Below are 144,179 nucleotides of genomic sequence, written 5' to 3'. Positions count from 1 at the left end.
TAATAATGCATTTGTTGATCAGGGTATTCATGAAACTTGTTCAACTTTTAAAAAGATGATGATGATGATGATGATTATTATTATTATTATTATTATTAATAAAAATATCACATGAAACAAATACAAGGAAACACACTCATATATATATATATATATATATAGAGAGAGAGAGAGAGCTAGTAAGTAAGGAGGGGTAATGGACATGATCTTTCCAGATATTTGATTTGAATTGTAGGTTCATGCTTTTAAAGATAGACTTTATAGTACCATTTTCCAACATCCTGTAAAGGATAGGAGGTTCTACAGTGTGAATATCTCTTTGAATACCATAAATAAAATGAATTGTATCTGCATTTTAAATTTTATAATAACATTTATTCTAGCTTTTTTTAAGTTACCTCTAACGTATTTTATTGAAATTAAAAAAAATTTTAAACTTGTTAATTCTTTTTAAATATTTAATAAATTTTTAACTTTACTCCTATTAAATAATATATATTTTAATAATATATTTTCTCTCATAAATATTTATTGAAGATAAAAGAGGACACTTGTGATAAAAATATAATTACATGACTTACAAATAGAAACAAAAATCATTTGTTCTTGGCCTTAAAAATAATACTAGGAGGAATAATCGCTTAAAACAATAAAAAGAAAGTTGGCTCATAAAAATAATTCTTTTTGTATAGAAAAGTTTAGGAAAGTTGGGTTTTAGAAATTAACTAAGGTCAAGATATGCTTCTAAACAATGAAATTTGAACTCATGATTTCATAAGTTATGGGTCAAATTCTTACTAATTGAGTTATTTTTTTTTTTTTTTTTTCATAAAAATAGTCTTGATTTGATGTTTTTAGATAAATATAAGAAGTAGATTTTGTTGATATCAAAAAATATTTTCCCTTAGATAAAGATATTTGATGTTGTTTGGACACTATTAGTATTGGGCCTGGCACAATACCACAAAAATAATTGTTCTAAAGAGAAAATGCAACATTTCATACAAAAGAGATAAGTAGTACTTACCATCGCATTTTGGCTTATGTGACAAGAGGTGTATGAGTTCTCTTAACCATCAGGTTTTAAGTTTGATCTCTAGGGCAATGAAAATGAAGAAGAAAATATGCTTGAAAAAGACACCCTCCTTTAAGGCCTCATAGCACTTGAATTTGGATTAGTTAGAGCTGTCAACTTCAAATACCATTTGGTTATAAAAAGAAGAAGAAAGAAGTAGTATTTCAACTCAAAAATCTTGAAATGTGTTGACCAAATCAAGCATACGGTCATTTTCAATTGTCATCATTGTTATGATTTGATATCAATATACATGATAGAATGCCATCAAGTGCAATCTGAAAAGATTTATCTAGCATATGAAATTCTTGTTACTCTCATGTCCATGTTATATGCATTAAACTAACATAGGGCAATATTAAATTTTTGATAATATATATTATTCTATATAGTTATAGTTAGGATGGTTATAACTATTTTATTTTTTGTTGTTATTTTATTCTTTAATAGATCTTTATTTTATTATTTGATATATCTTTTTTCTTTGTGTAAATATATCTTATATTAGAATTAATAAGATAAGTGACTATTTTCACAAATTGTATAGTTCTAGTGAAATTATTTTTCACTATTTTCCCTTTAATTTGGTGCTTTTAGAACCTTATGACACCCTAAATCCATCGTTCTGCCTTTCACTATTATGACTACTCTGGATGTTTCTATACTTGCTAATGGAACTGCTTAGTCTTCATCTTCTTTTGCCTCTCTATCGTTTACTCGGGATCAATACAATAGGTTTCTTGCCCTTATGTAAACCCCTGTACCTGGTACTTCATCAATTCCTTTGACATAAGTTAATTTTGTGACTGCCTCTCCTTCCACTCCTTCTCTTAATGCGTCTTTAACACTAGGTATATCTCACTTACTTTCCTCTAAACTTCTTTCATCTTCTTGGATCATTGATAGTGGCATGACTGATCATATACATTCTTCTATTGATCATTTCTCCAAGTTAGTTCCTATTTCTATTTAGTTACCTGATGATTTTGTTGTTTAAGCTCATCATTAGAGAATCATTTATCTTTCCTCTTATTTTTATCTTACTAATGTTTTATTTATTCCTTAGATTAACTATCATTTGATTTCTATTTCTAAACTTTATTTTCACCTTCACTGTTTCTTTATCCTTCTCATTATTTCATTTAAGCCCTGGACTCTTAGAAAATGATTGGTATAGCCGAGGCTCATAATGTTCTTTATGTTCTTGAAGATCATGCAAGTAGGTTCTCACCTTCTTCAGTTTCTCCTGTTACTTTACATTATAAATTTGTACCTTCTTTTGATTTGTGGCATCTTAGGTTAAGACATGCCTTCTCCGCTGTGACTAGTATTCTAGGTTAGAAATAATCTTCAATCACTTGTAAACCTACCTTAAATAAAAATTACGATGTTTGTCATTTGTCCAAACAAAGAAAATTACCATTGCTTGTTAGTGTTTCCCATACTACTTGTCCTCTTGAACTTTTACATGTTGATATCTGGGATCCATTTAATATTGCTTCTGCTCATGGCCATTATTATTTTTTGACTGTTGTTGATGATTACTCTTGCTTTACTTGGGTCATTTTGATGAAAGTAAAATCTAAAACTAGAACTCATTTGGAGTGCATCATTCTATTTTTCACTCAGACAATGGTCTTGAATTCTTCATGCATTCTTTCTTTGATTCAAAAGGAATTTTTCATCAAACAACTTGTGTTGAAACTCCTAAACAAAATAATGTTATGGAACGTAAACACCAGCATATTCTTAATGTTGCTCGAGCTTTATTGTTTCAAAGTCATTTACCTTTAGCTTATTGGTCTTATGCTATTTTACATGATGTTCACATCATTAATTGTCTTCCCACCCCTGTTTTACAACAGTAAACACCTTATGAACTTTATAACGCGTTCTCTAATTTTTTTAATTTTTGTGTCTTTAGTTCTCTTTATTTTGCTTCCACTTCTGTTCTCATCACATTAAATGTGATAATCAAACTAGGAATTGTGTTTTTTTGGTTTTCACCTCGGCACCAATGGTTTTATATGTCTTGATTTGCATTCTTGCAATATTATCATTAGTCGGCATGTCATTTTCTATAAAGCTGAATTTCTTTTTTCTCCATCATCCATTACTTCTGTTGTTTCTGTTACTCTAAATTCTTTAGCTCCAGTTTCTCCTACCTTTTTATATCATTCCTTTTTTATGTCCTTTCTTTATTGCCTTTGCGTTGCTCTTCTCAATCCCACAACCCTCTTTCCTACTTAGATGATTATTATTGTTCACTCCTTGCCTCAACACCGTCTTCTTCCTTTAGTCCAAGTGTCCATTATCCTTTATCTTCTATCCTTTCTTATAATCGTCTTTCTCCTTCCTACAAACACTTTATTCTCTCTATTTTTACTTTCTTTGAGCTTAAGATATATAATTAGGTAGTAAAATATCCTGAATGGAGGAATGCTATGTAGGTTGAAATTTCTGCTCTTGAGCAAAATAATACATGGATCCTAATTGAACTCACTACAAGCAAACATCCCGTTGGTTGTGAATGGGTATTTAAAAAGAAGTTTAAGGCTGATGGTTTTCTTGATAGGTATAAAGCTTATTTAATTACTAAAGGTTATACACAAATTGAAGGGATTGATTATGTAACATCTTAAAAATTATCCCCTTAATTAATTAAGCTAATGAAGTGTAAATTTATAAATTTAAATATAAATGAATTTAAGAATAGTTAGAGATGGTTATTGGGTTTAGTTTCAGCTTTTGGATTGGATTTGAAAGTGAATTAGGTCACCCGAGCTCAAATTGAAGAGAAAAGAAATCAAATTTAGTACAGTGCATTATGCTACAACATAAAAATTTATGTTGCAGCATAAATTATAGAATTAGTTTTTTTTAAAACGTAAAAAAGGGGTTCGAAATAGGGAGAAAAGGCCAGAAACAGAGGAAGGGCGATTAAAGAGAGTTGTTCCTCTGGTAGGGCATCAACTTTTAGGCATTTTAGAGGTGATTGGAGCTTGATTTCAATTAAGTATGCCTTCCTTATCTCTTCTTCTTCTCTCTACACATTTTGAAAGTGAGGTTTGAGGTTGGGAGATGATGATGTTCAGATCTAGAGCTATAGATCTGAATCCATTAATCTAAATGAGATTAATGAGAGTTATTTGAGTTATCTAAGTCTAGATATAGTGGTTTTATAAATCCATGAGAGTGGGCTCTCAATTATGGATGAAATTATGCCCTAAAGTGCCATAAATGGTGGTGCTTAAGGTAGATGGCTTCCATTGATGTTGATTAAGGATTGTGTTAGTGTTTGGAACTAATGAGAGCTAACAAACCTAATGTGGTGATTAAACTCAATAGTTGAGAGCTTTGGGTTATTAAAGTGTTGAAATTTTAGAGTTAGAAGTTAGTAATTTGTGACATTGATGCTAATTTTGAGTTGTTGGATTATATATTAGTGATTATTTAAGTTATTGAAAGCTAAATGAAATTAATGGGAGTTCAGGAACTCATTGGATGTGAGGTTGATTTTGTAGTTGAAAAATTTGATTGTTAAAGTATAAACTTAGATGTTGGAAGTGGTAATTTTAATGATTATTAGTGATGGGTGTTAATATAATTATAGGCTAACCTCACGAAGCACTGGTAAGCTTGAATTTAGCTCGAAAAGCAAGTTATGATTGAGGGATAACCTTTAACCTTTCAAAGGTTTGAGATAACCGAGGGAAACCTTATTTATATAGTTGTATGTTAATTAAGTAGTTGTTGAAATTTATGATTTGAAACTTGTTTGATGTGTGAAAAGTTATTGATACAATTTTGGCAAATATGTGGTATTATATATGAAATGGCTTTTGAAAAATGAAGAGTTGTGTGCATGATGCATATATGTGAGGTAATGATGCCATGTGACTTTGACATTGCGAAAATATAATATATGTGATATATATATATATATATATATATTAGTTATAGAGTTTACTGGGAGTGAGAAATTGATATGGATATGACATGAGATCATGATTTTAGTCACATTTACATAATATGTGTAACTGGTGCATAGTATGATTATTGGTGAGAGTTCGCCTAAGGAGAGGAGTAGATTGATAAAGTTATGTGGTATTGGCAACAACCGTTGGAATCAAGAGCTTGCCTTGGCACCAATCATTGGAATCAGGAGGTAGCCCTTATCCTATAGTTGATTTGAGATTATCCCACTTATTTTATGAGAGACTTAAACCTAACTAGTTTCCACCAGCTCATGAGGAGGCTAGATTAGGGGTATGACACCCCATGGTTGTTAGTATTAGGGAAACTGAATTACACACATGAGTAAGTTGACCTTGGCTCGATAGCTCATCACAAGTGAAAGGATGGGTTAGCCCGTGAAGGGTATAGCCACCAGTTTCATTTCAGAGGTAATCAGGAGGGTATAAGGTTGGCATATGATCATGCATTTAGTCCCGACGACATGTTGTTAGTATTGTAGGCTAGTATAGTTAGGGTACGTGGTTAGTATTATTGTGACCCCAGGTTGTGTATTATTGATATATATATATATATATGATTATGTATTTAAAGCCCAGTCACATGGTTTTTATTGTTGTGGCTGAGGCTATACATTGTTATACATACTTTATATGTGTGTTTATTGCTAATTGCATCTATTTTCAATTGATATACAATTGTATAGATTAGGTGAAACTTGGTTACTAAGTGGTTGTTCTCACCTCTCTATTTAACATTTTACAGGTACTAGTTTCGAGCAGGACAAAGGGAAAGCACTAGAGGCTTAGGAACTCAATTTTCTACTATAGGCCTCTTGTAATTTTAGTTGCATATGTGTAATTAATTGATATTGCCAACTAGGATGATCATATTTTGTTATTACTTATACTATTGAATATTGAGTATTGAAAGGTGTATTTTGGGCCTAGTATGTGTGGTATCTTTTTAGTTGAGATATATAAGCAAGGTTAAAATACTAGTGCAAGTATAAATTTGACTATATGCATGGTTGTATTGGATTGTATTTAGTTTTAAAGTCAAAATGCCTCCCACTATTATTTCTTAAATCAAGGGGTTAAGGGTTGAAATTGTGAAATATGTTATCTCTTGTTGTTGTGCTATGTTACATAAGTTATCTTAAGTCTATTGAGTATGGTCTAAGGGTTGGTGTGAGCTTTTGGCAATTGAATTGAGTTTTAGACACCTAAGTTATGTTTTGAAAGCATAAAAGTGTGAGTTTTCCTTTTGGTGTCCAACTTTTGATTGATAAATGATTTAAATGTGAAACTAGTGCCATTAGTTAGAGTTCGGAGAAAGTTTTATGTAGACACCTAAATCACCTCAATCAAATGTCGGATGGAGATTTGGTACATGTCAGAAATTTGATCAAAAAATCTACCATGACAGCTTGTTGCTGTCATTGATTCTGCTATTTATGTCGTAACATAAAATTTTATGCTATAGCGTAATTGTGCTAGAATTAGTTTTTTTTTTTCTATTTTGACCCTAGTTTGATTTTATCTTATCTTTTATGATGTTCATACTTCCGTATGCATGTTTTGCTCTGATTTTATTTTTTAAAATGATTTTATAGCATTTTAAGTTTTGAAAACTTGGGATCTTATTAATAAAAATTTTACAAACTTGCTAATTCATTTAGGTTATTCCTTTAATTATTTTAATTTTGTGGAGTTAATTGTGGATAAGTAAGGGTGACTTTACAAACTATTTTGATACTTTTTCACCTATAGCTAAAGTAACTATAGTTCATTTAGTTTTGGCATTGACAGCTACTAATTTTTAGCTCTTGAAGCAGTTAGATGTTAATAACACCTTTTTTCATGGTGATATGGATGAGGAGGTTTATATGGCTTTTAATTTCCTCCTAGTTTTGTTTCTCTATCACCTGATATTGTTTGCAAACTTTAAAAGTCTTTTTATGGTTTGTAGCAAGCTAGCCGCCAATGCTTTACTAAGCTTACAATTGCTCTTACTTCATTTGATTATCTCTAGTCTAAAGCTAATTATTCTTTATTTGTCAAGAAGACTAATTCTTTATTTATAGTGTTATTGATTTATGTTGATCACATTATCTTAGTTGGTAATGATTCTGTTAAAATTGCCAATATTAAAAGTCTTCTTGATTAGTCTTTTAGAATCAAACATTTAGGTCAGCTCCACTATTTTCTTGGTTTGGAAATAGCCCAAACATCATCTGGTATATTTATTTGCCAATGAAAATTTGCTTGGACATTCTTTTTTATTATGGTTTTCTTGCTTGTAGACCAACTTCTACCCTTATAGACAGGTCTTCCAAGCTTTCTAAAGATGATGGTACTTCTATTGCTGATCCATTTGCTTATCAACGTCTCATTGGTCGTCTCTTCTATTTGACAACAACTCACCCCAACATTACTTTTGCTGTTTAACAGTTATCTTAGTTTATATCTGACCCACATAGTACTCATCTACAAGCTACTCATCGCATTCTTCATTATCTTAAGTCATTTCCAAGAAAGGGCTTATTTTTCCCTGTTGACTCTTATCTATCTAATTAGGCCAATTGTGTTGATTCTCATTGATCCATTACTGGCTTTTGTGTTTTTCTTAACAAAGCTTTGGTTTCCTAGTGCTCGAAGAAACAATCCACTATTTCTCATTCCTCTTCGAAGGCTGAATATCGAGCTTTTGGCTCTATGACTTGTGAGTTACAATGGTTGTTATTTTTGTTATAAGACATTCATATCTCTTATCTTTCTCCTGCACTGGTCTTTTGTGATAATCAAGCTACTCTTTATATTACCTCTAATCCTACTTTTCATGAGTGCACTAAGCATATCGAGCTGAATTGTCATCTTGTTCATGATAAGCTTCAAGTTGGCTGACACTACTGTCGAATAGTATCAAAATTAATAAAAACTAGATTTTACAGTAAAGCGCAACCTAGGTCGTCTCCCTAAGAGTCAATAGAGCAACTATTTAAATTATGGTTATGAAAAGGTAAATGATGGGGTTTTTATAATGAAATTAAAAATAAATTAGAATTAAATAAATAAAAGAAATTCAACTAAGAAAATAACCAAGAACAAGCAGCACAATCAACCACAACACAATCACCTAAATTTAATCTTTCTCGTCCACTAAATAAATTAATTTTATTCAACTTTATTATTCTAATTTTATTATATATTTCTCAAATTATCATTCAAGAATTAAACAAAAAGTTAAGTTATAGATTAATTGAGATCTCCTTTAACCCACAACCTAACAACTGTTCTATGTTAGCCACACTAGAAACAAAGCATGGATAATTACCCACGCTGGGCCAAATTACTCTTATGTTACTATATCAATCGATTATAGCAAGCAAAATCTCAGATAAAATTTATAACCCAAAAATTATGCAATAAAGCTACTCTAATCAACAATAACAGTTAAAACATAAAATTCAGAGGTAACGAGAAGAAGAGAAAATTGAAATAAAGTTAAAATAAAATCTTCTTTAAATATCAAAGACTTTAATTAAAATTTAAGATTATAGTTTGTGATTGATCACACTAAAAAAATTAACTTTTTATAAAATTAAAAATCAAGTAATATGAGATGAGAAATTGACAAGTCATTGTTAGAAAAAAAAAAAAAAGAAAAAGAGAACCGCGGTCGCTGCGCTGTTTTTTCCTTCTCCTCGTGATGCCTCCGTCCTAATATATATACATATATGGTGATGCGTGCCTCTACCGTTCCTTTATATAAAGAGTGGATGCACTTGCGTATGGTCAAAGAAAAGTTAATAATAAAATGATAAAACTACTTTAAGTAACCCTAATTAAAAATTATACTAAATAACTCAAAATAAATTTAAATAAAATTTTAAAGATTTAATTCTTGATTTGATCTCCAAGTATACCCATATTTTTCTTATCCAATATATTCTCTATCAATATCTTCTAAATTGAATTTAGAAAATCTCCATAAATAAAATAAAATTAAATAGCACCTGTGCAAAAATATTAAAGATATTATTTATATTTTAAAATCAAAGATTTAGTTAGTTAAAATTTCAAAATTGAATATTGGCTAATAAAATTAAATAATATCTAATTAAACTCAATTAACTTCAAATAAATATTTAAAGGTCTAAATTAAAAAGATAAAAATATATAAAATTATCATTTATCACTGGCATCATCACAAAACACGAAGCTATCATGATTAAAGGAGGAATCTAATGACCTTGCAAAATTAATAATAGAAAACTGTTGAATCAAAAAATGAAGGCTAAAGTATATTTTTGTATCTTCTAACTTTATATAAAATTTTAATTTAGTCTCTTAATTTTATAAAGTATTTTTTTAGTCATTGGATCTTAACACCGTTAGTCTTGAAGGATTTTTTTTTTTTGCGCCAATCATTGTTATTTAAGAGAAAAACTTAATATGTTAATATTTGAGGATATTTTGTCAATATTTAAAAATTTAATGAGAAAATATTTTTTAATAAAATTAATAGTGTTAGAGTTAAAGAATTGAAAAGATACTTGAAAAAATTAAAAAACTAAAATGAAACCTTATACAAAGTTAAAACACCAAATAAATACTTTAGCCAAAAAGAAAGAAAAACAAAAGCAAACATTGAATATCAAGGAAAGTGAAACAAGCAATTAAACACTTCCACATCACCACTCACTAAAGCAGAAAATAAGCAGGTTTGATCAAACTCATTATCTTTCTCCTTTAATTGCCAATGTGAAGTTTTTCCGATCCTCTTCAATTTCAATCTCACTTGTCAAATACCGTCCAAGAATTCCAAAACATATATATAATCAAAACACAAGTTATGTTCTAACATAACGAGTGTATTTTTTATGTTCAAAATTACCAAAAACTATATATGTTCAGGACTAATTACTTCCACCACTAAAATGATCAGTTTTCATGGTTTTCAACGTGAGATTAATTAAACATGTATGAACGGACTAGGATTCAATATTTTTCCTTAAATCTACATATGCATATGGTGATTTACTATCTTAAATATCATTTAATTACAATGATCCTGACATGATCGTGAAATGACTTTTTAACATGTATATGTATTGATCCAAGGATGATCTGGATGACTAGTGCATGTGTACAGGACGAAGAAAGCTAGTAAGAAAGAAAATAGGAAGAATTACATCCATGTCCTTATAGCATTGCAAAATCTTGTAACTATTTCGTTGTCATTCTGATATGTTCTGATAGCAATGGATCTAAATAATAGTTAATTGCATTCTCGAGACAATTAGAAAAGACTAGACTGGAAATGTGGAATCCACGTTTAGAAAAAGAAGTGATGATGATTCCAAAATAATTGGCCAAGACTGAGATTACGTAGGGATTCAAACATGAAGACGGTGCTTTCCACTACATAAAGCACTTGACAGTTTTTTTAAAGCATGATTTGCCAATTCCTTCTCCATTATTGTTATATGTCTTTTCTGGTGATAAAGAAAGTCATGCACTATGTTTTAATGTCCGCTCTGTCAAAGTCTTATCAAATGTCTTCTATTATTTTTAGACACAGAAAAAGATAACCTCAATTTATCTGTTGATTTATGCTCCAATATGTTCGTGAATGTACAGATTACTTGGAAATTAGAATATTATTTTATTTTAAGAATTGGACAAGATGATTGGATCGGTTGAATTGTTGATCATTGTTGTTAAGGACTCGACCTGAAACAAATTTTTTTTTTTTTATAATTGAGTTAAGTTGGACTGAAATTGAGTTGACATTGAGCTGGTTTGTTTAAATCAAACTTGAGCTGTACAGATCTAAACCTAACATAAAAAAAAGCTAATTTTTTAAAAAAGAACCCAGAAAACTCAAAAATTTGACTGTGCCAAAATCCAACTTTATTTTTGAACTCTTCATGTATATACCAGAATGCTAATAACCCGGATCATCCAGATTTTAATTTAAAGTTTTTATTGTATTTTTAATAAAATAAAAATTATAAAAATTTTAATAAATCTAGATAATTTGAATTTAATTTAAATGATTCAATTTAATATTAAAATTTTTTAAGATTTTTATAATTAGTTATCCTGATGTATTTTGGACTATCTAAATTTAAAATTTTTAACTCACAACTATTTTCTAAAAAATATTTTTTAGAAAGTTTCAATTAGGAGATTATCTTTATTTTTAATATTATATTTACCAAAATAAAAATTTATGAAATTTCTAAAAAATTTATAGGAATTTGAATTATCTATAGTACATATGGATAGTCTATTTATAAAAATTTTAAAAACTTTTAATATTTAATTGGACTGTTTAAATTAAGTTTATATTGTACAAATTGGTGATGAAATAAATTTAATAAAATTTTTATAATTTTATAATAATAAATATAAAATAAGAATAAAAAATAAAACCTTTTAAAAAAGACTTTTCAAATTAAAATCGAGATAGTCTAAATCTTACCACCCTGGTGAGCATCATGATGAATATTGAAATTGACTTCCAATATTTGCAAATAGCTCACCGACAAAGTCTTCGCACCAGTAGCATAATTTAATTTAATAATTTTATAGGTTATAAAAATTTTATTAAAAAATATATTATTTTATGTTTGGCTACAATGAGAAAAATAATTATTATTTAGTTGTTTTTAGATTTTATAATATTTTTGTGAATCTATTTTTTTAAAAAAATTTATTGTTTAATTAATTTAAAATTTTATAATATCTTCATACATCTCATCATTTTATAGCATTCTCTCTCATCTGTAGAGTGAGATTATTTTTAGAAGCTACTGTAACTCTTTAAAATAATTAGAAATCTCTTTTTTTACATTTTTATTATTTTTAAAAGTTTAAACTTTAAAAAAAATAAAATTTCACAAAATTTTCAAAAAATAAATGACTTTGTCAAGAAAAAAAAAAGCTTAAATAAACATGTCCTAAATCCTTGTTAACTAATTATAGCTTCAAACACAAATTCTTTCATCCGGCAATGGAATAAAATTATTATGGGAAAAAATTATTTTTATTGAATTATAAATGATGATAATAAATCAGAGAAATACTTAGATAGACTAGATGCATCATGTCATTTATAGTTTGTTTAAAAAAATATGACCCTTAAATAACATTAAATATAAATTGATTATAATATTAAAGGTAATTGCGAGAGAAAAAGTAAGAAATCAAATGTGTATTATGTTATAAAAATAAAATTAATTTAAAAAATATCACATAAGATTTTATTTAGATTACTTGAACCATTTTAATTGAATAAACCACAAATAATGTGATATACTTGATCTACTTAAGTATTTCTCAAAATAATATATAAAATTTTCCTTATTGAAATTTTAAACCAAAAGAGTTCACAGTACAAATAAAAATTACGTCTAAACTATATTGCCAGACTAAATAAGGTAGCTCAACAACCTCAAACTCTATATAGTATACAAGTTCTTATGGCTGGTTATGTAACAAGCCTGGGTTCCAAAAAATTAGTAGTTATATTATATTGGATTGGATTGGCGGATCCTGTTATGGTTTAATTAAAAAGAACATAAAAATAAAAATATGAGAGAGAGAGAGAGAGAGTTCCCCAATCTTTGTTTGGCTACATCACCCTAAATTATAAAACATTTCAAGATAAATTATGCATATAAATAAAATTCATTAAACATATATAACAATTTTATTTTCTCTAGACAAAAATATAAACGCTAAAAAATATTCTTAATTTAATACTCTATAAAAAAATTAAAAAGAGAGTATAATGTTTATGGACTAATAAAATTTTGTTTTTATTAAAATGTTTTATGATTTAGTACGGAAAGAATATTTCATCATACATATTACATTCCCACTCATGCATGCTATGATCTTGCCGTTGATTATTTCAGGCTTAACCATGCACAATCCAACTGGATTATATACAAAGAATAATTGGGACATTCAGCTGAAACAGACAAGGTGCAATCATCTTCACCAATACACATGATAGCCCCATAAACACAGCAATTAATGGAAAAAGAACCTCCTCTTCAGAATCAAAACTATACCCCCAAGAAAATCATCCTCTGCAACAAAGTTCTCATGTTGGAGGAAGAAAAAACCAAGAACTCTACAGTTTTCTAAAGGAACATGTCTAATATAGTTGAATAATTTATCATAGTCACGCATTGAATAGAGTTGGGCAAGGCCAGACGACACTGGGAGGGCGAAATGTGGAAGTTTCTAAGCTGAACATAGAAGCACGGCCTCTATAACTGAAGTAGACACAATTCTCTTCACATCCATGACAGTCTTGAGCTGAAAGAGAGATATTACAGTCTATGCTCAAAACAAACGCACGCTCATCCAAGCTTTCCACATCTAACCATCTCCCCCACTCCTCATCAAGCTTATACACTTTCAGTCCCTTATACACTTTCCACATCTAATTCTCTTCTTGTTGCTGGGATCACCTTCAACGTTCATATCAACAACATAGAGACTCCCACATGATTCTACCAAATGATTCTTCTTCCCCAAACCACGCAACGGAGGAGAAAACTGAACCACGTTCAGGGAAGAACAGTCAATCCAGTATATGATTCCCCATCTGTCCACAACATAGAGCTGATCCTTATGAACAATTATGTCATCGTAATAGAAGTTCTTATAATCCACAAGGGTCCATTCATCATCACCAAGTTTCGAAAACCCTAGTTCTCCATCGCTACTTACGGTGAAGAACCTGCAATTCTCTACCTGGGTCCAAGCAAAATTGGGGAACGCCACCACTTTCCCACGGATCTCACGATGAGCAAGAGGAAACCTCAAACCAGAGCCAATTAATGACATAGAATATGCTTTTACCAGTTCGACGAATCGAAAGTTCAGCAGATTCAGCACCTTAGGGACAGGGTCAGTAGGGTACCCCGAAAAGAAGTGCGAGAGTCTACTGTACGCGAAAGGGTCCAAGAGACAGAGACGGCCGTAGTCGGATTCTTCAACCTTGATCAACCAGGCTTTGGGTGAGGAAGAAGAAGAAGTTGAAAGAGTTTCGGAGAGATCGGAAAGTTCGATGCGATAGATTGTGGTGGGGATGAGTAGGCGCTGGCCAGAAGAGGTGGCGATTATCGGAGTGAAGCTAGAAGGAACTGTACGAGAGGGAAGAACAGAGGAACGACGCCATAAGCTGCAGGTGGATCGAAATCGGAGAAGTTCGATGTTGCTCTTGAAGCATTTGCCGATCATCGACCATAGTTCGTTGGGAAGATCAGACCAATTCACAACACTCCGATATCGATCATCCATTTGGTGAATTGGATTCTTGATCTGATTATTTGATTGGGCAATACATAGAATTTACATATGTAGTGCCCCATCTTATACAAAGCTTTTTTAAAAAATATTTTTCTTTTCATACGTCCCTGAAAAAAGAGAGAAAAAATGCAACTTTTATCCCTATGCATCTATACCTTCAGCGTGATGTGGTATTTTTTTTTCTATATTTTTTATTTTATTATTTCAAGTCTCTTAAATTTTATATGCATGCAATGTTAATCCTTAAAAATTTAAGAATGACAAGTTTACAACCAAATTAATTAGTCCCCATGAAGAAAATAGTAGCCATTTTGCTCATATACGAAAGGACTAGGATTCAATATATTTCCTTAAATCTAGATATGTATGCGGTGATTTATTATTTTAAATATCATTTTATTACAATGATCTTGACATGACCATGAAATGACTTTTTCACATGTATATATATAGATGCAAGGATGATCTGGACGACTAGCATATATGTACAGGACGAAAGCTGGTAAGAAAGAAAATTGGAAGAATTACACCCAAGTCCTTACAATTAAATGTTATGTTCAGGATCTTCTGCCACGATTAGCATTCTCGATACAATTAGAAAAGACTAGACTGGAAATGTGGAATCCACGTTTAGAAAAAGAAGAGATGATGATCCCAAATAATTGGCTAAGTTTGGTGGCTTGCACGATAACAACAAGACTGAGACTACGTGGGGATTCAAACATGAAGAACGTGCTTTCCACTAAATAAAGCACTTGAGAGTTTTTTTGAAGCATGCTTTGCCAATTCCTTCTCCATTATTATTATATGTCTTTTCCGGTAATAAAGTAAGTCTTATCAAGGATATGTCTTTTATTATTGTTAGGCACCAACAAAAAAAAAAAAAAAGATAAGCTCAATTTATCTGTTTATTTGTGCTCCAATATGTTAGTGAATGAACAGATTTATATAGTTGTTAAGAGCTCAATTTGGACCAATTTTTTTTTTTTTAATGATTGAGTTAGGTTGGATTGAAGTTGAGTTGCCACTAAGCTGGAAATCAAATTTTAGTTGGATGGATTTAACCTAATATAAAAAAGGTTAATTTAAAAAAAAAAAAGAAAACTCAAAAGTTTGACTCTACCAAAGTCTAACTTTATTTCTCATTTTTCACATATATATAATATGATTTGGCAATAATTTTCTAAAAAATGTTGACAATTATAAGTTAATGCATATACTTTTTTTTTAATACAAGAAGATGGACAAAGCTGTGAGAGGATTACAAAAATCAAGTCAAATCAGAGTCCAGTAGGGACCTGCAAATTATAGGTGGTTCATTATAAATAATGAGATCATAATTTTCATGAGAGGTTTCACATGCGAGCAGACTAGCGCATTTGTTTACTTCTCTAAAGTCATGGTTAAAAGTGACTGACCAATCTTTCATAACAAGTTCTTTAATTTTCTTGATGTTTGATGTTAAAGGATGACTATCAAAGAAGTTGTGCTGGATAAGTGAAAGGGCTTCCATAGAATTAGTGTGTAAATTGATCTTAGTAAGTTAATATTTGTTTGCTAATCCAATAGAAGTAAAAAATTTGAGATGGCATTTTGATGAGAAGATATCTAATGAAAAGCTTCAACACCCCACTGATTCTCCCCAATGGAAGATGATAGATCACATATTTCATGAATTTAGTAGTGATCTAAGAAACATTCTGCTTGGACTCTGTGCAGATGGAATCAATCCATATGGCAATCTTAGCAACACACATAGTGCATGGCCTATTTTGTTGGTTATTTATAACTTACCTCCTTGGTTGTGTATGAAGCATAAGCACATAATATTGTCTTTGATCATTTTAGGACCAATACAGCCAAGAAACAATATTAATATCTACTTGGCACCTTTGATCGAAGACTTAAAAATGTTGTGAGAGGAAGGTGTAGATATATTTGATGCTTATAAGCAAGAGTGCTTCAATTTATGCACCATAATTTTCACTACAATAAATAATTTTCCTGCATATGAAAACTAGTCAAGATATAGTATTAAAGAGCATAATGTATGTCCTATATGTGAAGAAGGTATATACTTCCAACAACTTAAGTATGGAAGAAAAATAATCTACCTTGGTCATCGAAGATTTCTTGATTCGTATCATCCTTATTATAGATTAAAGAAAGCTTTTAATGGCTCACAGGAGTATGAAATGGCTTTAAATGCCTTAATTAGAGAGCAAGTTTATCAACATGTCGAAAGAATTAATGTCATCTTAGGTAAGAATAAAAAAAATGCAAGTGAAAAGAATTTGTGAAAAAAGAAATTTATTTTTTTTTATTTTTCATATTGGCAAAGTCTAGATGTAAGACATAATCTTGATGTGATGTATATGGGGAAAAATGTGTGTGATAGCCTTGTTAGTATGCTTATGGACATAAATGATAAGACTAAGGATTGAATAAATGCCAGACTAAATTTAGCTAAAATGAAAATAAGAAAATGCTTACATGCATAACTAGAAGAGGGAAAGAGAGCTGATTTGCCACCAATGGCACACATATTATACAAAGATGAGAAAAGAAGTTTATGTGGATGTTTGCATGGTATTAAGGTGCCACAAGGTATTATTCTAATGTTAGAAGACTTATCTTAATGAATGATTTGAAGTTAACAAGCTTGAAGTTAACAAGTTTATGTAGATGTTTGCATGGTATTAAGGTGCCACAAGGTATTATTCTAATGTTAAAAGACTTATCTTAATGAATGATTTGAAGTTAACAAGCTTGAAGTCTCATGATTGTTATGTATTGATGCAACAACTTTTACGAGTGGCTATTCGGGACATTATGAAAGATGATGTGAGACGTACTATAACTAAATTGTGTATTTTCTTTAATGCTATTTGTAGCAAAATCATTGACATTGACAAGTTGGATTGATTGGAAAATGAGGGTTACACTATTTTGTGCCAATTAGAAAAGCACTTTGCTCCAGTATTTTTTGACATCATAGTGCATTTAATTGTTCATTTAGTTAGGGAATTAAGGCTTTACAATCCTATTTATCCAAGGTGGATGTACCCATTTGAGTGATATATGAAAATTTTGAAAGGGTATTCCAAGAACCTATACCGGCCTAAAGCATTAATTGTTGAATGATATGTGGCTAAAGAGGCTATTGAATTTTGTTTAATATATTTGAAAAGGTTGAAGGTTGTGGGAGTCCTTTAAACTTGACATAAGGCGACAAGATTTATTGATAAAGGAACACGAGGGGTGAAAGTGAAACGTATGTCTCATGAAGAAGTATAACAAGCAACATTTTTTAATAACATGAAAGAAGTCTAACCTTATTTAGATGCCCATAAAAAGTTTTTTAAAGATAAGTACCTAAGAAAAAATGAGATGCAGCTAGCTAATGAGCACAACAAGACCTTTAGAAGGTGGTTAAAGGAAAAGGTTATGAATGAGACTAATGTGTTTGATACAATAACATGGTTAGCTGAGAGACCTTGTTTTAAGGTTATATGTCGGGGCAGATATGATATAAATAGATATTCTTTCTACACAAAAGCCTAAGATAATAAAAGTACTATGCAAAATAGTGGGATAATGATAAAAGCAGAAATGATGCATTTTTCTAGTTTAAAAAGATAATAACCCACTGTTGGCTTCCAAGATTATTATGGAGTGGTTGAAGAGATATGGAAAGTAAATTACACCAAATTCAAAGTACCTATTTTCAAATGTAAGTGGGTTCACTTTAATGCCATTGAAATAGATGAGGACTTTGGATTTATTTCAAATGATTTCAATAGGGTTGGTTCTAAAGATGAGCCCTTCATTTTAGCAAGTCAAGTGAAATAAATATTTTATGTCACTGATCTAGCAAATAAACAGTGCTCCATTATACTACAAGGTAAAAGATAGATTATTGATGACTTGATGTAGAGGATGATAACTCAAGTTTTAACCTTGATGAAACCCCACCTTTTACTACAATTTCACCTAGGTAAATTGAAGTAGATTTGATCGATGAGGAATATGTAGTAAAAGATGATCATTATGAAGGAATTTGGGAAAATAAATAAAATATGACCTCAATTAATAAAACAATTTTTTTGTTTTCTTTTAATAGTTCATTTGTTAATTTTTAACTCAAATGCAAATTACTTACCTATATCATTTTGTTTTCTTAACAAGAACATGGAAGGTTCTAATGGACATGTCTAATGTGTCTAAAAAGATAAGGGGTAGAGGTAGCATAAAGTTGAAAAAGATGGCTTTACATCAAGGTACTATAGAAAGGATACATTTGAAGTTTGATGGTGATAGAAGATTACTTGGTCCAGAAGGTGATAATTTATAAGTTACATAGGCCATATGACCTGATCTAGAGTTGGCATCTTGTACCTTAAATGGAAGGAAGTACCACAAGCCACGAAGGACATGATTTGGGATGATATTTTGGTATACAAAGTTTTGTATTTTATCTTCTTTTTTAGTTATATTAGATGTTATTAAATTACTTTACAAATATTATGCCTTGTAGCTCACTTATAATATCTCTCCTACCCTTGAGATAAAGAAACATTGGCTTCAGCAATTACGTGATCGATGGAAAGATTTCAAGTCAACATTTAGCAGGGAAAACATTCAAGGAGAAAAGAAGAATGAGGATCCATATTTGGAATATAATTTTATTGATTAAGACACGTAGAAATAGTTTGTGAGGTCCCGAGAAGATCTTGAATTTTAGGTAAATTTTAAGAGAATCAATCACTAAGTTAATTTAGTTTTATTAAATCTATATCTGACTTACTTTGTACAGATTGAATCATAGAAATTAAGTGCACTAAATCAAGAGAGCTAGCCAAAAATAAATATTAGCATTACTTGTCTCAAGGCAATATAGGAAGCTGGATAAGAAGCTTATAGAAGCTGGTTTAAAGGAATTGGAGGAAGCTGCAAAATAAAACTCTAGTTTTGTTGTTCATCCCCCAGCTCAACCAACTCGTCAAAGAAAATGGAAGGAGGCGAGGATTAAAAAAGGCCAATATATCACTCCAAATGTAGTTGAAGTTGCTATAAGGATTGTAAGTAATTTTACTAAGTAAATTGAATTGAATTTTAGATTATGTGCTTTTTGAGATAAATTAATTATAAGATTCACTTGAGTAACAAGTGTCCCAAGGTTCATTTCAATTTATTGGGAGAATGGATATTTTGGCAACTATAATTGGAGAACTAGGATAATCTAGTCATGTAAGAGGGGTAAGAAAAGGAGTTGGTCTTAAGCAATACTTTAGACCTACACCATGAAGCTTGTCAAGAGTTGTGTCTAGAGATAAGTTTGATGAGCTTTTGGCAAAGGTTAGGGAGGAAGTTAATCAAAAGTATGAGTAGGATTAAGTGTCATTCCATGAGCAGCTTCTTGAAGGTTTAGATCTATGGTCTCGAACATGGGAAATATGTAAGGGATTGGGTAGCAAGGACCTCAAGTTTTCAAGTATCTTTATTTTAGTTAAACATTTAGTTTTCTCTATTTTTTGCTTTAGCGTGTTTAATTTTTTTCACTTATTTTTTTAGACTTTCCCTATACTCCAAAATACAAAAGATAGCCATAATCCACTAGACATGGTAGCAGATACCTCTAGTCCCTCAATAGATGATGAAACTCCTTATTTTTTTTATTTGGATAAGCCTATAAATCAAGTTATTCTACTACTCGAGTACATACTTAGGGAAACAATTCATCATATGGAGATTCTGGATGACCAAGTCAAGGTGACAGTTGAGGTTGTTCTTGAGCCACATGTCATAGTGCCATTCCCCACAATGAGATTGTAAAATTAAGTCAAGCACTAGGTCATTTCATTTTATGGTTTAAAAGACTTGTTGATATGGACATGACAATTTTGATGATTAAAAAAACAACTCATTATTCTTTAATTTTTTATTTTAATTAACTTAGATAACTTGTATTCATTTGATGTGTCATTAGGATCCTGAGGATGCTGAAGACTACCCTTATTTGCCACAATTATATGAATTTTTCAAGGCAATTATAAAGCCAATTGACTTGATGATGCCTAAAAGAATTGTGGGTGTACATAAGTCATATCCCTTTATACTCGATAAGAAAGACATTCTAGAATTTTTATTGATGAGGGAATTGGACATATCTTGAGCTATGCTATCAATCTTGTAAATTTATTATTTATATTTTATCTCATGTTCATTCATTTTAATTTATATGAATTAATTTTTATCTCGTTCTACTAATAGGTTTCTCAAGAATCTTTGCACTGGACGTAAAGAAGATCAATTTGGATTTTATGCCCAGCTTTTGTGACATCAGCTCACAACGATATCTATGATAGGACAAGATATGTGAGCAGCACTATTTTAAAAAGAAAATTACCATGTTATCTAGCCCCAGTACTTAAAGGGCAAGTTATTTATATTTATGTATTTACATTCAGTTTGGTAATATTTTTATATTCTCATATACTAATAATAATTTTTATATGTTGTAGTTACCATCGATCCCCTTGTGTTGTCTACCCATATTTGCATGAGATTTATTAGTTTTGTTCTATGAGCAGGTAACCGACTGCTGAAACTAAAGATATATTTAACACGTAAGGTAAGATTATTTTTATAAACATTAATTTTTTTCGGATATTTAGATTGTCTTATTAACTTGTTTTTAATAATATCTTTTTTTATAGATCGTTAAAAATATATCAAATAATAAGGGAACAATGCCACCCGCCAAAAAATCAAACAAAAAGAAATGGCTCAACGACTTGGATATTTTCAAATTGCCATCGAAAGATAGGAAGTACAAAGTATAAATATTATATTATCCATTATATGTGTGAGATTATCCAATCTAGTACGAATGAAAATTCAAATTTGATAAGTAGTTATTTAATGTCAATAATATATTAGTTTTGCGGGCTTTAGAATTTGGCAAGTCTAACTAAAATCTTACGCAAATTTGCAGCTTTGACAATAAATATCCCTACACCAGAGAAGAGATAAATGACATTTGAAATATCTTGACAGGTCAAATTCTTCAAGAGCCATTTATTTAAATATTTCAAGATTTTATAGTTTGTTCATTAATGTTAGGATTTTAGCTGGACATATGGTTTGTTAGATGGATATGAACTCTACTTAATGCATTGTGATAGATTGTTGGACTTTTTGGTTGTAAATAACTAACACTTGAATATGTGATAATGGTCTTGGTATTAAATTGGTGTGCTTGTGCTATTGCTATTGTTTATTGGACATTATGGCTGTGTCTATATTGTTGGGCTATTGTTGTTTTGATGGCAGGTTCAATCTAGTTATGAAAAAAAAATGCATAATGCATATTAAAATATAAATATATATATATATATATATATACACATATACAACGTCACTTTTACACTACAAAGTGACTTGGTTTCTAAGAAACCAAGACACTTCTCAAGAAAAAAGTGACATGGTTTTTTGATATTCTATGTCACTTTTAAACTACAAAGTGACTTGATTTCTGTAGCAACCAAGTCACTTTTTATGATAAAAGTGATGTGGTTTCCTAATAAATCATATCTTTTTTTTTAGAAAGTAACATTGTTAATTTTTTTCACATCACTAAAAAATATGGTGTGGATAAAATAACTTTTTAAGTCACTCAAATCTATATTTCCTCTGATAGGTACCCTATCTTGTGATAATATCTTGTGATGATGTTCATAATTATACGAGCATTCTAAAAATTAATCAAGACACATAAATAAATTTGTGAAATATCTTGAGCGGGGTCCGTTAAACATTAGATATTTTTATCTCAAAGTTTCTTCTGTAAATAAATAAGCAAGCAAGCAAGTAATTTCAATGTCACTATTCTCAACTAAATTTTAGTGAATTTTGTTTGAATTTTAAGCTGATTTACTTTTATAAATTTTAAAGGATATCAATCTTGTGGTTGAACCAATTATCCGAATTCTTAAAAGTGTGCATAGTAATGTAGAAATTTAATTCTTCAATAGAAGCCAAATTCTCTAGATTCTTCAAATCGGGAAATTCAGAATATCATTATGAAAAGAATTTGGCGAGGAAAATAGATCATATTGGATTATTGGCTTAGGTTTGTCAGCACGAATACACCATTACACTTAAGTAACACATGACAATTTTTGTTTTACAAATCATCTAGTGTGTGAACACCGTATTTTATCCGGATATTTTTTTAAATTTAATAATAAATAATCAAAAAAATATAAAAATGCAAAAATAAAATTTAATCCTTTTTAGGATTATATTTTCAAAAACACAAATTTGATAGGGCTTAATTTTATTTTAGATAATCTTTTTTGGTTAGGATTTTATTTCTTTTAGTTCATTAAAATAATCAAAAAAATATAAAAATATAAAAAATGAAATTTAATCCTTTTTTAGGATTATATTTTCAAAAAAAATCTAAAAAAATTAACAAAAAAATATAACCTTGCTTAAAATCTCTTCAAAATTATCCTAACCATTCAAGATATTAGGAACTAATTTTGAGAGTCAACTTCTTTTGAATTTCTTCCTTTAAATTTTGTTATCTTTCAAAAAAATATGTTTGCTTAATCTAAAATCAATTTTTCTTTTTTAAGTCCCTTAACCTAATTTTTGAATTTAATAAACATAAAAAAAAGAGTTATTAAAAATTAAAATACGGTGGGTCCTTCATGCACACGTCACAGAGTGGATAAAAAATGCAAGGCTGGACAAAACATGGACTAATACTGCACACGAGAGAAACAAGAAATCTGCAGAAGCACACACACGCAAGACAGTAAGGAGAAGACGCATGCACGTTGCAGAAAAGCAAAGGAAGCAAAGCAGAAATGCATGCAAGTAGCAGAAGAAAAGAAAGGAAATAGAGCCAGAGATGCATGAGTAAAAGAGAGAGCAGAGAGCAGACGCAAGCATAGCAAATGCAGAACAAAAAGAAATAGAGCTAGACGTACACGAAGACAACAGACAGAACAGCAAAGAAAGTAGACGAAACAGCAGAGAAAAAGTGAGAAAACATAGCAGAAAGGCGACACGCTTGAAGAGCTATACGCAAGCTCTGAAAAAAAAACCTTTTCTGATTTAAAAAGAAAACTAAGAGCACAGAAACAGAAGAGGGAGAAAGCACGAGAAAACAGAGCATAAAAGACGAAGAGAGAGCAGTGACCGAACGGAGGAAATGGGAGAAGCTTGAACAGAGAAAGAGAAGAAAAAACTGGAGAATACAGAGAAGAAACACTGGAGACGAGGAACAGTCCGAGAGCAGACAGAAAAATGAGAAAAAAAAGAGCATGGAGAGAAGGAGAAACAGGACCGTTTCAGCGTGAGAGAAGAGGAAGGAGACTGAAAAAAAGAGAGCTAGAGACGTACACATGAGATGACAGTAGAAAAGGAGAGAGGAGAAAAAATGAAGGAAAAACAGAGCATGGGAGGCGAGAATGAATGAGAATGAGGCGGAGGCAGAAACTAACGAGAAAATGCCAGCGAAGAAGAAGTAGAACAAAGAAAATGCAGAAAACCAGACAAAGGACCGAAACTGGAGGAGGAAGAGAGTACGAGGCACAGAAGGAAAACTGAAAAAAATAGAGCATAAAAGAGACCGAGGAAGAGAAGAGAGGTACTGAGAAAGAGAGCCAAAAACGAGATCGAGAGAAAGAAGAGACTGAGATCAGAGGGAGAGAACTTTGAAAGAGTCTTCTGGCGGACACAAGAGCTGTTAGGTGATGGGTCCATGAGGAAAAGACGAGGGAAAATAATTTCAGATTGACTGGGAGATGTAGAAGGGAAGAGACCGAGAGAATGGGAAAGAGATCGAGGGGGGCTGGATAATCCGAAGAGATTTAGGAGAGCTTAGAGAGAGAGATTGTGAAACATTTTTGGGATAGAACATGAGAGAACCGGAGAGGGCATCAAAGAATTTTGTGAAACTATTTCCCTGGGTCTGCCTCTCCTCTTCCTGATAAGCACCTGGTAACGTGTTTTCTATCTTTTATGATTCTAGAATTATCCTGTTTTATTTTATGCCTTGTCAAGCTACGTGGGTTATGATTAATGTTCACAAATTGCAAAATGGAAACATTAAAGTGACTAGTTGCCTTATGTGTGATCCACCTTGCTTCCCTTTAAGTTTATGTGATTGTTGTTTTAAAGTAAGAATGTTGCTGCTTCATTTATTTATTTTTCTTCCTTTTGAATATCTTTGAAACATTAAGCCAAATATCTAAGATTATGTGGCCAAAATAAAAAAAAAAAGAGCCTGTGAAAATATTGATAATTTGTGAGGTTGATTGGGGTTTAGAGCCATATCTGTCATGGTTATGATCTTACTAAAAATTTATGCCAAATCTAATTTTTTTTAGAATATATCCTCAAGTCGAAAGAATAACAAATTATCAAATTAATTTATTCTTTCCATTGCCTTTATTGCATAAATTGTTTAGCCAACTATTGCAAATACAAATATTTTGGTTATCTATTTGTCGTGTGAGATTTTAAGAATCTCCGTAGGCATTAGAATGATTTTATACCGTGTAAATCAATAAGATTTCGTAGGCATGGGGATCAATCTTATAATAAATATTTAAGTCTCATGTGAGATTTTAAGAATCTTCATAGAGACTTAAATTAATCACATTATCGTGTGGGATAATATATCCCCTTAGATATCGTGATTCTCAATTTGTATATATTACATAAACAAATTTTTGTAAATAAAATAATAAATTTTTTTATGATTTTAATTAATTAAATTAATAAATTTGAATTATAATCACATTTTCTAATTAGATCTTTTGGTCATGTGAGGTTTTTGAAACTCTGTAGACCTTTAAGATAATTGTACTACCATGTAAGTCAATAAGACTTCGCAGGTATAACGATTAAGATTTCTATGATAAAAAATATATGTGTTATATAACTACACATTAAAATATATTCAAAGTGAATATTATTTAATCATTTTATCATGTGAGACTTTTAATCTCTACAGATATTTAGGATAATCTCGTATCGTGCAAATCAATGAGGTTTCACAAATATGAGAGTAAAACTTATATGCTAATATGGGTTCTAAAGGCCCACCATTAAATTAACTCTCCTTTTATAATTCAAATTAATAATTTATTTAAGTCTCATGTGATGTTTCAAGAATCTCCGTAGAGACTTGAATTAATCACCTCATCGTGGGGATAATAAGTCCCTGCAGATGTAGTGATTATCAATTTCTATAATAAATAAATAATTTTTATAAATAATCATATAATACACAATTTAGAAAAATTAATTAATCAAATTGATGTATTTAAATTGTAACCATATTTACCGAAAATATCTTTTAATCATGTGAGATTTTTGAATCTCTGTGGGCTTCTAAGATCATCGTATTATCGTATGAGTCAATAAGACTCTGCAGATATAACTATTAAGTTTTTAAAATATATATATACATATATATTATATAATTAATTAAATTAATTAATTAAATTTAATTCTTTTATCGTGTGAGATTTTGAAATCTCCGCAGATATTAGGGATAATCATATTATCGTACAAGCTAATAAGGCTTTACAGGTATGATAATTAAAGTTTCTTTGAAACATGTATATACACAATTAAAATATATTTTTAACACTTAAAATATACATAAGAATATAAATAAATAAATTAAATTGCTAAATTCTTTTATCGTGTGAGATTTCTGAATCTCCGCAAATATTTAGAATAATTGCATTACCGTATGAATCAATAAGGTTTTGCAGGTACTGCAATTAAATTCCCAATGAAAAAATATAAAAAAATAATTTTAAACCATTTTCTTTTCTTTAACTGAAAATTCAAAAATTGAGAAAATAATTAAAATTAAATTACTTTTTGCAATTTAAAATACACATATCAAAATTTCAGAAATTGTTTTGTTTGCAAAATGGTGAATTATTTCTAATTAATTTCTCTTCGAAAAAATATTTTCACTAACAATTTTCAAGCCCGAACTACGTGGACTTTGATCCCCATCACAGGGTACGTAGGCCTCAGAGTCAGATTCTGAGTCAAGTCTGTCTTCCCTCGTAAATAAATAAATATTTCTCATCATTTTTATCAAACACATGAATATAAAAGGGATAATTAAAATAATTATAAAACCATATTAATAGAGCACAGCAAACTTCAAGTAACCATTCTCACGAACGGGTGTTGTGGGGTGCCTAATACCTTCCCCACACTTAACCGACTCCCGAACCTATTCTCTGATTTCGTAGATCACCCTTATCCTCCTTTTAATCGGTTTCCTGAGATTTACCTCAAAATCTTGGTGGCGACTCCTCATTCGATCCGGTTCCCGTCGCGAAGGCCGGGACCTCCGCTCGTGCGCCGTCCACGTCGCATTTTTTCGGGTGCGACATAGTGTATATCCAGAAGCATAAGGATTCAATCTACATGATTATCACTGTAATAAAATCTAAACAGTTTAAATTTAATTGGGACGTTCCAAATTTAAATATTTAAATAAATTTCTTTTTTATTTTAATTTTTGTCCTCTAATCATTTTTTATCATTCAAAGGCATCCTCTTATTAGAAATTATCTTATCTAAGATATAGTTGGATACTAAATGAAACAACTAATCTTATCCAAGATATAGTTGGATACTAAATGAAACAACTATTCCAACGAGAATTCAAATCTTTAGTCATCATATTATATAAGAGTAACTTATTTTTGGCCTAACTCTATTAGTTTTTGTCTTCTTCCCACGCACATTTTAAAGTATAGTTTCTCTAGTGTTTAATATATGATAAAGCTGTTTGGAGTATACAAGGAATAGATTGAAAAAGAATATCAGGGCCTGTTTTGCTTATGTTCTTATTTTTTGTTTTTACAACTGTTTTATAATACATTTTTTAACATTATTTTTAAAACAACATAAAATGAAAATTCATTCGATTATGTCAATTAAAAAATAATTTTAGAATTTAAAAATGGATTGATAATTATGGTTATATGTAGTTAATGGTGGTGATTAATAATAGAAATTGATTAAGGTAACTATATTTGTTAATAATTAAATTTAGTGTATTTTAAAAACAAGAAAATTAAAATGAAAAACAACTTAAAGTTATTTCTAGTTTTTTGTTTTTAAAAATAAAAAATGAAAATAGTTTTTGAAAACAACTAAATAAAAACACTTATCCAAACAATTTTTTAAATTTTCAATTTTTAAAAAAAAAAAATATTTTTAAAAAGTAAAAGACAAACAAGCCCTTGCTTTATCTTATATTGATGATTAACAAAACTTTTCAAAACTTACCTTGTCAAAGGCATGAACGATTACGCGCAGAATTGCTCGCAAAAGTGACGTATCATCATTCTACTAATCACTTTCAACATTGAAAGCACTTTAGGGTTCTATTGGAGAATCTAAATTTATTAATATAAAATATGTTTAAGATTACGCAAATAGAGCATTCAGTCCTTAAAATAAAATAAATTGACCCGTATACATAAATGCACATACAAAGGCCAACAGATTGATACCAAAATCTCCATTAATAAATTATAGAGACATACTTTTATCAAATTATTGGGTCCTTATCTATATATGGCTTCCTTTTTATTACGCAATTAGACAAACCTTGATTTGTATATATTCATTTCTAAAATATACTCTTCATTGCTCCTTCCACCCGTAAGCCATAAGCTAGTCCACATTCATGCTCCCCTTTTTATCTCCATAGTAATTTTTTTAATAAAAAAGTTTAAGTAAATTGAGTTTCAAAAGTTTACTCAAATTTAGTTGAGGGTTGAGGGCTCACTAAAATTAAGATTAACCCTTGACTCTTAAAAAAAGAAGAAGAAGAAAATACTTACAAGTTATTTAGCCATAGAATTTTCATACATTAAAATATTCGAATCTATTTTATAAAAAAAAACTTAATCAACTTCGCTTAAGAAATTGTAGTTATATTCTTAAAATTGTTAAAAAAATATAAATTTTTAATTTTGTCATTCTTTGTTAATAGAAATTCAAATCATAATAAATAAATAAATAAGAGACAAAATTGAAAAAATTACTCTAACTACATCTTATATTGATGACAAAAAAAATTTCTAAAAATTTTGTTTTATATTAAGGACATATGAAAGTATACTTTTAGAGATATTTTCATACAAACATTTTTTTTGGCATTTTTCTAAGTCATTGTTCCCTGTGATCCAAAATATAAGCAGCTTTTAACAATAATTATAACAAAAACAACAAAAGGCCTTATCCCTCTAGATAGGATTGGCTACATGGATTATATGATGTCATTATGCTATATCATTTATTAAATTTTTAAGAATATTGTTAATTAAAAGGTTTCATTCAACAACCTTCAAAGGTGTTCTCTTCGATCTTCCTTTACCTCTCTTGACAGGGTTCAAAATTATTTATTTCACTCTCCTCACAAGTACCTCCCGTGGTCTTCTTTGTACATGTTCGAACCACGTCAAATAATTTTCTACCATTTTTCTTTCAATAGGTGCCACGCCCACTTTCTTCTGTATTCACTCATTTTGAATTTTGTCTTTATGTGTATATCCACACATCCATCTCAACATTCTCATCTCTGCTACTCCAACTTTATGCTCTTACTGTCCCGTCAAAGCCCAGCATTCACTACCATATAAAATTATTAATTTTATAGTAGTTCGATAAAACTTTCCTTTAAGTTTATCAGGAACTTTATGATCGCAAATAACTACTTTAGTCTTTCTCCAATCAAACCACCCTGCTTGTATCCTATGTGTAGTATCTTCATCAATTTTTGTATTTTATTGAATAATTGCTCCCAAATATCTGAATTTTTCACTTGAGGTATAGTCTGATCACTTAATTTTACTTCCAAGTTACTACTCACTGACCTCTTATTAAAATTACAATATAAATATTCTATTTTACTCCTATTCAGGCGAAAACCTTTTGACTCCACTGTCTTCCTCCATAACTCAAGTTTAAAATTTATCTCTTCTCTTGTCTCTGCAATAAGAACTATATCATCCGCAAAAAGCATGCATTTAGGAATTTCCTCTTGAATATGGTCAGTCAAAACATTTAACACTAGATTAAATAAATAAGGACTCAAAAATGATCCTTAATGTAATCCAATCTTTATAGAAAAATTTTTTATTTCACCACCAACTGTTCTTATATTAGTTGTTGCCCTCTCATACATGTCTTGTATAGCTTGAATATAGGTAACCCGGATACCCTTCTTTTCCAGTGGCTTCCAAAGTATTTATCTCAGTATATGATCATGAGCTTTTTTTCAAATCAATGAAAACCATATGTAAATCTTTAGTTTTATATCAATACTTTTTTATTAATCTCCTTAATAGATAAATCGCTTTTATAGTCGCTCTCCCTAACATGAAGCCAAACAGATTCTTCGAAGTACCAGTTTCCAATCTCAACCTATGCTCAATCATTCTTTCCCATAATTTCATAGTATGACTCATAAGTTTAATCGCTATATAGTTAGTATAATTTTTAATATTTCCTTTATTTTTATAAATAGGAACTAAGGTGCTTCTCCTCCAACCGTCTAGCATTCTTTTAGATTATAAGATCTCATTAAATAACTTAATTAACCACCACACTCCTTCTTCACCCAAACATTTTCACATTTCAATAGGTATACAATCAGGTCCATTGGCTCTACCATTTGTTATTTTTTTAAGAACTTCTCTTACTTCCCAAGCTCGTATTATTCGATAAAATGACAAATTTTGCTCTCTTTTAGAAGTTACTAAATCTTTCAAGTTAATTGAGGAACCCCCATCATCATTGAAAATCTTAAAAAAGTATGTTTCTCATCTGTCTTTAATATCATTATCTATGATTAAAACATTTTTCTCTTCATCCTTTATATATCTTACTTGTTTCAAATCTCTTGATTTTCTTTCTTACTCTTAGCAATCTTATAAATTTTTCATTATCCATCCTTTATCTCAAAACTATTATAAAACTCTTCAAATGCTTTAGAACGGATTTCACTCACGACCCTCTTAGTTTTCCATTTAGCCATACGATATCTTTCTTAATTTTCATCATTATTGTACAAATGGATGACTTTAAACACTCTTTCTTATACTTGATTTTTTTCATGTATGCTATCATTCCACCACCAAGCTTTTCACTATAATCACATGCCAGTAAAATCCTTATTTCCATGAAAATATATATTGGTTTCTCTTTTTATCCTTAGTTCCAATTTATGATGAGTGAGAAAAAGATCATAAATTCACAAAAATAATAATCTAGGTTAATAAATACAATAAGCAAAATGAGAATTTTTTCTTACTAATACTAAATTGGTTATATTTTGTATCAATATTAGTTGGTAAAAAATGCTTATACTCCCTCTAGACCATGATATAAATATCTTGTAGAGACCTTGTTTAGTCCAAAACATAGGATATTGGATAACTTTTGTAATTGTTCTTCCAACTATACCCTACATCATTTATTTTTTTTTTTAAATGATACATTAAAATTTTAATTATTATTATCAAAACACTTCTATAGGGAATTTAATAAGAGTAAAATTGAAAAGATTTTTTTAAAAAAAGAAACTACCAATTCAACCAACAATTTATAAGAACTGTAAAATAATAATTAATGCTCTTTATTTTGATCCACGGGAAGTATTTTGGATTGGATGGAGTATATTTTAAACCCTTTTCCTCTTCTTTTTTATTATAGGAATTCGATATTACCTACCAATTCAAGTCAAGTAGGGTGAGCCAATTAGAAGGAAACTAGTGGCTCTTTAACTATGCCTTCCCTTTAATTGCGCAATCAGACAAACCTTTATTTTGGTATATTTAATTTTAAAGATACTCTTCAATGCTATTTTCTTTCACCCATAAGCCATAAACTAGTCCACATTCATGCTACTCTTTTTCTTTTCCCCACAACAAAGTTTAATTATGCTGATTGTTAAGGATTCGCTAAGGTTAATATTAACTTTTGGCTTTTACAAGTTGTAACGATGCTTACAAATTACTTTCAGAAAAAAATTGTATACATTAAAATACATGAACCTATATTTTTAGGGGTGTTTTTTTACTAACACATTTGGCGGTGTTTTCTTTTTCTTTTTCCTTTTTATTTTCACAAATTATTTGGAATTAAATATTGTCTACCAATTCAAATTTAAGACAGATGGCCCAATGGGTGGAAACTCATATTATAATTCTTTTTTAGGGAAAACATCAATGAAAAACCTCTGAAATGCTTTAATATCTCACAAAAACTTTTAACAAGTAAACATTATTAATTAACAAGTGATGTTCAAATTTTAATGAGTATTCAATTTATCCAAATCTTTGTAAGACATTAAATTATTGCAGCCTCTCATTAATATTCTCCCTTCTTTTTATTCATAAGGTTGATTTTTAAGATTTTATTCAAAAAACATTTGAAGTCTTTTACTACTCATTCTAACTGTTCTCAAATTCTGTTTTTCCAAACCCATCGAAAAACAAAAATCATAGAATTTTAGAGGAACTCATCGAGTTGAAAGTATGAAACTAACTAGGGTCGTTTACTGTTGGCCCAATCAAAACTACCGGTCGTTTGAATGGAAATTGAACGCCCAGGCCAAGCTTTCTCCCATTTTCGTAGTAAAGGGAGTCAATCAGGGGTATTTTCATAATTCCACGCCTTTAAAACCCACGCGGATTGCGAGTCATTTTGCCATTCAGCCATTACACACAATCTCTCTAATCTGTATGCGCGCGGCCGAACAAAGTACGGAAAAGCTCTCTCCTCCTTCTCTCTTCCTCTGCTTTCTCTTTCTTAGGTGTTAGTGAGAGAAACTCTACTTCAAATCAGAGAGAGAAGAAAGTGACCTCACAAAGCTTTTCAGTGAAGAGGAGAGACTAATGGACGGGAAAAGGTATGCAGTGTTGCTGTGCACAGAGGATTCCGAGTACGTGATGAAGATGTACGGAGGGTATTTCCGGGTTTTCATCAGAATGCTGGCGGAGGAAGGCGAGACCTGGGACGTCTACAAGGTGGCATCCGGCGACTTCCCCGAGGAAGACGGCGATCTCGACCTATACGATGGATTCGTCATCACCGGCAGCTGCAATGACGCTCACGGAAATGACGCCTGGATCGAGCGCCTCATCACTCTGATTCAGAAAATCGATTCCATGAAGAAGAAAATCCTCGGCATTTGCTTCGGTCACCAGGTAACTAATTCATTCATCTTTCGTCGGAGATATCAGTTCCGTTTCCGTGATTCGATTCTGTTGGATATCCACGAACGATTTTCGAAATCGACACAGAAAGTCTATCTTCTTTCCCTACTTTTTTTTTCGTCTTTTATAAAAAAAAAATGAAAAATATGTTCATATAGCACGAGTGTATGACAAAGTAAAAAGAGATTTAAAAATGCAAATAAAAAGTAATATCTTCCTTCGTTACTTTAGGAGGCATTTAGATTTACAGATTCTAATAAATTAACTGAATATTGGGAAAAATGTAGAATGTGTATCAGTAACTCTTACCAATTTACAATGCTTTTGAAACTAGATTTGGGTTTCCATTTGGACTTTAACAAAATATGTTCGTATCATACGATATAGAAGACATTTCAGAAAAGTTAAAAAAAAAAAAACAGAGTATATAGCTTCCTTCTTTTCTTGAGGACGCGCTTCGATTTGGAGATTCTTAATTAATAAATTAGTTGAATATAATTAGTTTATTATTAATGGATTTGGAGATTCTTAATTAATAAATTAGTTGAATATAATTAGTTTAAATTAGTTGATTCGGAGATTCTTCAGTTGTCTATTTAATTATCTATTTATTTTTTTAACGTTATGTTTATTATCATCTCTTGAAAACTTAAAATACAAGATTATTTTGGTAGATTGTTATTTAATTATTAAATGAATAATATATTTAATTTAATGTCACAACTAACAATCTCACGCATTCAAATTAAATGAGTAATTATTTGGCCAAAAAAAAACTAAATGAATAATTAAATAAAAAAATGAGATTGGATATTTAAAAAAAATTAAGAAGACATTGAGAGTGTCTGAAGATGGTCCAAATTCGTTTTTATGGAATTTTAAAACCTATTTAGATGCTCATCTGTCTTTATATATAAAATATTTTTAATTAAATCTTGCATATCAATAAAAGTTTATTATTTAATTAAACTTACATAAAACCACAATGATTTTCTAATTTTACCTCTAATAATATCATAATTAATATTATGATAGTGATAGAAAAAATATATATTTAATGATCTATTTTATTTTTTAATATAAGAGTAAAATTATCTAATCATTCAAAAAAATTATTGTCTTCTCTTATATTTAAGAATAAAATAAGTTTTTAAAAAATAGTTTATATATAAGAATGGAGGAAGTAACTCTTAAAAGTATATTTAAAGGACATTTAAAATATATTTTTGTTAAATTTAATAAATAGTTAAATCCTCAAATTAAACTGAAAACCAACCACAGAATTAATTGATTTAGTCCAGTCTAGTGCAATAATCCCGTTTTGTTCCATTGTCCAGCATCGTATCTGCTGGGTGGCTCATAAGCTAGAACATTCGCCTCCTCTCCTCTAAGCCACATGTGTGCTACTGTTTCTATTATCAAATATCATGGATATTTGTACGGACGAAAGTGGGACCTACCACTGTAAATTTGACCTGGTGGTGGAACCTTAGTCAGAAGAAGATATGGCACTTTTTAGATAATAGAATCAGGATTCAGCATCCCAGGACGGCAGGACGTACTAAAAGGCATGATGATATGTTTCATTATACTTCCCCCGCCCCCCAGGAAAGAAAAAAAAAAAAAATCGTGATCTGGTTCTCAAAGAAACACTATTGTTTTCTCAGGCTGTGGATGATGATGATAATCTTTATTAGCAGCCTTTGGTAATGAGATTCTCGAGTGTGTGGTTGGGACCACGTACAATTTTTAAGAGATGTTTACGTCCGTCCAACGAGGCTTGTCGTTCCCATAATATAATAAGTACCCCTTCGATTTGGCTCTTGACCCTATCAGATAAATGTTGGTGGGTTGGTGTGACATGCATTAATTGAACCATTTTGGCAGCAAAATATCGGAGATGAAATGAGATCCACTTCATCACGTGTCGGTTTTTGGTCAATTCCAAAACACCACCGTCCATATCTACTACTACTGCTATTTCTTTGGAAAATGATGACGTGGATGATGATTCTTTCTCTGTCTCCTCTCTCTCTATATTTCCCTTTTCAAAGTTAATTATCACAATATTAAAAACCAAGTTAATCCCAGCGACTTGACTGTTTACATAAAATGTATTATTTGTGATTGGTATAATTTTAATTTTGATCTTTGACTCATCTTAAATAGTTGAATAATCGTCTAGATTTTGATATATGTAATCATTAATTTGGATTGGTGTGCTTGTGATTAGATACTATGTCGTGCATTGGGAGGAAAGGTTAGCCGATCTCCCACTGGTTGGGATATCGGTGTGAGAAGCATAACCTTATCATCATCATCACCATTGTCTCCGACATCTCTCATGCTGCCATCAAAGCTCTCTATAATCCAATGCCATCGAGATGAGGTCTCAACCTTTTCTTTTAACAAAAGTTATACTCTGAATATATATCATTATGTTTCCATTATTAGGATTGACTGGTTATGTGTGCGCGCACGTGCGCGCATTGATTGGGTGAGGAAGTTAATGAATTTGTGGATATGAAAGTAGGTGAGAGAACTTCCGGCGAAGGCAGAGATTATTGCATGGTCGGAGAAGACAGGGATTGAGATGTTTAGGTTCGGTGATCACATAATGGGGATCCAAGGCCACCCTGAGTACACCATTGACATCCTTTTGCACCTCATCGACCGTCTTGTTCAACGTGACCTCATCTTGGTATTTCATTCTTAACACCCACAATTTATAGTTCACAGTTCAGCTCGTCCAAATCAACACATATTTTAATAATGTTAAGTCCATGTTAGAAAAATAAACTCTGTCTGAACTTGCTCATTTTTCAAACCAAGAGATTAAAGTTGCAGATTTATCAAATAGATGGGACGGGGAATAACGAAGATAAATTATAGGAACTAAAACAAAGCATGCATGATTTATTAAATGTTCTTCTTGGTCTTTTTCTACAGTTCTTTATAACGTGAAAGATTATTTATGTTTGACTCTTCTCACTGGCATCTTCATCACCTATTTATACATATCCAAACCACTTTAAATAATTCTTTTTACTATTTCTTCCTCCATAGATGTGACACTATCCAACATTTTCTTTGATGACATGGCGTAATTATATATCTTGTTAAACTTGATAGCATATGAAACTTGTTGTCTGGAAATATATATTAATGGATGAACGTTTGGAATGGCAGGAGGCTTATGGTGTGGAAGCTAGGGCTAAAGCGGTGTTGCGAGAGCCAGATAGAGAGGTTTGGAAGAAACTGTGTGTCAGCTTCCTCAAAAGTCGCCCATGATCATGAGAGAGAGAGAGAGAGAGAGAGATTATAGTTTTGGTTGGCACCAGAAGGTTATAAATTATGAAATAACTCCTCTTATAATGAAATTATTATCGCCTAATTTAAATATATGAATGCAAAATGTAAACATGCGAGTGTTATATAATCGGATTTCTCCCTCCCTCCCCTCTTCTTTAAAATTATCCTTTAAAGACCTTGGAGTGATTTTCCCATTTATATTTCACATGCAATATCCTTTATTCTTCGGGGAAATCAGATATATTTTTAAAAAAAAATCAGAAATCATATTAGGTGGCCTTAAAAATTATAATTAATTTTTAGAAAAATATTATGAATTTCTAGAAAGTGACTGATTAATTTTTAAAAAATTAGCGTTAAACATGAACTGATAAAATTTAACAATTTAATAGTACTCATGTTAAAATTTCATAGGAATTCTTAAACATGATTACAATTTAAAAATCCTTTCATGTTTGGATTCTTTGATGCAATTTTTAAAAATATTTCCCTATTATCCTTTCAAATGTGGGATACATGCATATATATATATATATATATACACACACAGTCACAGGGAACTCGTCATAAATATCACATCTGCTAACATATATAATGAACATTTGCTGCAAATCTACAAATTGATTAATTGAATGCCGAAACTTTTAGGTTGAGAACATATGGGCCACACACACCCATTTGTCCATTTCTCTACTAATAATTGAAGCCTCAATAATAATGCATTTGTTGATCAGGTATTCGTGAAACTTGTTCAACTTTTAAAAAGATTATTATTATGAAAAATATCACACACAACAAATACAAGAACACACGCATAACTGTGTATATATTTATGTGTGTGTATATATATAGAGAGAGAGAGAGAGCTAGTCAGTAGGGAGGGGAAAAACTTGAAGGATTATGGAATAACAATATACCATAAATAAAAATGAATTATATCTGCATTTTGAATTTTATAATAACATTTCTTCTTTCTATTTCTAAGTCATTTCTAACATATTTTATTAAAATTAAATAAAACTTTAAAACTAATTAATACAAAGGGGTTGAAGCTCGGGCAATCAAATTTTGTACCTTTTGAAAAAAAATAATTAACACAAAGGGACATTTAAATCATTTGCTTAAATTATTTAATGAATAAAATATTAACTTTAATCTTTCAAATACATTTGGTCTGTAGGACCATTTTGATTTCAATTAGGTCTTTTTTACCAATTTTTCCTAAAAAAAATGTTGGCTCATAAAAATAATTCTTTTCGTATAGAAAAATTTATGTGAATTAGATTTTAAAATTAACTAACGTCAGGATATGTTTTAAACAATGGACTTTAAACTTATGACTTCTTAAGTTATGGGTCAAATCCTTATCAATTAAGTTAATTTTTTTTTGCTTTTCATAAAAATAGTCTTGATTTGATGTTTTCTGGATAAATATAAGAAGTATATTCCATTGATAGTAGAAAATATTTCCCCTCAAATAAAGATTTCTTTAGAAAATGATGACATGGATGATTCTCTCTCTCTCTCTCTCTCTCTATATATATATATATAGATTCCTCTTTTCAAAGTTAATTACCACAGTATTGAAAACCAAATTAATCCCAATGACTTGACTGTTTACATAAAATGTAGTGTTTATGATTAGTATGATTACAATTTTGACCTTTGACTCATCTTGAATAGTTGAATAATCAGTCCAATTTTTGGTATAGGTTAATTATTAATTTGGGTTAGTGTGCTTGTGATTAGATACTATGCCGTGCATTTGGAGGGAAGGTTAGCCGATCTCCCACTAGTTGGGACATCAGTGTGAGAAGCATAATCTTAACATCATCATCACCATTGTCTCCAACATCTTTCATGCTGCCATCAAAGCTTTCTATAATCCAATGCCATCAAGATGAAGTCTCAACCTTTTCTTTCAACAAAAGTTATACGCCGAATATATATCATCGTGTTTCCATTATTAGGGTTGACTGGTTATATATAAGTATATGTTGATTGGGTGAGGAAATTAATGAATTTGTGGATATAAAAGTAGGTGAGAGAACTTCCGACGAAGTCAGAGATTATTGCATGGTCGAGAGAAGATAGGGATTGAGATGTTTAGGTTCAGTGATCACATAATGGGGATCTAAGGCCACCCTGAGTACACCATGGACATCCTTTTGCACCTCATCAACCATCTTGTTCAACGTGACCTCATCTTGGTAAGTTCAGCTCATCCAAATCAACACATATTTTAATAATGTTAAGTCCATCTTAGTAAAATAAACTCTGTTTGAGGTAGCTCATTGTCCTTATGAGTATTTTTCAAACTAAAATATTAACATTGCAGATAGATCAAATAGATGGGATAGGGAATAATAAAGATAAATTATAGGAATTAAAAACAAAGCATGATTTATTAAATGTTTTTCTCGGTCTCCCTTACATTTCTTTATAATCATTTATGTTTGGCAAAATACCTAGGTAGACCAACTGTTCTCCCAAGCACCTCCATCCACCTATATATACATATCCAAACCACCACCTAACATTTTCTTTGATGACATAGTGTAATTATATATCTTGATAAACTTGATCTCATGTGAAACTTGTTGTCTGGGAATATATATTAATGAATGAATATTTGGAATGACAGAAGGCTTATGGTGTCGAAGGTAGGGCTAAGGTGGTGTTGCGAGAGCCAGATAGAGAAGCTTGGAAGAAACTCTGTACCAGCTTCCTCAAAAGTCGTTCATGATCATTCAAGAAAGAGAGGGAGGGTTGGGACCAGAATGTTATAAACTATGAAGTAACTCCTCTTATAATGAAATTATTATCGCCTAATCTAAATATATGAATGCAAAATATAAATATGTAAGTGTAATATAATTGCATTTCTCTCTCCCTCCGTTTTTTAAAATTATGACTAATGACCTTGGACTGATTTTCCCATTGATCTTTCATATACAATATCTTTTTATTATCCTTCGGGAAAATCGGCTGTAATTTTTTAAAAAAATTTAAAAAAATCATATTAGAAATTATAATTAATTTTTAGAAAAATATTATCAATTTCTAGAAATTTATTGATTAATTTTTAAAAAATTAGCGTTAAACATGAACTAACAAAATTTAACAATTTAATAGTACTCATTTTAAAATTTCATAGGAGTTCTTAAACATGATTAAAATTTAAAAATCCTTTCATGTTTGGATTCTTTGATGCAATTTTTTAAAATATTTATCTATTATGCTTTCAAATATGGGATGCTTGCATATACACACGCTCACAGGGAACCAGTCACAAATATCACATCCACTAATATAATGAATATTTGATACAAATCTTCGGATTGATTAATTGAATGCCCAAACTTTTGGGTGGAAGATACGTGGGCCCCACGCACCCATTTGTCCATTTCTCTACTAATAATTAAAGCTTCAATAAAAATGCATTTATTGATCATGGTATTCGTGAAATTTATTCAACTTTTAAATAGATTATTATTATTATTAAAAATATCACATGTAACAACTACAAGAACGCGCGCGCGCACATATAGAGAGAGAACTAGTAAGTAAGGAAGGGAAAAACTTGAAGGATTATGGAATAACAATATACCAAAAAAAAAAAGAATTATACCTGATTTTTTTTTTTTTGCTATTTCTAAGTCATTTCTAGCATATTTTATTAAAATTAAAAAAAATTAAAATTTATTAGCTCTATATAAAAATTAAATAAGTTTTTAAATTTACTCTAATTAAATAATATATATATTTTAATAATATATTTTCTCTTACAAATATTTATTGGAGATAAAAGAAGACACTTGTGATAAAATATAATTACATGACTTACAAATAGAATAAAAAAAATCATTTGCTGTCTCCCTTATAAAAAAGATTAGGGGGAATAATCACTTAAAACAATAAAAAGACAGTTGGCTCATAAAAGAATTCTTTTTGTATAAAAAAGTTTAGGTGAGTTGGATTTTAAAAATTAAATAAAGTTTAAATTTAAGTTATATATCAAATTCTTATCAATTGATTTTAATTCTTTTGTTTTTCATAAAAATAGTCTAAATTTGATTTTTTTTTTGGGTAAATATAAGAAGTAAACTTCATTGGTAGCAAAAAATGTTTCCCCTTATAAAGAGATTTGATGTTGTTTGACACAATTAGAATTGGGCCTGGCCTAATACCACAAAGATAATTGTTCTAAAGTGAAAACACAATATTTTGCTCAGAAGAAAGAAATATTATTTATTAATGCATGTTGGCTCGCATGATAAGAGGTCAAAGTTTTCTTAACCAACAACCTTTGGGTTTGATCCTTGGTGTAATAAAAATGAAGGAAATATGGTTGAAAGAGCCAACCCCTTTGAAACACCATAGAGCTTGAATTTGAATTAGTCAAGATTGTTGACTTTAAACACCGAATGGTTACATTAAAAAAAAAAATGAAAGTAGTATTTTAACTTATGAATCTCGAAATGTGTTGACCAAATCAAGCGTACTCTCATTCTCAATTGTAATTGTTGGGATTTGATATCAAAATACATGATAGAATGTCTTCGGGTACAAATATGAAAAGATTTATCTAGCATATGAAATTCTCATTACTCATATATACCCATGTTATGTGCAAAAAGCTATTAAAACTAGTTGATATATTAGCAACCAAATAACATATATGATTCAATTGAGCACACATTGAAATTTGATATAATCAATGAACTTTTCCTATTATCCTGTGTATGTCTGCAGAACATCATCAAACATGAAATAGTAAACTTCTTATCCACTTCTAACATATTTATTTGAGTAAACAGGATTTAAAAATTACATTGGTACAATTTGCAACTAGAAATTGTTTTGGCGTCTAATGGTAATTAATTAGAATTTTTTTAGAACATGTATGCCATTCCTACTACCAAGGGCATTCCTGTCTTTTTCTACATTTTAAGCATTATATTCATAATTCGAATTATTGAAGTGTTGCTCCAAAAGAGGACGAGTCAGCTTATCACGGACGAGTCATTATATTTCGACTTTTTCTGGGAAATAAAAATATCACAAACTAAGAAAGATATTATCTGACTCAACTACCTTTAAAAGGCATTGATTAGTAAAAGAGATAGACTGTTTAAGAATGAGATTTCGAGTTTCAATCTGTATAAATGTAGAAAATGCTTTTAGAAAAGTTACTCTAAATTGAGTTTGACAATACTAAAATTTAAGGAGGAATCTAATGACCTAGCAAAATTAATATTAGAAAACTATTGAATCAAAAAAAAAAAAGCAAACAACACTAAATAATAAAAAAAAAGTTGAAACAAGTAAGAAATTAATCAAGCATTTCCAAATCACCACGCATTAAGACAGAAAATAAAGCAGGTTTGACCAAACACATTATCTTTCTCCTTTAATTGTCAATGTCAAGTCTTTCCCCTTCAATTTCAACCTAACTTGTCGTATATCATCCAAGAATTCCAAAACATATATATAATGAAAATACAAGTTTTGTTCTGACATAACAAGTGTATGTTGTTTCATGCTGAAATAATGACCAAAAACTATATATATTCTCGACTAATTGCTTCCAGCACTAAAACGATCGGTTTCGATGGTTTTCAACGTGAGACTAATTAAACATACATGAAAGGACTAGGATTCAATATTTTTCCTCAAATCTAAATATGCATGTGGTGATTTACTATCTTAAATATCATTTAATTACAATGATCTTGACATGATCATGAAATGACTTTTTAACATGTATATATATTGATCCAAGGATGATCTGGACGACTAGTATATATATACAGGACGAAGAAAGCTAGTGAGAAAGAAAATTGGAAGAATTACATCCAAGTCCTTACAATTAAATATACCACAAGTCTGTATATTAATGGATCTTATGTTCTGATGTGTTATGATAGCAGTGGATCTTATGCTATTTAATAGCATTCTCGATGCAATTAGAAAAGACTAGACTGGAAATGTGGAATCCACGTTTAGAAAAAGAAGAGATGATGCTTCCAAATAATTGAATAATAAGTTTGGTGGCATGCACAATGGGAACAAGACTGAGATTACGTAGGGATTCAAACATGAAGAAGGTGCTTTCCACTATATAAAGCACTTGGATGATTATTACTATATATCTTTTCCAGTAATAAAGAAAGTCTTATCAAGGATGTCTTTTATTATTGTCAGACACCCAAAAAAAAAAAAAGATAAGCTCAATTTATCTGTTTATTTGTGCTCCAATATGTCATGCATAGATTTTTGGAAATTATAATATTATTTTAAGAACTGGACAAGATGATTAGATCACTTGAATCGTTAAACATAATTGTTAAGGGCTCAATCTGGACCAAAAAATTTATTATGATTAAGTTCAATGGTGATCATTTTTTATCTCTTAAAAGTCAATATCCGATAATACAAGATATTGAGCATCTTGTAAATATGTTCTCAAGTTATTAGTTTTTCAAGTGTGGCCCTGTTCAATTAAGCCACCTTTTAGTTTCTTTGATTTTTTTTTTTTTTGCATGACTATCACTTCTTGACTTTCTTTTCATTTTTCTGTTATTAATATATTTGATTTTTTGACAAAAAAAAACACTTGTCTAATTAGACTGCATTAAATTAAATATAATCTTAGTTTGTTTAAATTAGTCAAATAAATTGACATAAGTTAAAAAATTCCTGTCAGTTACATTATTTTCTTCTACTTTAGAACATTTATTTCTTTTTTATTTTAATTTTTGTCCTCTTATCATTTTTTATTATGCAAAGCGATACTCTTATTAGAAATTATATATCTTATTCAAAGCATGGTTAATATTAAGCGTGACACCCATTCTAATGAGAATGCAAATTTTTATTCATCATGTTATGTGAGATTAACTCATTTCTGCCCTAACTCTATTGGTTTTTGTCTTCATCCCATGCACATGCTAAGGTATAGTTTCTCTGGTCTTTAATATACGATAAACTTAACTAACTTTGTATTTATTAAAAATTGATAGTTAAATATGAAACTTTTTAAATTTGCCATTCTTTTCAATTAAACCTATAATAAATTATTATTTAGAAATTCAAACGGTAATAAATATATAAGGAATAAAATTGAAAAAGAATATTAATCACTCTAACTTTATCTTATATCAATGATAAACAAAAGTTTTCAAAATTTACCTTGTCAAAGGCATGAACGATTACACGGAGATTTGTTCACAAAGATGATGGATTATCTTTCTACTAATCACTTTCAACTTTGAAGGCTCTTTAGGGTTCTATTGGAGAATCTACATTTATTAATATAAAATATGTCTAAGATTATGCAAATAGAGCATTCAATCCTTAAAATAAATTAAATTGACCCGCTTGCGTATATGCATATACAAATGCCAACAGGTTGATACCAAAATCTCCATTAATAAATTATAATGACATACTTTTCTACAATTTGGGTCCTTATCCATATATGTCTTCCCTTTTATTACACAATTAGACAAGCCTTGATTTGTATATATTCATTTTTAAACATACTCTTCATTGCTACTCTCACCCATAAGCCATAATCTAGTCCACATTCATGCAATAGTAATTTTTTTTAATGAAAAAGTAACCACTATTGATTACATGTAAATCAACATAGGAAAAAATTTACAAACATGCCTAAGGAATAATTTACATATAATCTTTAATGGTTTACATATAAATCAAACATATAGAAAGCATGCCCCTATGAGTGGCCCAAAATTACATGAAACAGCCATGGTTTACATGTAAATCTACAGGTGAAGAAACTTGTGAGTATGATTGAGGAATAATTTATATCTAATCTCTAGCGAATTACATGTAGATCAATCACACAGAGAGCATGCCCTTGTTAATGCCACAGAATTATATGAAAATGATTGCAGATTACATGCAATTCTCATTACTATAACACAAGCTAAAAACCTTGCACCTTAAGCCAAAATACATGCACCCTAAGCTAGAAGCCTTGCACCCAAGCCGTAACCATTACATTTCAAGCCAAACTCCTTGCACCTAAACCAAACTTCTTGCACCAAGCCATATTCTTTGCACCCTACGTCATAACCCTTGTACATCAAGTCATAACCCTTGTACCTTAAATCATAACCCTTGCACCCAAGCTAATAGCATTGCACCCAAGCCAAAACCCTTACACCCAAACCAGAAGCCTTGCACCCAAGCCATAACCCTTGTATCTTAAACTAAAAGCCTTACATTCTAACCATTTCCCTTACACCTTAAGGCAAAAACTTTGCACCCAAGCCATACCCCTTACACTTTAAATTAGAAGCCTTGCACCTAAGCCAAAATCCTTGCACCTTAAGTTAAAATCCTTGCACTCTCTAGTAGTTGAGTTGACATGTAATCAAGTGGTGTTGGTTTTTTTTAGTGAAACTTTCCGGCGACATTTTCTAACAACCCTTGACCTGCTGGTTGAAGCTTCGTCAAATGCATTATCACCTATCAAAGGAGGGGTTGGAGCCCTGGTGACTAGATCTTGTACCTTTTAAAAAAAATTAATTAATACAAAGGGGCATTTTAGTCATTTGATTCAATTAGTTAATGAATAAAATATTAGCTTGGTCCTTCAAGTGCATTTGGTCCATAGAACCCATTTTACTTTCAACAAGGTCTTTTTCACCAATTTTTCCTAAAAATAAAGTTGGCTCACTAAAATAATTCTTTTTGTATAGAAAAGTTTAGGTGAGTTGGATTTTGAAAATTAACTAAGATTAGGATATGCTTCTAAACAACGGACTTTGAATTTATGACTTCATGAGTTATAAGTCAAATCCTTACCAATTAAGTTAATTTTTTTTGTTTTTCATAAAAATAGTCTTGGTTTGATTTTTTTATATAAATATAAGTATACCCTATTGATAGTGGAAAATATTTCCCCTCAAATAAAGATATTTGATATTGTTTGGACACAATTAGAATTGGACTGGGCCCAATACCACAATGATAATTGTTCTGACTTGAAAACGCAACATTTCGTTTAAAAGAAAGTAGTAGTATTTACCAATGCAAGTTGGCTCATATGATAAGTGCTCTGAGTTTTCTTAACCATCAGTTCTTGAGTTTGATCTCTAGGGTAATGAGAGTGAAAAAAATATGTTTGGAAAAGCCATCCTCTTTTGAAATCCCACAGGCCACAGTAATCAAATTTAAATTAATTAGAGCTGTTAGCTTCAGATGTTGAACGGTTATAAAAAGAAAAAAGAAAAAGAAAGAAAGAAGTAATATTTCAACTTGTCAATTTGGAAATGTGTGGACCAAGTCAAGCGTGCTGTCGTCTTCAATTGCCATCATTGTTATGATTTGATGTCAATATACATTATAGAATGTCTGAAAGATTTATCTAGCATATGAAATTCTTGTTACTCTTATATCCATGTTATATGCATTAAAGTACTAAAACTAGTTCATATACTAGCAACCAAATAACATATTCAATTGAGCACACATTGAAATTTGATATAATTAATCAACTTTTCCTATAATCCTGTGTATTATATAGAACATCATCAACATGGAATATTAAACTTCTTATCCACTTCTAACAAATTTATTTGAGTAAACACGGTACCGGTACACTTTGCAACTAGAAAATTGTTTTGGCGTCTAATTGTAAATTAATTGGAATTTTTTTAGAACATATATGCCATTCCTACTTCCAAGGGCATTCCTATCTTTTTACTTTTTAGGCATTATATTCATAATAATTAATGTACCAGACCAATTTTACAATAAAATTTTATTTAATTTTCATTACAAGTTAAACATAATCTTGGACTCAATCTCGTCCATCAAGACCAACGCCATTAAAGAATCTGTGTCACGTCTTTGAATTATTGAAGTTCTGTTCCAATAGAGCACGAGTCAGCCCATCACAAGCAAGTCATTACATTTCAACTTTTTCTGAAAAATAAAAACATCACAAACTAATAAAAATATTATCTGACTCAACTGCCTTTAAAAGGCATTCCTTTTAAGCGAAAGAGATAGACTATTTACACGAGATCCCGAGTTTCAATCCGTATAAATGCAGAAAATGCTTTTAGAAAAGTTGCTCTAAATTAGGTTTGATAATAATAGGGGAAATTACAACTAGATCTAAACATAAAAAATTAATTATTATAAGGTTCATTAATAAACTAAATTGTATTGACAACTGACTGTATTGTTAATGTAGTTTAGTTCAACTGTCAGTGAATCTTGTAATAATTAATTTATTATGTGGGACTTTAATGTAATTCTCTCTTAATATAATATTTAAATTTAACACAGTCAAATAGCCATATCAAAAAAAAAAACACAAGTGCTAGATCAGAACAAGAAGCTATATATCATGAGTGAAGGACGAATCTCATGACCTTGCAAAATTAATATTAGAAAACTGTTGAACATAAAAACAAAAGCAAACAACACTGAATAATTGAAGGAAAGTGAAACAAGTAAGCAATTAATCACTCATTTCCAGATCACCACGCATTAAAACAGAAAATAAAGCAGGTTTGATCAAACACATTATCTTTCTCCTTTAATTGCCAATATCAAGTTTTTCCGATCCCCTTCAATATTTCAATATCACTTGTCATCATATAACCATCGAAGAATTCCAAAACATATATAAATCAAAATACAAGTTATGTTCTGACATAACAAGTGTATTTTGTTTCCTGTTGAAATAATTACCAAAAACGATATATGTTCTGTACTAATTGCTTCCACCACTAAAATGATCAGTTTTGATGGTTTTCAACGTGAGACTAATTAAACATATATGAAAGGACTAGGATTCAATATTTTTCCTTAAATCTACATATGCATATGGTGATTTACTATCTTAAATATCATTTAATTACAATGATCTTGACATGATCATGAAATGACTTTTTAACATGTATATATATTGGTCCAATGATGATCTGGACGACTAGTATATATGTACAGGACGAAGAAAGCTAGTAAGAAAGAAAATTGGAAGAATTACATCCAAGTCCTTACAGCATTGCAAAATCATGTAACTATTTGGTTGTCATTTTGATATGTTCTGATAGCAATGGATCTTAGTAATATTTAATTGCATTATCGAGAGAATTAGAAAAGACTAGACTGGAAATGTGGAATCCACGTTTAGAAAAAGAAGTAATGATGATTCCAAATAATTGGCTAAGACTGAGATTACGTAGGGATTCAAACATGAAGAAGGTGCTTTCCACTAAATAAAGCACTTGATAGTTTTTTTGAAGCATGCATGCTTTGCCAATCCCTTCTCCATTATTATTATTATTATTATTTTGATCGATCCTTCTCCATTATTATTATATATCTTTTCCAGTGATAAAGAAAGTCATGCACTATGTTTTAATGTCTGCTCTGTCGAAGTCTTATCAAGGACGTCTTCTATTATTTTTAGACACAAAAAAAAAAGGTAAGCTCAATTTATCTGTTGATTTGTGCTCCTAACTTTATTTTTGAACTCTTCACATATATATAATATGATTTGAAACATTTTTTAAAGAAATGTCGACACTTATAAGTGCATGCATGTATACTTTTGAGACTATTCATGCTTGATTTGACCAAGATGCATGTATATTAGACGAGTTATAAAATTATAATTTATAATAATGTTGATTTATTTTCATGCATTATTTTATTAACAACTAGATGTATTGTAAATTTGTTTTTGACACACACATTATATGCATTTAATATTATTTTTTCATTAATTATTACATTATCGCCTATCAAAACTAAGACCTATTAATCTTGTTGGTTTATCATCCAAAGGTTTTTTTTTTTTTTTACCAGCAATCTAGTCTAGCTTTTAAAATGTTGAATCAATCACACACATAAATAATGTAAGCTGAAACTTATGAATTAATGATAGAGTAATTTTGTAGATTTTCGCAATAATTCAATATCCACAAGTTCTCTATTGGACTTTAGCAACTTTTTGTAATGGCTATAGTCTATAGAATAATCAAAAGTGAACTTTCCTTGTTTTTTAGCAATAATCATGAATGGCAACAAAATGTCATTGCACAAATGAGTTCTATACAAATAACCTTCTAATTATAACTATCAACAATATTAAAAATTTTATTATAAAAGATTAAACAGTCACCTTTAATCATGTTTATAGGAAAGCTAAAAAATACGCTAATTGGTTGGCTCATCAGGCCTCTATCGATAATCTTAATGTTCATATTTTTTACACTCCGCCATTTAGTTGTAGAAATTTTTTATACGCTGATAGGACATAACATGTTATCTAGCACAGTGTTTTTGTGACCTTTTATTCAAAAAAAAATGTCATTGCACAAAACATGCTTCTTCTTTTTTAACTAAAGTATTTAGTGATGATGCTTGTAATATTTGTGATGACTTTTATAATTATAAAGACATCACAAAACCTTACAATTGTTTTTATTTAAAGCAAGTAAATTCCGAAAATGGCCTTAACACTTCGGGTTGCAAAAAGATATCTAACAATTAAAACAAAATTAATTAATTTTTCCTCTCCATAGGAACGGAAGGCAGTTGAATTAAATCATTGATCTGGACTTTCGGTTTTGAGTTTTTCAGGGCCAACATAAACCCACTAAAGATACGTTGGGTTACAATTAATATAATATTTATTTTTATCTTTATTATTCCTCAAAAGAAAACTCAATGGGCGGGCTAAATTCTGCCTTTATACAACTGAAAGTCAAAAGAATTTTCTATAATAATATTTATTGAAAATCCTGGTAACAGATAAAAATACTGAATTAAAATCTAGTTCTCTAGATTGCAAACTGTCCGACTCTCCTTCTGTATTAAAAATTTAGAACATTCATTGATATTCAAATTCTAATTACATCAACATGATATTCACTAAACTTCAAGCAGCCTTATTCAGCCATCAACATGACTAGAGAATTAATTCAGGAAAATTCTGATATAAAATAGCGGTCCAACTTAGCAACACAAAAATGAAATAAATGAAAAAAAAATTATATACTTAACCTTATATACTTAAGGTAATTATTTTCAATTAAATCAAAAAATTTGAATCTTTGATATATTATTTATAATATACTCCTATTATTATTAATACATAAAAATTCACTTATCTTAATTTGATCATATAAAAATATATTAAGTATATAAGACTAAATATTTACTAACCTCACTCAAAAATATGAAGTGAAATCATACTTACAACTTTCTCATTTGGTTCTGCCACGTTGGTCGTGGTTTTGTTTTGTGTGGATATATAAGTTTTGGAATATGTATTTTTTTCTAAATGTAGATAAAACATAAGCACTCTCCCTCTCTTGCTTGGTCTTCGTTCAAAAAACTATACTTGCAATTGTTGCCATATGTAGATAAATCCACTCCATTTTACAATTTAGTATCAAAGTATATTGGGCTTCATATTAGAAAGAATTTATAGTTTTGATGATGTACAACGTGAAACAAAATAGACATGAACCAATTCAAGAAAGCAAACAATAGGTACCTAGTACCAATGCAAACACATTAGTATTGATGTAGCACGTATATGACATTAGTTTCTTAAAAAAAGTTAATTTGTCATATTCTACATTAATTAACATGCACTCAATAAAAAAAATTTAGAAAGACATATTAAACGTGTACTTCTTTAACTAGTCAAAAATCATAAAAAAAAATTGAATACAAAGATCACCAACAAAAAAAAACCATGCAAAAAAAGATAGTTTAAATCATATCAGCATATAAAAAATTTCTATAACCAAATAGTGACATGTCAAGTTCAATGATATGAATATTCCATTTCATTTTTTAATGAACTCAAGCCTTAATTGTTTTTAACTAGAAGAAAAATACTATTACTAACCATTGTTAGCTTGAGTAAGAAACACAAATCTCTCAAAATGAAATTAAAAGTTTGAATATTGTAAATGAAAACAGCCTAATTGGATCCATTTTACAACAAAAATAGTTATTGAACTATGAATTGAGCTCAATTATACCATTGAACACAAGGCCTTCCCCTATACAGAAGTAGAAGACAGTTGAGTTGCTCGTTGATCCTAGAGTTTGGGCTTTGGACTTTACAAGGCCATACTCAACCCGCTAAAGATTCTTTGGGCTATAACTTACAGCTCGGGGAAAAAAATCTTTTATCATGTCTTTTTGTAAATTAAACACGAAAATAACTGTTTTCAATCATTTATTTAGTTCTTTGTTATTTGGTGTTTTTCTTTTTTCCTTTTTTTTTTTGTTTTTGGGGTTCGGTGTGGGAGGTGTTTAAGTCCAACCTACAATGCGATCCCACCTGAACTAATTGAAAATATTGAATCCAACTGAAGACTGTTAGACTCTCATACAGTAAAATATATATATATATATATATATATATGAGAACACGCAATGTTATTAAGGATTCTAATTAAATCAACTTGATATTATCAAGCAGCATTGCCCAGCCATCAAATAATTCAAGAAATTTCTAGCAAAACAGCAATAAATTTTTATTCATACTGATGTTTGATTCAAAGTAACCGAAGGGACGTGTTTGTTCAAGCCGTCAGTTCAGAGGCAGAGTTCCTTCTGCATTCTGCAAGCATGTCTACGTAAAACTGGCACTTGCTAATCTCACTCCCGTTGCTGTTCAGGCACTGCAAGCAGATGAATAAGGTCATGTAAAGCTATCCCTAATATTCTGTCATCAAGTAAGTTGAAAGAGACGAGCCTTAATAGACTTGTTGAGGATAAAATGCAAGAGTATGAGGAACCGTAAACAAACTCCAATTAGTGAACCAGAGTGCTTTATGTTATCTAGCTACTTGATCATAGATGCGAGCCAGCAAGAGTGTTCAAAACGAAACTAAACCCATTGAACTGACATAAATTGGCTAGAAGTCTAAGACCAAACCAAAAGATTTTTTATTTGGTGATATTTCATGCCTGATTTCAATCAAAATAATTCCGTGTCATTTTGGTTTGGTTCATTTAAAACCACCAAAACAAACCAAATCAACAATGAGATTTTTCTCTTTGGTGATGATTGAAGAATAAGTTAAGCAAACAATAATACAATATTCCTAATTTTTTGTATAACTTTTTCTTGAGATTGATATCTCCAATGCCCTACTGAAATAGCACAACAGTTTGACTAAACAACTTTGAATATTTGAAAATATTACAGACAGAAGTCTGGAGAAAGAAAGGACCAAACCAAACCAAAACCAAAACGGAATAGGTCTTCCATTTTACAAATTAACTGCTTTGGTCTAGTTTATTTTTAGTCCAAAATTGAACTGAGCCAAACAATGAAATCCCTAATGCTAAGTAAACCAATTCTATGAAGGCAAAAAAATGTTTCCAAGCAGCCACAATTGCTTGAGTCATTCTAAAAATCCCCGACATCAAAATCAAAACAAAAAATCGCATCACTGCAAAGTTGAAGAGGAACGGGACATGGGTGAGTTACTATCTAATGATTCATTCCACGCTCCATCAACCATTACAGTACTTGTACTTGAGACAATAACTCTTTGCACGAGGCAAAAATATCATATCACCACACAGTCGAAGCAAATTCAAAACCCTCTTTTCACACAAATTAGAATTAATAAAGTTATAAAACCTTCCTATTAATCTATCAGTTGTGATAGTTAAATAGGACCAGTAGAAGAAAAGTGAGTTCTCCTCTCCGATACCAATTTATATTCCTGATGTCAGACCTACAGCATTGCCAGCGATGTTGCATTTAAAATTGGGAGACAACTATATATGTCAATGCTGATTATGATACAGCAGTGAAATGCTACGTCGTAGATTATGTACCCAGAAAGGGGGAGATATTAGCAGATAAAAACTACATACATCCAGAAAAGCTTTTGAGTGAACATTGCAAGCATCAGAACCAAGACTATTAGCAGTGGGTGCAGGGGCTGCAGCAGCAATAGCAGCCGGAGAGCCCACTGTCTCATGTTGGATGGTGCGAGGACCCATTACAGCATCAACGGCCCTGTGTGCCACTTCAAATCCAGTTCCAAGAGCCATGCCTACAAAATTACAATAAGAAAGAAGACATGCACGTTTAGTACTTGATACACTTATAGCAACATAATATGATCATCTTGCTTCACATACCCTCAGCTGCGGTACCAAGGAAAGATCTATCCCTGCCAGTTTGAGCAGGAGCTGGAGGAGGAGCATGATGAACTGCATGAAGACACAAACAGATAAATAAAATTTAAACAGCAGTGTTTGGTAGCATGACAAGGATTTGTATCAGGAAGGTATTAGAAGCTTCCAATTCAGATCAGGCAAAAACTTGGCAACTTCTTGTATGCGTACCTGGCCGAGGAGGGTTATGGACTAGGGAACGACGTCCTGAACGAGCTGATCTTCCTGAGGAAATAAAACTATTATTTCGTCATCTTCGATCAAATTACCCCTGAAATGAAGTATTTTTCCATGAAAACATGAAGGCTTTCCCATCATCAGGGAAAGACGAAAGTGGCCTAAATTTAAGAACCCATTGACGTTCTTGAGTCAAACTATTCATCCATAACAACGAAATTCTCAAGTTTATTTGATATTCGAAGACTACCAATTAAACAGAAACAGAGGCAGGACTCGCCGGCATTCTAGAATCAAACTGGTGATCCCGAGCATAAATGATAACTCTCAACATATTTTCCATAATCAAACGAATTTAAATAGAAACATGGCAGATCTATTAAAAAAACCTAGATATCATTTTAAAAAAAAATAGAAAGCGTGATAATCTAATGAGTCTTGGAGCAAGAAATTGTAAATGGAAAAAGGGAAGATAATGCTAAATCACGACGAGATCGCGAGAGCTCACCACCAGAACCACCGCGAGGCATGTTTGGAGAATGTAGGAAATGGGGACTTGAGATAGAGCTAAAGAAGCAATATGACGATAAAGAATTGAAATTTATATCTGAATTTAAAGAGGATGAAGAGGCGGTTAGTATGAGATCATTGACGGTGTCATGCACATTACGAGATCTTTTCGCGCCTCAACGTACGCCTTTTGCTTGTTAGGCAAGTCAAGTTTTCCGCTGGGCCAAACAAGCCCATGAAACATTGTAGCCGAGAAAAAAAAAAAATGGTTTCTACATTGATTCTTGTTTAATATATTTAAATAAAAATTATATGAACACATTAGATTGAAAAATTAAAATTATTAATGTACCCTGATAATCTAATGAACTCTCTCCACCCCAATCTCCAATTTAAACAATTTTATGCACTTAATAACTATAAATATTTAAATTAATTAAATTTAATTTTTATAAGTTAATAATGAATTAGTAAAAAATATAAAGGAAAATCAGGCAGGTTGCATATGTGTTTTCTAATTCGCAAAAGGAGAAAACTTATATACTTAACTTTATATAATTATAATACATGTATTTAATTAAATTAAGATATGTAAATCTTCTATATATTATTTATTCTATAATAAATTCTTATTATTTCTTAAACTAATATATTAAAATAAACATGCCATGATTTAATTGAATGTAAATATATCCAATATTAAAAGCTAAGTGCATGCAAAAAATCCCATGAAATACACAAGTAACCCTAAAGTCTCATAGTTAGCAAAAAAACCTAAAGTTCCAAAAACTTTAGTCGTAATTAATTTTAATTTATATTTACTAAAAATATTCTCTTTTAAAAAATTTAAAATATCTCCCTGACATCGGAGCTGCCGTCAGTTGCCGTCTGGTCCATCACAAAGGAGGGTAAGTGTACACCAAAAAATAATTACTATAAAAGTTTTTAAGATTTTAGGATTACTTATACATTTAAGGGGACTTTCTGAAAAATTAGAATCCATGAGACGTCTTGTAACTTTTCCCTAATATAATCTAAAAAATTATACAGTTTATGTATCATAACTTTGAATTCTAGAAGACAATTATATATATTTTTAAAATAGAGGTGTTCTTTGTATCTGCTTTTTCCCGCTTGAATGAAGCTTTCAATATTTAGTCAAAAATAAAAAAGGAAAAAGAAAGAATCATAGCTAAAATAAAATAAAATGGAAATCTAATTAATTGACTCAATCGCATGACTTTCGATTTGGAGAGTAATAATTGTGCAAAAACAAATCAAATTTTCTTTTTCTTTTTCCTTTCTGTGAGAGTCTCATTAAGCACACGACTTACGCATATCTATTTCCCCATGTAATAAAGAATATCAAGTACAACTATTATATCTTAAACTTCTTTAAATTTCACATTCTTCACTTAAGAAAATAATATATTTGTAGTCAAACAAGTGATCAACTTGAAAAGGGAAACCCCCCGGGGGATTGGGGGGGCTCATTGAAAACCTCCGTAGAAAATACCCAAACATGCAAAACAATCATAATATCTCATTCAAATGTATGTCATTGCAGCCAATAAAATGTTGGAACTGCATTTTACACGGCGTTCTGTGTTTTAACAGCCTAACGGCCAACCTGGAAAACTGGTATGAACAGCACTTGGCAACACATTGAAATCTGATCATCAAAAATTTGAGAGAGCTTTCTTTTTCCCTGGACTGTTGTGACAGAGTGTCAATCCTATATGTTGCAGGGAACAATTGAAGTAGGAAAAAAGCATTGGCCAACATTCAAAGACCATTCTATTTAATGTTTTTTTATATATATTTAAAAAAAAAAAAGGCAGTGATTTCCCTGCAGACTACCTCCAGGAGCCTGAATTCCAACTCCTGGAGGGGTGCATATTATAATAAAATGAATAAAATGACTTGAATTAATCTAATTGGACAGACAGTAACATTCATTCCACTAGCTCAATCGTCGACCGTGGGATAGAAACCTGACGTGAATGGTCTTCCACTTCCATTGGAATCTGAATAAGCATGTGATGGCGATTGAAACTCCCCAGAATGCGAAGATTTTCTAGACTTTGGGTTCTTTGGGGAAGCTGCATAGTAGTCTCCAGAACTGCTTGTAGAATATAGAGATGAAGTTGGTAAGCCATGAATTCTAGGCAAGCCAGTTGATTCCGGCAAATTATATCCCCTTTCAATTGTTTCAGCTTCCAGTGGCAGTTCATCCAAGTCCTACCAAGAAGAAATACAGTCATCAGACACCAAACCACATTTTGCCACAAGTGCAGTTAAGTGAAAAGGCAAAAAAGCTCAACATAAAATTAAATAATTTTAGACCATAATTGCATGAATGTTATTAAAGACGCGCAAATGATGGGCATATATTCATAGAAAATCAATAAAGGGCTTCCTCCTTTTCCTTTTTGCAATATCTATCATGCTATTTAGCCATTACTCAGTAGTTTCTTTTTCCTGTTTTTTTTCTCATCACTTTTTTTTCAATTAAAGACATCCATGCTCAAAATTTAATTTCAAAATAATAATGCCAACTAAAGCATTAGGATTACTCACCCGGAACGCCTGTTGATAAGCTCTGAGCAATTCTCGACAGCGCTTTCTTTTCAATGCTACCTCATCAGGTTCTTGCAGCATCTCTTCAAACAGGTTTTCTCTGATTTGAATTTAACAAACAAAGCAGGCTTAGCATGATGAAACAACAGATAATTCAAAATTTATATAGCAGGCCATAACCACTATGTCACCTGTAAAGCTTTTTAATGAAAACATTGTGCAACTCTCTCTTTGTGTTGTTTACCTGGATAAAATTCAATACACAAGTTGTCAGAATTTATTGTGTGCTTTAAAATTCAGACATGTTTAGACACTCCAAAAGAAATATCATGAATGCTAACAAAAGTTATCATAGCCCCGAAAAAAGTGACTAGCTGGATCAACTAGAGAACTAGATTGAAGAAAGGGAAAAATTGCAACTATTAATAGTTCTTAAGGACGCGAGAGAAACTGTCTAGGAACTACAAGCATCAGGCAAAAGGAACACCAGCCAAATTTTAATTGGATCAACTAAAGAGAGTTCAAATAGACCTTGATTCAACAAAGAAAAATAACAAGTAATGATAACTTTTGAGCATGTCAGATAGAAAATCGTCTAGAAGCTAAGAAGTGAGAGACCGTGCACCAGATCCAGTAAATATTGTTTACTTAGCCACATTTCAACAGACAAAATAAACAGGAATGGATTTTGCCATACCCTGCACCAGGGTTTGGCGATTCAAATTTTCCTGCAAACTTTATTTTTCATTTAATCTAGAAATATCCAATCAACAAGAATCAATTTTTGCAGAGCTTAGAAGGATGGGTGGTACCAAGAAGTGCATAATTGCTTTAGGGACCAAATCCTCAACATTTTTTCTGACAATGTCATAGTATGATTTTAAAAGCAACTTTGTCACTGTAATCTCTACGGCTTCTGACTCTGAATTGCTCTCAGATGGCTTCAAGACAGCAGGTGGCTACAAAAAAACAGGGCATATTCGGAAATCATATAGCCAAAATATAATATGTGCAAGAGATAATAAACGTCACACAGATACCTCTCTCAGATGGATCATAGAGAACGATTGTTCCATGCTATGAGTGTTAACTGGTTCATTGTGTGGTTTACTTGATGTGATCTCCTTTGTAGACACACGGCTATCACCTCCTCCAAAAATAGATGAGATCCCCCAACTTGTTGCACTGGTGTTTCCTGAAAAGATCCCCAAAACATATGATTAAAGATTGGACAGAAAAGAAACAAACAAATAAATAAAAAGTACACAAGCAAATGCATAAAGCAACATACATCATCACATGAACATCAAATAGAAGGGGGGGGGACTTACCAGAGGATGCAACTTTTTCAACTTCTGATGCAGCACGAACACCCTGTTTTTTAATTTATATTAACCAAACAAATTGATGTGATAACATTATGATAATAACTTAAAAATGCTATTAATTATATTCTGGTCAGCTTAATGCAACACAACCACATACCTGATCAGCCACTACTCCATTTAATTGCCTTGCAAGAAGGCCCCGAGACTTCACACTTCTTTCAGAGGTTGATCCCTTATCAGATTCCATACCATCCTATGAAAAATCAACAAGTTTATTTTATTTAGTACAAAAGTAAAGGATGGCAAGAATAAATAAGCAACCACAGCTGACATGGGAAACAAGCAACTGGATGAGCGCCCAGCACCATGCACAATACCTTTGGCCTGGAAACTGGCAGAGGAACCCTGGAAGACTTGGTCTGTTGCCCTGCAATCTCCAATGCCTTGCTTCCACCAATAAAATTTGGGTGGGAAGTGTTTATGTAATCCATCTGAAAATTCAAGTAAATTAAAATTAGCAAACGCTGAGATTTTACTTTAATAGATTCATCATCAGAATGTTGAGGTTTTACTCTAATAGATTCATCAACAGAATGTTGAGATTTACTCTAATGGTCTGATCATCAGAATTCAAAATATTATGAGTTAACATGTGGACTGTTCCCACAAAATGCATGTCATTATGATTTCTTTTCCCAAGAGAAAAGGCATCATTCAGCAAAGCCATAACAAGGTAACCAATTTGACCACCAATTAAGCAAGCATTAGGTGAAACTCACACACACCCCAAAAAAGAAACATCAGAAACTTAATCATTCTCTGAAAGCAAAAAAAAAAAAAAATATATATATATATATAAATGTCAGCATTGCCAGGAAAGAAAAGAAAAATCAGAATAAGTATTAGGCATAAATAAAACAAAACACAACCTAGATGAATGTCAATGAAAAGTAAAATAACATAACAACACCACCCCAATCCTCCAGTAGCAATAGTTGACTCATTCTGCCTTGACCATAAATTGATGTTCAGATGAGGAATCAGGAATTAAAGAACGTTGGAAGATTGGTCAAGACTGCACTATCACTGTTGAAAAAAATGTGAAGTCCAGGTATTAACAATGTTGAACTTCAAAACCACTTGTATCACTCTTTTGGTGGAATTATTTTAGCTTTGTAACCTAGCTGAACCAAAATTGCCATGCAATGAAATGAGGAGATTGAAGCAAACACTAAATATTAAGTTAAATTTGATCTCACCTCCATTTCTATGATGTGTCCAATCATGTTCTCTGAGGGTTCAAGACCTTCTCGTAGAAAGTTCCCTATTACTTCATCCATACGCTTTCTCAAAAATGGGAACCGCTGCAGTTCATTGACCATACAGCGATGGCTCATCTGAAGATAGAAAATCATAATTAAGAACAAAAGATATGGCAATGCAATTGAGACTGGAGAGGATTATCTATAAGACATGACCTTCATCAACTCGTCATATATGAACCTTGCACACTGAAGGCTTGGGTCTAACAGACGAGCTATTTGCCGTCGCACAAGGACTTCAAAAGGTACCTAATTGAATGGAAATACATTGTTATTATTGAGTTGTGGAAAAATTTACATTAGTGTCCAAGTTGGATTCACAGTCATCTATTATTCATTAAGAGAAGACGGTCATAAGAGCTACCTCTGGAACGAATAATGCTGATTTAGGCCCAGTTGCATTCTGTATAGCAGTTCGAATATCTTCATCAGTCAAGTCCTCACAAGGATCCACCTCCTGCGAGATACAGAAATTACATCTCAAAGAAATTAGCTTCATAGAAATGTGGCCGCCTGAACAGATAGAAATATGTATGCAGGTTGTGTTGCACTGATTCATGTAATCAGCTGATGGTTGGATTAGATACCACTCAAATAGATGGATAAAGAATGGGTGGAAAAGCAGGAATGGGTTATGAACCATAGAGAAAGGCTAGTTTGAACTGCCATTTTAAAACTCCACATCAATCCACCTTTTTAATTCAAAAAGAAATAAGGAAAAAAAAAAAAACCATCCGTTTGCCCATCCTTTCAATACGCTGTAAGAATTGGTATGATTTCCTTAAAAAATTATAGAATATAATGTAAATACAAAAATATATACCTCTAAACTCTTCACAAATATAGATTGAAAAATATAATGAATTCTGGCTCCACCAGATAACTCAGATGTTGACATCTCCTCATTCTTACCCTCTACCATGGAGGAAAATGCTGTTGTCACCCAAAAAAGAAAAGGAAAGAATATCATTACAGCATTTGCAAAGAACAATACATGTAAATTACATGCTTGGCAAATATAAGAGAAGAAAAACAAATGAGTTAACAACAAAAAGATTTAAGTTGAGATAACAGACCACACAACAGGAATATTTAGGTACCTTCAGAGTATTTTGAAAGAATATTTAGGAGAAGAGCACCCTGACCCGCCTGTTGAAGATAAAGAATTATAATTATAAATATAATAACGCAAACCACCAGCCAAATCAGATGATATATTGCTTTTTAGTAACAGCAAATATTAATACATATAAAGCACATGTAAAATGTCATAAGGACACAACCAAATATTGATACATGCCTTGGACTCTGTGATTTCCCCATAGCTTGCATGCTCCTTTGCAACAGATACCAGTTGAGAGCTTATACGAGCTCTCAGCCCTGGGAGAACAGCCTTTATATGTTGGGCTAGAATCTGCAAATAAATGTAAGAAGCATTTGACATGCATCAATCCCAAACTACAAAACTGAAATCTTCTAAGCAAATAAATACTTTGGTTTTCGGTATCAAAGAATGTATCTCACATTCCATATCCCCTCTAATCCTGTAACTCTTTCTCTCTTCAACATTTACACATATTGCTCTGAGAAAGTTAAAAAATTGATCAGTATCACTCCATCGAATAATCCTAAAGTGACAATTTTTGGCATAGAATAAAACCACCTATAAAGTTCACTTCATCTCTCCCTCTTCTCCTTTGTCTTTATCTCTATTCAACGAATGATAGAAACAATTAAAAACATATTTCCTAATGCATACCTAAATTGGCATTGTCAATATAAGTAGAATGGATTAGAAGCAAGTCTTTGATGTTTTCTTCTCTCTCTTTTTGTAAAAGGAAACGATTAGGTTATGTGACACCAAGGAAGAAAGTCTTTCATCTCATGCATGTGTTGAAAGGAAAATCTAGATATAGAAGCGTAAAGAGAGAAAGTTTGGGAACAGAGGGTCTATGCCACAGCATGAGTGAGCACAAGATATAGTTTGAACTTTGAAGCAGAAAATATATAATAAAAGAAAATTTGAGAGTTCAATGTTGGCAAGCCTTTACCTGATTTAATTTCTTTGCCAATTGAGGAATACCACAGCTCTCTGCTAGACCACTGTAAATCTGAGTATAGCACAAATTAATATTTATAATAAATAATATATACATTAACAGAAAGCTTGAATTTAACAAGTCAGTGGTAATGCTTACTGGACGACTGCGAAAAAATTTCTCTTCAGCAATAAGAGCATCTTTTATACTTCGGTTCATTAGGATATCCTGATTGAAAGAGACACAGACAAATCAGGTTTCAGCATTGCATGTTTACCTTCAAGCTGATCAAGTAGCCAACAAATACAAAGTTGGGTATACGTCCTAGGTTCAACTCCCAATCTACCAGAAATAGATGCACATTTGTTTGTAACTGTGTCCTTATGTGTGCACAATTAACAATCACTTTCCAGCAAAAATTCTACCAGAATACATGCTGAACTATATTCAGTTAGCCTTAAGAACCATCTTCATCACAGTAAAATATCATTACCTCCTGACTACGATTAACAACACCCACATAACCAAGTCGGAGAGGAATGACTTTCCCAAGTAACAGATTCCGAGCATCAGTGCCTCTGTCCATGATATCCAGCTATTTTCAAGGAATGTTTGCAAACCTTATCAGAGATGGAAACAGGGGGGAAAAGAATAAACAAATCAATAGGTTATATATTAGATAGTACGTATAGTGTACCTTTGTGATTACTCCTATTGTTCTGTTGCCTGAAATAGAAAAATGAACGTATAAAAAACCCACCAGATAGAAAGAAAAGAAATTACCATTGTTTTAGACATATGAAAACAAAAACTCACCATCCGGATCAGCAACCCCTGCCATTTGAAGAGCGTCTGAGTTGGCCAAATCTGAATTAGCTGGTGTAACAGCGAGAATAAGACAGGTGGGAGTTTTAATGTATGACATAATCATTGTTCTTATTCGAGCTTCAATATCAGAAGGCTGGTCTCCAACAGGAACCTTTGTGATTCCAGGTAGATCTACAAGTGTAATATCAAGAACATTTGGTGAAAAAATCTTGAGCCGTATCTGTTTGTCTGAGACGCCCTTATTCCCCCTGCTTCTCTGTCTGTTTCAGCCTACATTCAATAGGATATAATGTTAAACAGTCAGGAAAATAATCAAATCAGTAGGGTATCAAGATAACGCTACCTAATTAGTGCATTAACTTTTGAGAGATACAATTTATGACATGCAAATAATCTAAATCATGAAACCCATTCCAACAGACTACAACATAAACCAAAAATAGCCATCAAGAGGTTAGTAATGTTGGCAAAGCACAGAAAGCTGCCATGACTACTGAAAAAAGAATGCCAAGCACAAATATTGGGGAGCACAAGTCTCGCTCAAGCTAACCTTTTCTCTGAACATAAAGGATAATAATGGTTGAAAGAGAAGACAGTATCTACAATATTAGGGTAAAGATTTCTCCATTCCAGGGTAAAACCATAAAATGTAAACTGCACCAAATACATAGGAAAGCCATGGATAGACAGGGCTTCCTGTCAGTCCAAAGCCACACAACAATAGGATAATTTAATAACCGAATTATATGCATAACACAGGGAAAGCTCAGCCAAAAACACACTTGATATTGAACAAATTGAATTATCTGGAGAACTACTTCAATCCAAAGTTAAGGCCAAAACTATCACAATTTTCTAATGCATGAATATAAGGAAATTATGATTTCCAATATAGATTTTTAAGTGCACTTGATAGACCAGCAGATAGTTACTCAGAACTCAAGTAGAGAATATGATTAAAACAAACCCAGATTTTTAGAATCGAAAAACTCATATGTTTTATGCTCCCCTCAGCCATATAAAAGCTTGTCTCTAACCAAATTATACATATTCCACTTTCGCGCAGCTAGACCCAGGAGCAAAAGCCATTGAGTTGTCATAACGCATAAATTGTGTGCTATGCGATTGCCATTGAAGATGGAAGAAAATTTTTCCTTACTATCATAGCCAATGAAGTTCACTTTCACTCGAGAGGAACAAACTAGAATTCATAATTTGTAAGGTGTAAGTAAGATTATCAAAACTGCTCACGATCATAACTTAAATAGAGCATCAAGCTAGATTCCAGGTCCGCAAGCATCCCAAACTCATTAAGAAACGAACTCCTCAAATCCAATAACAACAAATTCTATCTCCTAAACAGTAAACCGTAACTTGAAATGCTGAAGAATTCACTTCCACTCAATATCCTACATTCACACTTATTTCTCAGCAACTAAAACAGAAATAGCTTTCGTATTTTAGCATGGCCGAGCTAAAACAAACAAAAAAGCAAAATATGCAATTTTTACATATAATGACGATGATGATGATAAAAGAACCTGAATCTCCCTTCGAATCTCAGAGAAATCGTAGAACCTCTTGCCGGGCAAGTGGAGGAACTCCCCGTACTCCTCGTCAGTGCCATCGGGCTTCCTCTTAGTCTGCACGAGCTGCAGCACCAGAGGCCTCCTGGTGCAAATATCACTACCCCTGGGCAAGAAGTCGCGGCCGACAAGAGCCTCGAGAACACTGGACTTGCCACTACTCTGGCTCCCAACGACGGCGACCTGGGGAAGATCGATGGTGGACTGGCTTCCGACCCGAGCGAAGATGTCCTGAAGCTTGTTGACTATGGAGATCACGGAGGAGCCAAGAGGAGCAGATGATGAAGCCGAAGATGGAGGCGCTGCTGCTGAGTCTTCCGCCATGGTGAGATCGGGAAAACCCCTAAGCGAAGAATGTGAATAGGGAAAGAGAAATAAGAGCAGAAAACGAATGTACGATTCAAATTGAAAGTATCTGGTGGTGGACTCACTCCTTGCCGGTTCTCGAAAGGGATTAAAAAAAGAAAAGAAAACACTTTTTCACTCAGTCTTTTTTTGGATACAACGGAAATATTTTCACTTCACAATTGTCCCACCGTCAGACGCATATTGTTTCATTAAAAAAATTTAGATAAGTTTGCCTTGATTTTACCAGGCTGAAGATCATAATAACATGTATTTGGGCATGGGGCATCTCCAATTTCTGAAAAACGTTACCGTTTAGATTATTAAAATATACAGAAAGTAATAAAAGGCAACTAAAAAGAAAGCATCCACAGGTTTGTCTGACCGGCTTCTCTTCTCTCACCCACCCTTGTATAAAGTCCATATTCCATGTTTTTGTTTTTATTTAAAATTTGTTAAAATAAAAAATATAAATATTCTTTTTTTTTTATGAATGTGGGCAAAACCCTACTTTATTCCATTACTAAAACTTCTCTTAAGTGGGCAACACCCAAAAAGTCATTACACAATAAATTTTGTAAAGGATCAAGAAGATCCCACAAACAAATAAATGAAAAATCATGTGAAAAATTGTAATTAGCAAGCCAATCCGTACACTAGTTGCCTTTCCTATATGACTGAAAACAATATTTCTAAAAAAATCAAAAACTCTACAAATATCATCAAGAAAAATATTGCCAGACTTCTTCTCCACCCAAGCATCTTTTAACATTGATAAGACAGTAGCCGTATCTCCTTCAATTATTAGATTTTCCATTAATAGTTTCTTCGCCAACCTAATTCCCCGAAGCATGCCCCATAATTCTGCATTTATAGCTAAACAATCACCTATTTTCTTAAAAAATCTAACCACCTAGTCTCCATTATTATTCCTCAACAGACAACCACACCTAGCCATACTTAAGCTACTCTTTGCTGCACCATCAAAGTTCAATTTAAACCACCCCAAGGAAGGACAAGACCATCTAACATCAATAACAGTTTTTCTAAAAATAATCGAAAAATCACCACCCATCAAATTATCTAATTCCCAAACATAATGATTTATAACGCCTACTGGGTTCTCAGACATCACAAAATTAGAATCGAATAAGGTTTTATTATGTCAAAACCATTGCCACCAAGTAGCCACAACAAAAATTTTGCTTTAGTCAAATCTACCCCTCATATTCACATTTATCCAATCACGCAAGTTAAGTTGGAAGAAATTATAATTTACTTCAGATCTACCAAGTTGAAGCCATGTAAATTTTGCTTTTTCATAATCACAAACAACAAGGAGAATATCCTCCACACATTGCACACATCTGCAACAATTAGGAGAACTACCTAATAATCTTGCTCTCCTCTTTGAAGATTACTCAAAAGCCACAAAAAAAAAACTTGAATTCTTCTCGGACCCTTCCAACTCCACACAACTCCCAGCCCTTATCACACACACCCCCCCTGGTTCACTATTAGTTTGTGATGCATATGAAAAACACATAAATTATTATGATTTGCTCCTTTCTATTGATACAATCTAACCCATAGACCGGCTTTAGGGTGCTCGGAGCTTCACCAAAATCTCCTCAAGTAAGTAATCCTTAAGATACAAGAATTCCATTCTTGTGCTTCATTCACCATATCACTAACCTTGCACTCCACTAATCTCCCTTCAGGTATCTTAAAACAAACATCAAGGAGTCTTTCATCATTTCCCAACCATAAATCCTTCCAAAAATTAATTCTATTACTATCTCTACATTCCCAAGCTATCATACTCACAAGATCAAGCTAGCATTTACCAAGGAATTTTCATAACATAGAATCTAAGTCTTTTACTTAGCATTCCTCATATAGGTTTACACCACGCTCATATTTAGCTTGAAGAACACTGGAACAAAGACTGTTAGGGTGAACAAGAATATTCTAGCCAACCTCACACATCAAAGCTTTATTCATCTTAGCTAAATCACGCAAGCCCATGCCCCCACATCTTTTAGGCTTACACATAACATTTCAGCTAACAGCATGAATTTTCATTTTCCCCTTAAAGGAACCCCAAATAAAATCACGTTGTAACTTTGTAATTTCAACACAAACACCTATAGGATATATGACTATGTTGCATAGTACAAATAGGAATATGAGAGGTTACCAATTGTACCAATGTGATCCTACCTGCAAGCGACAGATTTTGCTTCTTCTAACCAAATAGCTTGTTATGTACTTTATTAATCAAATATTAAAATTTGTTTCATGTTACTCTGCCCTGAGTAATAAAGGCCCCCACGTAACATCCAAGCTCATCTTTGCACTAGAACCCACAAACATCACAGAGTGTATTCTATAATTCTCTTGACACATTCTTCAAGAAATATATGCTATTTTTTCTTTATTTACCTTCTGACTCAAGATGTTACCAAACATCTCCAAGCATTTCATTACATTACACAGTTGGCCTACATTCGCTTCACAGCACAACAACAAATCATTCGCAAAAAGTATATGAGAGACAAGAGTCTCATTCCTACCAGCTTTCATTGGTTCCCACCTTCCATCATTAATAGCATCAGAGATTATATGAGATAATTTATCCATAGCTAAACCAAACAAATAAGGAAAGAGAGGATCTCCTTGTCTCACCCCTCTTGTAGGTCTAAACCACTCCCTTTTTCACCATTCCAAGTCACAGCCATTTTCACTGATTTCATATAGAATCCAATAGGATCAATAATGTGTTCAAGTAAACTACTCTCTTTTAGCACGCCAATTATGAAGCCCTAGTTCATACGATCGTAAGTCTTCTCAAGGTCAATCTAAATTGCCATGTACCCTTTTTTTTATTCATTTTACTTATCATGTAAGCAAGCTCTTTTGCCACAATTATATTATCCTATATGTTACGGCCAGGTATAAAACTAGCTTGAAAGGGAGAAACTAACTTATCCAACACCCTTTTCAACCTATGTACCAGAATCTTGGTAACCCCTTTATATAAAATATTACACAAAGTAATTGGGCAAAAGTGCCCTACAAATTTAGGGTGATTAATCTTTGGAATCATTACCAATAAGGTTTTGTTAATTTCACTTAACCTCGAAGGCTCATCCTACGTGTTTCTAATAAATTCCATCATACTAGGTCCTACCACTTCCCAATTATGTTGATAAAAAAATAGCAAGGTAACCATCCTCACCTGGTGCCTTAAAGGCTCCCATAGAATAAAAAGCAAGTTTAATTTCTTCATCGAAGAGAGGTTTACCAACATGCTGCATCAAATCAAAGCTAATATCACCCCATTGTTGCTTAGTAACATGCCATTCTTTGTCCATAATTTATTCACTAAACAAATATTGGTAGTACTTAAAAATAGTATTACCAATCTTTATATCATCTGAGACCTATACACCTCTAGATTTGTGAAACCATAAAAATTCCTCTTGCAATAAGACTTCATTTAACTTCTTATGAATCTCTTCCTCATTTCTTAACAACATTTCATCACAATTATCATCGATCAAAGTCTGAATATTACTTAATTGTTGCTGTAGAATTCGTTTCTTTTCAACAATAGCACCAAAAACCTCCTTATTCTAGCAATAAAGATCCCTTTTCAGCATGTTTAGAGCACTCGGAGTAGCAACATTCTTTTTCCAGTAGTTATTCAAAAAATTCTTGAAATCAGCATGAACCAACCACGCAGCTTCAAACCAAAAAGGATGCTTTCCCCATTTCTTTCTCTCTAGTTCGGTATCAATAAACATAGGATGATAGTCTAAATTAATTCTAGCTAAGATCTTTACAATGGCATTAAGAAAATAACTTTGCCACTGAGAATTACATAAGGCTTTATCAAGCCTCTTATAGATTCTATCATAACTGCTCCATTTTGAACCCTTCCAAGTAAAAAAAAAGGCCCTTAGCTTCTATTTCAATAAGATTGCAACGATTAATCCAATCTTTAAACACGTTATGTCTGTGCACATTCACTCTAGCACCTCCACGTTACTCACTTGGGTCAGCAATTTCATTAAAATCTCCTGCTATTACCCAAGGTGTAGACAAACCAAATCCAATATCCTTCAAGTCTTGCCCAAATTTCATTAAAAAATATAAATATTCTATTAAATCTAATCAATTATTTGAACAATTTAGATTTAATATAGATAGCCCAAATTTAATAGAGAAAATTAGCCCAATGACCTAAAAAAATACAAATCTCATAAATTATGAATAAAGTTTTTAAATATTTTGAAATATGGCCAATTTATAAAATTAATTAGATGTGTTTTTCCTTTTTTATCCCTAGAATAAATTTATTATTAAAATAGAATATATGTGATTTAACTAATCTTCAACTATTAGATATTTCATTTTTATCATAAAAAATCATATTGTGCATGCTCCCTCTCTGATTTATCATCTCTAAATATTTTCTTCATCATATTTTTGATATGATTTTCTTAAATCATTATATTCATCTCTCGTACAGTGCTTTTCTTTATCAGAATTTTTGATTTGATTTGCTTGGATCACTATTTTCATTGCAGAACTTTTCTCTCTCTTCTTCTCTGTTTTTCCCAACTATTACAAAGACGATATTAAACATTAAAGAGAAATTCCATTATTGATCTGTAATACTACATCGTTGATATACAGCTATATATTAATGATAAATAAATTAGTAAGTTTTTACTGATATAACTTATATATCAGTGATATATAATAGTATATCACTGATATACTATCATAGATCAATATAGCCAAACAATCAGACATGACCTTATTTAAAATTGATATACAATTGTATATCAATGATATAGTATCGTATATTAGTAACACAAAAAAATATAATTATTTGTCCAAAATAGATCAAACAAAGTCCATAAAAAATTTTAGACTCTTAATTTATCACAAAAAATCAAATACCTAAACTAATAAAATAAAAAATCATGAATCTGTAGCTCCGTTTTCCTGCTGGCATGCTCGGTTCTATCAAATATTGTTGATGTATCTCACATCGCTTTTGTCTCTCATCGTTGTGACTGTGGCTCACTCGCATTGCTTTGCTATTTCTCATTCGTCTCTCTCGCATTAAATTCCGTCTTCTCTTTTGTATTTGTTTTTCTCATTCCAAAGATTTCTTATATTTTAAATCTTCTGGTATTTGAAAAAAAAGATATTAAAAAGGATAGTTTTTTAAATTAATTATAATCTAAATATTAAAAATTTTATTTTTAAAATTTTAAAAAGGATATGTTATTTTTTTTACTTGGTCTTATAATATAGGCTATATGTGTAAAAGCCTCAATTTAATATTAATTTTTTTAAAATTTTAATATTAAACTTGTATTGTCTAGATTATATTTGAATAGTCCATTTATAGAAATTAAAAAATTTATTAAACCTAATCACCAATATAGATAGTCTAAATTTAATATCGATGGCCAAAATTTAATACTAAAAATGTTATAATTATAATAATTAAATTTCTACTGTCTAAATTATATTTTGATAATCAATTTATAAAAATTATAAAAAAATTAATATTACATTTGGACCCAAATTTAATATTAATTTTTTTTCATAATTTTAATATTAAAACTTGTGCTATCTAGATTATATCTAGATACTCAATTTATAAAAATTAAAAATTTTTAATGTTAATTTGAACCACCTATATTAACTAATAAAACATATTGTTAAAATTTTTACTAATATTTTAATAAATATAAAAAATAAATACTTTAAACTGCGTGCAATGAAGGGTAGGAGGAGAAAAGCTGGGAGGACAGGATGTGGATGCTTTCTTTTTAATTGGCTTTTACTATTTTTTAATTTTTTAATCATTCAAATGGTATCCTTTTTATAGAAATGGAGGGAAATGAAGAGAGGAGAATTGGAGACTCACCATGCCCCATCTTTTTGGATGCAATTTATTCTTAGATAATTTAAAAATTTTATAAGCAGCCATTTATTTTGTCAACACTTTTTTTCATAATAAAAAATTTAAGTGAGTTGAGCTTGTAAGTTTACCAAGTCTGGGCATGCTTTCAACTTCACAAAGCACTTATATAATACTTGTAGAATCAGTTTTAATGCTAATAATTTTGGATCATCCAGATTTTAATTTAAAGTTTTTATTGTATTTTTACTAAAATAAAAATTATAAAAATTTTAATAAATCTAGATAATTTGAATTTAATTTAAATGATTCAATTTAATATTAAATTTTTTTAAAATTTTTATAAATTGATTATCCTAATGTATTTTAAACTGTCTAAATTTAAAATTTTTAACTCACAACTTTTTTCTAAAAAATATTTTTTAAAAATTTTCAATTAGGAGATTATCTTTATTTTTAATATTATATTTATCAAAATAAAAATTTATAAAAATTCTAAAAAATTAATATAAATTTGAATTATCTATAATACATATGGATAGTCTATTTATAAAAATTTTAAAAATTTTTAATATTTGATTAAATTGTCTAAATTAAGTTTATATTGTACAAATTGGTGATGAAATAAATTTATTAAATTTTTATAATTTTATAATAATAAATATAAAATAGGAATAAAAAATAAAACCTTTTAAAAAAGACTTTAAAATTAAAATCAAGATAGTCCAAAATTGGCTTCCAATATTTACAAATAGCCTACCAACAAAAACTTTGCACTAGCAATATAATTTAATTTAATAATTTTATAGGTTATAAAAATTTTATAAAATATTATATATATATATATATTATTTTATGCTTGGCTATAATGAAAAAATAATTATTATTTAGTTATTTTAGATTTTATAATATTTTTGTGAATCTCTTTTTAAAATATAATTCATTATTTAATTATTTTAAAATTTTGTAATATCTTCATACAACTCCTCATTTTATAGCATTCTCTCTCATCTATAAAGTGAGATTATTTTTAGAAGCTATTGTAACTCTTTAAAATAATTAGAAATCTCTTTTCTTTACATTCTTATTATTTTAAAAGTTTAAACTTTAAACAAAAATAATAAAATTTCACAAAAAATTCAAAAATAAATGACTTTGTCAAGGGAAAAAAAAAAGCTTAAATAAACAGGTCCTAAATCCTTGTTAACTAATTATGGCTTCAAACACAAATTCTTTCATCTGGCAATGGAATAAAATTATTATGGGACAAAATTATTTTTTATCAAATTATAAATGATGATAATAAATCAGAGAAATACTTAAGTAAACTAGGTGCATCATGTCATTTATAATATATTCAATAAAAACATGACATTTAAATGATATTAAATATAAATTGATTCTAATATTAATAATAATTGAGAGAGAGAGAAAGTAAGAAATCAAATGTATATTATATTATAAAAATAAAATTAATTTAAAAAATGTCACATAATATTTAATTTAAATTATTTGAAGCATTTTAACTGAACAAATTACAAATAACGTGATGCATTTTATCTATTTAAATATTTCTCAAAATAATATATAATTTTTTTCTTATTGAAATTTTTAACCAAAAGGGTTCACAGTACAAATAAAAATTATGTTTAACTATATTGCCAGACTAAATGAGGCAGCTCAACAACCTCAAACTCTATATGGCATACAAGTTTTTATGGCTGGTTATGTAACAAGCCTAGGTTCTAAAAAATTAATAGTTATATTATATTTGATTGGATTGGCGCATCCTGTTACGGATTAATTAAAAAGAACATAAAAATAAAAATACGAGAGAAAGTGAGAATTGCCCAATCTTTGTTTGGCTACATCACACTAAATTATAAAATATTTTAAGATAAATTATACATATAAATAAAATTTATTAAATATACATTACAATTTTATTTTCCCCAAACAAAAATATAAACACTAAAAATTGCCTCTAATTTAACGCTCTATTTACAAAAAAAAAAAGAAAGTAAAAAGAGAATATAATGTTTATGAACTAATAAAATTTTATTTTATTATGTTTTATGATTTGGTACGGAAAGAATATTTCATCATACATATTACATTCCTACTCATGCATGCTATGATTTTGCCGTTGATTATTTCAGGCTTAACCATACACAATCCAACTGGATTATATACAAAGAATAATTGGGACATTCAGCTGAAACAGACAAGGTGCAATCATCTTCACCAATGCACATAATAGCTCCATAGACACAGCAATTAATGGAAAAAGAACCTCCTCTTCAGAATCAAAACTATACCCACAAGAAAATCAATCCTCTGCACCAAAGTTCTCAGGTCGGAGGAAGGAAAAACCAAGAACTCTACAGTTTTCTAGAGGAACATGCCTAATATAGTTGAATAATTTATCATAGTCACGTATTGAATAGAGTTGGGCAAGGCCAGAAGACATTGGCAGAGCAAAATGTGGAAGTTTCTAAGCTGAACATAGAAGCACAGCCTCTATAACTGAAGTAGACACAATTCTCTTCACATCCATGATAGTCTTGAGCTGAAAGAGAGAAATTACAGTCTTTGCTCAAAACAAACGCACGCTCATCCAAGCTTTTCACATCCAACCATCTCCCCCATTCCTCATCAAGCTTATACACTTTCAGATCAACCACCTCATAGTACGTGCCCTTGTTGTTGTTAGGATCTCCTTCAACATGCATATCAACAACATAGAGACTCCCACATGATTCTACCAAATGCTTCTTCTTCCCCAAACCACACAAAGGAGGAGAAAACTGAACCAACTTCAGGGAAGAACAGTCCACCCAGTATATGGTTCCCCATCTGTCCACAACATAGAGCTGATCCTTATGAACAATTATGTCATCGTAATAGAAGTTCTTATAATCCACAAGGGTCCATTCATCATCACCAATTTTCGAAAACCCTAGTTTTCCATCGCTATTTACGGTGAAGAACCTGCAATTCTCTACCTGGGTCCAAGCAAAATTGGGGAACGCCACCACTTTCCCACTGATCTCACGATGAGGAAGAGGAAACCTCAAACCAGAACCACTTAATGATATAGAATATGCTTTTACCAGTTCGACGAATCGAAAGTTCAACAGATTCAACACCTTAGGGAAAGAGTCAGAAGGGTACCTCGAACGGAAGTGCAAGAGTCTACTGCACGTGAAAGGGTCCAAGAGACAGAGACGGCCGTAGTTGGATTCTTCAACCTTGATCAACCAGACTTTGGGTGAGGAGAAGAAGAAGTTGAAACAGTTTCGGAGAGATCGGAAAGTTCGATACGATAGATTGTGGTGGCGGTGAGTAGGCGCTGGCCAGAAGAAGTGGCGATTATCGGAGTGAAGCTAGGAGAAACTGTGCGAGAGGGAAGAACAGAGGAACGACGCCATAAGCTGCAGGTGGATCGAAATCGGAGAAGGTCGATGTGGCTCTTGAAGCATTTGCCGATCATCAGCCATAGTTCCTTGGGAAGATCAGACCAATTCACAACACTCAGATATCGATCATCCATCTGGTGAATTGGATTCTTGATCTGATTATTTGAGTTTTGGGAGAACCAGAAACTAACATCCAGTCCACAGTCTCCAGTGTGAGGACTGAGGAGTGGTTGAGTATTCGAAGACGATGAGATAAACTCAGCGAGACTTGGTCAACTTCACTTCACGCACAAAGCCACGGAGCAGCGACGATGCCTTTTCATTTTGGAAAGTTACTAAGAAGACGACAAACAAGTTTGCACCAACACGGCATAACCATCAAAAATTAAAAATCCCCTCCGGTCCTATGCTCTCTCTCTCTCTCTCTCTCTCTCTCTCTCTGGAATATGACTCAATAAGAAATCTTTCTTCAAGCATGCGCTCGCTAGCTTGACGACAATGAGATGATTTATGTTACATCGTGACTGAAAAATGAAGAAAGTCATGGTGATCTTTAGTGGATTTTTTCTTAGACTATTACATCCAATTCCTTTTTAAGGAATTAATCATATCAATAATAAGTTTCATTCAAACAAAATAAATCATATTTTTATTTTAACAATAACTCATTGAGTATTGATTCTCATATGTGATTGATTTTTTTAAGAGAAAATTAAATATAATTTTTCCTTTTTTTTCTGAAAAAGGTTTCTTTATAATAATATCTCAGAATAATTAATTTGTTTTTAAAACTTCTCTCCTTCAACTGGATGGCATAGTGGAGTTTTTTTTTCTTGAAAAAATTAGTAAAAAAAACTTGTTAGATGGAAAATTAGTTCTAAGGATCAAATAAATTGAAGGACTGAGGCTAATATTTTATTTATTAAATAATTTGAATAAATGATCGAAATACCTTTTTTAAATCAATGAAATTAAAAAAAATAAAGGTTACTTATTAAACACATGCACCTCATGCCATAAGTTTGGCATCCAAAATCAGAAGCCTTGTACCCTAGTTAGAAGTCTTGCACCTCTAGCCAGTATCTTGCACCCGAATCAGAAGCCTTGTTTTTTTGAGGATACTGGCTGAGATGCAATGCTTCTAACTTGAGGTATATGTATGGAACAAGTAGCTTTTGTTTTTTTGTTTTTCAATTTTATTGGTTTAAAGAGATATTTTAGTCATTTATTTAAATTATTTAATGAATAAAATATTAATTCTAGTTTTTCAATTGTATTTGATCTTTACCACTAATGTCCCTCTAACAAGATGCCTTTTACCAATGTTTCCTTTTTTTTTTTCTTAGTCAAAAAAAGGTCACATAGTAGAATTTCTCTGTCTATTTACTTGTTTCTATGTCTCGGCTAATTCACTTTTTTCACTTTTTTGATTTTTTTATCTTTATTTCAATACTTGCAGATCAAGTTATGGCTTGTCTTTTTATTATATATTTAAAAAAGAAAAAAGATGACACTGTATGATATCGGCGTCCGACGTGGGGAGAGAGTTCAGATAGGGGCTAAACAAATTGGTCTGCGGGAGGAGAATTTACATATGTATCGCCCCATCTAATCCATAACTTATTTTTTTTAAAAGAAATATTTTTCTTTTTATACGTCCCTGAAAAAAGATATACGGAAAATATAAATTTTATCCCTATGCATCTATACTTTCAGCGCGATATGGTATTTGTTTTTATTTTTTATTTTATTATTTCAAGTTTCTTAGATTTTATATGCATGCAATGTTAATACTTAAAAACTTAAAAATGACAAGTTTGACAACCAAATTAATTAGTCCTTATGAAGAAAATAGCAGCCATTTTGCTCAGATTATATATTATTCATCATAATTTTATCAACTTGTCAAAAAAATTAAACAAGTGTAAGTGTGAGAGAGTGAGTGAGAGTGTGCGTGCGTGAGAGAGAGAGAGAGAGTGAGTGAGAGAGAGAGTGAGTGAGAGAGAGAGAGAATTTAACTCCAACAATTATGATAAAGACTAACATTGGATACATATAAAGCTTAAAGGACTATGAATAATGAAATAAAAATATAAAGACTAATGCTAAAATACATTAAAAATGTAAGACAAATAATTATATTTTTCCAAAGATATATTATTAGTTATTTTCTTCTAATTTGATCTTTTTCTAATTTTTTAAGAATAGAGTAAAAAGTTATATATGAGATGAAATGTTTTTGAGGATGTTATATTTAATAAGAATAAACTGAAAATTTTCTAACTTTTGTAGAGAAGTAAATAATTTAATTAAATTTTATTAGTTCTAGTGAGGTGCTTATTAATTTTGATGATGGAATTGGAAATGACTTATATACAAGATTAGAGGGAGCTATACTATTAAATAGTCCTATTTATTCTTCCAATCCAAAATATAAATATCTCTTAACAATACTTTGCATGCTTACAAAATCTTTATTCTAATAAAATTATATATATATATATATATATATTCTTTTTATCCTTAGTTTTAAATTATAATAAGTGAGAAGAAAGTCATAAATAAGCAAACATGAGAATTCAAGAAATATTCTTTCAGTTTTAAAATATAATACACTTTTAAGCAAAGTTACACAAACCCATAAAATTCATTAATTATAGTTTACAACTTTAATTTTTTCAAAACAAAAATATAAATTTTTAAAATACCCTTTATTTAATGATCCATTTATGAAAACATGTTAAAAAGAGAAAATATAATAAAAATGATAATATTAAAAAAGTATCATTAGTAAAACCTTATTTTTCTCAATGTGTTTATATTTTGAGATATCAAATCTCTCCTAAAAGTATTTTATAATTTAGGGTGGATGTAGTACAAGGAATAAAATGAGGAAAAAAATTTCTTGCAAATATTAAGGTTCTTATATTTTAAACCAAGATTAGCTTGTAAAAAATACTGGTATTTTGAACAGGAGAGAGTACCCATTAATTTTATCTAAAAATTCAATAAGTTAGTAAGTCACTAACTTTACCTATATCAAATGTACATATTTTAATGATGTACATTCTCTCATCAATATTTAATAGAATATAAAGGAAAAAGTCATAAAAATTTAATAATGTAATTTATAAATAAGATATAAAATTTTTTTTCTCTATTTTATAAATAAGATGAGATGGAGTATTAATAATTTCTTAATTTTTTAAATATTTATTGAATTAATTTAATATTAAAATTTAGGTTAAAGCATATTTTTAATTCTTTAACTTTATATAAAATTTTAATTTAATTTTTTAATTTTATATGATATTTTTTTAATTCTTTAACTCTCACATGTTATTTTTAGATAATTACTTTTAATATAAATCATCATTATTTTTAAAAAAATTAAATTTAACAAGTAAATATTTAAAAATATTTTATTAATGTTGAAAAGTTTAACCTAAAAATTTATTGAGATGAAACTAATGATAATAAAATTATAAAATTAAAAAATATTTTATAAAATTAAAAGGTTAAAATAAAATTTTATATAAAATTAAAGAATTATATGTATATTTTAATTTAAAATTTTTTAAAAAGTTTTTTAACAGTAACATCTGATCATGGAACAGCAAAAGGTGTTCATGGGCATTGTTGGCAGCACATTACTGGTTCTTTATTCGTTCATTCTCATGGCTCCATTTTCCCGGAAAATAATCACGGACTGGAAATATAAAAGTTGGTTGAAACGTTATCAGGCGCGAGGGAAAAAGAAAGAAAATAAATAAATAGATCTTTTCATTTTGGTGCTCGGAGAAGACGACCTTGAAAGCTGAAACCATGAACGTAGAAGAAGAGGTTGAGCGACTCAAACAAGAAATAAAGAGGCTTGGCCAGGCCCAGCCAGATGGCTCTTACAAGGTACACAAAAGGATTCTCTTTTCTATTTAATCTTGTTTTTGAATCTTTCAGCACTCGATGCAGAGTTTGCTGATACGAATCTGATATTTTGTTTTGTGGATCTAGATCGTGGGTTCATGTATTGATTTGCTCCTTGCTTTTTACTAGTTTATTCTATATTACTTGTTCCTAGCTCTGGATCTATGTACGCCCTTTGAAACGATCCTAGAAGATGAGAAATTGGGGTTTAATTTTACCATTATGCTCAGATCTGAAACTGAGCTAAAATCTGGTGGGATGCTAAGTTTTGGAACCTATATCAATAAGAAGGGACGAAGTACCAACTGTCTTTGCCATAATGGTGAATGGTGATATACTACTGCAAGAAACATTTACGTTTCCTTTGTATCCAGAAGCTTTTCGTTCTATTTAATCTTCTGTCTTGTATTCACTGTCATTTCTGGCCCCTTTAGTCTATCTAAACAAACAGATAGAAGAACATCGCAGGAAGAAAAGTTAAGGTGTTGATTTGATTCTTTGAGCCAGCAAGGCAAACACTGCATGATCTTAATTAAATGGGGTAGCAGCCTTCAGACAGTTTGCTTTGTTTATATACTGATATACATTCATACATTTGCTTACATAGAATAATGCATCAATCAAGGGAGTGTGTTTCTGAGTCTTCTTCAATCAAATCATCTATATGCAAATTGTAGCAGCACATTGTTCAACTTTAATCTTAATCTTGAGTTGGACTTATTTTGCTGACAAAACCAGTAGCAGAAGTGGACAAAGCAAGTCAAGAATGGATTTTACTATAAATTAGACATGTTTTCCCTGTATGGTAAAAAGTTAGAAGAATGGGCTGCATTATTCACAACTTGTGAATAGTGTAACTTACCGTAGGTTTTATATTATACATTGAATTTAAGCACATGGACATGTGACTTATCCATGATTGATTTGGTCTACAATTTGATCTTTACAAGAATTTCTCAACTAATACAGTCACAAGCTAATGTACTTTTGGAATTTGTCACCAATCTCTTGTGACGAAAAAGACATGGCTTGTATTCTGAAGGTCACTTTTGGCACGCTGTTTAATGATGAGCAATGTGCAAATATATTTGAGGCACTTGTGGGGACACTACGAGCAGGGAAGAAGAGGAAAGTAGTGGCATATGATGGCGAGCTTCTGCTTCAAGGTGTCCATGATAATGTCGAGATCACGCTCAAGCCAACTGATGCACCTGTGAAGAGTTAAAGAGTACTCTTAGTCCTGAGAAATTCTTGGGAATAATATAATTCAGTACATTCAGTGGATGGGGATTCAGTCTGCACAAGTAAGGCTTTAAGCTTTATTATAGTGTTGAAAATAATCCTTGACCATTCCTTGTGTGTTATAATTTCTCTTCTGTTGCTTGAGTCTCTTATGGTTTGTGTAATGCCATTTCATGTGTGGACAAGTGTTTGTATGGTAAGCAACTCTCATTAAGTGAGTTTACTCAAAACCACTGTGAGTTTGAGCTAAATATGAGTGTGAGAAAGATGACATATCAGAATGGTAACAATTATGATGTGTTAATCCACGTGATTCTTTTCAGCATCCTTGTCATTTCTTTGAGCAAATTATCAATATGAATATATAAATATAAATGTTATAGCAAATCATACTAGGTATAATTTATGAATAATAATATGACTTATTGTATCTCTTGCAACTTTTGGAACCTACTTTTCAAATTTATCTAGAAATTGTATTTCCCTACTAAGACATTGAACAGTATGATCTATCCATTACAAATAATTAAAATAAGAGATGGATAAAGATCCAATTGAAAAATTCTTCCAGATTTTTGAGTGCAACTTTCTGATGCATTCTTGAGGGATTAAAATATGCAGTTACCAGTTCCCATATTTTAGTATGTCAAGATATTAACCCTGGTGAAAAACATTTGTATGATGCACTACCAGTTGGAAAAAACAGGTCTTTTGTAGATGTTATTACTATAAGACTTTCATTTGTAGGCCTCTAATTTTAAAAATTAGCTGAAGTTACTGTTGATAAAAAGGAAAATTAATCTCCATAATTATGGAATATAAAATCTTTGGAAGTGACAAGCAATTAACTTATGATATGTGTTAGAAAATTATTCATTAAGGGTTTAATGCCATTAAAGATGATATGAAATTCAAAGATAAAATTTTTGGCAGCTTATGAACATTCACATACCAGTTAATGGAACTTTGCTTGTAATTGCAAAGACATGCATTACATGCACATCACATTTAGATCACTTTCAACTCTTCATATTTAACATCAGATTTTAATATTTCATTTCAAATGATACAGAATGTAAAATAATATCAATTATTTTCGTGAATGATTTTTCTTTTTCATTTTTTTTTTCTGGCATTCTTCTTAATCTCAACCACTGTTCGACCCATATAACTAATGGGGCAAACAGATGACTAACAAATCTTAATTGGACCGTAGCTTTGGTTATTATTATCATTATCATCTTTTCGTGAGGCTGGATTCTGTTGTTGGACATATTCCTCATGTTCTCTAAATTTTTTAAATAGAAAGAATAATTTTTTTATTCTATTTATAAACCAAACTAAATTTGTCACAATTTTTTTATTTTACCCCTAACAGATATTTGTGGGAAAACATATTATTAAAATATTTATATTTAGTATAAATATAATTAAAAACTTGTTAAATTTTTAAACAAAGCTAATAAGTTTCAAAATTTTGACTTGATTCTTGCAGAACATATTAGAAATAACTCATAAATTTGAATCAGAAGAGCAAATAATGTGTGGGCTGAAGCAAGATTTTGGCGCTTGAAGGAGAATCTCTACCTTCCCATGTGCGTGGAGAGGAGACATCGTGCTTTTGTTTTGATGTTTTGAATGCTACTTCCTGCCATTTTGGTTACTCTTTATAGCTTAGATTATTAGACATCCACTCTCGATTATTTTCTACAAGTGAGCAACAATTCTAAAACTGGGTTCCATCATCCAAGAGAACAATACTGTCCGATGAAGGCTTACTAAATTATTCCTACAGAATCAAGTGGTTGTGGGATTGAATCAGTACAAAAAGTGGGCAAAATGCTCAAGGTGAATTCAATTAAGCGAAAAATGCCTGGCAGGGCTTGATACAAGACCTAATATTTCCATCTTTAATGTACATAAAAAAGTGGGGAAAATTGGTTGAAAGGGCAAGGAAGAAGGCCATCCCTGGGGGCTTCTGTCATGAAGAACCTGTCAGAATAAATGCTTGAAGAAGGCTCTGAGCTGCTTGGGTTTCATCAGGCGTACCGGATATAACAATGGTCCTGTCTCTTGTTCCTGGACGTGGTTCGTGGACAATAACCTTGGCACCTGAAATCTGATTAACAGAATAACTTGTTTAAGTCAGAGAAAAAGATTAAAAGCACCCATAATATGCTCATAGAGCAACAGGCTATTCTAAATATGGCGTTTTTAGGGTTCAAACAAGATTTAATTGACTAATGATGATTATTCTCTCCAGTTGGGGTTGTTGGAGGAGCAAGCGGTCAGTTCTCACAAGTACATCACTTCAAATAGAGCATCATTTTTTAAGTCGTCCCATAATAGACTTTAAGACAAATAAAAAAATCCTGAACTCACTTGAGTGATTGCTGGATCTTAAATAGGTCGTTCAAAATTAAATTGACTTAGTCATTATTCGATCACAATTATGTAATTAAAAATATTATTATGTAGTTTTGAGGTACTATTCTCAAGTTATGCCTTTACTTATGGGCTTGTAAACACTTGGCCTACCATCTTAACTATAAAACAGAAGCTTCTATACAAGTCAAAAGTCATTTACTCCTCCAAACTAAGGATTTTCTCATCCTTCGTCTCCATAGTTTTAGGGATTACCAATGCAAGTTCACAAGGGTCAACGTAAGGAGCTGATGATAAACTACTAAACAAGAAACATTGCATATGTGCATATTCTTCTGAGTTCATACCTTTCTCAAACGAGCCAAATTGCTACCATTTTCCCCATAAACTGAGCCAATAACATCATCAGGAATAACAATTTCCACAGTTGTATTAGTCACCATAGCTATTTTGCTTCCGCTGTGGGGGAAAAAACACTCATCAGGAGTCTGCTATAGACTCTTGAATAAGCAACAACTTTACTCTAAGACAAGGGTAAACAAAAAGCAAATGTGCCAGAATCCCAGAATAACTGATGTGAAATGGAATGGTAGGCGGTAGTTTAAGTATAATAATAATGATGGTAGTGTCATGCAGTTTTGTTGTAAGCACCACTGAATTTGCAGTTTTGTTGTAAGCACCACTGAATTTGGGTGTCCAAACAAAGGGTCCAATTAACATTAACATTACAGCATGGCAAAACAACGTGCAAAGAGTGCTGGTAAAACTCGGGGCAAATTTTGTGAAAACCAGATTGAACTGGTTAGTTACTGCTCCAACTGTAAATTAGCCAGGAATATGTTCGATCCAGACAGAACCTGGCTCTGGGAAAACCACTTGCCATTGAACCAGATAGAACAACACTGAATCAGCAAGTTTTGGAGAACTTAAAACTGTCACAAGCTAACAAGTGATGATGCGGCGACCGTTTAAGGCTGGTCTCTAAAAAGAGTTGGAAGGGTTACACGCAAGAACAGTACCTGTTTCTCAGGTTGCTTGGTGAACCACCCAACAAAGAGACCAATGCCTCTGCTGGGATTACTTTGTGGAAACATTCTATTTGATAATAATATTTAATGCATTTTATCATATTTGATCAAATACAGTAAAAATATATAATATATTAACCATTTGATACTTTCATGTCTTATTAATGTGTTGTCATTATATCATATTGAGATGAATTTAGATGATATGATTGTATATAATAAATCATAAAATATGAAATGCTTAAAAGATTCTAAGAAAGCCTATAGTTCATTGTACTTCAAATTATAGCTTTGCATTCACACCAAGTCTAATGGACATGTTCGAGTATCACCAACCTGCCAAGTTCTAAGCCACCTTTTAGAGAAGTGAATCCCCTGCCAACATCATTAATGCCTCTCGAGTTTATCCCAGAAACCGTCTGCAATCAAATTTATTGATATAAATAGGGAACAAATTGAAAGGGAAAAACAGACAGTAGAAAGAGAGGAATACCCGTGGTGCCCATGACCCTGGTGAAGAGGGATGATCTAAATAGCGAGAAACAACTTGTTCTATGTTTTGAGACATGGTATGTCTACTCAGACTATGAGAAGGACCAATGGCTGGTTGGACACCAATAGAAACAGGTTCCCTCAATCTCCCATGAGGGCTGGTATCAGGTAATACAGATGTAATGGTTTTTGTTCCTACACTGTTCTGTGTGCTGGAAAACAGATTATCTCGCAATCTGCCAGTTGCATTATACAATGCATCTTGAACATTTGAAAACTCTCCTGATATCTGAGGGGACAAAAGAGGATACAGTTAACCGAATGCATTGGGCCTCAGTGTGCGTGTTTAGAGGATTTTTTTTTTTTTTTGGGGGGGGGGGAGGAAGGGGTTTATAAAACTCAATACTGTGGGAAAAAAATAAAGTGGTTATTTTGTCAGCTTCAAATCACTGCGATGGGAGTGTTTATAGACAATAAGAATCGATATGTGCAGCAATGTTGTTAAATCTCCTGTAGCAGAATCTTGAAAGAGTTCAGGAATTCCATGTTTATTACATCCAGGAAACCGTTGGTTAAAGTCGTATAATTTCGTAAATTTTTTTATTTTTCTTATTGTTGATAGAGATGACAGTTTGCATAATTAACATGTGCATCATTATCGATATTATGCAAACCATTAACATGTGCATCATTATCGATATTATGCAAACCATCTTTTGGCTTGTCTGGAAGACAATAATAGATTTCCAGTGAAGATTATACAAGTATATAAAGGAAGAACAAGAAATAGCTTCTACTCAATTTCAAGCCTTTATGTGGCAGTTGTCATATAACTAATGCATGCACCAGCAAGTTTGGCTAGTCTAAAGATGAAAACTATAATACAAACCCATAAGGATGAGGAAGAAACAGCTACTCCTTCAGTATCAGACTCCTCCAAATAAGAGAGAAAGGATGACTTACTAAAGAACACGTGAAGGGAAAAATGTGCTCATTTAAGGCTTATAAAGATAGAATGTTTGGACATCTAGGAAGTTGACATGATGAAATTAAATGAAAAGTCTAACACTAAGATGTTGCCTGGATTTATAAACAGTAAACTTTGAACACAGACACAAGGCACACCCTATCTGTTAATTACTTCAAGTCCAACCAAGCATATTATGAGAGGGGGAAGGGAAAGAGCAGTTTATAACTGAAAAAGGAATAAAGGAAATATCAAAATCCTCAATAAAAGAAAGGCTTTAGAAAATCGGCTCTATAGGTCACTAATTCTAGGTCCCGTTTTTCTCCAAGATGAGCGACACACCTAATTGCAAAACAAAAATCCTCACTTTATACATAAACAGGTAGTAATCTGCATCCACATTGGAGAACGTATGCTGGACCTACTTCAAATGGATACTGATCAAAGATAATTCCCCCTCTGAACTAAGGAATCTGAACCAGTAGTAATATGAAATGCTCCACAAACAATCACTATTTGCTACTTCAAATAAATCACTAAACTTCCTACAGTAATTATGACTCAGTCAACTGCAATAGGCAGATTTGCTGGAATTTACCTAAGTCAGAGATGTCCTCATGCTTGTAGTGTATGGCAGATATCAATCGAAAGTACTACTAGCCATGAAATCAAACACCAAGACACATTTTTCCCCAACTTCATTTCATAATTTAACAGCCTAGAGAAGGAAAATTGATGGCAATACAAAGGGGCACTAATAAATTGCAATTTCCAGAAAATATGTCAAAAGAGTGGAGGCATAAATCTCAAATTGACATCAAATACAACATAAAGGTTCACGATTTTTCAGAAGAGAAATTACATGGTGCCAATGATTTCGGTGAAGAATTTATTTAGAGAAATAATAGTGAAATTTAAAGACAAATGGGATTCCTCAACATAGTTTGATTGTACAAAGCAAAGAAGAAATGATATGCAAACCTGTACTAACTGCTCATTATGTGATGCGCACTTTGGAGCCTGATCAGTCCCCATTATTTTTATACAGCACCAGTTGCCTTCCGCATTTCTGTAATTATTGATCCTCCTTTTCCCAATAAACAACCAACATGGTTTGATGAGACCACAAGTCTTGCAGTAACACTTGACCCCTTTGATCCTGAGTCTAGCCCCTTCTCAATGCCTGCTTCAACAGTCCTGGAGAAAACAAGGACAATGGCCTTCTGTGCTGGGGAATATCTTGATTCAAGGTTCTGCACAATTTCGATAAGCCATCAGAAAAAAAAATTATGATTATAATAATAGCAATACAGATGACAAGCAATTATAACAAGCAGAGGTAAAAGTGAAATCGCAATATTTAACAAACCTCAGAAGCAGTAACAGTAATCAATCTGTCATCACATTCTTCCACCAAAGGACCAATACTTATAGTAGCCCCAGTCTCATTCTGAAGGGCCCTGACAATACTTCCACCTTTTCCAATTACACCACCAACCCTATCATTGGAACAAAGAATTCTAAAGGAAACTTCCTGCTTATGCGTTGCTGGATCCAGGGGTGAGACTCTGTTTACCTCAGCTGACAGTGAATGAACTCCTGAAGCATAGTTGTTAGGTATAGTAGATACCACAGAGCCTCTCTGCAGAAGATGGTCGGCATGCAGATTAGATAAAGTCTCACGTGGAACTACAGTTAAATTGTCATGTGGAATGCCAACTAAGCTTTCATGCTGAACCACTTCATGGGGCTTGCTTCCCATCATCTTTGACCTGCTCGGTGGAGGAAAATCTTGAAGACGGCGAGAAACAGCAAGAAGTGCCTTCTTTACAGGCTGCACATTGCCTTCTATCTGCCATAACATGAGAATAACTTTCCTTAATATGAAAAATAAACAATGGATTTTATAGAAAGTGAAGCTCAGTAACCATCACCACATACTATCATCAGTCAGTCAGGAAATGTCACAATTCTAAGCCATTAAATTAGAAGTTCAATTCCACACTTCACCTACTAGAACACACTTATTCTATGAAAGGAATAATCTAATTTTTTAGACATGGAAATTACTCAATTAGTTTATGGCTACCTTCCAATTCCTCTACAGCAGTGTCAAAAATAGCTGTGAAGCTTTAAACCTGATTGATCACACAAATTATCCCAATAATGAACTAGGCACACATGTTCACTACCAATATAAACCAACCAATCCAAGAAGTAAAACATTCATGTTTTAGAGAATTAATATTCAGAAGGAAAAACTATCTTGCTGCCAAGCCCAGAAGATAGACATATTTTAAAATGAGACAACTATTTATATAACAACTCCCTTTGTGTCCTTTTTTTTTTTTTGAAAGGCCAGCATTGCAGCATGATATCAACGCACTATATAATTAGAGTTTGATTGTGTGCAGAAGCCAATAAATACAAAATCTAACCCTTAATGGGCAAAATAGGCTTACCATCTCAAGTTTGCATAGTTTCATCATGTCAATGATTAGCTAAATCACAAATTATAGCCACATCTCTCAACGGTAATCACAATCACATTAATCATACATTTCCCTTGGTGTATATTGTCACATCCAAGAATTTAGTTAGTTGACATAAACTAACTGAGGATTAGTGTGAGGGCAAATTAACTAAGAATAAAAGACCATATGGAAATTTTATTAAGGAAGATTCAGTAAAATTAATTAGGAATAAAATCCCCATGGTTCGCATTTAATTAAAAAAATAGAAAATATCCTCACTTTTCTAATGCATATTAAGTAATAAGGCCCGTTACAAATTGTATTAGGATGAACCAAGAACTTCAACCGCTCACTCTTTGACCACCACCAAGCAAGTCCACTCACTCTTTGACCTGCTAAGTACTAACATCACCAACTCACTCGTCCTCTTAATTCATCACTTCCCACTTTAGCCCCAGAGAAAGAGAGATGCAACTGAGCAGGGAAACTCCAAGCTCCAAGGCAACTGACTTTGAAACCTTGCACGATTATCAACTCAAATAAGGACATCCCTTTTATAAACAAGAGGTTGTAATTGGGAAGTACCACAACAAATACCACTTTTGCTAGTGTGGGACGTTAATTGGGAGAGGCAATTCAGGTCCCAGAATGACTAATACACAGCAACAGTTTTTCAAATTTCAATGCTAGTTGAGGACTTTATAGCTATATTTTGCTTTTCTTCAATCAAATCTTGTTTTAAACCAGCTGATTGTGAATTAGTCAAGTAGAAATGGTCCATTTAGTTCCTAATGAAAGCTCAGTTGCCAATAATATGGTCTGCTTCAGTCATAACTTTAGATTAAACCACTTGTGACTTAAGGGAAGTTAAATTGTAAGTCATTGGATGCCTAGCTTAACAGTCTTGTCAAAAACCAGAAAATTTGAATCAGAGCAATATTTTTGAGTTGGTCTGTTCATGGGGGTAAATAAACCTCAAAACGAACTAAAATTTCAGTAATGATGTAGATAACATGTGAAAAGAATAGTATGCCAAATTTGGTGAAAATTATAGTGTCCCCAAACCATCACCAAAAGTTAGCGTAAATGGCATTTTTGTGCTTAGTGATAGGGTCAACAAGGAGCATTGCCAGTGCCACCCCATGTTAAATAGCAGTGCTCAGGCTCCAATTACTTAAGTCATAGAAATTGCGTGAACTGCATCCTTGATCCTAGGTTTCATTACCAAACGGGTGAGTGAGGAATTTTACAGTACCAGTGCTTTCTCCTGTCCTTTAACTGTTCTTTGTGCAAGGACAAAGAAACTTAGTTTAAATTAGGCTAACATTGCTTTTAACACAAAGAAACTTAGTTTAAATTAGGCTAACATTGCTTTTAAACAGAATTGGGTACTCAGTAAATGAGACAACTAGGAGTTGGATCCAAAAATGAACTCAGGTTTAAGTCGTGATGATTAGTTAGATAATAAAACGTTTTATATTTTTTCAAAAAACTCATTATGCAAATTAAGATTCTGTGTTACTACAACTCTGATTTTTTGATAAAATCCAAGTTGGGCACTTTTAGATTAACGTTGTACATGTATGATGCCTCAAAAAGAACCAAAGGTTGAGGGAACTAGTTCTCCAAACCCAACCTATCTGTGCCCATGGCCCTAGACAAAGACAACAAACCCAAACTCCATCCTAACCTTCATCAAGTTGAGTAAAATAAAAATTATTTAATCTCAAGCATCAACAATGCTTTCAGACTTTATCAGCAGAATATATTAATAGAAAGATCCTAATTCCTCCCAAACCACCAATCAACTGCAAAGTCATGAACCCTATCAGTGATCTGCCACTCTCAACCCCTAGACTAGAGACCATGTCCTCTTTACTTACTTCAGTTGGAAGCATTTTCACATCAGGATATCTTGAATTTTAAATATAACGATTCTTAAATTAAAATATTATACAAACAACTCCCCTCGGCAGTTTAGTGAAGCCCAAACCCATAAAGAACTCTAACTCATTCACAGTATTAAGTTGTACTGTCATGTCTTGAGTCTGCTTGACGCTACGCTACATTAGTTATGAGGCAGGTTAGCAAAACACTACACTACCATAATTTCCTATATGAAGAACCGGCGTTAATCATCTTACCTCAATCATTTCGTCGGACGGGGCAGCGCAAGGTGACAACTTTTCCGCCAAAACTTTAATTTTACATCCGCTGTCCTTCCTAATCTTCTCCACCACCTTCCCTCCCTTCCCAATGAGCGGTCCAACCTGTGCTTCATCCGCCAGCAGCCTACAGGTCACTACTCCATCCCCCACTTTAATGCCGTCAGTCTCCGCCGCAACATCCAGAATTCTCTCGAACACCTTCAGCAGTGCTTCCTGAGCTTTTGAGACCTCAACAGCTTCTTCTTCGCCCCCGCCATCTCCATCATCGTCATCCTCCTCGGCCGGCTCCGAATCCGAATTTTGACTCTGGTGTCTTAGAAAAACCTTGCCGCTGAGAGCACCCGGAGCAATGACAACAATGACCCTATCCGGCGATTCGGATGGGGCATCTTCGACGCGGATCTTAGCCCCGGTAACTTGCTGGAGGTTCTGTATGACAGAACCAGACTTGCCAATTACGCCGCCGATTCGGGAAGCTTGGCAGAGCAATCGGAAAGCAACATGGCCCGGAGGAATACTGAGGGGTGGCGGTGGATGCTTGGACTTGGAGCGCTTGAATGACCCATTTGCTGCATACGGGTTCGGGTCGGCCAAACCAGTTTCAGTGTACAATATCGAACGCTTCTTCACTGGTGGAGCGACAAAGCTGCTTCCCATAATCCTATCTGTCTCTTTCCTCCTCTCAATCTCTCTGGGATCCACACACTCTCTAAGAATATTGAATACCTAAAAATAACGTAAATGCATGCAATTTCTCTCTCTCCCACAGTCCCACCCTAAATTATTTGTAGTTTTTTTCTTCGTTTATCATTTTTCCCGGCTCGACGGGAAGAGAAGAGGAAAAGGGAGAAGGAATGGGTTTAGTTTTGGAATTTCGTCTGCTAAAATGCGCGGAAAGAGATGGATGCGATGCGCAGTACGCCTAGGGTTTACGAAGGCTTCGACAGCTCGAACCTCAAACCTTTGTTTCAGCCTGAGGTTGCTCGGCCGTGAAAATGATTTTTTAAACGTTTTGTTAATGTTAATAGAGCAGAATATAATGAAATCCTTCCGTCTTGCTAAAATTATAAAAGCTGTTTTTATTTTTGTAATCTTTAATATATTAGGAATAGGAATATTTTGCTAACAATTCTAAAATATATAATTTTTTTATTTATAATTATGTTAAAAATTATAAAAATTATTAGTTTTCCCTTATATTTAATCGTTTATTCTCTTTCCCAATTTAAAAAACCTTAAATGGTTAACTATGTCAATATTTAAATAAGTAATTTAAAATTGTTGTGTTAAAATTAATAAAAATTAAGGAAAAATAAACATAAATTATGCTGAGTAATTTATTATATTAAATTATTATTTCATAAATATTTAAACTAAGTTTTTTAATATTATTTTAGTCAATTTATGTATATAATTTTTTTCTAAAATTACTCAATAAATATATTTACATTATTAAAATTTAAAATATAAATTAAAAAGTAAAAAATATGCATTAATATTTTTTGGTAATTTGAATAATTTTTAGATAATATTTATATTTTAAAGAAGGATCTTTTAATCCAATATATGTAATTGTCGACTAACGGTTAAATGGATAAAAATAAAATTTTAAAAATAAAATAAATGTTTGTATTTTGTAATTACTCATATTAGGAAAGATTCATATATATATTTTTAAAAATAGAAGGAAAGTATATATGTAATTAAAATAAAATAGAGGGAAAGTTAGAGTATTTTATTCTTGTTATTATGATTTTTGATTTTGATTTGCATTATACTCCCTCCCTACTGAATTATAATAGATAGCTTTAAGTAATTTTGTTATCCTAATGAGTATTAAATAATTTTAAAAAATAAGTTAATTTAGGAAAAATAGCGTTCTATTAATAATATTTTTTAATATTAATCTTTAAGTGAAAAAAAATTAAAATGATATTATAGTATTAAATCTATATGAACATTTTTAAAAGTTTATACTTGTATTTTAAAAAAATTGTATGACTTATTTTAGATATTAGAATATCTTAACTTGTACTTTAGAACATATGCATGTAATATTACAATGAGTCCAATCAAAAAAAATGTAAATGTTGGCCAAAAAAAAAACTCAGTAAAATTCAAACTTAAAAAAATAGTCAATCTTTAAGTGAAAATACTTCTAGGCTGCAACCCATAATGGTCGAGTACATATTATTATTATTAATATTATATATAAAATTTGAAATATATAATTTGAGGCAATAAAAATTTTAAAAATATATTGTGGATATCAATTCAAACTATAACAAGAATCTCATATGCAAAGTGAAAGTTATATTTAAAACTTTATTTATTGGCAATTTGAGACTCTTAAAGTTATAATTATAATTAAATGTTTGTTTGCTCAGTGAAAATAAATGAAATAAAATGTAATGAATTAGAAAAATAAAAATAAAAACAAATTAAGGAGGTGTTTAGTGAGAGGGAAGAGAAGATGGGCGATTTTGCCCCCTCCTTATTTTATTTGAAAAATTAAAAGGAAGAAAAGGGAAATTTTTTTTAAGATCTCCCCTCCCCTCCAAATTGGAGAGATTGGAAAAAGAGGGGTAAAATTTTTTATACCCTAATTAATATGTCTTTTATGATAAGTTTAAGAAATACAAATATATTTTTTCAATATCTCAATATTAATAAAATGAGAGTAAAATTATTCATATATAATTTATTTTTCTTCCTTCTTCTCCTGAACTAAATAAAGTAAACATTAAATCCCCCCTTCCATTCGTTCGAACCAAATACACCTTAAATTATTTAATCTCTCAAAATAAACATGAAAAAAACTTAATATCACATATTTTAAAAGTAAAAATCACCACACCCATCACAAATCTTAAGAATCATGACTCATAATCTCATAAACTAAATTAATTACTCATTTCTTCTCATGTGAACATGGTTAATTTCTCTCTTTTATTTTTTATATTTATTTTTTAATCAATTTCATTTTATTTCAGCAAGCAAATGGCCATACAAGAGGTGACATTTACAACTTGTTTTTTAAAATTTTTTCTCCAAAATCTAATAGTCATTAAATTAGCATCCCACCGTCAATCTCCCATTGACGAAAAATCATCATTTTATAGTTTATTTCATGTACTAAACAATATTTTTAATTTTCTAAATATTTACATTTTGTTAGGTTATTGCATCAAAATTGTTTAAAGTTTTAACGAAACAAAATAAAATACTTTAATTTTTTACGAGCTCTTCTTTTACATATGCTTGGATATATTTCTATGATTTTTCAGAAAATAATAGTTAAAAACCTGCCATTTTATATTAATTATGACAGCCCTAACATAATTTAAAAATTAAAACAAAACTATTCAATTAAAAAAATTGAGTGAACACTTTGCATGTACAAACAGAACAAAGGATGCATCGTCACTGTTACTGATGAAAAGGTTCAAACAACACATAATACGACAATCTCTTCAGAAATAGGAACATTCCTCAAATACTGTTTGCTTCAACTGGATTTACAGATATCAAGGTCGTCTCCTTCCCACAAGGCAAATTTGAATTTACGACCTCATGAATTATTGGCCAAAATTTTGTTAAATAAATTAATCTTTGTTGGTTTCTCGATTTCTTATTTATTAACAAGTAAATATACTGTGGATTTATTGTTTATATATATATATATACACACGTATATATACATGTATCATATGTATCGATATGAATTAATCGGTGTTATCAGATACAATCACACCAAATGGAAAGCCAAAAAAAAAAAAAAAGGATAATTATTAACACAAGTAATGGTCATTGGAAAATGCATAGAATCAGCTGGTACTCTCGTAGCATTACTGACAGCGAATCAAAATTGCAGTCCATGATCAAACCTCATAACCAGGATTGACTTTTTGTTGAACATCTCCATAACTCTCCAACTCTTCCATATCTTCCAAGCTCCCCAGAAACAGAGGAAGTCTTTGATGCAGTTTAACAGGTTGAAGTGAAAGAATCCTATTTTTCCCATCAGACCCTCTTCCCCCAGCCTGCTCTACAATGAAACTCAGAGGGTTTGCTTCATAAACAAGACGAAGATGATCCCTTGGATTCATTGCCACACCACCATACATCAAAGTTCTGTGCAGATCAGCCACCAGAGAACATATATACCGTGCCGAGTACTTCTTTGGATTTTTACCTTTCCCTTGTCTCACGGTGTCTATATATCGCCGCAAACCTTCAGGCCAGTCGAAGTATCGAGCATCATTCACAGAATAGATTTGCCCTGCAAGCCGAAAACTATGCACATTAGCCCTCACAAATGACACAGGAAAATGCAACTGTGTATAGGACCACATAATTAGGTATGCGGTCTACTAATCCACTTCTCTCTCTCTCTCTCTCTCTCTCTCTCTCTAAATTCTAAATGCAGTTTCTGTGTTCATTTTGTAAATATGGAAGATCAGTTTGATGATGATAGCCAACCAACAAAAATTTGCCCAATGTAAACATGTTAAAGGCAAGTCACATTAACCGAGGGGAATGCTTGATTAAATTGATTGAGGGAATTGAATCAGTTTATCTTGAACTTTTGAGTTCAAGTCTTAGGATATGCAACCACATTAAATAAAAAGCCAAAGGCATCCTCAAAATAGCCATGAGATTACCGTTGGTAATAACAGTCCCACACAGCAAGGGCTCAAATTAGCTTAGGCAGGTGGTGATAATACTCCTAGGTTTCCCAAAATATCATGCAATGTAATTAAAAAAAAAAAAGGCAAGTCAAATTATGCTTGACATATTTACATGTCTAAATATGTTTGACATATTTACATGTCTATGACTACATGCTTAGATAGTTCAGTCTACCTAAGATGATCTCTCTAACCACAAGTGAAAATGCAATGAAACAGAGATATTTCATATGACTAATCATAACTCAGAAATATCCACCAAATAATAACAAGGGTCAACACTAGAACTATTAGATTCACGTTAGATATGGGATATGTAGGTATGAGTGTTACCACGAGGAGGAATTTTGATGCTTGGATTTGTTAGAATGAAGTCTCCTGTTGAATGATCAAGAGTGAATGCCTGTGTCCCTGAACCAAAGGTGGTGCATAGAATAGTGGCAGATGAATAGAGAACATAGCCAGCACCAACCAACCTTGTCCCACTCTGAAGTGAATTAAGCGTAGTCTTCTCCTCAATAGGTAGGTTATCTAGTTCAGTGAGGCGCTTATATATGCCAAAAATTGTACCTGTTGGAATGGATGCATCGATATTCCGAGAACCATCAAGGGGATCTGTTACCACCACATAAGGACCATCATCACTTATCCAGATCGGATTATCATTTTCTTCAGAAGCCATGACAGCCACTTTTCCAGAATTTTTTAGTGAAGACAAGATAATTTCGTTCTGCAATAATTCATTGCATGAGAACTGATCAATCAGTCACTTTCTTTTTTCTTGTGTTACAATAACATCCAGATGATTGAAAAATTACAGTATTGAATAGGTAAGGCAGAATGCCAGAAAAGAACTTCTAAAAAGGAAAGCTCAGAAAGGTTATAGATATAAAGCATGCAACACTACATTTTTAAGATAAGATCATTCTAATCTGTGATTGACAATAGTCCAACAATCCAATAATAACTATTATGTATTAAGATTTTAAGATGACATAATTCTATTTCGCAACTGACTGTAGTCTAGGTGATTGGGTTGAATCTGAACCAAGTCCGGATGGCTGCTTGTCACATGTTTAAGAAATTCCCCATTCCAAGTAAAGAATTGTCCCTAATAGGCTTTTGGTCTGGCAAAGTGTATGTAAATCAGTTTAGGACAATAAACTTCAGGACATGCCAAGTAGACATTAGCAATCAAAAGAAAGGCATCCCAATACTATACAAACTAACCTTGAGAGTAATTTGATCAATGCTCTTAGTATGAAACCACAAATTAGAAAATTTCAAAAAGATGTTGGTGACGGTGTGAGGTGTCCTTGTTAAAAGTTATATAAAGAGAACTATTTTTTTTTTTGGGCACTGAACACGCACTTGCATCTCATTTTCATTACAAGCAAGAACCAAAGAAAAAGAGTTCAGTAAGGCATAATTTACAAATAGAGGCCATCACGCCTTCATTTCATCCCTTTATGTTACTCTCCAGCAAACTAAGAAACATGGATACTTATAGCAGATACAAATAATTCAGAAACTTTATCACCACAAAATATGTAGCGTCAAGATGAAATTTGCATTCTCACATTAAGATTGACACACTATTTTGCTCTATACTTAAAGTATCGTTGTTATATAGCTTACCTAACAAGCATATCATTCTCTTCTCACTTTTTGTATAACTAAGTTTAGGTGTGTTGGGTAAGGCTAAGCTCAAAAAATTACCAATCAACTATGAGCACGCTCCTTACCAATAGCTTTTTGTTGGAATTCTCTTCTCGCTTTTAATCCTTATATATCAATTTTACTAAGAAAATCATATTCCTATGCATGCAATGAAAAGCAACATGAAACATTAATAATTAGCAAGCAAGTTCTCTCTGGAAAGACATACCGAGACGATATCAAGCGGCTTCGGAGCATCTCTGTCAGACCCAGAAGCAGCAGCTGAACCGAGACCTGACCGTTTCCCAAGAGAGTAATTGAAAGGAGAAGCCACAAGAGCAGCGATTTGCTTGCAAGCGTACTGTATATGATAGAGCAAAACCACCAAATCATCTTCCACATTGAGTCCTCTCTTACCCACAAACTCCATGAACGAACAAAACCCATCATCACCCGGAGATGAAGAAGAGAAGAACCACCCAGTCCTATCTGTGACCAAACTCGAGAGCCAGAAAGCGAAGCCATTCTTGGTCTGTTGAATGGAAGAAGTCGAGTTCTTGACGGAAGAGTCGAGAATCTCGGACGGAAAGTTGGGAATTGATGCAAGAGTGATGTGGAAGCTGACTGCATAATTAGGAAAATCTTTGTGGGGTTGAGAGCAATGTTGTTACCATCTGAGAATTTGAATGGTTAGTGTCTCGGAGAACACTGTCGCGGCCCACACAGGCTTGAAGCGCCTTCTGCTTGGTCCTCCTCACCTTCGGGCGAGGAAGAATGGTGGCCAAAATAAGCTGCTAAGAAGATTGAGGATAAATATGAAATTTTCGTTTTTGCTTTTTCACAACTCGCCATTGCACTTTCAGTTGATAAATAAACATGAACATCAAATTATCTTCATGGGAAAGTTAATAGGCACATGTGGTGAATAATGGTAGAACTAGAAACATGTAGTAATTAGTTTCATAAGTTTTCTCGCTTCAGAAAAGTGATGATATTTATTTAGTTCGAACAACGTATTTAAGAAGTTGATAGGGTCAAGAAACATGTTAGCACCTGGAACGAACTTAGTTTGATATATATATATATATATATATATTTAAAAATATATCATATTGTATTTGAGAGAACTTTAACAAATATTTTTAAAACTTAAAATAACCGTCAACAAGTTAGACCACGAGCTTTAAAGCTTGTTATTTTTTATTTGCATGGCAGTTGCTATGTTTTTTTTTTTTTGGGTATATGGCACTTGTTATTTTAGTTGACCCTCCTTTCATTTTTCTCCATTTTATCCCTATTAAAAATGTACAAATAATCATCAACATACCAATATTTTTTTTTTTTGGAAATGATCAACACACCAAGTTATAATATTTATAATTATAATTTTTTTTTAAATTCCATGCAATATAGAGTAAATATGTGTGGTTGGGTTACAGACTGTGTGCTTCACCGTTCTCATGCTAAAGAGTCAGTTTTGAATAATTTCTTGTCAGGAATATTAGTGCTACCTTCTTTCATTTGAAATTTAATTTAGTTAGTTGGCTTGATTTAAGGTTTCGAGAGAGACTTGGTTTAACAACTGACATAATACTCCCATGGACTATAGTACAGGGTGTTTTTGGAATTGAATTCTCTCCATACTCTTTCTCAATACACTTCTCCATATTTAATCTCAACCATTCACTTAACTATTGTTTTTTAATGGTGTGAAATTGCTAATTATAGCATGAAAATAAATATAATATTCATTTAATGGTTATTATTAATAAGCATTGTGGTCTTATTTTCAACGGTATTTATTTTAATGTCATAATTAGCAATCTCATACTATTAAACTAAAACAATAATAAAATGAATGGTTGGGATTGAATATAGAGAAATGTATTAAGAGAAAGTATGGAAAGGATTCAGATCTTATGAAAAACTTGTTTGGTTTAAAATATAGAGTATTTGTTAGGTTCTAAAATATTTTTTCCAATTAACACCCTCACTTTATCATATTACATCCACTCAACTAATTAAGGAGAGTGTTTTGAATAAATCAAATGTCATATTTTATTCCACTTGAAAGTAGGATTGAAAATATATAAAGATTTACATAAAATCAATATTTTAACTAATTTTTTATAAAAACAGAAATTAGTTAATAATAACTTATATTGTGATCGAAAGATTATAATACATGATATAATTATTGAACACTTTTCTTTCTTTTAAAAAAAGAACAATGAATGATTTTAGGACTAGAGAAAAAAAGAAAACTTCAGTTAAGTGTCACTATAGAGAATTAATTTTAGGTGGGTTTAAAAATTTTTTAAAATTTCAATTTAGTCAAGGGAAGAAAAGTCAAAATAATTTTAACGGTGAAAAGACTAAAATACCCTTCATTTGTGATATAGAATCACTAGTTATTAATTTTATTACTTGACTTGTTAATTTACGAATATAAGTTGCAAATTATATAAGTTAGCATATCAATAATTATATAAGACTTGGCATTAATTTTTCAATCATAAGTAACGATATCAGTTGTTAAATTACTGACTATACTTGTTAATTGATCAACATCAGTTGTAAATTAGTGACAGGTTTTGTAATTTACTAACATCAATTGTAAATTTTTGATATGTTTTATAATTTACTATTGATGTTAATAAATTAACAAATAAAGTTAAAAACTTAACAACTAATGCTGCTGCTTATATGGCAAACAAATGTAATTTACAATTGATATTGGTAAATTAATAAGTGTAATAAAAAAAATTAATAATTAGTAATTCTGCATAACAAGTTAAAGGTATTTTAATTTTTTTATCATTAAATTTTTTTTAACTTTTCTTCCATAGAGTGAAGTAAAATTTTAGAATTTTTTGGATCCATCTGAAATTAATTTTTTACCGTGATTCTTAACCAAAATTCTTCCAAAGAAAAAAAGAACAGTGTGTGGGGGCATATTGAGGGTGAAGTAAACCATAAAATAAATCTAACTGGTGGATGCTTTTGACTAGTACAGCTGCTTTGCCACAGCACAATCATACACTTAATTGGAAACAAGAGACCAAAATTTTTATGATGGCTGTGAATGCGACGGCAATCTTGAACTTATCTTCACGTTCTTATCCATCACAGGCACAATCCTAGACTTTTGAAACAGAGTCACTTGCTAAATATCAAGGGCCAGAACCCTCCCGTATATTATTCTGTCATAAGACCCCCCCTCTCTCTATATACATATATATGCGCGCGGGCGCAGAAACACCCTTCTCTGAGTACCATAAAGTTGGAAAGGAAGAAGAAATTAAGCAAAGATGGTGTCACAGACAGTTGAGCTGTTGAAGAATGAGATCCCTCTGGAGCAGGAGGCCTTTGTTTTGCCTCAAGACTCTGTGAATGGTCTTGTTCTTGTGGACATCATCAATGGCTTCTGCACTGTTGGCGCTGGAAATCTGGTATCTTCTTCCTTAATTTTCCACTAACCCATCAAATGCCAGCTCTGCTATAAATATGCATGCACAGTTGGATCAAATTAAGCTTGAAAGATGATGATTGGACCATGTTTGTTTGTAGGCTCCAGCAGAACCCAATATGCAGATTTCAGGGATGATTGATGAATCCGCAAGGCTGGCCAGATTGTTCTGTGAGAAGAAACTCCCAATTATGGCGTTTCTGGATTCTCACCATCCAAACAAGCCAGAAGATCCTTACCCTGCTCACTGTCTTATCGGCTCTGATGAATCAAATCTAGTTCCAGGTTTAGGAAATCCCTTGACTTCTTGTTTTTTTTCTTTCTTTCTCTATCAATATTTGATTCAGGTTTCATTCATCCTATCACTAGAATAGATTGTAGAAAGTGTCCATTTTTGAAGATTGGCTATTCAAATTGCAGCATTAAGATGGCTAGAGAGCGAACCAAACGTGACAATCAGACGTAAAGACTGTTTTGATGGATATTTGGGCTCCATGGAAGAAGATGGCTCTAATGTTTTTGCAGATTGGGTTAAGAACAACAACATCAAAACTGTAAGTATATTAAATTGCAACAACATAAAACCTCAAGTGTTGTTACATTCAGGCGATTCAATCAGAAACATCTGATTTTGTGTTGGTGTGAAGTTGGTGGTTGTAGGAGTGTGCACAGATATATGTGTTCTGGACTTTGTAAGTTCCACAATGTCTGCTAAAAACAGAGGGTTTCTGAATCCTTTGGAAAAGGTGGTGGTGTATTCAAATGGGTGTGCAACTTTTGACTTCCCTCTTGATGTTGCCAGAACATGAAAGGAGCTTTAGCTCATCCTCAGGTAAATGAAGCGCGCGCGTGCGCACAACACCCACATACAAACCTTGACATACAGAAAAATGTTTTTGCTGTCTCATATCATATGAATGTTGGGGAGGCACAAAAAAATCCATCAGGTCCGCTAAAATATAACTTGAAGGAATCAAAGTTTTTGATCTTTTCTACTTTGTATGCTCATCTTTTATCTGTACCCAGATTGTAGGGTCATGCATTGTATAGGACCATCTGCAGGATAAGTTGCACACTGCTCATAATTTATATATAATATGATCTTTAGTAGACTTATTACACCCACAGGATAATGAAACCTTTAGATTTTCAAGTTTGTTTCAATTATCTATTTGGTCCCTAAATTTAATTTCTATCAATTTTGTTTCTCATATTTTCTTAAGTTATCATGTTATTTTTTTTTAGGTTTTAAAATACAAATTAGCTCTCAAAATAATTCGATATGTCAAGTATGTTGAAAACTTGATACGCATATGTGGCTTAATAAGAACAATTCAGCTTTCAAGTTGATTTAATTTTTATCAATATAGTCTTTTATGCTACTTTTTGTTTGTTAGTTTTTTTTTTTAAAAAAAGTTGAATATGTTTTTTCACCTAAATAAGTATACTTCTTTTCATTAATCTATGTAATTGTCAACCCAATATTCTGTTACCCATGTCAGTTGATTTTAATAGTGTTACCTCATCTTCAAATAGCAAGGATTAGATTAATAATTGAGGCCAGCTTAAAGAACTGAATTGATAAAAATAAAATAAAATTGAGGAATCAAATTGATAGTTGAGGTAAGCTTAACATATTAAAAATTTTGCTATCCTAAATATATATACATGCACATACATGTTATTCAATGCAAACATTTCTTTAAAGGGGAAAAAGAAGTCACATAGGACTCTAACAATGAATGTGATTTGATTTGTTTTCCAGGAGTTTATGCATCATGTAGGTTTGTACATGGCAAAAGAGAGAGGAGCCAAGATAGCCAACCAAGTTTTGTTTGGTGAAGTGAAACCATGAGGCTATTCAACAAACTTGTCTACTTTGTATTGCCCTTATATATCTCATAGATATGAATATGATGCTTTAATAATGAGCCAAAATGTATTGGTCATTTGGAGATGATTCTTCAGGAGCTTGTATAAATATAATAATCACTGTAGTATGTAAAATTAGACTATATGTTCGTGTTATACATGAAGTTTGAAGTGAATTGTTACTATTTATTTATTTTGTTTATATATGCTGTAAAAAAATGATCATTTAGAAGTATATTTGGTATTTGAATTATATTGTTATCATATCTTATGTAAAATATGTGTAAAAGCAAGATGGTGAGATATACTTGCCACACAGAAAAAATGTTGAAGCCATATTAATTAATATTAGATCTGTAAAAGATATAAACTTGTATAAAATATATGGAGTTGAATGCCTGTCATGCTAATTTAATTATTTGGGTTGTCATGCATTTTAGATATCAGGTCATTTAAAATATGGTTTCTTTGCAGTTACCAATCCTGCTGGCAGCTATGATTATTTGTTGTATATTTAGAGCTCAAATTTAAGACCTTTAATTAAGAGACATAAATTCTTTATTAGTTGATGTAAGCGCCAGATAGTTCTTGAAATAAGCATTGAATTTAAACCAATAGAAGAATTAATTTACATAATAATATAATATAATTTTTTTGTAATTATAATGTACTATTAAACATGCAATAAATTTTTAGACGATTATTTTTTTTTAACCTGATTAAAAGATAATCGTTGTCAAAGAATCATAGCTATAGACATTGACACATTATTCTTTTTTATAATATCTTAAATAAAATATCTATCATATTTTTTAATTCTTATTCTTATTCTTCCCTTCCCATGGTGGTTGTTTTTTTTAATAAATATTTTCAAGAGGGAATATCAATTAGATTCCAAAAAAATTGATTAAAAGACATTGATCTTCCGGACAAAATTTAATGAAAAATAAATTATTAATATTAATTTAAGTAATTATAAATGAAATTTTTTATTATAATTTTAAAATTATATTTAATATTTAAATACTTATTTATAATTATATCGATTGATATTTTAAATTTATTAATTTAATATGTTGGAACCTCATTCCTCTTTTTTTTTTTTTTTTGGTTAATTTTTTAAAGCGTAGTTCACCCGCGAGGCGATTTCCACGAGGCAACACGGAAACGAACCATAGAGAAATCAACTCCAAAGTGCTTTCATTCCTTGACAAGTAAAGAAGCATCGAAGACCGGAAATGTGGTGCAAAGGATCAAGGACAACGAAAAAGCTCGAAACTTTCAAACGAGCTCAAGCTTATGAGAGAGAGAGAGTGAGAGAGAGAGAGAGAGAGATGTGAGAGTGAGTATAGCATTCTGGGTTTCTCCCGATTTTGCAGGTTTTCTTCTGGCCTGGTGAAGCGTTTTCTCGAAGTGCAGAAAGCTCGAGAAAATGTCGAGAAACGAGGTGGGGGAGAGCGTGCCTATTCTTTCTTCAAATAACGGAGTTAGAGCGAGACCGGACCTGTTCTTAGTGGCGTGTAGATGCTTCAGCTTGCTGACCAGTTTGGCTGCCATTCTCTGCATAGTCTTCAATGTTCTATCTGCTATAAGGAGCTTCAAGCACATATCTGGTGTATGTTTGCATCACTATCTCTCTTTTCTAACTTTTACTTTTTAGTGGTGATGGGTGTCATCTTTCATCCTCTACTAATTTTTAATGGTTTTTGTGGGAGTGATTTATAGATTTTCGATGGCATATTTCGATGCTATGCGGTTTTGATATCTTGTTTGGTAGTTCTGGCTGAAACAGAATGGAGCTTGATCATGAAGTCATTCAAGGCATTTTCTCTTCACCAGCCAATTTGCTACGGTTAATGTTAATGTTGTGTTTCCCATAGTCTAATTAGATTTTACTCAATCCTTTACAGGCTTTGGAGTGTTGGCCTTGCAGGGGTATGCTACAGATCTTGTACGTGTTCGGTCTAGTGAGAATTATGATGCTTATATTTGGTTCACTCATCTTTACCCGATTTTTCTTTTTTTTTTTTAATTTTTCCCTTCATTCCCATGACCTTGAAAAGTGTTTGGTTAGTTAAAACAGGCATATTTTAGCAGTGGCCACTAGAAAATGCTGGTATTTATTACCTAAATTAAGTTTGTAATTTGGTGTTGGTATGTAGAATGCTGGGAAATGTTGTGAGAGAAACTGACTTACCATAGAATGAGAAGCTACTTTTAGGTATATCATGGCAGAGATCTTCTTGTTTGGTTTCTGAATTGTGGTTTTCTTTCTGCAGTGTTGCAGTAATGACAAGAGCCTACCCCAATTTTGTTGGGGAGCGAACAGAATCTATTCTTCAGAACGTAGCATGCTATCTGCTTCTTGCTTGTGGTGTACTTTATGTTGTTTCGGTGAGATCATTGGACAGTGTAATTACGCTGTTTAGAGCGTCTTCTTGCCTTTGCGTCCACATGTATGCCAAACTGTTTGTTAGTAAATTCTTTGAAAGGATGTTATTTATATAACTTATTTAGAAAAGCCATATTCATGTTTTACTTTTTCAATTGGCTTAGCAGATATTGAGCAGTGAATGTTTTCTTTGTAGACTGAGGGCACTTAAAAATTCCGTTTATGATGCAGTATTTAAACTTACATACCATGATCTATTGCCCATCGACTTGGTATTTATTTCAGATTGTATATATGATACATCTTTAAACAGGTCTCAATTTTTTATTATTATTATTATTATTATTATTATTATTATTATTATTATTATTATTATTATTATTTTGAGTGAAGATTTCAATTTATTTATTGTTTTATTATTCTCCCTCTTTACTTTTTTCTTTGTTCTTCCTCAATTAGACTGTTGGTCTCTGTTTCTCAATCTTGGAATCAAAGACAAAGCTGACATTATTTATAATAATAATAATTCAAGGGAATCCTATGTATTAGCTTTATGAAAAGTGCTCGGGAACAGAGGGAGACCTTAAGAGAGCAAGCAGCTAAGGATCTGGAGGTAAGCTTTTATGTTAAAATGTGATGATTTCCCCCCTTTAAATTGCACTCTGTTGTCTATGTCATTCTTTGTACTTCTTAATTCTTAGTCTAATGACATGATAAAGCACTGCTTGCGACTTTAAGCATGAGTACGTGACATAGAATTGATGCATAGTTTCAGAAGCAATGGCAATGTCTCTTTTTTCTTAGCCTGAAAGGGGGAAAGGATAAGAAATCAAGGGTTAATTGATATGGTTGGTCTTGACTCTTGATAGACATTGCATGCACGAGGAGGAATGTGTCATCCTTGTAGGCTAGAGAGTCCTAAAATTTTCTTCTGCTATCAAACCAGGAAATGGAAGATGAATACATATTTATCATGATTTCAAATTGAATGAACTCTACATTTTTTTTCCCTAAACGCTAAAATATTGTGAACAGTCGTGTGAATAGGACTGAGAAATATAATACATGTTGAATATGGAAGGCTTGCAGTGTTCCTGTTGGATTAGTAGCCATGGCAAGAGTTTTTGCCTATGTTGGTGGATTCTCATAAAATTCTCATTAGAAGTGGAGGTTTGACATAGATTGATAGGATTTGGACTCTGTTATCTTTCTTAGGAAGCTTAAAAAGATTTAATCTCCATTTAAGAAAAACTGCTTTTTTGCGGGAAAGTTTTGAGATAATTTTATTTAGATCTAGTCTTGAAAAACTTGTATGATTGAACTGATCACTAAGAATTGCACATATATCATATTCCAGGGTTTCTGCACCTTGTGTACATTTCATGTTCAGCCCATTTTACATAATATTTTATGACAAGTAGAAGAAATTGATTTAAAGTCTATAAGAAGACAAGACATTTATGATTCCCAATAATATAGAAGCATGTTAACTAAAATATGAATACTAAAAAGAAGAGAACATAATAGTAGAAATAATTGCGTATAAAAATAAGATGAAGATAATTAAATTTAAATCGAGGCTTGAATCTGTGGATGCTAATATATTCCTATAACTAATCAAATAAAAACCTAAAAACCTCTTAATGGAAAAAAATTAATTTTTTTCTTGAAATCATATTCTTGGTATGTATCATTACTTCCTAATTAATAATAATATTATTTTTCTAGACTATGTCATTAATTTTATTTTATACCTTCATATTCAATAACCAATTTATCTTAAATTAGATATTATTATCTGCATTAATCCATGATTTTATATTTTAAATATATATCTTATCCCGGGGTGACACACTCTCTACACGATCCACTTTTGACATTTCTATGCATCTGTCAATGGTTAACTTGTTCATCTGTAGCAAACTAGGTTTAAAGTGCTTTTCCAATCCATGTTCTGCTTCATTTATTTATTGGCAAACATGGTTCTGCTTTATTAATTTGATTATGGATTCCTACCAGGAGTTGGAACGGCGTAGAGAAGAGCTTGAACGTCTGCTTCTTGCAGAAAGAGTATGAAAGCTTTTGAATCAAGAAATGCCGAAACAGTCTCATGCTACATGGTGAAGGTACCTCCAACAAGCAACAGCAACGTCATTCAGTTTATGATATTGCATGCGTGAACACTGTATTTTTACTATGAACATGGTACGACAATGTCGTTTTGTACATTCTTTCTCTCTGTCACTCTCTTGTATCCTTTGTAACTATTGAACCTTGTTCTACTAGTAGAGCAATTGACTGTAGCCAATTCCGTGGAATCTATGAACACTTCATGTAAATACCCTCCTTGACATGAAAATAACAACAATTTGGAGAGTTGTTTTGTATAGTGTTTATCATCCAAGAATCTGTATTTTCAATGTATCTTGGGATTATATAGGTAGATGTTACGTGTTTAATACAGAGGAATATAGTTGTGACACTGTGATGTGATCTCTTGAATGATGGTTAGTTTGACAAAAGGACATCTAATTCTGTTAATTATCTCCTTTTACTTTATCTCTTCTATTTGGGAAGATGTACATAAAGAGAGAGAACACCATCTTTGTAACTTCACTTGAAAATTAACTTCAAGTAAGCTAGTTCCCGTGATTTCTTACAAATGATCAAGCAGCTGAAAATTATGTGCTCAATTTCTTACTTCTTGTTTAATTCGTTGAATTTTGATGACTATAAAATTGTAATAACAATGGTGTTGGAATTAAATTCTTTGATATTTGGTTAATTATTATATGAGGCTGTTATGCTATTTATTTTCCAATTGAGATGCTGTCATGATGCGTTGGGTGCTGTCCAAATTTATTTAATTTTCAATCCCTTGTTGCATTGAGTGCTAGTCATATCTCTTGTGAGTTTGTGAGATATGATTGTGCATTAAGCACACTTAAGTTTGGCTAATCATTTTCTTAATTAATTTGAGGTCTCATTTGGTTAAAACAAATGATGGAATTGGTAGTTAACAACATAATTAATTTGTCATTTTTAAGCACAATTAGTTTTGAGGATTAATTTAGAGTCTTAGTTAATTTTAAAAAACCTAAGAGTTTGAATTCCTAATAATTAATAGGATGTCTTTAGAACCAAATGGGGGTAAGAGGAAATTGATTTGATAGAGCAAGGATAAGAGAGGGAGTTTATGTGCCTAGGAAGGTCATCATATTGCATTTTAATCACATATTTCAACCATTTTTAAATCTATCTAATTTTCAAAAAATACCAAAATATTAGTTAACTTTTAATTCTAATTTGTTTTAATTCCAATCAACAAATCCAATCAATTGATCACTGTTCTTTGGTAGATTTAATCAACTAAGATTTTAATTTTTAATCAACTTCACAAAAGATTTGACCCAAGTTGCTCTTTATATACATTAGGGTGTTTCTTACTTTATTTTAGTTGCATGCATGACTATTGCACGTCAAATTTTGGCACCTTTGCCTGAAGTTGGTTTAATTGATTCTTTGATTTTTTTTAATTTTGCCTTTCATTGTTTATATCCCTTGTTTATATTTAAGAACAGTGATTAGTTGATTGAAATTAAGACAAGCTAGAATTAAAAGCTAACTAATATCTTTGGCATTTTTTGAAAATATGACGGATTTGAAAATGATTGGAATGTGTGATTAAAATACAATATGATGGACTTCCTTATCTTTACTCTATCTAATTAATTTCCTCCCACCCCTAATTGATTTTAAAGACATCCTAGCAACCACTAGGAATTAGCACTTTTTGGTTCTTTAAATTAACTAGGACTTCAAATTGATCCTTATAACTAATTGTGTTTAAAAATGACCAATTAATTATGCTGTTAACTACCAATTTTAGCCCTTGCCTTAACCAAATGAGACTTCAAATTGATTAAGAAAATGATTAGCAAGCTCAAGTGTGCTTAATGCACAACTATGTCTCATAAGCTCACAAGAGGTAACTAGCACTCAATGCAATAAGACATTGAAAATTAAACAAATTTGGATAGCACACAAATCATCATGATAGCACCTCAATTGGAAAATAAATAACAAAACAACCTTATATAATACTTTACCAAGCATGACAAAATTCAATTCCAACAACTATTATCATTACAATGTCATACTCATTAAAATTTAAGGAATTAAATATGAGATAAAAAATAAGAGAAAGTCCCAAAATTCAAGAACTCAAAGAAGGTTCAGTTATGCATCCTAGGATGGTGAAGCAAGCCTAGCTACTTCTTATATAGACCTCCATAGCTTCTCTTTGTTGATCAACAATAGAATCCACTATGGATGAACTTTTGAAGAATACACCCTTGATGAATGGAAGAGAAAGAGCAATCTGGTTATGGGACTTTGATTTGGTCAATGAGAGGAAGAGAATGGTGTTTTTGGATTGTGAAATGGGGGGATTTAAGGTGGAGAAGTGATTTTGGTCAAAAAAAAAAAAGGTGAAGAAGTGATGGAAGGGAGGCTAGGGTTCATGGAGGGTGTTGGGAGGAAATGAAGGAAGTGAATGGATGAAGACGAGTGGAAAAACGAGAACGAGTACTGTCGATGTCGCTGCATGAAAACTGATTGTTCTAGGGGTGTTTGAGGTTGCTTAAGACTAATCTAATGCCCAGCAATCATGTCCATCAAGTGCTCTAAAGTGACATGAGACTTGTCTGCATTTAAAGATCTTTTCACATAGTATTTTATGTATAGCATTAAATTTTAAAAATAAATTATTTAAATGATAATAAATGAAAATGAAAGGCAAAACTAAATCTGAAAATAGATGGAGAAATTAAAAAATAACATGATGGAAATGATAAAAAAATGCATAGCAAAAATAAGAAAAAAAATTAATTTTAAAATATAAAATTGTTATGACTATCCCCGTGTTTTTTTTTTTTTGAGATTTCTTTCATCATTTGTAACCTTTTGATCATCAAATTAACTCATCCAAGGGCTTCAATTTTGTACAATGGGCTATCATTATCATCCAAGAGCTTCCCATGACTTAAAATACATATTAAACCCATTAAATATCAAGTTATGAACAAATAATTATATGCCTTATAAATTTATTCAACTTAGTGTGGCTTATGAAAATTTAATGAAGTTAATTAGAATGATAAAATGGGAGATTAGAAGATGAAATTAGCTGTGGTAAGTTTCCTATAAGTTCTTAATTACAGAAAATAAATTTAGTACACTTTCAAAATTCATAGGAAAGTACAATTAAAATATAAAAGATATGTATTTTAAAAGATATTTTAGTGAATAACTAACAATTTAAATTGAATTAAATCAAATTAAACTCATGAGATAAATGAAAAACTAAAAATTAACAAATGATAAAAAAATTTATTTTTCAGAAATTATTTTCAAAAATTATAGTTTTGCCCCAAAGCTTTTAGACTTTTCATTTCTACCTAAAAAGTTTTGAAAATTACAAAACTATCCCAAATGATCTTAAAGAATTCTAATTTGCACAAAATACCCCTAAGAAGTGTTAAAAGCTGAGAAAAATAATATAAATAAATAATAATTATCAGAGGAAAAACATTTGAATTTCAAAACCTTGTTGATGAGAATCTTCATCTAGAGAGTCATGATGATTTTGTTTGCTGTCTCAACATATGAGGAGGAGTCTAGTTTTGGATGTTGATCATTGTGACAGGATTTTGACTTTCTAAATTGGCTGGTTTAAATTTAAGTTTTCAACTTGTAATTTTGTAAGTAATAAATTTATTGGTTTATTAAAAAAAAGTGACCTCCAATCATCTTCATTTTAGATTAAAAACGTTACAAGCATAACAATAAACTTGGAATGTCTAAATATAATTTAGACAGTCTAGATAGATGATGATCACTCCATGCTCATTGAATCCAATTTTGAAAGATGGGTCAAAAGATAGCATGTTTTCATCAAATTGTGCTGTTTGCCATGGCGTTCATGGAAAATTTGATAAAAGAAGATAGTATGATCTTGCGTAGAGTCTACGTCTAATTTTTATGCACATTATTTATTTTCTTTTTCTCCCCAAATGTCATACAACTTTACTTTTACAAATGTTAATGTTCAAAATTAAATTGATTGCTTCACAATGCTTTGTTTGTTCCACTCTCGTTACAATCTTACTAGAGCTCCAATTTCTCCAGCCTCTATTCCGGACACTCTATTATTGATTTGCAAAGTGGTAAACAAATTGATCTAAGATAAGCTAGCCATTTCATTACTGGGATTAAATTTTAATGCCTAAGGTAAATTCCCTTGAACATTATAGAAAGATCCACATAGTTCACGGTCATAATTAAATCACAACACAAGCTCCAATTAACTGGCACAAGTGCTTATTTTTTCCCCCTTTTCTTTCTTTCTTACTGATATTTATTTAGTATTCAATATTTTACAGGGCCTAATTCATTTCATAAAGTTGAAGTTGTTGATAAAATTATGGATTTTCTTTTAGTGCTATCTTTTTCTTAAGTTCGGTTGTGCGCACGCGTTTCAATAACTAAAAAGTAATAACTCATCCTTCGTGTTTGATGTACTTCACATTTATTAAGCAAACATCTTATAATTTGTATTCATATATTACAATAAATGTAGACCATATATAAAACTAGGCAAATAGAGGAGAAATGGGGCCAAACTTGAGGCTTACCATAGATTCATGAATGAAGATGCTGCATTAGGCTCCTATATGATGCAACGGTAAATTAGAAGGCGAGAGACAAACTTTGGGAATCTTTAGCTGCCTAACTTGAAAGCATCCACAAAGAGACCTAAGCACACTCCAGCTTTCCAGAAGTTCATCATCGTCACAAAAGATTGCAACCTCCCAGTCCTCATGGTAGAAGGTTTTCTGTACATGAGCACGCCAATCCCCTCAATTGCAGCCACCACAACACCGGCAACCAGAACATCCCAGTCGCCGGTCTGCCCAAGGATTGTAGCCAGTGCATTTGCTGTGTAGAAACCTAGAAGAAGCAGGAATATCTTCATAGGGAAATTCTTTCTGGCTGAGTTCAGTTTTTCTAGTAGTTGTCTGCCACCTGCTGTCAGAATCCTACCCAATCGTGTGCTGCCAAAACCGGAACTAGCATCATTGAGGCTTTGTTGTTCGCCATTACCTGGCACTCCACCTGTGTTCAGGGCAAAGGCTATTTTCCATCCTAACCTTCTTACCAGGAAACTGAACCAATGTATTGAAAATCAATGATTTTGCAAGTACATGAAACAACTGGGTTGCTCCCCTAGTTGTAAGATAGGAAACAAACACGCAAACAAAGAATTCAGCATTAATTAGAAACCATGCCACCAATTTGACTTGTCAAGAGTTGACTGTCTCTAATTCTGGCAACCACTAGAGTTCATTAAAAAACAATACGTACGGAAGAAAGGAATGTGGAAGCTCTGTGCATTAGCATGAAAGAAAAAGAATGAATATACTGTCATGGGAACAACGCATAATATCCATTTTTGTGACATGAATTTCTAGACAACATTCTCACAGGATCATATTATGATAACTAGTAAAAGGACAAAAAACCAGCATGACTTTGGACAAATTAGAAACTGTAAGAGTTTGAACTATTCATATTTTGAAACATGCTTTAAAGTTTTACCAGCCATGCACAAATGATGTGGTGCCGACTTTTAGAGCTTGTCCAGAAAAGCTTGGCTCACTGCACCAGCTTTGGATTCTGTAAGTTGCAACACTTATACAGGATTTATCAGGGCATTCATTCTCTGAAGTTGATAATCCTGGCTGCGGAATCATACATCTCACTTGACAGGCCATGTCCTACAAATTCAGAAATTCTTGATTGGCAGCAAATGGAGATAGGTTTGTTGGTAGCAGTTCTCAGGATTGTAATCTGCACCAAGTTTTATGTACAGAGATTCACATGATGCATCGATAATTAGACAACAACTTATCAAGAGTTAAACTTCAAACCGGAAAACATTGGACTAATTACACTTGTGATAAGAGGAGGATGTACTTGGAAGTCTAGCATTGTAAAGCACTCTTTCCAACAAAACGTTTGTGACAAAATTTAAAATGACCCCAATCTTCTGGGACCAAAAATCACTTTCTTTGTTTAGATAAAACCCTTGATTCACTTTTAATTAATAAATTAATTGTGGATTGTCGCTCAAATGACAGTACAATGTCGTGTAATATTCTCACCTCAGAATCTTGATCCAACTTTAGACTACAATCAATTTTCCTTTGAGATAATTATAATATATTTGAAATCAGATTGCTGAAATTTAGTAGCATCTAAACACAAACAACGTCGAATGTTTAACAGTTCAAACTCAAATGCAGAGATTCCAGAGAACAATCCTACGAGTCCCTTGGAAATGAAATGCAAGCATGAACAGTGGAAGCAAGCAAGTGGAGCGTGGGAATGGGTAAGGCAAAAGGAGAAGAGCTCAATTAGTGATCAAGATCAAACTTGTAATTGAAAACAAAATATGAGGTCAAACTGTCCGCCAAATTCTAAAGAGAGCGTACCTGAGAAGTGACTGGAGGCAGCAGAGAGCAAATAGAGTCTGAAATGTGATTTGATAATTGTGAACAACCACAACCTGTAAGAACAAATAGAAGAAATAGAATCTGACAATGTGATGAACAACACCAGCAAGACAAAAGATTGGAGGGAAAAAACACAACCGGAGAGACAAAGAAAGAAGGAATGAACATCGCCTGAGGAAGCGCCGAATAGTGAAGCTCCTGATATGAAGAAGAAAATGTGACCGGAAACGCACCTGAGATATTCGCCGGCGAGAGAGAAAGCTGGGAGTGTGTGGGTATGAGCAAGCTCTTCCCGAGTCCTATCCTGCTGGCTGCTACGGCTCCACTCTCTGTTTTTTTTTTTTTTTTAAATAGTCAAATAAATAATTAAATGCCACTCTTCTCTGTTACTTTTCCACCAAACAATATTTTCTTTAAAAAACAAGAATTAGATGAGTTGGGTTCATGTCAGGACATGCCTAAGTAACAATGAACACTTACAAAAATATTTTATTCAAAAAACATTATTTTGCTCCAATGATTTTACTTATTTATATTAATTTAGTTTTTGAGTATTTATTTTTTACTGTCGAGGATTTGAATAATCAAACCCTTGAGCAGTATTTGGTTCAAGATTTTTTAAGGAAAGGGGAGGCTATTTTTTTTTTATTTAATTTCTTCCTCCCATCTAATCAAACAAGGTCTCAATAAAATTTCTTTTATTTCTTTCCTTCTTTCTATTAAGCCAAACACTAAATTAAATTAGTATAAGATTTATATACTTAATATACTTTTATCCAATCAAATTATGATAAGTGATTTTAGTACATTAATAATATTAATTAACAAGATCTTTTTATATAATAAATAATTTATATAAGATTCACATGTCTTGATTTAATTAGAGACGAGCACTTCACTTTATTTTTTTTATTTAAATTAACTTTTCAAACCTTTTATTTTGTGTTTAGTTTTTTTTTTTCAATCCCTCATTCCAATGGAACTCATGTTATTCATGGTACAAATAAAATATATGGCATCTTAAAATATAAATATTGGATTAAAGGGCATTTTATCCTTCAACTATCTACTTAGAAATGTCTGGTATTTTAAACTTTTGGCACAATTTCTTTTTAACTTTTAAAAATAGTGCGTTAACTATTTTTTAAAAAAATTAACTTTGATCCTTTTCCTAAAAATTATTTTAAAAAATTCAAAAGGGATATAATTGACATTAATTTTCTTATAGAATACTTATACGTAATTTTATGAGTCATTTTTTATAATTTTTGAAGTCATTTTTTAATTTTTTTTTTAAAATCAACTAGCTATCAAAATTAACCTTTTAAATATCAGAACATCCAATGCACTATTTTTAAAAATTGAATGAGAGAAATTACACTATATAAAAGTTTAAAATACTATATGCTTCAAAGCAAATAGTTGGGAAGCAAAAATTCCTTTTAATCTTAAAATATTTAATTTATATCATCATATCTAATGAAAAGTCAAACCATGACCTCATTTATCATAAGTTCATATATAATTTTTTACCTTTGTTTAATTTAATATTTTTCATGTATCATAACAGTTTTTGGCATTTATTATTAATGATAAGTGATCTTTCTACCCCCAATATAATACTTGCAAGGCATAGAAGTTTGAATGTGAAATATTTTAAGGCAAAAATACACACTCATTGTTAAACTCTTTATTGCCCAAAACCTTAAAATTATCAAAGCTGCCACCACTCAATAGCATCTTAAAATATAAAATGCAAAGTGTTAGCATGTATGTGTTACCTGCATGCTAACGCTATACGTTTTATATGTTATTAGAAAATGAAATAAAAAATTAAATAATTGATGAATACTTGATATAAAAAAAAAAATCCCAATAGCCTTTGTATTTGGAAAAAGAACTATAAGCATGACTAGCTCTTACTGGTGAGAATGATAAAGTTGAAAACAAAATGGTTGGTTATAATCACTAGCCTTTGTACCAGGAGAAATAGAAGCCTATTACTGTTATATATACTAACCATGGACAAGTTTTGACATGACAAAAAGCCCTTTAATCTCCTCCATTCCTTTTCTTCCTATCTCTCCGTGCAATCTGTATTGGGGTTTCTACCCTTTTTTTTTTCTGGTACTTCTACTGTGACATATTAACATTTTTGCATCATAGTAAACAAAAAAAGCCTGTTTTTAACACTATTCACATTGACATTAAGCAAGATCCTTTGAAAAGGCTTCTTGTGATTGGCTTTTCACCTTCACTGTCCACAAGCCTTCTCCTCTTGGCATCTCGTTCACCAGACTCACAAGCTGGTGGCTGTGTCTTGCAAACTGATTCATCATCTTCAAGATTGATGGTCTCACATGGATTACCATTTACCTCCAAAGAGGAAGGAGATTTAACACTTGCAACTACATCATCTTCCATGTCATTTGCCTCTTGAGAATCCTGAACAATACAGTCTGCAAGTTCTTCACTGGAGGCTGAAGAACATTGCTCAAGCATGTCATTCTTGTCAGAAGGGTTAGACCCTTCAGTTTTCTCCTGGGGGCAGTTTTCTTGAGTTTCTGTCTCTAATGTATTCCAGGGCGCATGTGAATGTGCGTCATTGGCGTCTTTAAAGTTCATGGAGAATCCCTGCAATGATGCTTCTGATGATCTCAAATATGATGTGGACGGGAAGTCAGATGTGGACAAGGCAAGTTGAGAATCTTCCATCAATAACGGTGATACCGTTGTTTCTTCATCATCCTCATCAATTTCCTGCTTTCAAGCGGAAAACAAATAACAAACGAATCTGACGTCGGCCTATCAACATCTTTCTGTAGAAGGCACGAGTTCAAGTAGTAACGCGCCACTAATTAAAGTCTCTTATTAGAGATTAATACCGTGTGCAGCTAATTTCCACTTTTCTTTCTTCTACTTTATGAAACAAAATGTATGCGGTACACCAATGTCAAAGAGCCTTAAAAACTATGCATCCGCCTAGCATACGTAGCTTTTAGCTTCAATTAAATTCTACCTCCCATTGACATGACTGCCTAAAATTTCTTGAACCAGTAAATGATTGAGATGTAACAATTTAGTAATTGAAGTCAACAAGCCTCTAAATATCAAGAGACAATAATTAGGATCAGCCAGCATTGTTTGTTCTTTCTCATGAAAGATTCAATAAAATTTTATGTAGAGTGTTGATGACCTAATACAACCACAACCTTAATCTAAGATTGGGACTAGCTATGAAACATGGACAAAGTAAACCCTTGGCTTGGACGCCCTTTATGTTGTTGTTCGTTGAACAATAAATATGCTTGATCTAAAAACCACCTGATGAATAGATAGTTTATATTAAAAAATGTTTTAATATGATTTACTATAAATCACATGGGTTGGAACACTAGCTAAATAATTAAAATTCATTACCTCAATGGGTGACATGAAGCCCCTTTGATGACAAGTTATAACCCGCTGAAAATTTGCAGAAGATGAATCTCCAACTGTTCCTTGCAAGTCCATGGAAAAAATTTCTCGCTCTCTAATACTTGACACGACTCTTGTAGGGGAAGCTACAGAGAACCGAATATTTGTCCCCTGTTTAGCAGAAAAGAAAGAATTCCCTCCGCATAATGTCAGATGACAACTCCCACCAAAAGTACCAGCTTCCATTTTGTCCTCTGAGAGAGAACTTTTGCTAATGCAATCATTTGGGAGGACTTTAGGAGAATTATCTTGGAAGACATCATAAATTAGCTCCTGAATATGAGCTCGTTTCAGAGAAGCCTCTACCGGAGGGAACCACTTGCTCTTCAAAAGGGGCAGAAAAAGCAAAAATAAATAAAAAAAATAAAATTATCTGTGACTCAGTATACAACACAAGCCAGCTTTCAATATATCTATCAAAATTCAAAAGTCAGCACCTAGTAGTTAAAGTTGTAAATGCGGTATAAAGGTAGAGGAAATATAAGTGTTCACGCTAAGAGAAGTCACACACCAAGTCAGAGAACTTTGTGATCTTAAAAGGGTTAAAGTTGATGGGAGCTTCATTGAGGAAACGTTCCACATAATGAAGCAGAAAGAGACCACAGTCGTATAAGTTTTCCTGCTGTGGAAGCTGATATAATGTGGAGACAAGCAGAAATTTAGAAGTTGCATTTATATTCCACATATTTAGATGTCAAACAAGAGAGACTGAGAGTACCTCTAGTGAGACAAATCGCAAATGTAAGAATTTCGAAGAAACATCATCCACCATATCACGGTGCCTCTCTTTCCATTCTTCACATAGGTAACTGTCATAGGATATAAAGAAAAGCGCTCATAATCAGCCATAATGATTTTTTTAATTATAACTTGAAATGAATTTATTTACATACCCTATGTAATGGTTTGCTACCATTTTTTTTTTTTAAAGACATTTGCTTCAACATCCTCCCCCATTCCCCTTCCCCAAAAAGGGGGAAAAAGAATAAAGAAAAGAAAAGAAAGACAAAGAAGAAAGAGAGAAAAAGAGGAAGGAAAAGCAGCAGTCACACCTTGAATTCACAAGGCACCCTATATTCTATCTATTTTGTGTAGATCATATCCAATCCTATCCACTTTGACTTCAAGACCTTTTATAATCCAAAATCTGAGCTAACAGACAGATACCTTTGGAACACATTTTTGAGACCCTTGTGACTCCCTCTTAAGGAATCCATGTGCAAGATGCAAGGTACCTTTGAAGATTCCTTAATTTCTTCATCTGCAAGAGAGCCAAGTAAATAGGGTATTGGGTGATGTCCAAATAAACCATAAAAAATTCAACTCAAAGGAGAAGGACCTTGGAAACATGCCACTTCACCAGGATGACAGATGACAATCAAACTCCAGTGAAGGCTGCCAGTAGCAAGATTCAAGAATTATTTTTTTATCAGAATACAGCATAATCCCAATAAATAAGCAAGTTCAGTTAGTTTCCCACCTATAGTTTATAGGAACAAAAATACAGTCCTTTTCAAAAAGGTTCACTTTCCTTGTCCATTTCCGAACGCGTTGAAATGCTGCCTTACCATCACAAGCACTTGGTGGATCTTTGTCTAGATCAGCAAGCTTCCGAAAGAAGAAGCAATTGAAAAAGTGAAACCTGTTCTGCTCATTGGGAGGGATTTTATTTTTCAAATACCTATTAAGTACAACAGATTTAGCATAAATTAGTTACTAGAGAGCATAAAATGAAAAGGTATGTCTACATTTACTGAGTAATTCTATTATTTTAAAAAAATGGAGCGCAAGACTACCTAGATTGTAAGCATTTGTGAGAGATAAATTATATACAGGATTTTCTCCATGACAAAAATAAATTTATAGCTACGTAAATGAAGAATGAAGTCAAGAAAAAGCTATAACTTCAGCAGTACTGCTTACTTGATATAAAAATCAATGATGTTATCGTTAATGAAGGTCTCTGGCTGTAGAAGCTCAATATCTCTCTTACTAAGAGAAACAGCATCAGCATCCCCCTTTGGATATATAATCTCATCAAAAGTCTCATCAAAACTGCAAAGCATGACATCATACCAGCAGAAATTTCTTCAAACAATTTATATTATACTGATACGCTATTAGGTGCATGACCATGAATGATTTGTAATTATATATTACACAATCTCAGATCGCCTTTTGTTGGAAGTTAATTCAGCTAAAGTGATCCAGCGATGCATCCAGAATGGTTTGAGAAACAGGATACATTTTTGTACTACCAAAATGGTTTGAGAAAATTAGGTTTTGAAAGAAATGCATCCAGCAAGACAGATCATGACAATAACACTAATTAATTAATAAGTATCAAAAACCTTTTTTTGGGCCAATCAGTATCTAAAATCTCATATGCAGCGCACCCACCAACACAATTAATAACATAGATCATATTTTGACGGTGACATGATTAAGCAAGCACAAATGCTAAATTGACTTACATGGGAAGATAACGCATCTGAGAGACATGGCTATTCTGGCCAAATTGAGAATTTTTTTCATTATCTGTATCGAGGCTGCATGCATGTAAACAAAATACCAATCAACACCTGACAAGATTCAGCAACCTCCTCCTCATACAACTAAATGAAAGGCTATAGCATAAAGACAAAATGAGACCAAAATTTACTCAAACATTAAGCAGAAAAACTACAAAAGAAGCTTATATGACCTAAAAATTGCTTCCACAACAGATCACAAAATGACCATACAAAAAGAATACATTTACATGAGTATGAAAGAAGAGCTGAAAATTTAATCCGAGTTACAAGCACAACATATTAATTCATACTTGCACACATTGACACACAAAAGTATTGAGAATTTGAGATGCTCCTGCGACAAAACACTAAAACATCCACAGACGGTATAAATGATGTTAAGGGGGAAGATGTGGATGACTGCAGAATACTAGCAATGAAGGTGAACTCCAAATATTTTACTACACAGACACTCGCTCGAAACAGACAAATAATACAACACAAGACCCTTCAAGAACAGAACAAGTTACTGTCTTTAGAGAGGTTGACACTCCACCCAAAACCTGACCAAAATTCTTATTGCCCTTCCTTCTCAGCTTTTCCCTCCATATACCAGTCAACAACTCTTTAGCTATTCCCTCCTGCCTCTTCTTCATGAGTATCTTCTTTTGCTCCTCTTCTTCTCTGTCTTATCTGATTCTTAACCTTTGGGATTTCTTCTGGACCAATGGTCCTCCCCTTTTCTTACCCATTTGCCAATCCATTATGTCCCCTTCTTTGTGTTTTGGAGGCAGCAGTGGGTTAATAGCCATCAGAAACTAACCCATCTCATCAAAAGAAAACAATTTCACGATATGAAATACCAATCACATGATACATGTGGGCATAAAATCCATAGAACTAGCATATTACTATGCTGTTAAGTCAAAGCAACTTAGACAAATCAAAGTAGCAAGACACATCGGCGGGCTTTTTACCATTTGTTTGAACAGTAATAGTAATTTTTCAACTTTCTCCACCCAACAAAACAAGGCAAAAGGTGAACTCTGGAAGCAATCATCAGAACACTTAGAATTGATAAGTATTGCATCCCCAGCAAGTTAGGCAATAAAATACTTACTCAAAAATATCATTCCATATATCAGCATATCTCACATCCAATGATTTTACCGCCTCTTCTAATTTAGACCAGCAGGGATCATAAACTGCAAATTTCAGCTCCTTAAATCCTGCATGAATTTAATAAAAGGGACCAGATGTTAAACCAACAACCGATAATTTTCACATAAGGTACAGCCATTTCTGGAACCGTGTTTCTTTTTCCCTCAAATAATCTCAAATAAGAGATGATCAAAACAAAAACAACTAACAACCAGCAATCAACTAGTCTAGATTTTTCCAGAATATGGGAGATAATAAAAAGGAAAACTTCATCTTTTTATTTTTTATAGTAAAGGAAACTTCATCTTTAATTAAAAAGTAAATCACACAAACCTCTGAATCTGGCTAAAATTACATAGACCTCACCTCCATTTTTAAAAAATATATTTAACAACCCTTAAAACAAAAAACTTCCCCTCCCTTCAGCCAAATTTTAATTTTTCTGACCAAAATACCCTTCATCTAGAATTTTCTCGGTTAAAGAAATATGTATTTAGGCTTAATCAAGGCTATTTTGTCCAACATTTTTAAATTGAACTAAAGTGCAGAGTTAATTTTTTTAGTTTAAGAGACATCTTTCATAATGTATCAAAACAACAGAAAAGAGAAGTCTTTTATTTCAAGAGAGATCCATGTAGACTTTAAAAATAGAATGGACGTTTGCGTATTTTAGCAAAACTCATAGTAGATCTATAGAAGTTAGTCTTAATCAAAAACATAATAGAACAAGGGAAATATTAGATCTAAAACCACCATATAAAATGTTTAGCTTCAAAAGATACAAGGAGCACCCAGCTGAAGCAGTATCTCATTCTATAATATATTCTCTTTAAATAAGAATACTACAGAGTTAAGACATGCAAAGCAGCCTGTGAAATTAAAAAATACCATAAGCGTGCCTGAAGAACAATAACTAGGTCTACACAAATGGGGAGAAAAAGGAAAAATAAATGAGACTATTTTAAGGGAACCTTGATTGTGATTTTCATTTCCAGCTTCTCTAGAATCTTCTGATGTAAGGAAAAGGTTGATCATGGCTGTTTCAACCTACAGCAAGCAGATATTCAAATTGATTTAAAACCTTTGGTTTGGGAGCAAAATGAGGAAGGGAAGAAATAAAAGTCAATGAAAAGGGGAAGAATAAAATTGAAGAGGCAGGAAGTAATTATCTTTAACTTTGTTTGGATGTCTATAAATGAATAACGGGCAAAATCATTCAGAACCAAATTTTGACCTCCAACATTTTGTTTCAAAAGAAAAAAAAATAGTCAGAAGGAATAACGCTTTGGAGGAGGGTACTATATCTTCCTAAAAGAAGAGAAATATTACGCAAAACAGAAAAGCAGAAGGACAAAGTATGATATGAAGCAAAGTAGTCCATTCTCCATCTGTAACACAAAAGAGATGACCACTTGAAGAGGCCACAACGCATAAGTCAAATAAAGAGATGACTTAAACACTGTATCAACAATTAAAAAGATGGAAACTCCCTTAAAAATAAGACAATTCCTCCCCGAATCGAGCAAAAAATCAAAAATAAAACAAAAGGGCCAAAAGCTGTGCATTGCCCAAAGTATTGACCTTTCTATTGTCACTGAACTCTAAGTACAATGCAGAAAAATTAGCTACAGGGCCCAAGGGCACCCATAAGACTACCATCAGGATGATATTTAGGCCCCGTTTGGCTCGCTGGAAGTATTTTGAAGGACATTGAATTGGAAATGCAACTGGAAAAGGAAAATGAATTGGGTTTAAAAGTATGGTTTGGTATACTAGAAAATTTAAATGGAATTCTTGAACACAAAAATGTTAAAATACAATAATACCCTCATAAAAAATAAATTAAAAAATTATCACCCAAAAATCACTTCATCTCCCAGTCCTTCCCTCTGGCATCTCCGGCACACTATACCAGTTGGACATGGGGTGATGGTTTAGTGCTTAACATCAAAATCAAGCCCCCTAAAAAAAGATCAAAACTGCAGAGTAAAAAGGCAAGGGAATCCTACAAAATTCAAGAAACGAACTTTCACCCACTCCTCTTCCATCAAGCATGAAACAAGAGTCGAACCTAAAAAATGTATCAAATTGAATCATTATTGCACATTGACAAAACAGCATCTTCTCCCTATTACACTGGAAAAATCCAAAATACAATACAGTCCTAACGAGAGTCACAAATCAGTAAATCAAACCATTGTCATTGAATCAAAGCAGATCTGGAAAAAAGCAAACAGGGGAGCCTGCAGGTCAAATTCAAAGCAAATGACGGAGAAGATGAGATGCAATGGTGACAGAGAAGTCAAGTGGCAGAGCATGGTCGGATTTGCAACATCTTTGATGGTGGGGCACAATGGACAGTGAAGATGAGAAGTGGTCAAAGAATGGAGGTGAAGGAGAATGGCAGGGGAGGAAGAAGGTCAAAGAAGGTGTATTGGAATTTTGAGAAATTACGGAGGGTATTTTGGTTAGCAAAATTAACTTCCTAGGAAAATATAATTTTCTTTGGGTCTGAGGAGGGAACCAAATTTCCATTTTATTCCCTGAATTTTAATTCCCAAGCATTAAATTTCATACCAACCAATCAAAGGAATTTATTGATTCCTTTTCCATTTCCTTTTCCTGAAGCTAATTTCCAACCAACCAAACGAGCCCTTACAGAAAGACAACAGTGAAATGGGAATAAATTAGGCTTACTTTCAAATTTTCTCCGTACTTCCTCACTAATTTTGGAGAAACTGATATTGCCAGTCCTGAGGTTAAATATTTTCAAATTTTCATCCCCCACAATAAAGGGGAATCCCCATTTTCCTAAACAAAAAACTACACTCCCAAAACCATTCCCTACATTTCCATCCATTCCAATACGTGAGAGAAGAGGAAAAAAGGATGTAATTTGCCTGTTCACACCAACAGGACACGATTTTTATGACATTGTCAATTGACCACTCAAATTTATAAGTTTCTCCACTTCCATTGACAGCTGAGCCTTCAAGTTTGACAGAGCTGCAAGAGAATGTTAACCGAGAGTCGGTGGAATATATATCCCCATACAGAATAAAATCGGGGTTGACATCAACCACCTTTTTCTCGCCATTCTGCAAAGGAAAGAAACAAAAGTCTATCAGAAATATCTAAAACACAACCAAGGAAAACATTGAAACAAAAATTGACAATGATCTATTTATCCGTTGTCCCCATGAGCAAAATTATGCATGCAATATTTTGCTTAGTTTAAAATAATAATATAATATTTCACTTTAAAGCATATATTAAATACAAAATTTAAAACAAACCACTAACGTGCAATGATTGTTTAGTTAAGCAAATTTGATTAAGAAAACACTAACCATACTAACTATAGCTTATCTCATTCATATCATTACTTTACCCTTTACCATAAAGAAATCTTGTTTTCATTTAAAAATGCAAGCAAAAATATATGTGAAATAAATCATCATCTGTGGTTAGACCTAATATTTATTGTATATATTTGCTGTAAATAGTTTAGGAGAATATCTCAAATAGTTATTTGTTATTATTATAGGATATTCGTTTTTTGGGTCAATCTTCTTAATTCTCGGAGATCTGATCACGTTTCTCTAGTATTTATCCTTGTACTCTTTCTCTACTAGAAGATAGAAGTTCAATAAGCTTCATTGCTACATGGTACCAGAGCACGGCTTATCTTATGAAACTTCTGATCACTTTGATTTAGAAAAAGCCAAGACCAAGTCGAACCCAAATCTTTCCTCCTCAATATCGAAGAACAATGGGTCCTCGAAAACTTATCCGAGTAAGGTAGGCAGTCCCCTTAGGTTGACTACCAGTCATAAAGGATCGTCGGCATATATCATCACTGTTAAGCTCAGTGGAGAAAATTATCGGGTGTGGGCTCAAGTGATTAAACTTGCAATTGGAGGAAGAGGGAAGATGGGCTATATTGATGGTTCATCGAGAATTCCAAAGGACTCTAAATCATAGGAGGCTTAACGCTAGCACACTAAAAATTCCTTGGTCTCATCGTGGCTGATAAATGTGATGGTTCTAGAAATTCAGCAGAGTTTCATGTTTCTTCCTACAATTCATAAGATCTAGAAGGCAATATGTGACTCACACTCTAATGGGAAGGACCTTACAAGACTTTATGAACTGAAAACTAAGGCCTAGACGCTACAACAAGGAGAACATGAGGTTACTGCCTTTTGGCCAGAACAAACGGCCATTTGGCAAGAATTGGACTTGATGATAGAAGTGGAATGATCCAATAGAAAAGATGCTATTCGCTATAAGGAGCAAATTGAGGTGAACGTGTTTTCCAATTTCTTGCTGGACTTCATCAATCCCTAAATGATGTTCGAGGGAGGATTCTGAATCATATGCCACTCCCATCAACAAGAAAAGTATTCTTTGAGGTATGTCGTGAAGCTTCTAGACGAAAGGTAATGCTTCTTAGAACTACTCCATCTTCATCTCCTTCTCTAGACTCTGCTACACTCATCAGCAAGAGTGGTGATAACCAAAAGGGCCTAAAAGGGAAGATTACTTGTGACCATTGCAAAAAGACTGGACACACACGTGATACTTGTCAAGAAATCCATGGTAAGCCAGTGGACTGGAAACCGAGAAAAGGAAAGACTAGAGGTTACCAAACATCTAATGATGTACAACCATAAAAACCAGATTTAATACCACCAGTGCCCCAAATTGATAAGAAGCAACTAGGTAAGTTACTTGAGATGTTAAATGTACTTCAAAAGGTTATCAACATCAGCAGTCAAATCATACTACCTAATGACCCACAGAGGTAATTGTGCTTTTTACTCACCACTACTACTAATTACAAATGGATTGTTGATACTAGGGCATCAGATCATATGACCTCTAATTCAAAATTATTTAGTACATATGTCCCTAGTGGTGGGAACGAGAAAATTAGTACAACAAATGGGACATCTTCAATTGCAGGAACAGGGAGTGTGATTATTTCTGATGCTATGAAATTAGAACATGTGTTGCATGTCCCGCATTTAGCTTGCAGTTTATTGTCAATAAGTAAGCTAACAAAACAAGAAAATTGTTGGGCTCATTTTTGTTCCACTCACTGTATTTTTAGTACCTCATATCGGGGAAGATGATTGGGAGTGCTAAAGAACATAATAATCTCTACTATTTAGATGAATCAACCATGAGTACACTCAGGTCTCGAATTCAATGCAATGTTGCATCTACAACTGAGAATAAAGACTTTAAAGATCTTATGTTATGGCATAGGAGAATGGGTCAACTAAATTTCCAATATTTATGTCATTTGTTTACCAAATTCCAATATAATAAAATTTCTTCCTTTCATTGTACCAATTGTGAACTTGCTAAAGATCAAAGATCAAGTTTCAAACCTGTTCAGTATAAATCAACTCATCCTTTTTCAATAATCCATAGCAATTTATGGGGGCCTACTCATATTCCTAATCGCACAAACAAATAGACGATCACATTAGAATGTGTTGGGTTTACCTAATGCATGATAAATCCTCAGTTCCATCTATCTTTTTTGATTTCTTTACAATGATAAAGAACCAATTCAATACCTCTATTCAAGTGATGCATACCGATAATGGCACATAATACTTCAATAATGCCATGGATCTATTCCTTAAAGAGCATGGCATCATTCATAAGAGTACTTGGCCTAACACTCCCCAACAAAATGGCATTGCGGAATGGAAAAACAAACAGTTGTTAGAAGTTGCTCGTGCCCTCTTATTTACTTGTAATGCACCAAAGTATTTCTGGGGGAATGCAATTTTAACAGCTACCTATTTCATAAATTGCATGCCTAGTCAGGTCATTTCCTATTCTACACCCCTTGAAAAATTAAAAGAAACTCATTCTGTTAGCCACCTTGATACTAACCTACCTCTTAGAATTTTTGGCTGCACTGCTTATGCTCATGCTCACTCATCCCATAAATTGGAACCTAAAGCTGTTCCTCGCATTTTTCTAGGATATTCCTCAACTCAGAAGGGATATAAGTGCTTTGACCCACGTTCTAAAAGTTTGCACGTCAGTCGTGACGTCACCTTTGCTGAACATATCCCAGTCTCTTCCAAAGCTTTGACTCCAGGGGAGAGGGGGAGTGATTCTCAGCTTTTGAGTAAGAACTCAGCTATTTCTGAAAATTCTGAATTACTTCCAGAATTATTTCCAGCCTCTGAAAAGTCCCAAACACACCCCACAAATACCAGAATTCTTATCCAGCCACTTACCGATTCTAGTATTCAATCTTCTATGCCAACAATTGAAGTGAAAAGTCTTTCAGATTATAATGCAGGAAAAGCACTAAACAAGACACCATTGACATACTCAAGAAAGAAATGGCAAAATAGAGAGACTGTTATGTTTGAAGCACAACCTGAATCTGAACCAATAGAGGTTCCTGAAGTTGAAAGTGACATAAGAGTTAAATCTGGAGGGAAAGAAGTGGCTGAGAATGAAGAATCTGATGAGTTAAACTTGCCTATAGCCATCAGGAAACAACCCAAAACATGCACACAGCATCCAATTCAGAAATTTGTACGCTACCATGCCTTATCTCCTCAATTTCGTGCGTTTGTAACAAACCTAGATGAAGTAAAGATTCCATCTGACATACATGAGGCACTTAGCATACCTGAATGGAAGAATGTTGTGATGGAGGAAATGAATGCATGAAAAAAGAATGGTACTTGGGAGTTAGTAGAACTTCCAAAAGGGAAGAAGGTTGCAGGGTGCAAGTGGGTTTTACCCCAAAATATGCTTCTATGGGTAAGTTGGACAGGTTAAAAGCCAGATTAGTGGCAAGAGGGTTCACTCAGACTTATGGCTTGGACTACAAAAACCTTCTGCCCCTGTTGCTAAACTTAATACCATCAGAATTCTAATTTCTGTTGCTGTAAATCTTGACTGGTCACTTAATCAACTAGATATCAAGAATGCATTTCTCAATGGAGACTTGAAAGAGGAAGTATTCATGACTTTACCTCCAGGTTTTGATAAGGGACACAGCAATCATGTATGCAAACTGAAAAAAATCTCTGTATGGTTTAAAACAATCACCCAGAGCATGGTTTGATAGATTTTCAAGAGTATTGAGGACTGAAGGATACAAACAAGGGTTATCCGATCATACCATGTTTGTGAAAGTGAGTAATGGGAAAAGATGCATACTCATAGTGTATGTAGATGATATAATCATCACAGGTGACTATGAAGAGGAATTACTCATAATAAAGAAGGCTCTTCGAAAAGAGTTTGAAGTAAAGGATCTAGGAAAATTGAAATATTTCCGAGGTATGGAGGTTGCAAGATCACAGCGTGGGATCTACGTGTCTCAAAGAAAATATGTTCTTGACTTGCTGACCGAAACCAACATACTGGGGTGTAAACCTGTAGAAACACCCATGGTGGTTCAAAAGAAGAAAAAAGAAAAGAAGGAAAATGTCTCCGAAGAAGAACAACTTGAAGAAGAAGTAGAAGAGGAGAAAAATGAACCAGCAGACAAAGAGAGATATCAGAGACTAGTAGGAAAATAAATCCATCTCTCTCATACACGTCCAAATATTGCCTTTGCAGTGAGTGTAGCAAGCCAATTTATGTGTGATCCTAGGAGGAGGCACATGGAAGCAATATACAGAATTTTAAAGTACCTAAAGGGAGCCCCCGGGAAAGGGTTATTATTCAAAAAGCAAAGTCTATGATCTATAGGGATTTATACAGATGTAGACTAGGGAGGAACTCACCAAGATAAAAGATCAACATTAGGATACTACTCATTCATTTGGGGAAATCTAGTTACTAGGAAGAGCCAGAAGCAGAGAGTGGTCTCAAAGAGTAGTGCAGAGTCAAAATTAAGGTCACTAGCTTAGGGGATCACGGAAGTACTATGGATAAGACGTGTTATGGATGAAATACATGTTAATAGTGATCCTCCATCAAAGCTCTACTGTGATAACAAATCTGCAATTAGTATGGCGCTAAATCCTGTTCAACACAAAAGATCTAAGCATATGAAAATTGATAGACACTTCATAAGAGAAAAAGTTGAAGAAGGAACTTTATGTCTTGTCTATCTACCAACTAAACTTCAAGCAGCAGATGTCCCAACCAAGAGCTTGCACAAACCAGCTTTTGATAGTTGTATAAGCAAGTTGGATATGTTTAGCATCTACAATCCAACTTGCAAGGGAGTGTGGTTAGACCTAATATTTATTGTACATATTTGCTGTAAATAGTTTAGGAGAATATCTCAGGTAGTTATTTGTTATTATTATAGGATATTCGTTTTTGGGTCAATCTCCTTAATTCTCGAAGATCTGATCACATTTCTCTTGTATTTATCCCTGTACCCTTTCTCAGCTGGAAGATAGAAGTTCAATAAGCCTCATTGCTACATCATCATATCAAATTGACACATAATCCTGTAATATTTACATTCCATTCGACCCTACAAAATTTACAATTTCATATTGTATTATATATATTATAATATATATATATATATTATGTTATGCTTTCTCCACATGAATTTTTTATTCCTCTCTATCACTTGTTATCCAGAACAGTGATTACAAAACCAAAATTTTAATAAATCAAATATGGACGAGAAGCACTCTTACAATTTCAAAAGCTGCAGAGACATAATCCATTAACTTGCCTTCAAAGAAAACTGAATCACCAGATTTAGAACTGATAGTCAGATAGCGTCAAACAAGAACAGAATAAGGGAGATTATTAACTGGTCATCAATGAACTAATAATTCATATGTCACTTAGACAAAACTTTAGAGAATATAAAAATACCTTCAATGTCTTCTGAAGTCGAAGTTGAAGTTGAAGTTGATGAAGCACTCATTTGACTACTTATATCATCATTGCAAATTAAATCATGTGAATCATTCTGGAAAAGAAATAAATTAAATATGGTCAGAAAAAGCGCCTATGATTTTCCTCTAAACAAGGATGAGTAGGAGACACAACAAAATTAAGATGGGCAAGAGCAATTACTCCAAATTCAAGGTTGCTTTTCTGAAAACCATCCAAGCTAGACATCTCTTTTGCAGTATTCTCTTGTAGTGATGCATCAACTGAGCATGAATTGTCCTGTGCACATTTATGATCCATACCACAACTCCCAGCCTCTAATGGCTTGCTTCTACTGTCCTCCAGTGAAGAATTCAATTCTTGGGCAATTTCATGTGCTTCTTCAGTTGAAAACAGAAACCATCAACAACACTTACAAGTAATGATACACTTTTCGCAAGAATGACTTGTACCTTCGGCATCTAAATCAATTGGATCACTGCTAATATCCTTATGCAGGCTCTTGGGGCCTTGTGCAACTGCATATTACCAACAATGGAAAGCAAAATGATAGTAAAACTGATAATACTTTACAAAGTATATAAGTTGTGACAACAAGGGGAAGCAACACAGAATGCCATTAAAAAGCAGAACACAGCAATGATAAACAAGCAAAGGGAACAAAAAATATTTACATTCTAGTTGCAAAAACAAGGGGAAGAAACACAAAATGAAACTAAGCGTGTGTGCTTAGATTAGTGTTTGCAAAACTGTCTTTACACAAACTGAAGTTTGGGTAAAACTGTAAAAGTAAGTCAATTTAACATGATTTATGTTTAAATACTTAAAAAAAAAAGGTCAGGCAAATTGAAAACTTTTTTGCATGATATAAATCAAAAGCATACTTAGATTGTGTACTGGCTGAAAAAGAAATGGGTTTTATGATATATGTATATAAAATTTGATCTCTTTTAATTAATAATAAGTGATAAAATGAAAAATCAAATAAAAAATTGAACCAATGAAAAAATATTGAAAATATTATTTAAAAATATCAGAAACTGATGGTATTTTATGTGTTTGACAACGAGGCAATACTGGCTCTTGAATGTGCTTTGCAAACATTGAATGCAAATTGTTAATGCTTTTTGATACAACCCACTTGAATTTCCTTACAATAGACTTATGTATTCATATGATGTATATAAAAAATGTGAAGAAAAAATACATGTATCCTTTTTTTGCTACTTAGTGTGAATAATTTTGTTCACCAATAGAAGCACTAGAGACAATGGTAATGTTGCTTGACACAATGGCTTTCTAGTCCTTGAAGTCCATGGTTTGGGTGAACATAACAACATAATGCATCCTAAGTGCTATCCTCCCTTCCTCTATACGGCAGCAGGTCTTGGGACCATACACGTTTAGCAGTAGCTGGGGATATAAAGTAGCTAGATTAGCTGTCCCCTAATCAAGCGTATTTCTAAAATTTGTGACACACAGGATATTATTTTCATAATTCTTACAAAATCATGAAAAGTTACAGTATGCAACAACATAAACACAATACCTGTATGTTTTATCAAATGAAAATGTTGATATTAAGTGCCAATGTCATTCTTGCGGCAAGGTAAATAATTAATGGCAGAACTGAATTGGTGAATTTAATTCAACCAACTTGATGCATGCAGTTACCCAGTAATATGAACTGCAAATCTGACATCCTACATTTTATGCTTAGGCATGATTAGAATTCAAATGAGGTTCAGTAGTCAGCCCTAGTTGGGTTAAGATATGAATCAAGCATAATTATTACAATAATCGGAAGCATCCCCAAAGGAGAAACAAGACAGGAGAGGAATTTCAATACAGCTTTATTGTTTCAAAGCTTAAAAGCCAAACCCAGAAAATTGCACAACAGAGAAATGGAAAATTGAGCACAAATAAAGAAAACTAATGAATCAAATGCAGAGAAGGAAACAGTGACCAGGGAAGGACACACAGAGATCAAAGCACAAAGACCATTGCAAGCACAGTGCAATCAGAAACGCCGAGCAGGGAAGGAGACAGATGAAGAAGTCACAGATCCAGCAATCAATCAACAAGTACAACAGACAGCAACAATTTATTTTAAGACAGAATAAAATGGAAGATAAAGGCAGATAATAAATGCACAGATTCAGCGACCAATCAGCAACCAGAAATGCCCAGCAGAGAAGAAAACAGACAAGAAGGTAGAAAATAGAGCGTTAGATTGGGAATTAGGGTTAATTAGGTAATTGTAGGGAGAGGGTAGTATGGGAATTTAGTAAATATCTCTATAAATAGGGTCAGCAGATATGTATTCACTATCTTGGTGAAAAATCATCTTAGTTTTCCTTTATCTTCTATTTTCGATGTGTCACAGAGGGAGTCTGGAAAACCAATCAGAGAAGAAAGCAGATAGATAGCAAAAAGAGATGAAGGTAAAGGGTTGAAATTTTTAAAACACACATTAAATGCAAAAGAACACATTTTTTAACACAAAGTAACGCAGAAGCAGGTCTCAATAGCTTCTACTCAAATGCTGGTTTAAGGGAGAATGCTGTTTACTAAAGATGGTATCATGTTTGGTTTCAAATTGTTTCAATACTGGTTTTTAGTTTTGAAATGACGTTTCAGGCTCCTAAACATTGATCCAAACATAGCTTAAAAGCAAAAGCAAGGCACAAAGAAATGATAGGCAAACAAAGGGAATAATAAATATTTACATTCCATTTTAGCCTCATTAAAAATTGCTTTCATCCCATTTCTGGCTTCTTTAACCATTGCCACATTTCTTTAGTGGCATAATATTCAGTCCAAGTTTTAGTGTTTGGGAAACAGTTTTGGTATCCCAAAACTTCTGTTTCCTATGCCTCAAAAAATCCATTCCCAAGATTGTTGGATTTTGGGAAACTGAAACTTTTTCCCCAAGGTGCTGCTAAATATGAAAAAAAAGCATACGGAATGAAGTACTAGCGCATTGGGTACTTTCGAGAGAGCAGATTAGTCAGACTCATAGTCACAGGTGCAGTGCCTCAAGCAATTAGTATACACATGTAATATACATGTTCCCATATTTGGCTCTACATCTCAGTTTCTTTCTTTAACTTCGATGTTTTCCATCACCAATTAATTATCAAAAACACATCCATGTTTCTATTTACAATAAATTACCCCTTCTAGAACTTCCTATAAAACCCTAACTAACACATCCAATCATCAGAATACACAATAAGCTGAATTGGTAAATAATAATATTTAGAAATTTTAAGGTATAGTTTTGGGGTGGAAAATGTTAAAGGATTACAAACTACAAGAACATTGTTCCATCTAATAACATTAATCTTATTATGTGATTAATATTAGTTTAATTATCCTAAAAATTGTTGGTTAAAAAATTATCCTAAAACTTGCAACACAAGAATGGGGAAATAATTAAACCTACAAAATCGCCGATTAAAATTTACTAGACCAAATAAAGTAGTAAACCCCTCTACAGAAGGTGTCAGCATCAGAATTCAATACATGATACACAAGGCTATGAGGTGAAGACGCCAAAAAGATAGTTTTGGTAAAAGAACTTTCCTTCTGAATTTAACTAGCCCTCGTAATTAGTGGATGTTAAAATTTCAAATCGAGCTTCGTTAGTTTTCTCAGCATGTAATCAGCCACAAGAATAATTTCACATTGGTCGCTGGACCACTTTGTAACAAACAAATTAAAGTTGACTAAATTATCAGCTGATCGAGAATCAGCATTGTATCCAATTTTTTTTTTTTAATTTCACCCCACTTCTGCGTTTACTCCGTAACACATTTGCAAACTAACATTTCCGCAAGAGTCCAGGTAAATTGAAAGCCAAATTGCAATATTTAGCTAAGGTGACTTTCAGTTTTCAAAAGACTCCTCCCTCCCCCACTCCATGCCCCAATTTCCCACTTCCCACATGATCAGAGTATGCAAAACTCAGACAAACCCAACATAAAAGTGATCAAACCATTTTCCAGCAAAAATCATTAAACAGGAGAAGAATGTAAAAATTAAAAGATACTTACAAACTTGAAGGAACGTATACTTGGTAATGGGGGAACCGCGATTCTTCTTAGGGTTCGCGAACTTGCCCAAAATACGCTCGGACGCCATCTCGATACACGCATCCTCTTCGTTAAATTCGAAAACATGGAATTTCTCTGTTGAGGATGCTGCAGCAGCAGAAGCAGAAGCAGAAGACGAGGATCTTCTGGGCGGGGTCATGGAGCGAGTCCGAGTGAGTGAGAAACTTGACCGAATTCACAAGAAAAAACGTGCCGTTTGGCGTTGGGGATTGTTTTATTTTCGTTCTCGATGTTTTAGAACGACATTACTGATTTGGCTCATCGAGACTCGGCGACGAAACTTGAAGTCATGGATTCGTTCACATCGACCCGGGACCGGGACAAGGGTCCGGCTCCTTCTCTCGCATTCTTCATTTTGCTTCTCCCGTAAGCCTTGTATTTAAGATGGAAGACGCGCGCTCTTTCTTGGCGTTGTTAAATGTACGTAAAACTAATTGAAGTTTTATTGTGTGACATTTTCAATTTTATCACTCATTTTACAAAAAAGTTAATTTTTTAAGATATTATAAAAAAATAAGATGTAATTTTATTTTTAATTTTAATTTTAAATACAACTGTATTTAATCTTTCATATTAATTAAGAAAGAATAAAATTAAAAAATAATTTAATTATTATAAGATATCTTACATTTTGAACTAAAAATTACTTTTAAAATGTGTTTTTTAAATAAGATCAAAAAATATTTATTAAAAAAATAGTTTTATGAAGAGGCTGCTCTGTCATTAAAAAAAATAAAAAAATAATCATTATTTGTCTTAGTAGTAGCATCACCTTTCTTGTTCTAAAGAGACTTTAATGTTGACATATTTATTAACATTGACATGTTTATTTGTATACATAGATGTGTGAGTTTTTCTTTATTATAGAAAAAAGGTTAAGTTAAAAGTAAAATTATCCAAAAGAAAGAAAAGAAAATGCAGCTTGATGATTTTTCTATTATTAGATAGATTGAGATCTTGTATATAACAATTACAAAATAGTCAAAAATTACTTTCCAATACGTTTTTATTTTTATTAAAAAAAAAGTGTGTGTGTGTGTAACGGGGGAGTTTTAACCTTTTGAAACATTGCCTTGTGTGACATATCGGACAATGGATAAAAGACAATTTAATGAATAAATGCCACGTTTAATACGATGGAATGGTTTTTATAAAATGAAAATAGGAATGAAAATAAGGATAAAAATAGTTTTAAAAAATATGTTTGATACGGTTGAATTTTTCAATGGAATCATACATTTACGTTTGTTTGGTGTGCAAGTTTTAGTCAAGAAAAGTAATACTTTATTTTTAAAAGAGTAATTGCATTTTTTTTTCAGATGAATGGACAGAGTTTTTTGGCCAAAAATGGACAAGGGGTTAAATAAAACATCAATATGTACAACGAAATGATGAATAAAGGATTTTAAGATGATCTTCCACTACCATAAATAAAAGTGATTTCCAAAAATTTCTCTCTCTTTTAAAAAATATAAAATATTTTAATTAAATTCCACCCCTAATAAAAAAATTACTTATCTCCAAACTAATATCATGTTTACATATTTATCCTTATTTAATAAAATTTCACTTCACAATAAATATAAAGTGATTTACTTATCATGGGCTTTTTAAAAAAAATATAAATTAATTATATCTCAAAACACTAAAAAAGTTTTACATTTTTTAACATTTAATTTATTAAAAAATGCTTTATATTTTTAAACAAAGGGATTAACAAGTTTTTAACTTTATCCCTATTAAATATACTTACTTTAAAAACAAAATATACTATAATATTTAATAATCTTCTCAATATTTAATAAGGGCAAAATGATAAAGATAAATATAATAATTATCAAGGTGCCTTATAAATAGGACTGTAATAAATTCTCTCTCTATTCCTACATGTAAGACTAGAAAAGTATATCTCATCAATTTCATTCTTCAGCAGCAATAGTTGCAGCAAGGGCCTGAAACCCACAATAAGGGTGAATGTACAATCAAGAGACGTTGATGCCTTTAAGGGCTAATTAAAGCAAAATTCATGTTTTTGCCATTTAATTTGATATTCTAATATAGAACATTATATTATAATCATAACAAAGCATGAAAAAATAACCATACCATAATGCTTTATTCGTGTGTCATGTTTTCTGGAAGAGAATTATAGAACGTTACATACAAGCAATTATTCATATACTTACCACAGAAGGTCACTAATACAGTTTACTTTGGGAGGTCAATGATTGCAATAGTTTGTCGTCATTAAGATCAAGTGGAAGACAGAGTGAGTGATCATATATAACTTTTTAATTGAATATGAATTTCACCACAGGTGACGAGAAAGAAAATAGTTTAATAATTTTAGAGTGTAAGAAGTTGTTTGGTTTTTTTTTTTAATGAAAAAAATTGACTTTTTAAAAAGCATTGAATGTGAATTTTGAAATGTGCCCTCTAAAATCTTTTCAAAAGCACATCCATAACATTTTGACCTTGATAATTTTGCCTTTGCCTTTTACTTCCACATCAAGTCATTTTTGTATTTTCCTTTCTTTTCTCTCTCAATTCAATGAATGCTTCATGATTTCCTTTCTTTGTTTTATTAGAATTAATAAAATTAATTAAATAGGTTATTAATAATTACTATGTTAATTAATATTCTTATTATTTAATCTAAGATGCCAAATTTTATATTATTTAAAAAAATATCACATTTTTTAAGCATTTATAATATATTATATTTGTATAAAAAAATTATAAATCATAATAAATCAATATTCTTTTAATAATTGTATATTTAAAAGTACATTTCATTATATATAATAATTCAAACAACTTTTAGTTTATTAAATTAACTTCTAAAAAAATGTATTCAAACACAAATTTCATTATAACAATTGAATATTACTAAACTAATTTTTGTCAAATAAATTTTTGATAAAATAACTTCTAGTAGTCAATGAAAAATTAAACAAGCATGAAGTGATGGGAACTTAAATTGCATGCTCACATTGTATACATTATCTAAGTGTTATATAACTCTAGTGATATATTAATATGTGTGATTGTCTTTGTTACAAAAAAAAAATGAATTTTCAAAAATTACGAGAGAAAGGGTGTGGTAGTCTAATGCTTTCATTGTATATCAAGAGGTAAAACTGCCTTCCTTTCATCAAACCATCCTTAATCCTTATGTTACTATTTATTGCATTCTTGAGGTATTGAAATTTGAGTACTACCATCATTTATGTTTTGAGTAATAAGCATTATTTCTTAAAATTTGAGATCCAACTCAAGTATGATTTAAAATTAAAATACATGGACCAAAAGTATTATAGAAAAAATGATGAAGAGGTCTCAAAGAAATTAATTAATTCAAATTAGGTTACAAAATGCCAAACTCTAATATTTTACAAGTTCGACTCTCAATTTTATAATTTCATTGCAATAAATTTGAAACTTGTGTTCTAAATTTTAATGAGGAAAATAAATTTATTTATTCTTTAATCATATTAAAATTTGAAGAATAAGTTACAAATTTATCATAATAAAATTATTTGTTAATCTACATAGCTTTTTGAGATAAGTTGAGAAAAAGTGAGAAAACTAAGCTATTTTTGTTGGAATGTTTATATAGATTTATATTAATTAATAAGCCTAAACAGATTGGTTTTTATGATCTTATGTGGATCGTGATAAGTTGATCACACAAGTGAGACCAATGGGCAGAGGCTAACCCACAACCAATTAGCCGTTAGTTATTTCCTATCTCTTAACTGACTGAGTCAGAAATAGTAAAATATAATTATTTAATTATTTAATAAAGTATTTACTGATCTAATCTTTATAAGGATCAGTTGATAACCACAAACACACGATATATTTTCTTTTGCTCCATTATCTCTGCACTTTCTTAAAAACTTTGGGGACTAGTAGGTTGTGTATCAGTCTACACTCGAGATAATCGAGCTTTCTCAAGCAATCAATGGATTCTTCAAGTACGTATATATTACTTTATCTAATTATATATGAATTGAGATATTAGATCTAATAATTTTTATAGAGAAATTTTTAAAGACAAAAGTAACCCTTTTCAACCCCATCGGACATCCATTTATCTCATACAAGTTGTGATAGAGTCTTCGTCTTTATTCCCTCCTCTTCTCTTTTAACGTGCTTCAATCTGCCTCATCTCACCCACTCTTTTCTCAAGGTTGATTTTCATATATTTGCTGCCGACTCTGTTTTCTTTTTTCTTTGGTTGTGTTCTCTTTTTTTTGAAGGTTAGAAAAATGCAGAACTGTCATATTAATTTCATTTGTAATTTCCCCCCTCTCCTTCCTTTGCCCATTAAAGGTTTTCTTGTATCCATTGGCTTTTATTGATATATCAGATTGCGCCCCCAGTGGCTTGCGTGTGTGGAGAAATTTTCTCAACAACAATGTCACCTGTTCAAGACACAGCATCTAATAAAGAGAGAGCAAGAGATATCACTTGAGAAAGGAAAGCTTTCATTGAGATATATATATATATATATATGAGATTTAAGGTAGAGACTAGAGAGTGCAGGATAAAGCAGTAGATGCTTTGAGGATGTTTTACTCAATAACATAGTACTCTTTTCTTTTTCTTCATAGTTTAAGAATGTTTTAATCATAGTAGAGTAATTCCTTACTCTAACACACCTAAAGTATGAATTCAAGATTAAAGAAATCATTATGTGAATGTGTTAAAAAATGATTTTTTTCTATTATTGTAACTAAACACTGAATATTTTCTGATTTTTTTCAAAATTTCTCCAAAATAAATCATCTTTTTATACAAATTTTAAACTATCTAAAAATTGCTTATTTTTTAATTTTAAATAAACAAACCCAATATCTAACCAACTATTATCTAAATTTTTGCTTCTCAACGTTGTTGTCCATTGAGCGTAACGCATTAAAGAAATTTTCTCTCGATATAAGTTAATCACAATTTTAAGATGCTTCTATATTACCATATTCAAAAGATTCAATATCATGATAGTATTACAATCTATCAATTATAAATTTATCACAACCTTCAGCAACATCCTCTTTGAACAAGTATACCCAACTTAAAAAATCCCTACTCTCATAATTTAACACATACCTTTATTCTTTGCATCAAGTCGTTGGGCAGCTGATCTAAGTAATTATCATCACTATGGAGTGCCAAGGGCATGACCAATGAAATCAATTGTATCATCTTCTAACCCATATTTCCTACAAATTATGGAGAAATAATGAAAAACATAAAGTCAATCTCAAGATAACATTAATATTTTGTCTTTGTTAATACAGTGTCATTATATAGGAAAATGTCTTAGTTGATAAAACAAGCAATTGTTTCCCAAATCTGAAGTCATCAATTTCATTTTGTTGACAAAATCTCATCGTGCTTGCAAATACATTGACAGATAAAAAATTTGTATATATTAATTTGACATGCATAGTACAACTACTAAGCTTCTTAATTGAAAGGGAAGCAAAAACAAGAAGAATAATCTTTGCTGATATGTAACTCCTTGTCTCAAATTCAGCTGTTTTGCTGTGACTTGGTTCAAATCTAGCCCTTCATCATGAGATTTTGGGTCATTAATTTTCGTCATAGACTTGGACATTACTGAAGAATTTTGAGCTCGATGCTTCTCAAACAGTCCCATTAATATTTATTACAGTGAGTCAACATCAGTCTCTTATTATGCACAAAGCTGCCATCTTGACAGCTTTAAAGTTCAAATACTTAGAAACATCTGTGTGAATCAAAACTCGAACCAAAGCTCCATTTGCCAGATAATGAACTAAGCAAAGCATATGCAAAGTTGGCATTTAGAAAAATGAATTGGAAATAGAGAAGACAAATCTTCAAATTAAACATACTAAAACACAGTCCATATGATGAACAACTAAGAAAATAGGAGGAAATATCATTTAATGCATTGAAGAGAGCTAAAGCAAATTGCAGTGTCTCCTAGCATTAAATCTACTTTCTTTTTCACTGGAGCAGTGTTAGTAGTGTTTGTTGTAGGACCTCCATAAGCATGAAGAAGCAGAAGCGTTGGGTGTAAAATAATGGGTTTGTTGGAAATAAAATCCAACATATGGAGCCACACATGTGTGTATAAAAAATGTGTGGCCATTGTTTAATTAAATCTAAATAAAGTGAACTATTTAAGTTAAAGTTTTAAGATTTAGGGGTATAATTGTGATGGGATAAATGTGTAGAGACTAAGGTGACATTTATGTATCACTTTGATCTCTACACATTTATCCCATCATAAACAAACCTATTAACCCAATAAATAGGGTTGTAATCATTGATTTGGTCGGTCACAAGGAATGTTTTCCTATCCCCCTTCTTGAAAATATACAGAGTTTCCACTGATGGAAACACACCCTTTCAATCGTATAATTGATAGGAAATTAGAGATGTTTCATAGTTCATTTGGTTTCAATTTTCGTAAACTAGATATTTGTGATTCGTTAGAGTAGTTGGTTGCAAAATTGAATTTAGTTAGTATCACTCACTCAATAAGTATCTCAATTATAACCATTGAATTCTATCAATACTTACAAATTATTAAGATATATTTTCTTTCAAAAATTCAAGACAATTCTCACAACTAAAAAATCTTTACTTGTGTTGTTCCCTTCAAAAATATAAGATTTAATAATTTTTAAGTATTATATGACCAAGGAAAAACTTTTACACACACAAAGAAGTGTTTTTTTTTTTTACCAGCAAGAAACTTCATTAAGGAAGATCAGCATAGACATGTGTGTATATATATATATATATATAAATTATTTATTTTCATTTAAATCAAAACATGTGTATTTTTATAGATTATTTATTTTACAATAACTTTTTATTATTAATATTATTAACATGATATATATAGATAAGTCTACATGTCTTGATTTAATTAAATAAAAGTATATTAAGTATATAACATTTAATGCATAAGGCTTATACTTAAATCACTCATTAAATCCAAATTCTTGATTGAATATGATATATATAATTTTGTTTCTAATGGTCAATGATGCTTCGTGGTGGTCAAATTTAAGATGATGTAATAAAAGATATTTTTTTTACCACCTGGATGATGTAATAAAAGATTAGATCGGTAATGATTATATACAAAGAAAAATTAAAATGTCACTAATTAGTATTGGTTATGGTAAAAGAAAATACTCCTTTTATTTAAAAATGTGAGATATTTTTTGAGGAGTTGAATATTAAAAAATGTAAGGCATATTTTTAGGCTTTTGAGGTGTAATTATTACCCTTTTTTCAAAAGTATCCCTATTGATAAATGACTTTATATTTATTGTAGGGTATTTTATAGGGGTAAATATGAAAAGATAGAGTTATTTAAAAAGTAGGTAATTACTTTATTAGGGGTGAGATTCAATTAAAAATATCTTATATTTTTTAACGGAGGGAGTACTGTTCCCTCTTTATCAAATTACAAGATATTAAATTAATACGCAATTTAAATTTTAAATTATAGATTCAAGGGCGATTTGAACATTAAACTTTTAAAATTTACATTCTAAATCCTAAATAATTAAAGCTAGGACAATTTTACCCCATCATTAAATTTAATTAAATGTTCATAAGCTTTTTAGAATTTTTGGTCTAATATGTGATTTTGACCAAATTTCAGTGTCCCCCTCTCTCTTCCCCTTATTTGAGAAAAACTGCATATTAGACCCTAATTTTTAAAAAACTTATAGATATTTATTAAAATTTAATGGTGAGGTAAAATTATTTTAACTTTAATTATTCAAGATTCAGAATGTACTTTTTAAAAGTTTAGGGTTTAAATTGTCCCTAAAATATTTTTGAAAGAGATTCGATATCCTAAAATATAAAACATTTTGAAAAAAATTAAGGTTTCATTAAATAAACTTATTTTAATATTACCTTTTTCTCTCTATTTAATTGATGTCCCTATCTCTTTTCAATATATTTAATGAAGGATATTTTTAAAAGTTTATAGTTTTATTTTAAAAAAATATTGTTATATGTATTTAATGAGGTTTATCCAAAAAAAATGATATATGAAATTTTATCCAAAAATATTTTATAATTTAAAATGAAGATAGTATCATTTAAATATGTGATCTCAAATTTGGTTTTTGATTTCTTACACTGTATTTTATTCTCTTATTTTTTAAAATTTCATAATCTATTCTTTTTACATAAAAAAATTATGTTTTTTTTCATTAATTTACATAACTTTTGTCAATATTATTTTACCAATGTTAACAAAATTTAACAATATTACTTACCTTTTAAACATTAAAATCTAAATTGTTGACCAAAGTAAATTTAAAGAATTAAGGTTAAAATATAATTTTAGTCCTCTAACTTTACATAAAGTGTCAATTTGATCCTTTAATTTTATAAAGTATCTTTTTAATCCTTTAACTCAAATATCATTAGTTTCAAATTGTTATTTTGAAAAAAAAAATTAAACTCAATATGTCAACATTTAAGAATATTTTATCAATATTTAAAAATTTAATATAAAAATTTGTTGGGATAAAACTATTATTGTTAGGTTTAAAGAACTAAAAAGATACTATCTTCGTCTCAAATTATAGGGTACTTTTGAAAGAGTTTATCCACCCCAAAATGTAAAACACTTTGGATAAATTAAGGTTTTATTAAATGTGCTAATTTTAATATTATCCTTTTTCTCTCTATAATTAATTTTCATCCTTTTTCTTTTCAATATATTAAATAATGGATATTTTTAAAATTTTATATTTTTATTTTGAAAAGATAAGGTTGTTAATTAAATTTAATGAGGTTTATTAATATGTAAAATTTTATGTAAAAGTGTCTTATTATTTGAGATGAAAGGAGTACTTTATAAAGTTAAAAAACTAAAATAAAATATTGTATAAAGTTAAAGGACTAGATGTACACTTTAATCAAGAATTAAATTGATAATTGATTAAATTTGAGGGACAAAATTGATAATTGAGATAAATTTAAGAAATTAAAAGTTGTTTTCCATATTATTATTATTATATGAAAATATTTTTTCTTAACTACCTCAATTTTAGTAAGTATATTAATCATGAGAAATAAAGAATGAAAAAACTATAATATTAATAAAAGTAATCATTATATTATAGAAATCTATTCTCCAAGTAAATCCTTATGAACAGTAACTCAAGGTAATATTGGCATTTTAAAGACATGTAAAATATAGCTCCTTCACGTGTCTTGAAGAATATGAAGGAGGTTAGGGGCTTTTTTGGTTTTTCGTAGTTCAATGCCAGAGGACAAAAAGTTATTTCATATTCCTTAGAAAGGTGCCCTTTATCTGATGGTTACTCATAATTACCCCTTGGACAAAGGAAGAATCATTATTAAAGCTGTTTCCTATCTCTTTGACCAAGTGACCATGCTTTTGCTTCCTTCCTCCAGAAAAAAAAATTATAAGTATCGATTTCTAAGACTGGTGATAATTAAAGCTGTCAACATCACTTATTCAACCGAAGCAAAATATCCCTTTCTCTCAAAAACCCTATCGAGATGGAATGGACTCTACTGTCTGTGCCTCACATCACCGTTCACTCATATTCTTTGGAAATAGCTCCTGGTAAATTTTTCACTTTCCTTCCATGCTAGCACGCCATTCTCTTCAAACCCACCAGTTACTACTCCAAATCATTCATCTTAGAAGCCAGTCTGTCTACTCCTCCTGGATCTTTACCTCTGTTTGCCCATATCATCTCCATTGTCAGATTTTTCAACCATCTCTATAGTTTTCTGATTCCACCTCAATATGGCTTCATCTAATCATATGGATTCGGACGCACACCATTATGATATGCTCAATAGTCTTGATCTCACCAAGATCAGTCGCCGTATACTTGTGAAGGTAGACCATATTTATCCTTGTGTTGGTGACAAAGTTTATGAGCTTGATCTCGGTTACCCTAAGCATGCACGGTCCATTAACCTTATGGTATTTGATGCTCAGGTATTTTTACTTTAACCATTTATATTTTCATTCTCATAGATCTATTATACATTTAACTTTTCTTTCTTTCCTTAAAATATCTTAAGGGTACTCGAATGGAAGTGTTGATTAAGGGCCCTGAGATCCTGGCTCGGTTTAGGAACCGATTTAAAGTTGATAAAACTTATGACATCACAAACCTAGAAGTGAACCGTGGAGGTCAACCTGTTCATAGGAAGTATCACATTTCATTGTTGCTGTGTTCTGAAATATGTGAACATTCCTCTAATTTCCTTGGCCATAACTTCAAGCTCTGTTTAGTTTATGACCTCAAGGCAAGTAATTTCCCTTCTTCCCATCTAATCGGTGAGTAATTTTTCATTCATGTTATGTTAGTATGTTTTATGTCATATAGTCATTAGTGGTCACATCAGACTAATTAATTTCTCTTGTAGATGTTGCTGGTCTTTGTGTGCATGTTGGAGACCTTAAATGGGAGAACGTCGAAATTCATGATGGCCTATTGACAAGGAAGCTGTGGATAGTTCTACAAGATATACAGTGAGATATATATTAGTTAGAATTAATATTTAATTTTTATTGTCGCCTAACATATTAAGAATTAAGAAATTATTAATATAAGTATTCATAGCTTCATTATCATCATTAGTGAGGACTTGTCTAGAACGTTCACTATCTAAAGCAAGTCTTGGGACATTAATGAACCTTATATGATATAAAGCATGCCATGTTTTGCTTCATAGTTGATTTTTCTTTAATATAGGCTTTTTTTTATCGACGTTATCATGTCTTTTTCAATGAAGTTTATTACTTTGGCTTAAGTCTTGCACCCTCTATGATTTCTTTTGCAAAAATTAATTGATAATCATAATTTTTCTTATTCATTTATTTACCACAATAAATTTCACAAACAATAATTGTATTTTATGCTTAATGATTTTATTCCACCTTATGCTTGAGATAGGCGGGACATGATTCCTTGTGTCTTACAAAGAGATTATGTAGTGGATGCATGGACAACATACCAAGCATGCAAAGATCATAAGAGCCTACTTTATGTAGTCATTCGATATGCTATTTTGTTTAGAGGCCTCGGTAATATGATTATCCTCTTATATCCCTTTGATTGCATAAAGTTCTGTTACATTATTTGCCTATGTTTGTCATAATGACTGTTTTTATTCTTTTGCAGGAAGCAATTGTTTGGAGGAGTTCAAGAATGCTACCAAAGTCTATTGGTATATCGACCCTCTACACCCTGACCTTGCCGGCAGTGACTTAGCTATGTGAAGAGAATTTTATCTTTAGTCAAGACTTGTGAAGGTTATTGTTAGAGTTTACTTCTTTTATGTTTTTCATCTTTTATTTTTTTATTATCTGGGTGTTTCATATGGTTTAGACCAACATAGTGTCTCCAATAAGCATTGTAATATTATTACATGGTATAGGCCATGTTATATATTAAGAGTAGATAATCAGTACTTTAGCCAATGGCTTGACTATTACCAATTCACTATTTCAGATTTATACAGTTGCTTATTGGTTCTACATACATCTAATAAGTTTGCTGCACATTTATCTATAATTATAATTTGCATCAGATTTATTTTGTAAACAATTTTCAAAGAGGATTGATTTATTTGTGCAGCCATCCTAATTAGTATAATGTTATCACTGATGATATGGCAGTGTTACACATTGTATTAGTCATCATGTGTTTGTCTAGGATATTAATTTAATTAACTCTACAAGCTTATGATTTAGGTTATTTTGGCTATAAAATGGGTACCACATAAAAAAAGTAAATAGTACAACTTCTTCAATTTATGAATAAACACTTGATATGATTGGTCATGACAAATGTTGTAATCCTTTTTGCATGTGCATATGCATTTAAAATTTAGCTGTTTTGTATCATATGGTATACATTCTTGCATCATATATCACTTAACCATCCTTATCGTGTTTGAGTTTTATTTATATGGATTACCTTGGCCAGTAATATAATAATAGGTCCTATTTACTACCTAAGACTATGTTTGCTACAGAATGGTTACCAATTCACATAGAGCCAATGGTATAACTTCCTCAATATATGAATAAACACTTTATATGATAGGTTACAACAAATGTTGTAATCCCTTTTGCAAGAGCATATGCATTTAAATTTCAACTGTGAATTGTAACATCCCAAAAATTAACCTAAGATTAATTAAATTAATTTAGAGCAAATGAGTAATTTTGGAGAAATATTTAGAGATAAATAATTTTAGTTAGAAGATTATTATTGGATTTAATTTAGATAAAATCTAAAGTTATAACTTTTTTTAAAAAATAGAGATAATAATAATATTATTAAAAAAAAGAAGAAAGGAGGAAGAAGGAAAAGGAATACTACATTTAAAAAAAAGGGAAATAACAATTGCGGGCGCGTGTGTGTGAGTTTGACATTATATATATAATAAAAGAGAGAGAGAGAGAGACAAACCGTTTTTCCCACCCACTTTCTTTTATTTCTTTCCCTCCACATGTGCGTGTAAGGTATAAAAAAATAATAAATAAATATGAAAAGAAAGAAAGAATATTAAATAAATTAAAAAAAATGAGAAAAGGGAGGCGGACGTTCACATGTGTGCATTGAAGAAAGCAAAAGAAAGAGAGTAAAGGCCATGGGACCCACGCTTGTTTTAAAAAAACACTTTGCCTTATTTCATCTATTTCTCTTCCTTCTTTCTTCATCTGCGTCTGGTGCGAACAGAGAGCGAGCGAGAGAACACGAGCGACGCTGCGGTGGTAGGAGCTGATTTAGAAGGTGATACTTCATAATGGAATACTTCAGATGAGATTTTAAGTATTCTAAGACTAGGTAAGTATTCTAAATATTTTTTCTTAGTCGTTTTTTCCTTTGAGCTGCAGATTCTGAAATTTTAAAAAAAATCTAAGGTTTGAAAGAGGGATGAATTTTTGATGAGAAAATCTAGTTGTTGAGATTGTTGGTAATGTAATAAATATTCTAAAATATTATTTTGTTGATAGAATTGGAATTTGAGGCATTTGAGTTTATTTCTAGATCCTATGGGTAGATTTTTGGTTAAATTCAAAAATATAAATTAATTTGTTGATATTTAGATGATTATTTGAGATGAAAAATAAATTATTATGGCTAGAGCTGGAAATTTGGGTGGGCCGGGCTTATTCAGGCTCAGCCCGAATAGGCCCGGCTTGAATAAGCCCGAACTCGAACAGGTCCGACTCCTCGAAAAGCCCGAATAATCAAGCCCGGCTCAAATTCCTTCGGGCTTCGAGCGGCCCGAATACCTGAATTTAATTTTTAAAATTATTTTTAATTATTATTTTTACTTTGAAATTAATTATTTTATTTTATAAAAAATATGAAATATATTTTTTTAATATTTAAATGATGTCTAGGACTCAAATATATGATATTTTAGTATAAATAATCTAAAACTTAAAGAATTAATTAATATTTATTATATTATATATATTTTTTAAAAATATAATTTTTTTATTCGGGTATTCGGGCCAAGCCCGAACCCGATCGGGCTTGGCCCGAATTTTTTTGAGCCTATTCGGGTCGGCCCGAATAGGCCCGAACATAAAAAATACCTTTTTTTAAACCCGGTCTTAAAATTTTTCGGGCCAATTCGGGCTAACCTGCTAGGCTTGACCCGAATTACTGACTCTAATTATGGCTATAGAATAATGATTCTAGGCTTGAAATCAAGTTTGTAATTTTGGATATTTTATATGCGAATTTTTGGAATAAAAATAGAGATTTTGATTTTTGAAAATTATGTGAATGATGTTTTTAGCCAAACTTTAATGAAATTATTGTGAGGGAGACTATTTAACCAAGTGGATAGGTTCAAATACATGAAATTAAATTTTAGAATTCAAGAGACTAAGACTAAGTTCTTAAAAAATAAAATAAAATAAATACTTAGGTGTTAGAATATGAGTGAAAATTGTGTTAATAATATGATTGACACATTGGGATATGATTAATTGTAGATTAATTTCCTTTAACACTATTCAAGCTTTGGAAGTATTGTAACTTGAGGGGTAACCTTTGACCTCTCAAAGGTTGAGGTAATCGGGGGAAAATCTATTTTATGCATTTGTATGTTAATTAATTAATTATGTTAGTGAAACAAAAGAATATATATATATATATAAATTTGAAATAGTTGTTTGTAATGCATGCGACTTTGTTGAGACCTTATAATTTGTGACCAAGTTAATTGTGACTTGGTATAAGTAATGGGATTGATGTTAATGATGATGTGCACAATCTTGACTATAAATTATGAATTATATATGAGTTTTTTTTTTGAAATGTATATTATTATTATCATACCATTTGAGTGATTGATGGCTATGT

The 144,179-nt window shown here is 31.8% G+C and overlaps 13 protein-coding genes and 1 pseudogene across 22 annotated transcripts; 6 read left to right on the top strand and 8 right to left on the bottom strand.

Moving 5' to 3' along the window:
• Positions 1-13,491: 13,491 nt before the first annotated feature.
• LOC129305365 (F-box protein SKIP23-like) lies at positions 13,492-14,379 on the bottom strand. The gene has a single exon (XM_054945411.1). The coding sequence runs from the start codon at positions 14,377-14,379 to the stop codon at positions 13,492-13,494; it is 888 nt and encodes a 295-aa protein (XP_054801386.1).
• Positions 14,380-32,185: 17,806 nt separating this feature from the next.
• On the top strand, positions 32,186-36,154 carry LOC129306780 (gamma-glutamyl peptidase 5-like). Its single transcript, XM_054947506.1, has 4 exons — positions 32,186-32,669; positions 34,912-35,067; positions 35,212-35,379; positions 35,868-36,154. Exons 1-4 carry the CDS (start codon positions 32,358-32,360, stop codon positions 35,967-35,969), a joined length of 738 nt encoding a protein of 245 aa, XP_054803481.1. The 5' UTR covers positions 32,186-32,357; the 3' UTR covers positions 35,970-36,154.
• LOC129305364 (gamma-glutamyl peptidase 5-like) lies at positions 36,101-38,736 on the top strand (annotated as a pseudogene).
• A 7,018-nt stretch (positions 38,737-45,754) lies between these two features.
• On the bottom strand, positions 45,755-52,976 carry LOC129304598 (uncharacterized). Of its 2 annotated transcripts, XM_054944310.1 has the most exons (6): positions 52,894-52,976; positions 52,380-52,433; positions 52,173-52,244; positions 51,903-52,084; positions 50,556-50,692; positions 45,755-45,953 (listed from the first exon to the last, which is right to left on the bottom strand). In XM_054944310.1, the coding sequence occupies exons 1-5, from the start codon at positions 52,913-52,915 to the stop codon at positions 50,594-50,596; spliced, it is 429 nt and encodes a 142-aa protein (XP_054800285.1). In that variant the 5' UTR covers positions 52,916-52,976; the 3' UTR covers positions 45,755-45,953; positions 50,556-50,593. The 2 variants fall into 2 exon arrangements, with proteins under 2 accessions (XP_054800285.1, XP_054800284.1); XM_054944309.1 differs by lacking the exon at positions 45,755-45,953 and having other exon boundaries at positions 50,448-50,692.
• Positions 52,977-54,418: 1,442 nt separating this feature from the next.
• LOC129306048 (dynamin-related protein 3A-like) lies at positions 54,419-63,001 on the bottom strand. The gene is given in 21 exon segments (XM_054946362.1): positions 54,419-55,136; positions 55,476-55,575; positions 55,667-55,719; positions 56,288-56,434; positions 56,516-56,670; positions 56,807-56,849; positions 56,961-57,056; positions 57,181-57,294; positions 58,063-58,200; positions 58,282-58,374; positions 58,490-58,582; positions 58,949-59,058; positions 59,226-59,274; positions 59,426-59,539; positions 60,177-60,236; positions 60,324-60,392; positions 60,658-60,759; positions 60,862-60,890; positions 60,981-61,238; positions 61,241-61,262; positions 62,534-63,001. Coding segments are annotated over 21 exon segments (2,487 nt in total). The 5' UTR covers positions 62,903-63,001; the 3' UTR covers positions 54,419-54,863.
• A 7,911-nt stretch (positions 63,002-70,912) lies between these two features.
• Positions 70,913-72,699, bottom strand: LOC129306610 (putative F-box protein At1g65770). Its single transcript, XM_054947285.1, is given in 2 exon segments — positions 70,913-72,223; positions 72,226-72,699. Coding segments are annotated over 2 exon segments (1,119 nt in total). The 5' UTR covers positions 72,427-72,699; the 3' UTR covers positions 70,913-71,305.
• A 3,311-nt stretch (positions 72,700-76,010) lies between these two features.
• Positions 76,011-77,780, top strand: LOC129305219 (costars family protein). Of its 2 annotated transcripts, none has more exons than XM_054945205.1 (2): positions 76,011-76,198; positions 77,259-77,780. In XM_054945205.1, exons 1-2 carry the CDS (start codon positions 76,118-76,120, stop codon positions 77,439-77,441), a joined length of 264 nt encoding a protein of 87 aa, XP_054801180.1. In that variant the 5' UTR covers positions 76,011-76,117; the 3' UTR covers positions 77,442-77,780. The 2 variants fall into 2 exon arrangements, with proteins under 2 accessions (XP_054801180.1, XP_054801179.1); XM_054945204.1 differs by having other exon boundaries at positions 76,049-76,198; positions 77,186-77,780.
• A 1,402-nt stretch (positions 77,781-79,182) lies between these two features.
• Positions 79,183-87,961, bottom strand: LOC129305217 (KH domain-containing protein HEN4-like). Its single transcript, XM_054945203.1, is given in 8 exon segments — positions 79,183-79,577; positions 80,191-80,302; positions 81,208-81,290; positions 81,365-81,652; positions 83,312-83,376; positions 83,379-83,583; positions 83,700-84,182; positions 86,949-87,961. Coding segments are annotated over 8 exon segments (2,055 nt in total). The 5' UTR covers positions 87,630-87,961; the 3' UTR covers positions 79,183-79,439.
• Positions 87,962-90,637: 2,676 nt separating this feature from the next.
• On the bottom strand, positions 90,638-94,157 carry LOC129305773 (uncharacterized). Its single transcript, XM_054945841.1, is given in 4 exon segments — positions 90,638-91,254; positions 91,997-92,393; positions 93,552-93,791; positions 93,794-94,157. Coding segments are annotated over 4 exon segments (1,197 nt in total). The 5' UTR covers positions 93,953-94,157; the 3' UTR covers positions 90,638-90,853.
• A 2,348-nt stretch (positions 94,158-96,505) lies between these two features.
• On the top strand, positions 96,506-98,839 carry LOC129305774 (nicotinamidase 1-like). Its single transcript, XM_054945842.1, is given in 6 exon segments — positions 96,506-96,774; positions 96,893-97,076; positions 97,212-97,345; positions 97,439-97,592; positions 97,595-97,623; positions 98,557-98,839. Coding segments are annotated over 6 exon segments (732 nt in total). The 5' UTR covers positions 96,506-96,633; the 3' UTR covers positions 98,647-98,839.
• Positions 98,840-98,946: 107 nt separating this feature from the next.
• LOC129305775 (uncharacterized) lies at positions 98,947-103,449 on the top strand. Its single transcript, XM_054945843.1, has 6 exons — positions 98,947-100,278; positions 100,389-100,484; positions 100,574-100,614; positions 100,943-101,057; positions 101,588-101,668; positions 103,075-103,449. Exons 1-6 carry the CDS (start codon positions 100,096-100,098, stop codon positions 103,129-103,131), a joined length of 573 nt encoding a protein of 190 aa, XP_054801818.1. The 5' UTR covers positions 98,947-100,095; the 3' UTR covers positions 103,132-103,449.
• Positions 103,450-107,601: 4,152 nt separating this feature from the next.
• LOC129306638 (ycf20-like protein) lies at positions 107,602-109,953 on the bottom strand. 3 transcript variants are annotated; one of them, XM_054947322.1, is made up of 4 exons: positions 109,865-109,953; positions 109,611-109,684; positions 108,715-108,966; positions 107,602-108,281 (listed from the first exon to the last, which is right to left on the bottom strand). In XM_054947322.1, exons 3-4 carry the CDS (start codon positions 108,888-108,890, stop codon positions 107,837-107,839), a joined length of 621 nt encoding a protein of 206 aa, XP_054803297.1. In that variant the 5' UTR covers positions 108,891-108,966; positions 109,611-109,684; positions 109,865-109,953; the 3' UTR covers positions 107,602-107,836. The 3 variants fall into 3 exon arrangements, with proteins under 3 accessions (XP_054803297.1, XP_054803299.1, XP_054803298.1); XM_054947324.1 differs by having other exon boundaries at positions 108,715-108,893; positions 109,865-109,947; XM_054947323.1 differs by lacking the exon at positions 109,865-109,953 and having other exon boundaries at positions 109,611-109,796.
• Positions 109,954-111,487: 1,534 nt separating this feature from the next.
• Positions 111,488-130,113, bottom strand: LOC129305776 (probable ubiquitin-like-specific protease 2B). 6 transcript variants are annotated; one of them, XM_054945847.1, is made up of 18 exons: positions 129,703-129,838; positions 127,194-127,347; positions 126,097-126,162; positions 125,828-126,024; positions 125,624-125,720; positions 125,440-125,489; positions 119,683-119,880; positions 117,754-117,829; positions 116,742-116,850; positions 115,583-115,657; positions 115,032-115,163; positions 114,589-114,789; positions 114,448-114,503; positions 114,276-114,369; positions 113,827-113,917; positions 113,620-113,739; positions 113,052-113,432; positions 111,488-112,391 (listed from the first exon to the last, which is right to left on the bottom strand). In XM_054945847.1, exons 4-18 carry the CDS (start codon positions 125,942-125,944, stop codon positions 111,828-111,830), a joined length of 2,361 nt encoding a protein of 786 aa, XP_054801822.1. In that variant the 5' UTR covers positions 125,945-126,024; positions 126,097-126,162; positions 127,194-127,347; positions 129,703-129,838; the 3' UTR covers positions 111,488-111,827. The 6 variants fall into 6 exon arrangements, with proteins under 6 accessions (XP_054801822.1, XP_054801819.1, XP_054801821.1 ...); XM_054945844.1 differs by lacking the exon at positions 127,194-127,347 and having other exon boundaries at positions 129,703-130,113; XM_054945846.1 differs by lacking the exon at positions 127,194-127,347 and having other exon boundaries at positions 119,866-119,880; positions 129,703-130,113.
• Positions 130,114-139,449: 9,336 nt separating this feature from the next.
• On the top strand, positions 139,450-141,325 carry LOC129304924 (uncharacterized). The gene is made up of 5 exons (XM_054944769.1): positions 139,450-139,777; positions 139,864-140,122; positions 140,212-140,317; positions 140,742-140,872; positions 140,970-141,325. Exons 1-5 carry the CDS (start codon positions 139,580-139,582, stop codon positions 141,065-141,067), a joined length of 792 nt encoding a protein of 263 aa, XP_054800744.1. The 5' UTR covers positions 139,450-139,579; the 3' UTR covers positions 141,068-141,325.
• Positions 141,326-144,179: the final 2,854 nt, after the last annotated feature.

This window comes from Prosopis cineraria, unplaced genomic scaffold (genome assembly GCF_029017545.1).
Source record: "Prosopis cineraria cultivar Desert tree isolate PC_DT_omini unplaced genomic scaffold, ASM2901754v1 PC3, whole genome shotgun sequence".
Lineage (NCBI taxonomy): Eukaryota > Viridiplantae > Streptophyta > Magnoliopsida > Fabales > Fabaceae > Prosopis > Prosopis cineraria.
The sequence above is the reverse complement of the archived record's forward strand: the minus strand, read 5'-3'. Positions and strand labels throughout refer to the sequence as shown.

Bases quoted from the DNA above. Each gene is read 5' to 3' on its own strand.
- LOC129305365 (XM_054945411.1), bottom strand. From the start codon at position 14,379: ATGGATGATCGATATCGGAGTGTTGTGAATTGGTCTGATCTTCCCAAC.
- LOC129306638 (XM_054947322.1), bottom strand. From the start codon at position 108,890: ATGGCCTGTCAAGTGAGATGTATGATTCCGCAGCCAGGATTATCAACT. The intron at 108,282-108,714 runs GTAAAACTTTAA...ACATTGGTTCAG, and splicing joins ACATCATTTGTGCATGGCTG to TTTCCTGGTAAGAAGGTTAG.
- LOC129304924 (XM_054944769.1), top strand. From the start codon at position 139,580: ATGGCTTCATCTAATCATATGGATTCGGACGCACACCATTATGATATG. The intron at 140,123-140,211 runs GTGAGTAATTTT...TTTCTCTTGTAG, and splicing joins CCCTTCTTCCCATCTAATCG to ATGTTGCTGGTCTTTGTGTG. The intron at 140,318-140,741 runs GTGAGATATATA...TGCTTGAGATAG, and splicing joins ATAGTTCTACAAGATATACA to GCGGGACATGATTCCTTGTG.
- LOC129305775 (XM_054945843.1), top strand. From the start codon at position 100,096: ATGTCGAGAAACGAGGTGGGGGAGAGCGTGCCTATTCTTTCTTCAAAT. The intron at 100,485-100,573 runs GCATTTTCTCTT...AATCCTTTACAG, and splicing joins TGATCATGAAGTCATTCAAG to GCTTTGGAGTGTTGGCCTTG. The intron at 100,615-100,942 runs GTACGTGTTCGG...TTCTTTCTGCAG, and splicing joins AGGGGTATGCTACAGATCTT to TGTTGCAGTAATGACAAGAG.
- LOC129304598 (XM_054944310.1), bottom strand. From the start codon at position 52,915: ATGCCTCGCGGTGGTTCTGGTG. The intron at 52,434-52,893 runs GTGAGCTCTCGC...TTATTTCCTCAG, and splicing joins GCCTCGCGGTGGTTCTGGTG to GAAGATCAGCTCGTTCAGGA. The intron at 52,085-52,172 runs GTATGTGAAGCA...GTAATTTTGTAG, and splicing joins CCTTGGTACCGCAGCTGAGG to GCATGGCTCTTGGAACTGGA.
- LOC129306780 (XM_054947506.1), top strand. From the start codon at position 32,358: ATGGACGGGAAAAGGTATGCAGTGTTGCTGTGCACAGAGGATTCCGAG. The intron at 35,068-35,211 runs GTCTCAACCTTT...ATATGAAAGTAG, and splicing joins TCCAATGCCATCGAGATGAG to GTGAGAGAACTTCCGGCGAA. The intron at 35,380-35,867 runs GTATTTCATTCT...TTGGAATGGCAG, and splicing joins TTCAACGTGACCTCATCTTG to GAGGCTTATGGTGTGGAAGC.
- LOC129305776 (XM_054945844.1), bottom strand. From the start codon at position 129,901: ATGACCCCGCCCAGAAGATCCTCGTCTTCTGCTTCTGCTTCTGCTGCT. The intron at 125,721-125,827 runs GTAATTGCTCTT...TTTCTTTTCCAG, and splicing joins AAAGCAACCTTGAATTTGGA to AATGATTCACATGATTTAAT. The intron at 113,740-113,826 runs GTACTCTCAGTC...ACATTATATCAG, and splicing joins TGCGATTTGTCTCACTAGAG to CTTCCACAGCAGGAAAACTT.